General features: G+C 42.3%; 1 protein-coding gene across 4 annotated transcripts; it reads left to right on the top strand.

Moving 5' to 3' along the window:
- Positions 1 to 6464: 6464 nt before the first annotated feature.
- On the top strand, positions 6465 to 95318 carry BCL11B (BCL11 transcription factor B; the record flags this gene model as incomplete). 4 transcript variants are annotated; one of them, XM_079537352.1, is made up of 4 exons in its annotated part: positions 6465 to 6522; positions 19507 to 19872; positions 46560 to 46775; positions 93307 to 95318. In XM_079537352.1, the coding sequence occupies 4 exons, from the start codon at positions 6465 to 6467 to the stop codon at positions 95316 to 95318; spliced, it is 2652 nt and encodes an 883-aa protein (XP_079393478.1). The 4 variants fall into 4 exon arrangements, with proteins under 4 accessions (XP_079393478.1, XP_079393477.1, XP_079393480.1 ...); XM_079537351.1 differs by having other exon boundaries at positions 19504 to 19872; XM_079537354.1 differs by lacking the exon at positions 46560 to 46775.
- Positions 95319 to 128043: the final 32725 nt, after the last annotated feature.

Raw genomic sequence — 128043 nt, 5'->3', positions numbered from 1 at the left:
GGCTTCTGTTGGATGGGACCCCAATGATCACCCGGTTCCAACCCTCCGCCATGGGCTGGCTGCCATCCACCAGCACGGGCAGCCCAGGGCCCCATTCAACCTGGCCTTGAATGCCTTCAGGGATGGGTTCTCACAGCTCTTGGGCAGCCTGAACTGCATTTTGAAGTGGCAGCTGAGGGGTGAGGAATGACCAACCAACACTGGGTCACTGGCCTGCAGCTCCCAAGCAGAACAAAAGTGCGAGTGTACGAGACTTGATGAAAGCAGGATAGGGAAAGTGGTAAATGTGACCCTGACGTCAGGAGCATGTCCCCACTATCACCACTGGCACCACCTCAAGGGGGCTGAGGGGGAAAGAAACCCAAAGCAACACTGGGTATCCTTCTGTGTGCTCTGGGGTGGTGATGGCCAAGGCTCCACAACCTTCAGTGAGTGCATAGGCAGAATTGCTTTGTCTGAGGGGAGGTTGTTATTGGATCATTTTCAATTAAGATGTGAGTAGTTGCCTGAGACATGAGCAATGACGTTTCACATTCATACTTTGCTCTACTCTTTATGAACAAGAATGTGTAATTTGGGTGCAATACACAAGCGCTCCCAGGCCAGGCATCTGCACTTCTCTGTTGTCAACAGGAATAATGAAACTGTAGAGGCTGCTGCTGAATCCAGAAACCAATGAATGTTCCTCTTTGAGATCAACTACCCAAGTTAAAATAATAGTAACAACAACAATGGTAATAATAACAACAATAATAAAAATAACAGCCACCACCATTAGTATATTACTATGAATATAACACTACTTAAATCAATTAGGAAAAGCATAGAAGAATAAAGAAGAGTAATAAAGGAGGTGCCTTTCCTTTCTGATGTTCAGATTAGGATTTTCATGATTCACAGGAATTGGCCCTTAAAATCATCTGAGAAAGCAAAGAGAAGGAATTTGTTGAAACTTATAAACTTGCATTTGAAAGCAGAGGACAGCTCTGCAGCTCCTATACTATGGGATGTTGAAGTTCCAAGGACTATGTATGGAGGAGGGGTTCTTTCTTCCCCTTCCCATGTGAAATGAGTTGTGCATGAAGACCTGGATAGAGACAGTGAGACAATGCTGTGCATTTACATAATGGAACCTCTTTTAAAAGTACTTTTTTTTTTTGGAGGAAAATCTCTCTCACTCTAGTTGTCTTTCTTTCTTTCTTTTTGTCTTTTTCAGTGAAACTGGTGCTAACTAGTGCTGGTTCCCAGAGCTCAGCTCATTGCATCAAGCAGCGATGGCACTTGCTTTCTAAAGACACTAACAATCCTTGGACTGGATTCGGTAGGGAACACGTGCCAGCTCTTTTTGAAAAAGCCTCCCCAGCAACAGCAGATTTTGTCCATCTTCCTTCCATTTATTTTGTTTATGTAAATAACAGTGATGACCCCAGAATTATGTGGATGTCCAGGCAGCACCTTACTGGCATTCTCAGCAGATGGGGTGCTGTCAGTTTGTGCTCTGGGTGCTGGTGAGGTGCACTCCCCTCCACCTGTGACTGTGGGAAGAAGCAGGGATGTACCTGTAAACTGAAGAGAGAAAAGGGGACCCAATCCTGCATTTTATAAGAATATCTTATTAAAAATAATTTTAAAAAGCATTGTTTTTCTTCTGTTGCTGGCTCTGTGGTTCTTATTTTTGCTTTTGCCTGTTTTGACTGAAAAACAAAACAAACTGAAACAAACAATGTTGGAGAGAAAAACTGGGCTCCAACCTTTGGACAGCTCTCAGCATGGTTAGCACTTGGGAAGGGCTGGAAAATGAGGGAGGAAAAATGTAGGAATCAAAACAACAAACAGAGCAACCCAGAGCACCGGCCTGGCAGGGCACTTGTGGGAAGGCTCAGAATGGAAATGCTGAGGAAATATCATTTCTGAAATTCACTCCTGGAAACATCAGTGAGTGACAGACACCAAAAACGAGGGGGCAATGCATGTCTTGAAAGCACAGCACAATCTGCACCTGTTCTGCTGCTTTCCAGAAAGTGTCAGGAACGGGGCAGGGAATAGTGCAGCATCCTCTTAAGCCTGCATTTTGTGCCACCCTAAAATATACCATTGTCATGGAAAAGAAAATCAAGTGAATAAACGTCCCAAGTTATATATATTTGAATAGGTAACGAGAACAATTTTACTGTTTGCCATAAATGAAAAAAAAAAACACCAAATCATTGCTCTGATTGAGGTTCTGAAGCTCTGTTTATGGCTGCAAAGCGATTTGATACAAAAAAAAGAATTACACATTTTGAGTTATTGTATCACCCAGAAATTTGATGCCACTTAACTATGTAATTTTCAGAAATGATATAAAACCATTGCAGAAAAATATTCAGGGAAGCCCAAAAGACCTCTTTTTATCTTTTTTTTATGGGTCTAAAATGAGAACTCGCAGAGATCCTTGCACTGTGTGTGAAGGCTGAACTGCCACCTCGGGAGCTTTATTAATATGTATGTAAATATGATCTGGTTGGATCCTGTGCTTCTGTGTCTTTTCACAAGGTGGAGCGGCTAACGAAGCTGATCACATCCGCACCCCGTGTTTATTCTTTCTCTCTCTCTCTCTCCTTTTTCTCAAGCAGCAACATTTAAAGATTCAAAGAGAATGAGGATAGCAGCCTCATTTATGTCAGATTGTCTCACCCCTCCTTCCTTCCTTCCCTCTCTCTTCTCCCCCCAACTCCCAGATCAGTATCAAAAACAATTTGCTTCCAACTTAGCATGGGTCGGGAAGAAACTCAAATCACATCACACAGAATCTGCAGCTCCAATTTCTCTTCCACTGAAAAGTTATTTGAGAAAATGGGGAGAAAGTGGAAATGCATTCGAAATGCGCCCAAGTGCCACAACCAGCTTATCCTTTGCGAGGATATCGGGACTTCCTCTTCACGCTGCTATTTACATATCTATATCCGTGCCAAATTTTAGCTAAAGACGTTGCACGATTCCAAAAATAAATAAATAAATAAAATAAAGGAAAGAAAAAGCAGGAAGCTGAGCGTGTGTGTGCAGAGGGCTCTTGACTCAGCACGCCCCATGTGTGGGGTGGAATGGAGTTATTCCACATCACATCAGCCTGTTTTCCCCTATGACAAGGGCGGTGCTCCTCGATGGAAACTCTTCAAACCCTTGGTGTATTGGGCAGACAGAGGAGATTGCTTCAATACAATCATCACCTTAATACAATTTTGTGCATGCTGGTGTTTTTCCTTTTTAATTTAAAACAAGGCACAAACAGCAAATAGCACTCTGAGAGATAGCCCAAAGCTTGCTCTCTTCTTGCAGGTTATGCTCTCGTTATGCTCTCTTTTTCTTCTTTGCTTTTTTTCACCTTTATTTTTTTTTTTTAATTTTTAATTTTTTTCAGTTTTTTTTTTAAAGTAAGGAGCAGCGACTCCTGCTTTGGACAGGCAGCAGTGCTGGGGTATAGCGGAAGGCCCTTTTCCGGCTCCGGTTCGTGCCCGGCGCCCACGGCGGTACAGAGCGGGGCGATGCCCGGGGAGGCCCCTAGAGACCCGGCCCCTTTGCGGCGGGGGGGGTGGGGGAAAAGCACAGCGTCGGGGCAGCTGCAGCTGGATGCGGGTCGGGGGACAGGTCAAGGTTAGAGAGAGGCTGCTATTGATCTGGCTTTGAACGCGAGACAGGGAGAGCAGAGAGACTAAAGGGGGAGCTGTGAGACAAGACATTAACAGCTTTCAGTGCTAATGATCACAAGTGCCAGACAGGGGAGGAAAGAGGAGACTGAGAAATCACTTTGGAATTTTTTTTTTTTTTTTTTTCCTATTGGGATGTATTTTCGGAGAAGGAGGAGGAGGCGGCAGCTGGAGGCTCCCCCGCAGCCCTGCCCGCAGCCGGGGCGGGAGAGGCAGGCGGTCAATCATTGCCGGCCCTTATCTCCCGCTCCGAGCCCCGCTGCGAGCCGCTGGTTAATCAACAGATGCTGCCCGCTAACTTCCCGGCACCGCGCTCCCCAGGGGTGCAGCCGCCCGCAGCTCGCCCAGGAGCGGCCACGCTCGCTGCGGGCCGCACATTGCACGCTCGAAGGCTGAAAATGCCTTGCTCGGAACCGCGGGGCCCGGTCCCGTGGGTACCCACATCGCATCTGTCCGTGCGTGGTGCTGCGGGGCCGCCGCTCTCAGCGCTCTCGTTTGGCTTCGTGAGACCCAAAGCCGAGGGAAAACGGCGGAGAGCTCAACAGCTGAAGTGCTGTTGGGGTACCGGCCGCGTGCTGACATGATAGCAGAGGGGGCCGAGCGGTTGAGAGAGCCCATGGCCGGGGCTAGGGGGCCGGGGCGGTGGGAGCGGTGTGCGGGCAGATTTACTGGAGGAGGACGGAGCCTCGCCGGTAAGCCAAATTCTACTCAAAGCTGATTAAGGGCATCGAGCTGAGTTCTGCTCCACTAGGGCTCTCCAGCGATTTCACACCAAAACATTCACTTAACACAGAAACTGAGTGACGCGCTGCAGAGCGCTCTCCGGGTGCGAGTTGGGCTCTTCGGGTCTCTGCTGCACCCGCCTTCAGCCCCCGGCCCTCCCCGCTCCCCTCGCCCTGTCCAGAGCCGGTGCTGAAAGCTCTTTGCACGGACATTTGTTTGGTCAGGAAAGTGAAATAACAACAATCGGAGGAGCAGGTAGAGTGGAGGGGAAAAAGTTGGTTCCCAGAATCTCCCAAGTGTGAGCGCACGCAGCTGCGCGCATTTACCTGCGTGGGAAACGGGGAAAGTACCCGAGGTCTGCTCCCCGGGAACCCAGCGTCTCCCGATTCGTGGCGGAGAGTGAATTCCTTCCAGAGAAACCCTTGCCGCCGGGATGTAAGGAAAAGGGGTGGGAAAGGAGGGTCGGAGCGTGTGTGCGTGTGCAGCGCGGGAGTATGTGAGCTCGTGTCCCGCTGCCATCACGCTTCGCTTTAGGGAAAGAGGAGAAAAAAAAAAAAAAAAGAAAAGAAAAAAAAGAAAAAGAAAAAAAAACCCCAAACCCAACTCTCCCCAACCCACACAGATAGTGGTAGTGTTGTAAAACTGTCGGGAAGAAACGCAGGGACACGAGGAGCTGCCGCGGCGTCCGCGGAGACGGGCGGCCCGAGCCCCTCCGCGGGGAGCGCACGGCTGCGCCGGGGGCGATGGGTACCGGAGCGGCCCCACCGCAGCCCCCGCCCATGCCTCCCCCGGCCCCGAGCGGCCCCCGGCAGCTGCCCCCGGCACAGCCGCCCCCGCCGCGACGCGAGGAAGTTTGGCCCCGCGTGAGGATGCGGCTTTGTGTGTCCCCCCCCCTCAAATGCTCTTTGCTTTGCTCCCAGAGCTCCGCATACCCGAGAAAGCAGCAGCGCACAAAGCCCGGAGCTGCTCCCGATCCGTGCATGTGCTTTAGTTTGTGTGTGTGTGTGTGCGTGTGTGTGAGTGAGTGCGGTGTGTGCGAGTGGCGTTTCTTGTTCTCTTGCAGGGTACAATGTTAAAAAGCCACCGCTAGTCGCCCCCAGTGCTCCTACTCTCTGGGTCTTTTTGTCTCTAGTGCAGATTAAACGTCACGTCCGCACTTGAACTTGAATTTTATCCCATTGTACAGAGGCAGCCCCAGCCATAGAGAGACAGAGCGCTCCCAGAGAACCAGGACTCCGCCATCTTCACATTGCAATATATAATAGTAATAGCCAGCACCAGCCCAGCTGCACTGGGGGCTTCCTTCCTTCCAGTCCCAGCGCCAGGCGAGGGGGGAAGAGTGCAAAGTGGTGCAGGAGCACGGGCAATCCTAAAGCACCAGGGCAGAGCAGTGCCACTTGAACTGGGAAAGAGGAGACACAGTTTTGGCTGCCCCTTTTCAAACAAATTCTCTCTAGATATCTACCCAGCAAGGGTCAATCTCTGAGAAACATTTTTTTTTTCTTTTTTGGGCAATTTTTGGCTGTTTGGGCAAAACCCAATTTCAGTACTTTTTTTAAAAATATTTTTTATTCCTGATTTTTTTTTTTTTTTTGCTTTTTAATTTTTTTTTTTTTTTTTTTTTTTTTTTTTTTTTTTTTAACCCTCCTGGTGGAAAAGCGCACTTGCCAATTTGCCAAGCACTCTGGAAAGAGGGGAAAAAGAAAAGTGTACTGGCGGTGCACATCCTCCCAAGTTCAAGAAGAGGTTTGGAAGTCCGAGTGGCAGAAGCAGTGGAGAAAAGACAGAGTGTGAAAGAGAAAAAAAAGAGCGAGAGAGCTTTTCCCGATGATGATGATGAATTTTAATTGAAAGGAGATCCCATCCAGTGCACCACAACATCAGCAAAAGGTGTTTTTTATTTTTATTTTTATTTTCTTTTTTTTTTTTTGAACGAAGAACTCGATCAAGAAGAAGAAGAAAAGACGCAAAAAAGCAGAGGAGGAGGACCGGCCCCCAACGCAGCCCCCAGACCAGTGCAGCTCTCCAGGCGATGCCAGTGTAAATGCCAGGGCAATGTCCCGTCGCAAGCAGGGAAACCCGCAGCACTTGTCACAAAGAGAGATTATCACACGTAAGTTTCGACTTGGAATCGGATCGAGCCGAAATCGAGGAGCGAAATTAGGGAAGGGGAGGAAGCGGTTTGGTGGGGGGGGGGGGTTGGGGGGGGGGTCTCCAGGAGGAACCAAAGCTTCGAAATGACTTCAGAGAGAGGGAGAGGAGAAGGGAATTAAAGAGGGGAGGGGGGGGGTGTGTGTGTGGCTAGGGGGGATGGGCTGGGGGTGGAGGGGGGGAGAAGCCCGAAGTTTGCCGTGCGTTTGCAGCGGTGCGGAGGTGAGGCGGGCGGGCTGCAGCGCGGAGCGGTGCGGGGAAGGCGCTGCCGGCGGAGAGAGCGCGGGGAGCGGCGGATGCGGGGACGCGGGGCCGGGGCGGATCGGGTCGGGTTGAGCCGGGCCGGGATGAACCGGGCCGCCCCCCGGGGGCTCCTCAGCTCGCCCCCCGGCCCCGCTCCTCTCCGCCCGCTCCGGGGAAAAGTTGGCCGAGCGCCTTGCATCGGCGTGACAGCCGGTCCGGGGGGGTGAGAACTAAGGTGGGCAGCAGGGACGGGGCTGGGGAAGAGGAGCGGCCGGGGGAAATTGATCTGGGAGGCGGCGGGCCGGCCGGGGAAGCGGCGCGGGGCAGGTAGATGGGCAGGCGGCAGCGCTGCCCGCCCCAGGTGCACCGCCGGCGGAGAGAACTCTGCTCCGAACGCGTGGGGAGGAACGTTGTGCTCGGCCGGGGCTGCGAAGGGGCCGGCGAGAGAGGGGCTGCCCCGAGATGCTGGGGGGCTGCAGGGCACGGAATGCGGCCGAGCAGCGGTTCAGGGCCGGAGCAGGAGCGGAGGGTGCACTTTCCCGAAGCTCCCATTGTGAAATGAAAACACACACCGCCCCCCTCCCCCCCACCCTCCCCCCTCAAATAATAATAATAATAATAAAAAAGCTAAAAAGCGAGGAGAGGGAAGGAGCTAGCCCCCCTTCGCTCCCCCCCCCCCCGGCAGCATCCCCCCTCCTCTCCGTTCCCAGCCTCTCAGCACAGCGAGAGGGGTGAGCGAGCGTCCGTAGGCAGCGCCGGGCCACGTCTCCGCCGGCCGCCCAGAACCCCACGGGGTTTGTGCCACGGGTGGAGGGGTCGGCCAGGTCCCCAGTGCCCTCCGCTGCACCGGACACGGGGATACAAAGCTTGCAGGAGTGGGGGCGGGGGGTTCAGGGGGGGTGGCTTCTACGTTTCTCTCCGAAAGCATCGGACCCGCTTGAGGGGGGGGAGTAGAGGAGGGGGGGATCAGAAAAAGCCGCGCACGCCGTGGGGAGGTTGAAGGGAGGGGGGTGGCCGGATTGAGTCTCCGCACCTCGCTGGGAAGGCCGGACCCCCCCGTTACCCCCACCTCCTCCCTGAGGTATCCGCAAGTTGCAGTGCTGCGGGGGGCGGCGGCGCGCACGGAGGCAGCCCGGGGCTGAGCCTGAGCCGCGGCGGATCCGAATATTTATGTTCAGATTTTAAAAAATTTAAATAAATAAAATATTCCCCCGGCTTCTCTCCCCTCCCCTGAAAGCCAAGAATAGGAGCCATCTGCCAGGAGCATTTGGTGCTTGCGAGCTCCTCTCTTTCTTTGTTACCGGTGATAAATTTCTGTTTGTAAGATTTCCCCGTGAAACGATAGATAGATGTGTATATGATTTTTCCAGCTCCCGTGAGATCTTTTTTCTTGTCGTAGGGAATGGTTTGGAAGGGATGTTTGGGGCTCCGAAATTTCAATTTCTTTCGCTCTTTCTGTGTTTCCTTTTTTTTTTTTTTTTTTAACCTATTCCTCCCCCACCTCCCCCCCAGCCCATCAGCTGGTGAAACACAAATGAAGATGCGTCTGGGTATCAGCTCTCTTTCGGGGGGGCATGGGGGGTGGGGAGTTGTTTTTAATTCATTGTTATTTTGGAACCAGATTTGCATCACCATAAAAGGTGGATTCCCCCCCACACTTCTTCATTAATCACATTTTTGTTATTAACCATCCGGTTTGGAAAATGCATTTCCCCTTTCCTTATCCCCACCCCCTCCACTACCTTTATTTTTATTTTAAATTTAAGAAAAAGCATCATCAACCCAAACACAACAGATCACCCCGTGCCATTTCTTCCACTTTCCCATCTCAGTTGTGAGGAGATGTGGGGTGTAGGGGAGGAGGGGGGAGTGCGGAAAATTGGGTTTGTTGCGCACGTCTGAATTTGTTTAAAGGAGTGAAATATTTCTTTTCTCACTGCTGTCGCTGCTTGGGGTGCTGGGGTGGGGGTGCTGGTGTTGGAGAAGAGAGCCAGGTAGGTTTGTTCTTCCAATTTGATCTCATTTTCTGATCGCTTTACTTGAAAGTAAATAATGAAGCAGGAGAGCATAGAGAGGTGCCGAGGAGCTGCGTGTACAATGGGTTTAGCGGGGAGGCTGGGGAGGAATGGAGAGCAGAGCAGTACACAGCTTCCCTCCCTCCTTTCTGTGTTTATCTCTCTCTCCATCCTAAGGAAGCTGGCGGAGAAATCATGCTGCATACTGAGCAGTGGCAGAAAAAAAGGAAGGTATCCAGGAGAGGAGGGGGTGGGAGCCAGGGGGGGCTGCGTTGGGTTGATGCTGGGGGAAACGGAGGCATTGCAGCGCACTGAGCCCCAGCTGCGGGCTGCAGGAGGGTGATCGCATGATCGCACCCTGCTCTGGTAGAGGTGCAGTTTGCAACCAGGAGATCGAGCTCTGAGAAGGGTATTGGGAAAGCAGTGGGCAGCAGGAAAGCGAAACACTTGCAGCAGAACAAACTCAACCCCAAGCCAAGCCTCTAAAGCCAGGATGGATTGAGAACTGCTTTCTGAAATCTCGCATTTATGTCATGTTTAGCTTGGGCTTCTGTTTCCCTCCCCCCCCCGCTCTCTGGTTTTGGCATCTGTCAGGAGAGTTGCATTTCAGGATGGATTGGAGGTCTGTGCCAGGCAAGGAAAGGGAGATGGGGAGAGAGATGAGAGAAAAGAAGAGAAGGGTTTTCTGACACCGCTTAGCTGGAGTTGATTGGGTTTCATGCTCTCGGTGTTCAAAGAAATGTTTAGACCCTGAATGTAAGGCAAACAAACAAACACAAAAAGCAGAGAGGCTGCAGTGGAGCTGTGCTCCAGAGTTGCAGTGTCTCATTAGCACCTTGGTCCTCAACACTGTAAAGTAAAGCGGCCTGTTCATCCTGGCCAGGCTCACCCAGGCAGCCCCGCAGTGCATGCATGTGCTGCACAAAAAGGGGAAACACATGGAGAGCACAGAGCAGCTCCAGAATACAGTGCTAGTGAACAGAGCAAACTTGGTGGTTGAGCTCACTTAGATGGGTGGACAAAACAAGAGAGGCAATGAGGTAGAGAAGAGGAGAGGAAACGGAGCTGTAGAGCTGCTCTGTGCAAAGAAACGTTAGTTTGGTTTGATTCTAACTGCTGATTTTCCAGCTTCGGATCTGATTTTTTTTTTTCTGTCTGTCTTTTTTTTTTTCTTTTGCTTTTGAACTTGAGAAATCTGCCTTCAAACCAGCTCTGCATTTGGGTTTCAAGGAAATGCAAAAGGCGAGAGCATGTGCAGAGCTTGCTGAGTGCAGGTTTGCAGGAGGCGGCAAAGCGAGAACCTTTCTGCGGAGCAGCTGCGAAGGTTGGGAGGGAGAGGCACAATGAGATTGTATGGCTGCAGGTGCAGGGCCAGTTCTCAAGAAGGTTCTTCCTGCCTGGTCAACAGGTTCCCTAGGAAAAGTAATAATTTCCTGTAACATTTTACATTAAAAATAATAACAAAAAGCACTCCGATTTTTTTGCATGTCAAAGTTCTGCAAATTGCTTCAAGTAGCTTCTCTTAAAACATGTTTAGATTCAGTGTCATGAGTGAGCTTTGTCTCGTGGAAAGAAACACAGTAGTGCAACCAACTCTCATGCAAAGAGACTGAAGGGTTAGAGAGGAAATCGTTTTGGTGATGGCTGCCTTGGCCGTGATACTCGCACAGTGCGCGCAGAACATGTCTTAGAAAGACGTTACATGTGTCGTCTCTAAATAGGGCAGGAAAGAAAGGGGCCGTGTGCTGTTGATTTCCAGGTTGCTTTTCATTTAGATCTATTTGTATTTGACGTGAGATTAGAAAAAATAGCGGCGTATGTTCATAGTTTCTGAGCTTTTAAAATATTTTGGTAAAAGTGCTGTGCAGTGATGGTGAATCTGGGCTGCTTCGTCCTTTTGGTTGATGCGCTCAGTGGCTGAGATGGATGTTCAGCGGGTGAGAAATCATTTTGCATTTGTTTGCCGCTCGGCAGATGAAGAGCATATTTAGTCAGGCTGCTTTAAATATTGAGAACCAAAAGTCTTAAAGGTTTTACAATCCAGTTGCATCTAATGGGAGCGGCCAGAGCCCCAGTCTTGTGCAAAACGTCTGTTTCTTTGCAGAACAAAGGGTTGTCTGGTGGCAGATTTGACAATAATTATGACTTAGAGGAGTGCGCGCTGGTAGAAGTCATACAAATTATCGCCATCAGTTCCCGACTCCAGTTGCCACCTCCTCGGCTAGCGAACCTTTCTCGCCTACAAAAAACCCTTCGCACACAACGTTGCTTCCTCTTCCCCATTTCCTACCTCCATCGCTTCGCGCTCCGCGCTGTTTGTTGATAGAAAACACTTTCCAAAATAAACTTTGCTGGCTGGCAGCCGTGCCGCCGGGCCGCCTCGCGCCAGTGGCGGCTGCTGACGACTAGGGGGAGCTCGGAGCCCGCCGATGTGCACTGGGCTCCGGGATGCGCCGCGCCGGGAGCGGCGGCCGCCGCGCGCTGTTCGCAGCCTCAACTTGGAGGATCGATTTTCACGCGCAGATCTTCCCGGCGCTCGGTGAGAGGGGCTGCGAGGCAGGCGCAGCTATTTTTAGCTAAATCGCGGCTAATCGACTCGGGATTACGGGAGGGAGGTTTTTTTTTGTTTGTTTTGTTTTTATTTTTTATTTTTAAATTAAAATTAGTTTTTAACAATGCTTTTTTTTTTTTTTTTTTTTTCTTTCTTTCTTTTTTTTTCTTTTTTTTTTTTCCCTTCTTTTTCTTGTCAATGTGCGATGTTTTAATTCTCAATTTGTTGCTGCTGGATAGAGATCAGGATAATGCTACCTGTACACCAGTGAGGCTCTGTTCGCAAAGGGAAACCCACGTTTGTTTTTTCAGTGGGCACATAGTGAGCACAAGAGCTGGAGCTACGCTGAGTTGGGGGGTTGATCACATCTACAAAAGCCACACACACCCCTGCCCAGAGGCTCTGCTGATGTGTAGTGTAGCTCAGGCCCTTATAACAAAAAAATCTGCAGCTCTAGCAAGTGAAAATAAACGAAATGAAGTGTTTCTTTCCTAAAGAGAAGCACAAACCCACGTAGACTGTGTAGAAGTTGCAGCTCTTCCAAGCTCTTCTCTGCCTGCCTGACTGCCCAACATGGGTGGACTTCAGCGGGACATTCCTTGCTCCAACGTGTGATTTCATGGTGTGCACATGAGAAGCTTCAATCACTGGATGTTGGAGTAGAGTTCACACTTTGCCCAATATAAGAAATTAATCAGAAGATGATATGGTTAGCATAGTGCAAACAGAGTCTTTTTTTTAGTACTTGGTATAGGGATGAAGATTATCCCGAGACAGGAAGGCGCGCTCTATTCTAACCTGAGAGAGAAGTAAATTAGGTCAGACGAAAGATCAGGGCTGTCATCAACTGTACAAAAACCCTTCACTCTTGCGTAGTGAGGGCCAGCAATTTATCTGATGATTTCTCTACTTCATTTAATGTTTGAATCGAGCCTGTTGGAAGCCCACAGCCCATCTGACAAACTGTTGACACTGAGAGAACGGCACCCAGCGACAGGAAACCTTCCCTTCTCCTCTCCCAAGCCCCTCAAACTTTGCTGATCGCAGCTTTGCTTCCATTCCACAACTGCTAACTTTTATGAAGAGGAACAAGAATCTCCCTCTCCTCCACCTCGGTGCCTCTGCCCCCCGGCACACGCACATGTACGTGCACGCTGTCTTTCCTCCCATCTTTCCTCTGCCTCCCTCCCATCCCATTCTCTGTGCTGGAGCCCAGCAGCAGCCTCCCAGCAACAAGATGGCTTCTGCTTCTCTGCCCAGGATTTCCTCTTGGGGCAATGACTTCTCCAGGGCCGCAGTGCAGATGTCGGCAGCCCTGGTCCTGTCTTGGTAGCAGCCTTGAGAGAAGCGCGTGGAAAAACAAACGGCGGCTGGGCTCCCTGCCTGCCTGAAAGTTACTGATGCCATAAAAGCACTTGGTGAAGTATCAGCATTGGCTGCAGATAGATTTATATATGTGTGCCTTTTTAATGAGGGAGGGAAAAGCCATCAATAACGGCACACATTGATAAACGCGTGATTCATTCAGCTGTTTCTACTACAGCACCTTCCTCTTTGGTGTTTATTTACTTTCTTAGATTGTAGCTGGGCAGGCTGCACACCGTTCCTCTGCACCCGCAGCTGCAAGCCTCAATCCAGCCGTGTGCTCAGCCCCAAACATCAGCTCAATCTGCTCCCTGCTCTCCCTCCCCACAACTGATGCCTGCTCTGTGCTGTAGACCTTTCCTGGAGCTTTAAGTAACAGCTTTTTCTTCTACTTCTTTTTTTTTTCTTCTTCTTTTTTTTTTCTCCTTTCCTTCTGAAGGAATATATAAAAAATGCCTAAAGCAGGCTGCTCGAAAACAAATTAAAGCAGAGGGACACACTTCATGCGTTGCAGGCACGCGTCAGTAGAAGGGGGTTAGAAGAATATCATCATTTTACTGGCAAAAGTGACACTAGATCGGGGATTTGATTAATGGTGCAGCATTCACAGGGACTTAGCTCTCTGTTTTTGACATATGCAAGTCTTTTGTGTAGTTGTCTCAGTGCAAGAAATTCCATTTTTTTTTAATTTTTTTTTTTTTTTTTTTTTTTTTTTCCTGGAGCAGTTGATAATTTGTATGTGCTGGATATGCCCAAGGTACTTTCCAAAGACTAAGCAGCAGACAGTGCAGGGTAGAAAAGGAATCCAAAGTTAAGGGGAAGGAAAAAAAACACTGGTTTACTTAACTTTTTTATGACCCCTTTTACTAAGCCACTGGAATAAGCCATAAATTCGCCGAATGTTATAATGAATACGCTTCAATGAGAGCAAAAAAAAAAAAAAAAAAAGAAAAAAAAAAGGCTTAAGGAAATTGTATATGAGCAACAGTGTTCCATACACAGTTGAGAAGCAGGCTCTTTTGAGACTGATATTTCTAAAAAAGAACAGAGTGGCCGTGTGTTTAATACGCGTTCAGAACTAATTACGGAATTTTGATCACGCCTTTTCAACCTTTGGGTAAGAACCCCGCGCTCCACGTATCCCTTTCTAAGGCAGCTCAAAGCCTGCACCAAAACACTGCTCCTTCTGCCTTTGTGGCACCGAGCGCTCCTTTCTCTCCTTGGCTGTCGTTGAGTTTTAAATAAAACAAATCTATTCACTGGGGAACAAAGCATGCTTTTAGATCCCATCATCACATCCCATTTTATCTGTGACGATTTACAGCTTCTGCAGTCTATAGAAGTCCCTCTGCATTTTACGCTCTCGAAAGCAGTAAATATTTTTTGGTGAACGTATAGTTTACTTAGGAGGAGACACGCCACTCCCTTCTTCAACAGTGCGTGGAGCTCCTGGTGAAATGCCATCTGACAAACGCTGAGATCCGTGCAGACCCTTGAATGTTCGTGGCTTTTGTTCCCTTTTGGTTCCGCGGGGTTACCGTACCGTTTCCCTCCTCGTTTTTCCTAAGTCCCGTGCCTTGCTCTGCTCCTTACAGCCGGGCTCGCTTCCTCCCAGGTGTGCGCGGCGGCCCGAACCGCTCTCGGAGTGACTCGGGACACTTTTGCAAAGCCGGCCGACCCTCGGGAGCCCGTGCGGGAGTTAACGGGGAGCCCCCCATCCCCTGGCCCCGCACGGCCCCGCGCAATGGGGAGCTCCGCGGTTTTGGGTGCTGAGGCTCCGGCCCCACAGGTGCCCCCGGACGCCTCGGGCTGCTCCGCGCTGCGCTCCGGTGCGCGGCTCTGCACGGCGCGGCTCTGGACGGCGGAGCCTCTCAGCTCTTCCAGCCGCCTTTGTGCACTTGGCATGCGGCTGAGTCTCTTGAAAAGTAGCAGGGAGCAGCCGACCCATTTGTTTCTGGGGCTTCCCCACAGGTTGCCTCTTTCGGCCAACTCAGCCTCGCGCTTGTTGTTGTTATTTTTATTTTTAATTTATTTGAATAATTGTTTTTCTGTCCTTGGAAAAATGAAGAATTGGTGGCAGCTAAGCTGCACCTGGTACTGCTTACTGTGATGCTGGCGCAAGGTGCAGCTGTGGACTCAACCCTGCACTCTGCAGCTGTGAGGGAACCTGGAGTGGGTTACTGATAAAGTCGGGCGGTGAGGGGCTGCATCGCCTGCTATGTGGTGTTAGTCATTGTGCAGTGAGGATCCTGACACCGACTTCTGCGATAACCCAGCTCGGGAATGCGTGATCCGAGCTATTTCCACTAAGCCTGTTGATGTTACAGTAAATGTGACATGTGGGTGTTGATGGAAGGGACATCGTTTTCAGGCCCGCTTTGGGCAACACCCTGACGAGCAGTCACTTATTTGTGCTCTCTCCTGCTTCTCTTCGAAGCCAGCGATAGTTGTGTGTGGGCTCCTGGCCCCAAGGCAGCCCCAGCTCATCCCAAGGGAGCACCCTGACTCAGAAACAGGGCTTTAACAGTGCTTATCCATCCCCCCTGGTGTAGGTTTGTGACCCCACTGCAGAAATGGAATGTAGCGAGGGAGTTCAACACGCAGTGCCCAGCACCAAAACATCCCTCTTCCCCGTTCCTATGCATCACTTTGATGACCAGGGGATGGAAAAAAAAAAAACAAAAACAACAAAAAACAAAGAAGATAGGAGCCCACTTTCTGACTCCTTTGCACCTTCCACTCTGCAGTGCAATAAAAACACAAGAAAATAAATCACTGGTGGCTGGACCCAGCCTCGTGCAAAGCCTGTGAACAAGCATCTACAGGACTGTCCTCTGAGGCCGTTGAGATGATTTTGAGTAGCAGTCTTTTTCACTGCTAATGGGCATGGTTTTGAGACATTTGACAGGCAGAAAGTAGTTAGCATGTGCATTTGCTTTAATGTTGGGCATAAGAGCATTGTTTGCATGGGGCGCGTATGCTGTAATGATGTCACCACGCTGCAAGAGGAGTGCTGGTGGTTTTGCGACACTGCCTTTGTGGAATTAAGAAAATTGTCTGCTGCATTTTGGCACTGTAGGCTTTGAGATGCTGTTCGGAATCCAGACAGTAAGCATAATGCTTTTCAAAGTGAAGAAATTGATTTAGATCGTCTTGTTGCATTGATTTCATGAAGCCACCGAATGACAGCGGTGTTGCCAATGTCCCTGCAGATCACTAGTCCCTATCGCCATGCTCACCTGGGAGGTGGTGTACGGCCTTTTGGAGGAGCCTCTAGGCACAGGGATAATGCCAGGCACACCTTAACACACCTGGAAGAACCTGGGCACAAGTCCTGCCTGGAAATAACTCGTTTGCATTTTTTTCCCCTTTTCCCACGTAAGGGAGATGAGATGTTTTCCATTCTCCTTTTTTTGTGTGGCTCGACATTTCCTTCTTAAAAAAATAAATAAATGAAATAAAATACTCCCGAGGAAACACCCTCCTCCCCCCAAACCCAGCTACCAACAAACAGAAATAAAACCACAGAGTTAAATTCAAATAATGTGAAGCGACTCATTTGAAACCCACAGACACAAGTGGAGTCAGAACTTAGATTGAGACTGGCCTAAATTGCCCCACTGCTATTAAAGGACTCCTGGCAGAAGATCTCTGCTGCTGTATTAACCAGGCGTGACCTGGTGCGTTACGGGCTGGACTTCAGGCTTTTTTCTCTTTTCCTTTGTGGGTTTTAAATCTCTCCTGTAATGTTACTTGAATGTAGGTTTTTAATGGCTTAATTGAGTTGTCAATAGGAAGCCTTTTTATTATTATTATTATTATTATTCTGAGTAAAAAAAAAAATATGCAAATTGACATGGATAAAATGCATTTGAAGTTCTATTCAGTATTTTGTTTTTCGTTCTTTTATGTCTGTTGTCCATGTTCTGAATAAGGGATTGTAATATAGCTCCTGCATTGTTAGGTTTACTGCCAGTCTCCTGCTTGATGATTTGTTAAGCTGAAATCAGACACAGAGTTGAGGCAAATAAAATTTTGGTAGTTTGAAACCCAATTACTACGGATCACGAGGGCTCCCCTCACCGAGCAAACGAAAAGCTGAATTTCGGTAAATGTGACGACTGCCAAAATATGAAGGAATACCAGATGTTATTTTAAAAAAGTGCCATTGCAGAGTCCTTGGAAAGAGAGAGTGAGAGAGTGTAAGTGAATAGGCATATGTGGATTTAACTAATATTCAAATGAACTGCGGATCTGAAAGGAAAGAATTCTCAACAGTTTAGCTGCTAAAACCTCCTTCATGTTTGCAGAGCTACGTGGTCAGGACCCTTATCAAATGCAGCAGTTTCGCTACATTTTCTGAAGAGCACAATTTAAATCATAGGGAAAAAAAAATCCTCACATCAAAAAGATAATAAAGTTGAGACCTGTGCTTTTCTTTTTATTTGTTATATATATGCCAAAATTCAGCCTTTGTAATTTGAGAGACCGACTTTAATCTGAAAGCTTTATAGGAACGTTACATGAAACTTGTAACAAACATTTCCCCCTCTGCCACCTTTTTCCTTACGACCTTGGGTTCAGTTCCTGTTTTCCTGTTGTCTTTTCCAGCTCTTTATCCCATCTCCTGTCTGTATATGTGCGTGTATGTCTCTCTGTGAGGTTTTTTTTTTTAATATTTTGACACTCTGCTCCCCCTTAATAGGAATTCTTCCTAGAAGTAGCGTGCGCGTTTCTAAAGGACCCTTTTCACAGTCCTTTTCTTTTGGCTCTAAAATGATGTATATGTAATTGGTAATTAAAGGTGCAAGCTCTCTTCAATATAAACAATATTGCTCAATGTTAGATCATTAAAGGGAACCGCAGCACTAAATAATTACCTTTTGCATTGTGACACACTTTTCACAGCCATCCGCTCTCTTCCCGGCAGTCCCTGTTCGGCACAGGGTTATGGTTACATTTTCACTGAGTCAAGGAGGCACCTTTTCATAACATAAATTGATGAATTAATTATGTAACGTTGTCTTCAAACTCCCTTTCAACTCAGATTAAAGGGAGAAAAGTAATTATGGGTTTTTAGGATGGTGCTTTTTGGTAACCTTGGGGTGAGCTGGGAAGCCAAAGCCTTCCTGTGCCCATTGTTGGCTCATGGGATGCGGTGTGCTTGAGTCCTTTGCTGGGATCTCAGTCCTTCCGTTCCCTCAGTTCTCTCTGTTTTGCTTCTCTGATGCAACTTGCAGTACAGCTGGTAGATACACTAATCAATTATTTATTCTGGAAGGGGAAAACAGGAACGATTCTTTTTCTAACCTGTCCTTTTTGAGGCACAACCAATTTTGTTGTCAGATGATACATTTCACCTTCTACCTCCTGTCCCTTTTCTATGGTCCTTGTTTATTTTTTTTTTCCTGATTTGCTGAAGAATGAGACAAAACTCCTTTTGTCTTTGGCCAGGAAGAGAATCCAGATCTGGATTATGACATCTGCTTATCTCGGTCTCACTTCTCTCAGCTATTTGTGTAACTTGCTTTCCCCGGGAAATCCATAAGCAAGCCACTCAGGCCAATAAAGAACATTTCTCCTACTATTCCTTTAATCCTGATTCGATTAGAGGTCTCACTTGCTGATTTACATACTGTTAGCTCCTCTGTTTTGTTCTGCCCAAATCCTATAGTCCTCATAGAGGCAAAACAGCCTTAGGCAAAAGTCAGTGGAAATTCTGCCCAAGTAAAGACCAAGGTTTGTATGATTTGGCAGTTACGCAGAAGAACAAGAGAAAATAAAACAAAAAACAAATATTGCCCCAGAAATGGATTGTGATCTATAATTACTTTATCATGTAAGAATTATCTTCAAAATGCTCATTAAAATATGCTGCATTTTATTAATGGTGAAATGAGAAATTGCTTATTTCCTAAAAACAGATTCAGATCATTCAGAAACGCTTTTGGAGTGTTTTGAGGGTAATGGTATGAAGACCACAAGGTCCATGGTCAAGATTTCTATAAAAACATTTACTAAGCTAAATAGCAACTGCACGGGTATTTGGCTGTGGTAAAATAAGTGGAAGATTTTGGGCTGAGCCAATATTCCAATATGTTACTCTCTTTCCCACTGTACACACTTTTGAAACATCTTCACTTTTCACGAGAATACATCTTGCTTGCCTTCCAGCAAACAGTTTTCTGTCCCACCGTGCCAATGGGCAGTCATTTCACATTGCTGATGTCTGTAATGGGACAAAGTGGTGGTACTGATGTCACGTGCCTGACCCTGCCTGCCCAGTGTTTCACTCCCTGCTTTTTCTCCACACTGAAATGAAAGAGGAGGCTCGGGTGTGTAAGACTTGCTGGATGGGGTCTTGGCCAGATGGCTGGGAGATGCAGTGGGAATGAGAAGGTGGGTTAAAAAGAGAGGAACCGTTTCAGAAAGTGACTCAGGGCTCGAATGTTTGCAAAATGGCTCTTTGCTGATCTCCTTACAGCGCTGGCAGCAGTGGGAAGGAGCTGTCAGGAAAGCTATGCCAGGTCAGCCTTTCCATTTTGTTTCAGGCAGGCTTGGTTGCAAAATATATTGAAATCATTCTGGGAGAGTGGAAAAGCTGAAAAATGAAAGAAAGATCTAATCAGTCTTGGCTTCTTTTGGGTGTGTGTGGGGGGGTGGCTGGGCCTCTTGCGATGCATCTGTCAGAGTCTGTGAACACTCAAAGCAATCTCTTTCTCTTCTTCCCTTGCCCTTTTCCTCCCTCTTTCTCCTTGTCCATATAAAGCAGAGGCTGACCATGTGGAACCGGCACTCGCCGACGAGGATGAGAGCCTGGCAATAGCAGAGCCAGGTGGCATCAGCATCGCTGCAGGTGGGACAGACCCCGACTTGTTAACCTGTGGACAGTGTCAGATGAACTTCCCGCTGGGAGACATCTTGGTTTTTATAGAGCACAAGAGAAAACAGTGCAATGGCACTGGTGGTGTCTGCTATGAAAAGAGCATGGATAAGAGCAGCCCTCCCCCCTCCTCACGCGCCGAGCTCAGGAAAGTGTCAGAGCCAGTGGAAATCGGGATCCAAGTCACACCCGATGAAGAAGACCGTCTTCTCACGCCTACAAAAGGAATTTGCCCCAAGCAGGAGAACATTGCAGGTACAGCATGTTTTACACTCAATCAACCGCCTAGGTAATCTTTTGACAAAAGCCCTGTAGAATGTGCCATGGAATGGAGGCTTCAGCCACAGGTCTTTGTAGGATCCATCAGCCTGGAGGTCCCTTGTGGCTCTGGGGTGCTCAGAGGGGCTGTGTGCCTCACATGTGGTCCAGTATACATCTCTGCACAGGATCAGCTCTCTGACACCAGGGGCTCTTTATCCCCCTGGAGAGAACCAACGGACGGTTTGCACACACAAAGGAAAAAGGAGAATGTTGGGGGTGGAGGAGCCATTTCAGGAATGTCCTTAGATGGGTAGCAGTGGTGTAGGAAGGGGGACTTTGGTGAGATGCTCAGTTCAGTCCAGTTCAAATGTGCTTCCTAACATGCAGACCCACTGGGAAAGGTCAATTCCTGATAGTGAAGTCGATGGAAAAATGCTCTTTCCGCTGGTGCTAGTGGGGAGAAGACTTGTCTGCGAGGGCTGAGCAGGGCTTCATCAAGTCCTTGCTCGTTCCTTCTGCTGGGGTGGATTTCAGCTTTCTGATTTGAGTTACTGACTGTGCTGCTTGTCTTGGGCCTCTGAAATGGCCGGAACTGGGTGGGGGACACCTCTATTTGCATACACATCCCCAAATGGGATTTTTGAAAGAGACTGACCCAGATGAGCAGATTGCAGGCATTTCCTTTTCCTAACCCCCTCAGCCGTGGTGCTCAGATAGGATTTAGCAGTTAGCATTTTCTTGGCAGATCCCCCTGGCTTGGTGGTGGACAGGCAGCAATGGCATCCACATGGGTGAACTGCTGGGAAATGAATGGCTGCTGGAGAGTGCATGATGTGGGGCAGCTTGTGGAGCACAGGGTGTTTCTTTTCTTTGCAGCACAGCACACGCTGCTTGCCACACTGAAAGGAAGGGCTGTGCTCCCTGCTAGAGAGTGGGTTTTTTGTGTTATGCAGCAGGAGCTCCCCTCAAACTGGCCTTTGTGTTCAAATTGACTGCATCCAGTGCAGAAGACCAGTGTCAAATTGTCATTGCTGCCACTATCCCAATTTCTCTAGGAAGTGTCCTACAGGATTAGATCTGACAGTCCAGAAACCTGACTGTAGTAGAGATGTTCCCACGAGGGGATTCCCAGCAGAGTAGTACTAAGCTCCTATCTTTACAATCAAAGCTTCAGCTTTCCCTCTTTTAGCACTGGAGGTGTGTGAGTCCCTCCCCAGCACCTCTGAACAGTTTGGTCATTGTGTAAATGGGGATGTGGACTTTGAACTGCTGCAGTCCTCAGACGTCCAGGTGATCTGCCTTGTAGAAAGGGGCATATCCTACCCATTGACTACCTCATCTTCCAGGAATCTTTAAGGGTGCAGACATCACCTCAATTCAGGGCAGCTGGTAGCTTTGAGGGGGCAATAACAGAGGCAGCCTCTGCTGTAGCACTGAAAGCATCACTACCGTAAGTCCTGACCTCATTCTTACCCTATCCTTTAGAAGCTGTAAATGCATTTCCTGGCAGAGATGAATCCCTCGTGGTGTAACAGTTTTCTGAGGGCTAGATTTCCTTCACAACTGATGGGAGAAGTATTCAGGAACTGCTTCTCCTCCTGCGTGCTGAAGGCCTCCTGAGTGGTGCTGAGCACTCCCAATACCTGCAAGCTGGATGTGCTCAGCTGCTTGCAGTGGGAACCCAGTGCTTAGTAAGGCTGGTCCAGGAAAACTACACTGTAGCTGCACTCCATATCTCACCTTTTACCAATCTGTGCCCAAGTTCAGTCTGAAACAAAGTACTTTAATGGGCATGCTCAGCTCAGAGGGTGCTGTCCTCTCCAGCTCCTGGGGGTCAACATCAGTGCAAGCAGAACTTTTGCCATGTAGAAAATCTGCAGGGAGAGAGGGGTGAAGGTTTTATTCACGTGCGGAAAAGTCATTAAAAAAAAATAATAATAAAAATTAAAAGCCAATCTGGAGCACCTAATCTCTTTCAGACTAAACTGAATATCAAATGAAAATACGTATGAAAGATTTTGAATTGAGAAAAATAAAAGAGTTTATCATTTGATTGGCATTTTCTCAGCAGTGCATGGAGATAGGGATATCCACTAAATAGTGCAGTAATAATGCTTTCTCAATTAGGAGCCCAGTTCTGAGATAAAAGATGCAGTGTCCTTCCATATTTTTTTTAATAGCAATGGATAGTTTTCAATAGTAGGATAAAAGCCTCACATTACAGCCATGGAGGGTAGCCATGAAAAACCCACAGAAGTCATTCACTGGAAAGGCTTTAGTGGGATATACCAAACCCCTTATTTATATTTCAATAGAAAGGCTTTCTGCATTAGCCAAGAAAATCAGAATCTGCATTTAACATTAAAGGTATTTCCCAGTGAGCGGCTGTAGAGCATTGTTGTTAGATTTGTTAAAAAAAGAGACTAAATACGATTTCATAAAAGGGAAACTTAATCTCTAAGGCAGCTTTCTCCCACCTCGCCACCCCCTCCCTTTATTTTTTTATTTTTTTTGTTAATAATGCAACAGCCTACAGTATTTTTACTTTATATGTGACGAAAGATATTCTTAGCCTTTCTGTACTGCGACAGGAAGAATGAATTTCTTTATTCCACCAAGAAATATGTAAAATAATCCCTTAGAAGTATGGGGAGATATGTTTGTTCAAAGCATTTAAAATGTTATTTTAATCAAAGGCACAAAACACTCTACATGCTGTGTCAGCTAAAGGAGACCATTACATTTTAACAGCAAATCATGCTCTTTTTCCCCCTCCTAGACAACCCCCCCCACCTTTGAAAATAACTTTTTTTTTTTTTTATTAAATAAAAAGGCGAAAAAGATTAAAGAATGAAAAAACTTCAGTGGCTCAAATGTATAAAGTAATTTAATATGGTGGAAGCATTAATTATTTTAGCTTAATTGAATTCTGAGGACTGCAGTAGTTGCATTTTTGTAGACAAGCTCTGTTTATTATTTCTTTGTGTAGATTAACAGTAAAGGAAACATAGATAACTTTCAGTTATTTATTGTAAAATAAATGTGTCAATTCATGTGTAAAGCAAGCTGTTCAAAGATAATTGAGTCTTTATATTTGAAGAGGGAAACCAGAAATCACCCTCTCTCCTCTCCGGCTCCCTGAAATATGCTGCCACCGCTGCTGCCCTCAAATAGGTTTCAGCTCCTCTCCTTGATCTCGTGTTATTTTTGTAGACCTTCTTATTTGGTTGAAATGATTTGTGCGGCCTTCTTCTGTGTGACTAAGCCGCAAAATGTTACTCAGCTTCCCAGAGCTGAGCGCAGCCAGCGTACATCAAGCGCTGAGCGTGGTTCTGCCCCTCGCACCTTTCTTCCCTCTGGGCACAAAGGTGCTGGGATGCAGCACCTCACCAACTACTAATTCTGATGTGGGGTGCTCCCTAGCTGTGAGGTCTTCACTTCCCTTTTTCTTTTTTGCTTTTCTTTCTTTATTTCTTGGTAACTCCATTCGTTCTGGTCACTAAATCCCTCCCAACCACATAACAGACCTTTTGCCGCTTACAGGGAGACAGGTAGAGCTCAGGAATGTGCAAGACTTTGCATGCATGCAATGCAAATCTCTAACCGCCATTTCAGTAGAGATAATGGCAACTTTATCTCTGCAATCAGCTTTTATCAGACCTTCTGATAATGAACTCTGTAATCTTTCCCGGACTGGTAACTTGCAAATCCAAGCTTTTCAAGGAGTTATCCCCCCCCCCATCCCTAAGGTATGTGCTAACATGTTAGCTGCCACTGTGAGGATGTGCCTTGTTCAGGAGCAGGTTGTCCTGTAAAGCTTTTTTCAAATCGGCTGACCTGGTTGACGATCAGTTCTGCCTCTCATATGGAGGATGTGATAGCATCAAGCAGATGTAGCAGATTGTTGCGCAGCAAAACAAAGCAAGGCCAATGAGTTAGTTAGGAGTTATCAGCCACCACTTCTTTCACTTCACCAGTAGCAGGTATTCTGGAAAAGTTTGATCACTGCTGTGTTTTGTACCTCTTCCTAGCTTTCATGTTTTTGAGATTTTAGGCATGACTAGATGAGCAGTTCTTGCTGAAGAGGGACCTGGAAATGCAGGTGTCCTGTGACTGACTGTCTCTCTCTTTTCTGTGCTCTGGGCAGTGTACCGCCACAGACACATGACAACACCAGCAGCAGAGGTTCATTAAGACAGTGTTAATTTCATCAAAGACAGTGCAAGGAAAGAGATGGGAGTTGATTTGAATTCCTCAGTCATCCTGTCCCAGCCGCCAACGCTAGTCTCCATACATTATGTACTTGAACTGGATGTGCATCATGAAAAAAAGGCTCCCTGTCAGAGGCAGGATTTAACTGCAACCCCTGCTCCATGAATGTTCATTTCAGGCTTTTGAATGGTAAAACTGCCAGTGAGAGAAACTAAATAACTCGCATGTGCTGGAAGCCAGAGATAAACACCGCTGCAGGTTGCCATGAAATAGGCTATTTGATATATTTAGAATTGTTATTTTTCTCCAAATTAAGATTAGTTAAATCCATGTGTGTTGTGTGAGTGATTGTTAACTCAATGGCATGGATTATCCTTTTTTCAAATCATGACAGCTAATTATTATTGCTGTCTACTCTGAGACATTCACTTACAATGTACCATTATGGACCCGTGCACCCATATTAGCCATAGGACTCAGGCAGCCATCATGATGCCTTCACACACGAGGGGAGGAAACTACTAACTGAAAGAAATCCACAGCTGACAGCAGCAATACTGGGCAGGTTGGAAAGAGTGTCCCAGATACTGAAGGGCATGAGGGCCATCCTTAGCGCCCTACTGCCCTTCCCAGGGCCTCTGTGGCACTGAGTTCTGCTTTCAGCCCCTCTCCAGTCTCATGGGTCTGGCAAGAGTGCCCTGTCCAAGCCAGGCAAGGAAAAATGCCATGCAGGGAAGAAGAGGCTTCCAGAAACGTGTGGTAACAGAGCCTGAGAAACCTGGGCTGCAGCTGAAATCCCCTTCGTGAGGCTTTTCCAGGCTTGTTCCTTCCCTTGCGCCTGCCAGGCATTCCCTGGTGGCAGAGGAGTTACCTGGCCTCCTCCTCCTACTCCTCTGTGGCTCTGTCAGGTGTTTAGCAACGTGTTTTGCTAATTGGTGCCTCTGAGCAGCACTAGGGACGCTTCAGGGCAGGGGGTGTGTGAAGGTGTCAGGCACAACGGGGCTGGCAGCGGGTTAATGAACAAACCTCCTGCCCCCAGAGGCCTCAGCTGAGCTTCTGCTTTGGGTGACAGGGAGAAAAACAAGGCGGCTGATCTCACCCATAGCCCTGCTTGCGCCAGAGGCAGCGCGGGGGCCGTGTTGGGGGAGCCTGAATCTCCTCCAGGGCCCCCTGCCCAGGTGTGGTATTGGTGGCTCTGGCCACCCTCCCCTTGGGTGGCTTCCAGGGGTGCGCTTCAAGCATGACAAGGGGCTGCTGAAATGTTGATAGCGTGAAGCCCTCAGGCTGCCTGTGGGGCTAGTCAGGACACAGCAAGGGGCCTTCCTGTGGTGCTAGTGCTGAAGCAGGAGATGGGCTGGGGGACTGTGCAAGCCACAGGCTGTATGTGGGTCTGTGGTAGGAGCAGAGCCTTTGAGGAGGGATGTGGTCCCTGTGGGGGATCCCTGGAGAGAACTCAGCACCCCTCTGTGGTGTTTCCCCTGTATGCAGTGGGTTGGTGGGCTAGGAGAAAGGAAGGGGAAAGGGAAATATGCCTGATGGTGGCCCATCAGCCTGAGTGGGGATGTGCTGGTGCTGAAGGTCACATGTGTATCCCCATGAAGGCTCTGTCTCACAAGCAGTCCTGCACAGGCAGCCGCTGCCCTATCGCAGCCTCTCTAAATCACGGATATGGCAGCTTGATGCTGCCCAGTGTGTCCCGCGCAGGCACCGGTGAGCACCACTTTAATCTGGGGAATAGCTGAAGGTGAGAAACCTGCTTCTTACGAAACTTATTTCCCCTTGCTTGAACTTCACCGCGCCCATGTGGCACTGCTCCAGTACTGTCTTCTCATCTTCTCTGCTGCGGTTGCCCAGGGCCCATTGGCCGCCCTCCATGACATTTGTCACCACGGTGCCACCAGTTGTGTCCTGCCTGGGGTCCAGACTCGCCGTGCACCGGGGTCTGGCAGAGGCTTTCCCAGCATCTGTGATAGCCAAGTGTGAAATTAATCACATCGAGTTTTAAAAATAGGCTAAAAAAAAAAAAAAAAAGACATTGAGGAATATTTTGCCCTCAGTTCTCCCTGCCAGTTTTTGTTTTGTTTTGTTCCTCTCACCATCCTGTTTTTCAAAGTTATTTTATGCCTTCTGCACGTGGTTAGCAGAGCTCCCATGGGCAGGGAGGGTGAGTAATGGTGCAGGAGTGGAGCAGCTGCCCATAGAGTCCCACCGGCCCCGTGCTGCCTCGGTTCCCCTTGGTTAATTTCCCTGCAAGCAGTGGTGCGCTACCAGATCGGCTGAGTCGTGTGGGCAGAGACCTGCCCCCAGCACAGGGTGCCGGACTGGAAAAAGGGAGCTCACTGCTGGTGTTTTTTCTTTCTAATCACACCAACTTACAGTCATCTTACTTAGGCTGTACTTGTGACAAGGCTAGGCAAAACCTTTATAACACAAGTGTCATTTTGCAGGCTGATGAGAGATTTTAAGAAGGTCATTTGGTCCATTTGTTCTGAAGTGGACATGTGTCTGGAGTAACTCAGTAAGAGCAAAATTTGCTCATTTACATCAAATTTGCACTGCCATTTCCCTCTTCTGATTCTAGACTTATTCAGAGGTAGAGTCCAGACAAAATGTCAGCCAGCAAAATGTTTTGTTGCTTTTCTTTGGGACCTCTTGTGAAATGACTTAGGCTGTATGTGGGAGACCAGAAACTGTGCATTTCTTTGATCATTAATAGCATGGAAAGATTGGTAGATTTTTGAAAACACTAACGGTGAGCGATGAAAAGTCACTGGTCAGCCAGTCATTAGTCATTTTTCCTGACAATTTCGCCAGGAGCTGTCAGAAGCAAAGTAAAAGTAGTACTAATAATCATATAGACTGTTTTGGCATTTGTTTTGATGTGACTAATAATAATAGGCTTGTGTGCTCAGAGGAGCACTGCCTACAAGAAAGGAATTTGCATGATTTTGCAGGGGAATTTTGCACTGGAATATAGAGAAAAGAAAGCTGGTTGCATGGAAGCACTATAAAACAGAAAAGCTAGATGCAAAAAGTTGCTGGAACTCTCCTGTGGTGAATAAGTACATAAAGGTACAGAAAAGGCTCCTTTGCTTCAGCAAGACAGAACGCTGCTATGGAGTGAGGTAGCCTCCCTTCGTGCCTTTTCCATCGATTGTTTTTCTTTCTCAGCCCATGTTTGAACTGCGCTGCCTATACACACAGTGACCAAATCAGCTGTGACATAAAGGCTGAACTTTTCTGGTGTTTTTTTGAGATTGGAACATTTTTCTATCATAACTGGAGGAAAAAAGAAAAAAAAAAAACCAACAACCTTGTGAAGTAATCATACCTTTTGTACAAGAAATGCTTGGATTTCTGTGTCATGCCACATCACTTGTGAGGGCATAGATTTGGGGCTGAGATCCAAGTCTGTGTCAGAGTCGAAGATGGGGGTGAGAAACACAGGAGAGAGGCCAGGTATGGAAATAAAACTGCATTTTCAGGAGACAGCACTACATGCCTGGAGACACTGGGTAGCTCTCAGAGCTTGGGAGAAGCACATGTTTGCTCCAATGAGAGCACCATTTTCTGCATGGCTCCTTCTCCCCACTCCCTTCCACCCTCCAAATGGTAATTGGTGGGCTGTGCAGCATAAGTGTGTTTTTTTTAAAAAGTGGGTGGGTGGGGTATCTAGGGATTTGGTGTCTAAGCTCAGGAGTTAAGCCGGAAATCCCGGAGATGTAATGAAAACAAAACGGACTTTTCACTCGCGCTGTGGCATTCTGGCAGTGAGAACACTTTCGTGAGCCAATGTTTTCATTGTAGGTTTTCTCGAGAGAAGTAGTGGAAACGAATCGTTAACCCCTTAACAGGAATAAATGCGGTTGCTGCAGCAGGGAGAGGAGAGCTTTCTTGGCTCTCAGTTGCCACGTTGGAGAGCTGGGGTGTGTGCGTATGTTTGTGTGTAGTGGGGAAGGTGGGGTAAATACCGCTTGTAAGAAGTTTAATAATCTTAATGGCAGATGTGAAGTGGTTACTTAGTGGTTGTTGTTTTTTCCTCTTTGCATGTATGCCTTTGCAGAAAGATTCAAGTGTGATCAGCACAAACCACTACTAAGCCCAACAGCTCTTAAACTCGCTCCTTCTTACTCCTCTGTTCTGGCATTTGGTCATTTGTTTCTGGAGTGAGATGTGGGGGATACTGCTCAGCGGTCTCTCAGCAGGGTCATGAAAAAGATGCTGATGGAAAAAGACCTACCAAGTAGCAGACCCCAGTTTTCTTGGAAAGGTGAAGCACAGGATATGTGTGTGTAGCGGGCATGTTACATATTTAGCTTTAAATGTCCAGCAGCTTGGCCAGCATTCAGCATTACAGGAGTAAGCCCCTTCATTAAAAATAAGGGTGTTTGGGGAGGAAGGGAGGTGGGAGTGATTAATCTAATTTAACTTAACAGCCACTTTTGGTGGAGAGATTGTGTTTCCCTGTCCTCCATGCTCTGATTAGGCTGCATTTTATTTCAATTTTTTTTTTCACCTTTTGATCGTGGCTAGCACTTACCACGTTTCTCTCTCCACTCTCTCATTAGTGTATTTTATCTGTGCATATTCTTGCAAGCAGTACAGAGCATCAGCCCCCTGCTCTAGCTAAAGAGCATCTCATCTACTCTTTAGCATCTCGGAAGAGCAATTAAAATCATTGTACACCTTCTTCCAGCTGCCCTAGATCCTCCGATCCGGCTGCTGCATGCAGATCCTGGGACTCTTGGTGCTAAGCAGACTTTGGATGTAATTGCACAGCTACTGCAAGGGGCTGTGCCTCTGCAGCTGACCTTGCTCAGCGTGTCTGGCCTCTGAATAGATGTTTGCCTTCTTTCTTTCCACTTTGACAGCTCCCCCCTCCACACACCATCCCCTCACTCAGCCCCAGCCCACTCCCTGTCTGCTCATGCTGGAAAAGCACTATGTTGGGAAGGTACTGGTGACTGCAGCTGCAATGAGCAGAAGCAGAGGAAAGCATCAGTTCTCCTGCATTTTCCTGTTTGAAGGGAGAAAAGGAAAAAAAGATATGCTGGTGAATAAACGATGGATCTACATTTGTTTAATACCCACTGCTTTTGTGATGGTCATTTAAACAAGGCAGAGTGGTGGGGGATGAGAGAACAAGACAAGGCAGCAGATGGGGATTGAACAGCCCTGTTCTTCCTTTAAGACATTTATTATTTTCAGTCAAACCTGTAGCCAGCTAATATAACTGTAAAAGTCTTCTTTGAATTATTGGCAGAGTGCTCCAGAGTCTTCTGTTTGGGCTGATGTACTTGCGTGCAGGCAAGATCCAGGTTTGCATTTAGCACCTACTTGTTTTATTTTCTTTATTAAAACAACTCCTAGCTCATTTTTTTGCTTTCAATACTCGCCTTCCGTTTCCCGTTTTCTGGAGTGCCCTATTACTAGCTCATAAAAAGAGTTAGAAACTGAAGGGAAGTTTCCTGAGCAAGAAAGAATCTTTTTTAGCTTTTTTTTTTTTTTTTTTTTTTTTTTTTTCCCCTATGGCTTGGCCTGGAGCCAACCTGTCTTTCAACAAGTAGAGAGCCATTCCAAGTTGAAATTTATAGAGCAGAGTCTAGGTTCAAGGGCTGAAGCCCGCCAACAGCTCTGGTCTCTTTGTTACTGATTAATTCTGCAAGCAGTTCAGCTGGTTTGCTCACTTCTGCCTCCTCTTCACAGCGCTGCGTCGATTCCGAGGCGGCTGCTGCTGCTCCCCCTCCTCTGCTTTTCAGCAGCGATTTCTCCCTTTGCTATTCCCAAACTCATTTTAACCCCACGCAGTCCAAGTTGCACTGCATCAGCTTTATAGTAAAATTAAAAAATTCTTTGACTGTTTTTTTTTTCTTCTTTTTTCTTTTTTTTTCTTCTTTTCCCTACAGCTAATTTTAAATGTCTGGAGCTTCCCATTTCACTTCAGCTCATATTAACAATTGCTTCTTGGCATCGTTTGGAACCAAAGTTCCCAGGTTTTAATTAGTTTACTCAAACGCACACAGCGGGGCAAAATAGTTTCTTTCAGCTTTACCTGCAAAGGATGTTTCCTGTCTCAGCGAGGGGGTTTCCCTGGTGGAGGGATTTGAAAGGCAGAAGTTTTCAAGTGGTCTCAATATGGGGCCCCACAAGAGTGAGTGTGGGAGGTGAGGGGGAAAAACAGCAGGAAGAAAAAAGGAGAAAAATCAAAAAGAGTTCGGGAAAGTACCTTAAAATGAGGACAGTCCCAATCCTGCAACAAACTCAATGTCAAATCACAACCTTATTGGCAGCAGCGAGGGTTCTGCCACTGGTTTCAGCAAAGGCATAGTTTCACTCTCTGCTTGCTCCGAGCTGTAGGTATTCAGATGGTCCTCTTGCGTTCAGCAGGATTACTGATGTGCAGAAAATTAAGCACGCCTGTAAACGTCGGCAGGCTGAAAATCTGCGCTGGTACTTTCAGACCAAGTGAAACGCATGTGGGAGGTTTTTAAAGAAGAAAGTGCATGGGAGTTTTAAAAAAGGAGAGTGTAGCTGAGCCTGCCATTTTTAAGTGCCGTGGGGAAAAACCTGGGTTGCTATTAAAAATATCGGAGGACTAATGTGTTACTAATTGTGTGACAATTATCTTCTTTAGAGCATTCGATTGCAAGTCCCGAGAAAATAAAAAGATGAGGATGAATGGCTAGAGATTCAGGCCTGTGTTTCAGTTCAAACAGTTATTTTCTATGAAGTAGAAATTAAAGCAAGCCAAGAGGTTCACCTTACCATGAGTCTTGGTTATTCTGCTCCTGGAAGTCTACTTCTAAGTAGGTTATTTAGAGAATTAAAAATGAGCAACAACAAAGAAAAGAAGCTCAAACCTAGTAGCTGTCTGAGACCTCTATATGTGGCTTTACCACAAAGCTCTTAAATTCTTGTTTAAACATTTCTCCAAAGCTGTTACTCAGGAAATAAAAATGTGTGCTGTTTGTCTACAGCAGATTAAAAGTTTACCTTTAATGTGACAGCTTCTCAAATCTAGTGTCGGAAACATGCCTCTATTTTATGGTATTGTGAAACAGGTCTGGACCAGAAACAATATATTTAACTAAGAGAGAATGAGATAGAATTTGTGGGTTTCTTTTTTACTCTTTAATGGTTTATAACCAGAGACCTCTGCTATGTCTGTCTGAAACGTTTGTGATACAAATGGCTAGCACATGTAAGCCACATTTTGAAATTGAACAGCTAACCTTAAAAAGTCTTAAGTTCAGCAGAATGCAACTTTTTAAGTCCATGGACAACTCTTTGTAAAGATCTGGCAGAGGAATCTAAAGGTTGTTTCCCCCCCCAAAAAAAAAACATTCATAATTTTGGCTGTGGAAAGCTGAAAGGCAGGCGAGCTCTGAGAAGGCTCTCACATCTGCCTCAGCCTGTGTGCCGATTCCCCGGGGTCCCATTTATAACAATCTAACAAGATAGAATCTGCCTTTGAGTATCAGTAAATATGGCTAAAGATCACAAAACTGTACTCATAATTGTTCAAGACTAAAAGGCAGAATATAGTGTGTGATTAATGTTTATGGTACAGGGCCTCTTTGTGGAAAGAAGTTAAAGCAATAAACCCCAAAACCCTCTAAAAAAACCCAAGCCCCCACTGCAGTCCCCTTGGACTCCACTGCAGAATGCCTTTTTTTTTTTTTTTTTTTTGCAAAGTTCTTCATTCAAGAAGAAATATTTAAATGGGGGCAGGACACAGATGCATCACTGTCTGTAAGAGATCTCTGGTAGGGGCACCTGCTTATGTTAGAAGGAGTGGTGGGTTGGATGAAGTCTCCATTAGCACTGCAGCTTTGCTGCGGCTGGGATTTGTTCAGGGCGAGGGGCAGACGGCAGTAAACCTGACCCTTACCCAGGTGGGGTGTTGCATCAGCATGCAAGCTGTCCCTCTGCGGGAAGCTTGGGAACTCCTATTGTCCTCACTGTTGGGAGGCTTTGCTGTTGTCTGGAAAGGTTTATTTTTTGAGTGATAGTGGGTGGAGAATGCAATACAGATGGATATGTTTCTCTCTTTCATTAGCTCTTTTAAAGTGCTTGTTTAAATGCATTCAGTTTGCTTTTCAAAAGGTAAATGTCAATGATTCAAATATCACTGTTAAAAAGAAAAGAAAAAAAAAAGGTTGGACTTTGTTAAAATTCTGGTCCTGAAGTGGCAGAGGTGACTCTGGATGTTGTTGTAGGGTGGTTGGTGCTGGTTCACATCTAGGGGTGGATCCCTCTGCAGCACAGAACCTAGACCAGGTTCTGCCTGGAGCAGGCAGCATGGGGATGACTAGGGTGAGGTGTGACTGGGAATGAATGTTCCATACTTTGGGGAGTTTTGTTTTTTACTGAAGGAAGCCTGGTTGGTGGGGTGAGACAGTAATCTAGGTGTGCAGAGCACTGTGCTAGCAGAAATACCACTCTGGTGCACTATTATGGAAGAAACTTGGCATTTCTAAAACTGTGCTCCAGTATTTTTGTTTTCCACTCAGGCCCTGCTCAGTCCCTGCACTTCTTCCAGCCCTGGCTTGGTGATGGCAGTGCTGAATAGAGCTTACCTCTGTCTCTGTAACCCTTCTTGAGGCAGTTCTTTGTGGTTGACAGGTGAAGCAGAGAGATCATCAGCTCTTTCCCTAAACCTACCATCCCATCTTTGTTCCTGAGAGTAAAGCAAGCCCAAGGATTTGTAGTACTCATCTGGCTCACTGATGTTGGTTTTAACCCTCCCATCTCTTTGCCAGTGCCAGCTTTAAACAGCCCACAGGGGACATGCAGGTAGGAGCTCTCATTTCTCAGATGAGGCAGGAAGATGTGGATGGCTTTCATTTTCCAAAGTGCCTGGCTGTGTCCAGAGGACCATGAACAAGCCCAGATCTCTCCAGGTCTCGGTGCCATTGGCAAGTCATACCTTCTACCCAAATTCCTCAGAAAAAATGGTTGGATTAAACAAAGTGAAATCACAGGGAAAGCACCAGTGAGGGCCAAGATGCTGCTATTCCCTTTCCCGGCCCGTACTCCACTCATGAGGAAGGATGGAGGATGGGAGAATTCGTGCCACTTTCCTAAGCCTCAGCAGTGTTGCTGCCATGGGCATGGTGCCAGAAGATGGCTTCTGCCTCCTAATTGAATGAGGATCTTAAGGAAATTTCACTTGCGAGTGTGCGATAGGGGAGAAAGGAACCCCTGGAGCCAGTGCCTTGGGTGAGAGTCTGTCTGAGGTATGGGGAGCCCAGCCAGGACCCTCTGCCAGGGTGCACCAGAAGGACCTGGGTCTTCTGGCATTGCATCCCCACCACTCACCGCTGAGGAAGAGGAGGAGGCAAGGGGGGGGGGGGGGAGGGAAGAAAAGAAAAGATCTGTGACAAAATCATGCGACACCCACGTAAATATTGCTTGTATGAATTGGGTCCTTCATCTTTTGTTAGCAGCAGCTTGTTAATTAACAGCAGATTAGTGCTGCTTTCTTCTGACACATGAATGTATTTTGGGCTAGAAAATACTTGTACTCAATAAAACTGTGTGACTGAACAATTCAGAAAGTACCAGCCGAGCGCCGTAATGGATTCCCTTTTCATCCCCTCCCCCCGCCTCCTCCTGCTCTAAATGCAAGCAGATTTCTGCAGTCTAGTGCAGAAGAGACATGTTAAACACAGCTAAATAAATCATGTTTACTCTTGGCGTTCTTGGTAGTGAAAAATCTGTTAGCTGTTTTTACTTCCTTATTTCTCAGCATTTGCCTCCTACCTGTTTTTGAGCGTGTGCCCAGAAATAGTAGTTTTGTCAAACGAGCGGATGATGCCAAGCAGCAGTTCCCTCTGCCAAGGAAGCTGCTGGATTGCAAAACCTGGTGACTTCTTTCTTACGGTGACACTGAGATCGTTCCCCCCAACATTAGGATACAAAATAAAAGTATTAAAATCTGGAGAAGGAGAAAATGTAACTAGATCCCAGCGGTTTAAGAGCCCAAATTAGGGAATGCTGAACTTTTACTATAGAAGCCCTCTTAAAGCTGTTGTGGAGGTGAAAACACTGGAGATAGCACTAATCAGAACCAGACATTTTCCCTTTCTTATTACCATTCCGTGTCCCCCCCCACAAATGGGTGTGGATTTTGTTTCAGTGATTTTTTTGTTTTCTGCACCTGGGAGTGAGAGGTAACCAAGGCTTATTTTTAGGTGAGCTGGCCAGCTCTTATTCCCTGGGTGCTGCTCGTTAGTGAGGCCTGTGTAGGATTATTGCTTGAGCACGGCTGGGGAAGCAGCTTGAGCTCCTTTAGTGGTGGGGGGCTAAAGGGAAACTTAGTGAAATCTGTTCATACAGATGTTTTGTGAAACATCTGCGGCAGTCAACAGAGTGGCAGAGAGTATGACCAAAACATAGCTTCATGCCAAGGGATGGAACCTGTCCTGAACTCTAAGGGCTCCTCTTTGACATCAGGTAGCAACTTTTTAGCCTGCTCTTGTCCTCCTTTTTGTTGTGATCTCAGGTATCAGTGCTTCCAGATAAGTCCAATGCATATGGTGAACCTGGTGGACTCTCCCTGTTCGGTTTAAAAATTAAAGGAAAAAAAAAAAAATGTTTTTCCCATCAGAGCTTTGCATGTATTTACCCTTTGATCACGTTGGAAGGGCCTTATCCTGTCTCCAGAGGAGCTTTAGTTCAGCTTTCAGTAGTAGCAGAGATGCGGTCCGTGCTGAACATTAGCATTTTAATGGCTTGCTTAAAACCACTGCTGCTCTGCTCTCCAGGCTCCAGCACAGGGAAGTCCGGCTCTGGGGTTTTGCAAAGCTGGTGCAGGCAGCGATGCCCAGCGAGAGGGATGGGGAAGGCCCAATAGCTGTACATTATTAGTGCTGTCAATAATAACATGTCTTTAGAAGCTAAATTAATTCCTTCTTCCTCTCTGCTAAGTCCAAGAAATGCCAGATCAGTTTCAGAACAGGAGAAAAAATAAACAGAATCAAAGTTTGCATGTTGTGATTCCTGTGAATTTCTGGTGGGAATTCTCTGCGATAGAAATGATATTTCCATAGAGGCTTTGGCTGCCGGTTTGCTTAATTACATTAAATAGTGGTATAAACCTCGGTAGAACATAAACCTCTGTTACAGCCAGTCATTACAATATTGAATCATAACGAATAATGATACCAGTGCTAACGTGTTACAACAGCCCTTATTATATTAGCAATTGGAGTGTTATTTAAAACATAGTTTGTTGTGGTGGTTTAGGTGTGCATGCATATTTTCTCTGATCACCTATTAAGAGATTGAAGACTGGATTTGAATTTATTACAGGGAAATAAAAGAGTTGCTTAGAGGAAGAACTATTAGATCGCTGCCTGTGATTTTACAATTTGATTGTGCTTGTCCTCAAGGAAGGTTCGTAACACTTAGTTTGGAAATGCCATCTACATCTAGAAAATTAGGGTTAAAAGGACTACTTTGTTGAAACTAATTACAGGCTAGTTCAATTTTTTAGTTGGTGACATTTTAGAGCTTTTGCTTGTAAAGCAAGAGGTTACAGAAAGATTTGGCTAGGCTGTGATGTACAGCAATGAGCTGCCGTGATGTCTGAGTGTACTGACATTTTCATCAAAAGCAAAACAAAAACCTAACAGCCTTTATTTTACCAGGGTGATAGATATTATTTAATATAACTTCCTTGTTCCTAATGTGGATATTTTAAGGAATTCTTTTGCTTCACCTCAGTTCGTACGCTATGCCATCTGTGTTCTGTTCTCGTTTATTTTTTGAATACACTTTCCTAGGTAATCAACTTGCGCTTCCATTTCTGATAACAGAGAACCTTTTTCTGTCTTACACTTTTATCTTCTGGAGAAATATACTGTTCTGAGCGAATAAATTAATGATTTGGGAGTTATGAGGGAATTCAGCCCAGAAAAAATACACCTATAAGAAAATGTTCTCTACTGAGAATGGTTCATGCTTTCCTGAAACTGGCTTTGCTCTTGGCAGTTTTGTGTCATATTGAAAGGAGTCAGGGGTTGTTTTACTGTACTTCAGCACTTAACTGAATTGTGGTTGTCTCAGTCTTTGAGTGAAACTTTTCATTGTGCTTTTCAGTAGCAGGAGTGGGATAGGTTTGCAGCATCTGTCCTCATGAAAATGAAATGTGTCTTTTTCTAGATTATTCTCACTTTTTAACTTACATAGTAGTCTGAACTAGACCCTCTGAGTTCTGGTTTATTTGTCTGCTTTCTTTTATTGATCAAGACCATGTTATTTGTTTAATTTTCTAGCATCTTTTCCATTCAGAGAGTGTTCTTTCTTTACTCAGCTGTGCTGTTGTCCACTAAATTGAGGACTGTAGCTTTACATCTTTAGGTTTCCCCTAGTTTGATGGGTTGTTTTGCCATCTCCAATTGATTGCTCTACTCATTTAATTTGACAGTTTCGGTTATGAAATTTGGGCCCACTTACACACATACAGCAGGAATGCTTTTCTCCAGAGAGATCCAAAACTCAGAGGAATTCCTCATTTTAAACATCTCCGTTGCTTGTTTTTCCCCTTATGATCGCTCGTCCTGATCTGCCTTTTTAAATTTGTCTGGTGCTAGCGATATGCTCTGCAGACTGCATTTGTGCTCAGTGCATAAGAGCAAAATTGCAAATTATGAATACGCACATTAATGTGTCTCCCCCCCTCACACTGTGAAATCACTTGAAGTGTCATATATTCATTCACACTGGACAGGTAGGCTGTCCTTCACATTGAAATTCAGCACTTATAAGGTGCCTGTACTTACATTGTTTTTGGCAAGGGCTGAGCCATAAAAACAAGATCTGTGAATCTTTCCCAAAACTGTGTCTGTGTATGAAGTTTGTCCATCTGTGCTTTGCAGGGGCATTGGCATCACCTGATGGTCCAGCAGTGAAACAGTTAATGGTGCTGCTGCTTAACATATTGCTGTTACAGAGTGCTTTTGGTTTCCAGAACACTGAACAAAATCAGGTAGATGTCAGTAGTTGATTTTCACAGATGGGGAGACTGAGGCACAGAGTAGAAGAGTGACTTCACCTGCATTACTTTCCTCAGACTCCCTCCCCTTCCAGGAAATATTTCTGTGACCAAACAACTGAAGACCTGCCAAGGTCTCACTCCTGCCTGACTCCATCATTGATATTCTGCCTAAGGACACTCATGCGTGGTGCAGTGTTTGCAGCTGTGAGCATGGCATGCACCCAGACAGCCAAGACAGAGGTGATGTCCACCAGTGTTAATGGCTCCTGGAGGGCTTTAGCCTCCTGTGTATATGCTCCCAAGGTGAAGTGCTCAGTTTATGCATAGTGACGTTTTCTATATTATTTTGCCTTTATAACTGTTGTGTGAAACAGCTCTTTCCAATCCACCAAGTTCCTTTATTAATTCCAGGGCCTGTTCCGTTGCTGTGATCATCTGTTGGTGTGGTTGTATGTTTTAATTACATCAGGAATATTTGCTGGCATACAGAAATACTCACGTTGTAATCGGAACTAAAAACTTTAATCCCCACAAAGATTTTTATGACCATTGAAACTCCCTGGGACTTAATTATAAGAGTTGGGGAAAAAAGTTGGGAAAATTGATGAACTGTTTATTGTCAACCCTTTATGCCTTTTGGAAAACAAACTCCCCAGATCAGGGTGATTATTGTTATTTGTTAGTTTATTGTGGTAGCTTCTGGACATTGCAGCTCAGATTGGGGCACCATTGTGTGAGGCACTTGGAGGCCCCACAGCGAGAGCCGGGCTCTGCTTGGAGGCATTGTGTGGCTGAGGAGGGCAGGCATGAGAGGGTAGGAAAGGGAAACCAGAGCTTCAGGAAAGGATGTTGCTCTTGCCCTGGGGCGTGTACCCACCCAGATCCTGTCTTCAAGAGTACCCTCTGAGCTGAGAAAAAACTCCATTTTCCTCTGTTATATTCACATCGCATCTGTTGATCTCCAGTGTTTTACTTACCGTTTAGGACATTTCAGGCCCAATTCTGCCCTCATTTCCCCTTCTCACCCTCTTGGTTGCTCTCCATATTGAGGGATTACCATTGTCCCTGGGCAAAGCCTTGTATGGTGTCAAGCATGGTGGGGATGAGGAGCTCCTTGGAGACCCAGCTTTTATAGGGATACCGCAGCATCCAAACCTCAGAGCACGTCCAGCCACAACTGACACCTCTGTTGCCTAAAGGACAGGTTTTGGTACTGTGCTAGCTGGCTGCTCCTGGAAAAGCACCCGATCTCTTAGGTAAGTGCAAATCCCCACAGCCTGCTCACAGTGGCTGAGCCTGTAAAACACTATGTGCAAATGTGTGGATGATGTAAGATGTGGAATTTTATGCAGTGAGAAGAGTTACATGCTCGGAACAGGATATTTAGATATATTAGGATATTTATTAACCACACGGAGTGTTCCAAGCTCCATTTATTTATCTTTGTAAAGTGCTTCCAGATCTTTGCGTGGAAGGCACTAGAGAAATGAAAGGCGTATTATTATTATTATTGTTATTATTGTTGTTGTTATTATTATTATTACAGCATCTAACCACTGACAGGAAACCGCAGCTGCATGCTCAATTCAAGCCACTTAAATTTAGGGCTGATTTTTACAATATTGACTCTAAATACTTTTTCCCATTGACTCTGTATGCTGAAATGTATGTTCACCTGCCCTGCTGAAGTATCATTATTCCCCAGAAATATGTAAATGGGGGGCTTTTAAAGAAAGAAAGAAAATGTGGCATAAATATTAAGTATTCACATTTATGTGGTAGAACTCAACTGCCATTTAAGAAAGGCTTCAAAGCAACTGACTGCATGAGCTGTTAGTTGCTTCTGTATCATGAAGTAAGAAAATGCATTGATTAAAATAAAGACAAGGAACCTCAGAGACAAAGGATAACATTTACGGTGTTCAAGGGTCTGGCACAAAGCTTCAGAAAGCCCAAGAAAAGGAAAGCTGAGCTTCACAGTCAAGCTTTTTAATCACCATGGCTCTGCACAGCCACTGCAGCATGTGTGTTATGTAATATCACACTTCTCCCTCCCACACGCACCTAGAGACAACAGGCATCTTCTAAAGGTCTTGGCATTATGCAGAGGAAAGACTCCAAGCAATACCTCTGTGTGCGTTTAACCTTATCTTTACTTACATTTCACCATTTCTTTCTTATTTTTTTCCCCTTCTTCTTTTTCCTCGTTTCTTTCATGTAGTGCAGCAATAGTGGGTATTTTTGTATCTCTAAAAATGGAGCAGATAAGGAGGAAGAAATCCCATTAGCTCCATGATGTGTTTTCATGGTGACTCTGAATGTTCCGGTCATGGCCGTTTTGTGCATTTTGTATCATTGTCCTCATGCTGTTGTATTGTTAGTATTTTTTTGAGCAGAGTGGAAGTGTTACATTCTGAAGACATCAGCTAATTATTAAATGGTACCTAGACTGTGCTTTCTTTAGGTTTTTAAATAGGAAGTAATTAACCAGAGGTTTTAAAGCTCTGCAGAAAAGCCAACAGGCCTGTGAAACCCCAGGATCTAATAACAAAGCAGGTGAGTCGGTTTTCCAACATCCTAAGAGTTTGAAGACATCCTTATCCTCACTGTTTTCTGAGTAATAGAAAGAGCTCAGCCACATTTCTGCCTTGTAGCTGAAGGTAGCCATGAAGTTAACTGGTGTTGTTTTTTTTTTCCTAAAAAGAAAAAAAAAAAAAAAAAAGGGATGTCGCTGGCTGCTAATTAGATGTATTTTAACTGCAAAGTCATTTTAGCAGCTAATATTGTTATTATGTGCTTCAGTGTGAATCCTTAGTGAAGCTATTAAACTGTGAGAGCCTGAACTTATCAGACATTTTGTAACGTGGCTGGATTTTTGTATCCTTATTCAGAAACCTGCGGGGAGGGGAGGACCTTACTCACTCCAGCACAGAGCGCATTTCTTGCCAGCTGATTACCAGGGTGGGCAGCCGAGACCTTCCTGCACCTTCTTTTTGTACTTTTCCCCTCTTTCGTCTCCTGGCAATACCAATTTCGTTTCTGCTTTGTGCTGCGCTCCCTCCCTCCTCTTGCATGCAGCAGCCGAGCCCTGCCATGCACCCTGTAGCCGAGGGCAGGGATTTATCGGCAGGGACCGGCTGGGTTATTCAGGATACTTTTGGCTCCTGCCAGTCACATACAACAAGTTGGTGGTTTGTGGGAGCTGCTAGGCTCTCAGCATCAGGCAGGCTCCTGCTTTTGAAAAGCAATAGCCCACAGCAGACAGTGGACTTAGCCATCATTTTCCTATCAGTTTCTCACCCAGGTTTCTTACTTTGTAATTGCCGGGTTGGGTTTCTCAGGGTTTGGATATTCTTCCCTGGTCTTATTGCACTGGTTGCTGTTATTCTCCTTCGTGCTTTAAAACAAGTGACTGATACAATATCCAAACTGATGAAAAAGAACAAGATTTTTTCCCCCTTTATTTGCTCAGATTTGAATTGGGTTATCTGCCTATCTTGTTTATGAATTTTTGTGCTGTCTTTTCTGCACAGACTGTGACTCCCAAATCTTCCACAGCTCCATTTCCATATTCCTGCGTGCTTGTTCTTTGTTAATCACTTGGCAAGCGCTTATTTGAATATTAAAAATTTCTTTAATCATCAAAGGCAGGAGCACAGCTTCATGAATATTCATATTTTTTTCCTCCTCAGACTGGATTCTAGTTCATTACCCTGCAGTAAAGCCAAACAGTCATCAATCGCGCTCATTACAGCCGCTGGCGTTTTGATTGGCTGCCTGCTGCTGGTAGCCCGCGTCCCCCATCCTCCCGCTCTCCTCCATGAGCTGTCGTGTACCTGCCAACAACAACAAAAAAATATCAACAATGCAAGAATAAATTTCTCCGGTTGAAAAACAACTTTGCAAACTTGTCAAACAGTCCTTGTCACTTTTTTTCTTTTTTTTTGTTTTACACCAAAAATTAAAAAAAAAAAAAAAAAAATTCGGAAGGAGAAACTTGAGCTTTAGAGATGAATATTTGTCAAGAGAGTTGACGTAAGTTTCATTTGCATAATGACTTTGTACTTCTGCATTAATAAAATTTGCATATGAAGCCATGTTAATTACTCCTGATCATGCTTTTTGCATTCATGCATAGTAATTTTCTCCGACTTGTGAGAATTAATGTCTTGGCATGGGGGGAGGGGGGGGGGGGGGGGGGAGGGAGTTGGGGTACTGTCAAATTTCTGTGCCAGTGCCCCTCACACACGCTCTTTCTCCTTCTTGTTCACCACGTCACTGTTCTTGATCTGTGACTCATTTATGCATTATCATTGGAAATTCTTGGGAGAAAGAAATGTATCAATTCAAAGGGAATCCTTGTCTGCCAAAAAAATAAATAAATTAAAAAAAAAAATCCCTGAGCAAAATGTACCCGAAAATCCCTTCACTGCCCTGCTTCTTCTCTCCCCCATGAGCCTTTCCCTTTTCAGCTTGTGTAAAGTTTTCATCTTAGCAGAGCATCGGGAGCTGGTGCAGGGGAATTGCTCCAGCACCTCTAGTAGGGGCTGGTGTGCAGGTGTCTGTGTCTGAGAGCCGTGCTCTGCATGTGAGTGTGTATAACAGCGTGTCTGCGTGTATTGCAGGCTTTCTGCCCTCTCTGGGGACACTGTGTGTGTTTGGACTTGTAGGGTGTGCATGCACTGCACTCCTGGTTCCTGATGGAAATGTTCGTGTCTTTGTGTCTCACTGATACGTGTGTGCATGTGTATGCGTGTGCATGTTTAGTTCTGTCAGTCCTGTTGGTGATTGTAAGGAAAGGCATAGTAGAAAGATAATGATATCATGTGGGAACAGTCCGTGGTGGTGTAATACAGATAAGACAACTCGTTTTAGAAAAAGCTTGGAAAAAATCTGTTGGAAAGATTGGTGAATAGATCTCATGCTTCTGGATGTGTCTGTTCAAGGCTGCTGCAATGGTACATGTAAAACCCATCTCAGAGCATCTGCAATACTCTCCTTGAACACGACGGGCACAGGGCAGAGATGAGGCTGCAGCCTGCAATCTGAATTTGTAGCTGTTCACTGCCTGAACAGATGTTTTTCTTTTTATTAAAAGAGAGTTTTTTAATAACGGAACTGATCTTTAGTCTCTAACCAGCTATTGATTGATTTTCCATTGCCAGACAGGCACGTGGAGGCACACAAAAACTAAAAAGGCTTACATGTCTGCATGTGCATACAGGCAGCCACCCTCCCAGCAGGCACGCAGCACCCTGAGGGATGCAGCAGCACCATAGCTACCTGTGGCTGCATTTACACGCAACGGGAGATGCAAAGAAACATCCTTAAAATTAAGATCAGGTCCCTACTCTGACATGGGACATTGTGAATTCTGTTTGCAGCTCCATCTTTGTGCTTTGCCTGGGGACTTTTCTGCAGATGTGCCAGAGGAGTGCAGTGTTTTACGTATACCATGTCATATGGCCAGTCGTGCCTAGGCTCAGGGAGAGGGACAACAAAAGGATGCAATTTGTGCCTTGATTGTGCCTTTTGTCGTGTTCAGCTAGGCTCTTATGCTCATTTCCATCTTCTGGGGTCATGTCCAATTTACCTTATTTTCTTCTTCACAAGTTTAGAAATAGCAGAGAGCAAAGAATTTCTCTTAGCAGCACTGGGAAGGCAACACAACCTGGGAGCTGGTGCCATGTGCAGGCAGTATTTGCTGAGCCTTTTTAAAGTATAAGAACAAAATCCTGCTTTACTATCAGCAATGCAGATCTTTTATTTGTGCTGTGACAGCCTCTGTGCATGTTCCACACTCATGGTACGTGCAAAATTCCCCTTGCATCCATGCAGAATGATTGCAGAATATATAATTGAGATCTGCAGTGCAGGTGAGCAATTTCCCAATGCTGACCCAGGAGGAGACTCAAATCTCATCCACCATGTCTGTGTGTATGGAGAGAAGCAGAGCTGCACCTGTGTGCGCACTCACACTAGCTGGTCCAGATTTTCCAAATCAGCCCCTAAATCAGCACCACTGTCCTTGTAGTGTGCTTTCTCGTCTTGCAGATTGTGGTTCTTCCCTTTGTGACAGCCAAGGACTCGCAGGAGTGTTTGATTTTTGAAATCAGTGTGCAATGTGATGTGGTCAATTGGCTGTAGGGTCTCAGAGACTCTGCAATCCACCCCTTGGTCCTGTGTGGATTGAGCAGAAAACTCTTAGCACCTTCTTAGGATAGCATCTGTCTGTCTACCTATATCTGTGTGTGTTATCTGTTTGCGCATTTTGTGTATGCCTATTACCTACAGCAGTTAAGTTGAGGAAGCATAGAGAACAATGTGTTCATTTTTGGCTTTACATAGAGCTTCTGTGGGGAAAAATGCCACAGAAGAGGAGCTGGTTAGATAAAACACGGACATGTTCTTAGCAAACATAAGCTGAGCACCACTGTTATTCTTATGATAGCTATAAAGAGGTGTTACACACCTAATGATGGAGTGCTCCTTTTCTCTGTTAGTTTCCTTGAGGGAAGTGGATACAATCTCACTCTTCATGGTTTGCCACTCAGTCTGTTTCTAGAAGACTATACTGTTATATGCGACAAAGAAGCTAACCCTAAAGTGGTAGCAAGGAAAAAAAGGAATTGTCTGGTTTACTTCTGGGGGAAGACTTATCCCTCTGGTCTGGCAGTCCCAGGATCATTGTCTATGATTGGTGGTAGAACTCCCTGAAAGTCTGCCAGAGTCTTTGTCTATTCTTCTTCTCCCTTTCTTCTCATTTCCTTTCTCACACTAGATTAGCACATTTTAAATTCCCTGATATATAATTCTAAGGACAGAAAAAGGCCTTCTGAGTGACATCTTCAGTTCCATCCCTTCACTGGCAACCTGATTATGTGGGTTCTTCCTATAAATTTGTTAATGGCTGGCTGGCTTGCACCCACTACCTCTGTTGGAAGGATCTTAACAGGATTCACTGAAAGGGAGTTACACTAGATGACCTTTGAAGGTCCCTTCCAAGTGAAATGATTCTATGATTCCTTTCCCCAGGGGATTAAAAACCTGTCTGAAACCTTAATTTCTGTTCTATTCTAGAGGAAATGTATTGGTTAAGAGCAGGGAGAGCCTCTCTTGGTGAGCTTTTGGCATAGAATCATGGAAGTATAGGCATCTTAGATATTGCCATGCTGAATAGATTGTATAAAATCCATTGCTAACAGAAAGATGGGACCCACCAGGACTAGAGGAGATAAAGTGACATTCAGGGTAGTGTTATATGCTAGGACCTGCGCATTAAAACCACGTTTAGTTGTGGTTGATGGTGTGCTTGGTGGGCTTCATAAGATTCCTCTGTATGATGGCTCCAAACTCCAGTGGAAGCTGTTGTATGGCACTTCAATGTAAGAAGAGCTGAGCGACTGCAGGATCTGTGCCTCTGTGCCCTTAATCACAGACATGCCTATGTGCTACAGAAGATGTAGGGGCTCTGTGCTCCTACACTAATCCAGATTTCAAAATCACAGCTTTCTTGGCAAGGATGAGTACCTATGGAGCTCAGCTCAGCCTGTACTAGCCTAGTTATTTTTGTAATGTTAGGAAGACAAGATGCGATTGTTAGGTAATTGTTAGGAATTTTTGTTATGTTTTCTTTGCTTCGTGGAAGGTAACGTTATTCATATATGTTAGAGTGGCTTCTGTAGATACAGAAATCCATGTCTGTTATCAATTTGCATGTACCTAGCATGCAGTTCTGCCCAAAATGTACAAGCTAGATGGTAGTTATCACTACCTGCCTGAGATAATATTTGCAGTGAGATCAAAACAGTTGTAAAAGCCAGGCAACTGAGCCCCAAAATAAAAGATCCTCCCTTGCCCCATGTGCCACAGAGATGGCTTCTATTTAAAGCCAGTGCTCACAAAAAAGCACAAATTTTATCCTTGATGCTTGAAGCCCAAGTATTTACACAGGGAATTTAGACTCTTCACTTGTGGTTTTGGCAAACGCGTCACACAAATGTTTTGCACTGGTGGTCTCTTAGCCATTTAAGATAAATGGCAAAATCAAATGCAGTCCTTGCAGAGTAGAGTGCTGGATGCTGTGCCAAGGATGAACTATTCCTGTTTGCCTCACATGTGTAGCTGTCAGATCAACACGTACGCTCGGTATCTGAACCAGGATTCTTGAGGTAGACAGCTTCCCTTCCAACTGTTGCCTTTCTAGGGCTGGAAGAAGCATGGGTAAAAGTATTTCTTCTTGCTGCCATGGCATTGCATGTGTATGCAAGGTGCACATGTGTGCACAACAAAATTGCCACCCCCCAGAAAAGGAGAATGTTTGCTAAAAGATACCCATTAACACATGTATTTCCCAATGTAAATGCGAAGGAAACTATTGTTTATGATCTACCACTGTGTGGTAACTGCTAGCATATGCCAGCTTTTTAATGGTGACCACTCCACCACGTATCTTCATTTAGAAACTGCCCTTGATTAGTAGCCTCGCTTTATATAACAATTAAGTGGAAGGCGCAGTTTTAAATAAATGGGGTAGGGTACAGAGCAGCGCTGTACCCGCGGCTTTCCTCTAACTTCTGCTGCTTCTGCAGTGGCCAAAGATATGGGTCTTCCTGACTCTGTGCGTGTATGTCTATTTGTGCCTGTCTGTATTTATGCAGGTGTACACTGATATTTAAGGCTTGTGTCTGGGTTTTCTAAGCCGCGGAGCTCCACCTGGAGTAGTGCCAGGAGCAGCGAGCATTTCCAGTGGAGCAGGAGAGAGGTCTAAAGACAGCTTTGAAATGGCAGGTGATTCCTAGAGGGGTTAAAAATAAATAATACTTCTGGAAGTTACAATACTGTTTTTTAGCTATCGGGAAAAAGATTGCTCCATTCTTTGCAGGCTCAACAGGGAAGCAGTGTGCATAATGGGAGCGTGCAGAATGCATAACTGGCTGCGGGTCAGGCGGGCAGGCAGCACAGCGGCCCGTGAATGCTTCATTCCAGGAGCTCTGCTCCTGGCGTCCCTCCGAAGCCATTTGAGCTCAGAGTCACTGCACTTTGTCTGCGCTGCCGTGTCGAGACCGCTTCAGCAGCAGCTCGGCAGAGAGCCTGCCTGGTTTTGTGTCAGCTAAATGCATTAACACAGCCGTAAAACAATAATCCCCCTTTTGATTTGGTCCCTGAGTAGTGCTGGTGGTGACGCTTGCCGCCTCTGGCTCTCCCTGCGCTGGGACTGGCTTTGCCCTTGCTTCGTCCCTCTCCGTGCCCAGGCAGGCCCAGTCTGGGCTCACGGGGCCACTTCTTGCACCCTCCCAGTTTGCTGCAGGCTTGCATGCCTCAGCCCGGCTGAGGCAGAGGTCAGAGCGAGAGTGTAGCATGTTAGGCAGCCAGCCCCCACCTCGCCTGCTCCCCCTGATGATGCCTCCTCTGTCCCTTCAAACTTAGGTCCGACTGACAGTTTTTTCTATTGTTTTTTCTCCAGGGCCGTCCAGGCCTGCAAACCTGCCGGGGGCTCCAATAGCTGCCTCCTCCCACCCTCACACATCCGTCATCACGTCACCTCTCCGCGCACTGGCCTCTCTCCCGCCCTGCCTTAGCCTGCCCTGCTGTGGTGCACGTGCAGTCTCAGTTGGCGGGACTCAGACTGAGATTCAGACTGAGACGTCAGGTACATTTGGATGTCATTGTCAGTTGTCAGGTAATAGAAACATTTATTTTGTTGTTGCTATCTGAAGGTCAGTAGTGCTGCCAAGTGATGTCATCTTTGCTATGGGAGAACTGCCTTCTCTGGGTTGTATGGGGAAGGCACTGGAAGTGTCCCAAACACCCCTTGCCTTCCCTCTTGCCCCCTGCACCCCGGCAGAGGATGGGAATGGGAAGGGGTGCGCACTCCCTCCTTTCCCCCGTCCCTCCCCTCCTGCCTGCCACCATCAGATGTCACCAGTGGCTGCTGGGCCATTTGTGTCACATTGTGAACAAATGTCTGAAACTCTTCGCAGAATGTGATAGCCTGGTATCAAGATTTCAACTCTCTGGGCTGTTTATTTTAAGCTTAATTGGATAACATTAAACATCTGAAGTCTTTCTCCTATCCCCTCTTTTTTTTTTCTCCCCCTAATCATTTGTATTTAAAGGCTTTCCTCCATGTCCATGTGCACGCAGGATGTATGTGCTCCATGCAGTTTTCTCCTTTGCTTTGAGAAAATGCTCCTTGGTAACTTGCCACGCATCCCTCCCCTCTCCCGCATCAGCTTTTTCTTTCCTTTATTCCTTTTGGACGCCTGACTTTTGTCACTGTGAGGAGGGGAAAGTGATGTGGAAATGAGGGCATGCTCAGCTCGCTGGAGAGGATGGGGACATATTGTTGCCAGACCCCGTCATTTCAGACCCAGTGATCTCTTTGAAATCAGTGGGTGTTTCTGAGCATGGCTCAGTTGTAGGATTGGGTCTGTGGTGAACTGCAGGCTGGAGAGGTGAAAATGGGGAAGGCTTAAATGAAAATACAGCTGTGGCAAAATCTACAAGCGTTTATGAGGGAGACTAACTGTGGTGGGCCAGCCCTTGCAGCCCTGATTCATGCTGATGTGCATGGAGTTTTAATAGAGAGCTCAAAAAATAACGGAAAAATTGTGTCTGAGGACCAAAGGATTTAGAGAGATGGCAGGTCACATGTAAAATCTTTGTCAGATGGCTCCTCCTGTTCCCCCTAAGATGGCCAAAGTTAACTATGCTCAATATATTCCTTACAAAAGCTGCTGCAGTGTACTGTATCTCACAAGAAGGTCTCTGCACGTCTGAATTTGCTGTAATAAACCAAGAGAAAAAGTTTTTCATCTTGGAAGTCCTCTGTCTTGAGCGACAAAATTTACTCGGGAGGAGACTGAGAGGGGTCTTGTGTAGACCCTGGTAAAGCTCGTGGTGCATGAAGCAGGCTCCTGTGCCTCCTGACTGAGACCCAGACATTTGTGCTGACCTGACAGCAATGTGTGGCATGGTGTGACATGACCAGCATGTCCCAAGGATGACGTCCCATGACGTCTGACTTCGTCATGCTGCCATATACAGTGTGTCGGTATGTGTGTGTTCGTCGAGCTCCGCTTCATTGACCTCAGCAGACTGACCAACTGACCTGAGACGGGTGTGGAGATAGGCTCTTCTGGGTGATGGGCACTGAGTGAGATAGGTGCATTGCTCTCCCCAGCTGATGAAACAAACCGGTACTGATCTGCTTTTCTGTTCTACCTTCACAGAAGCAAACTGCATGCAGGCAGGTAGCTGTAAGAGTGAGCTGGCTTCCCACTGCTCCTGCTGCCAATAGCCAGTGGGGAGGGAAGGAAGCAAAATTAAAAAGGAAGGAAGGAATAACTGATTAAAGGAGGTGGGAAGGCAAGGCTTTGGTATGTTACATACTTTCAGTTCTCACTTTGGAGCTAGTTTTCAGTAGTGTGTTTGCTAGGAGAAGGATGCCAGCTCTGCGGAGAGAGAGACCTGTTATCATGGCTTCCTGTAATTACTGCTGCAGTCTGTGGCACTTAGAGAATAGGTTTTATCAAAGTGCATGCTACATGTTTATGACAGTAGTTGGTCAATCTCTGCTTGAAAGAAGCATTTTCTTCCTTTGAAAAAGAGATTATATCTTTTTAACTCTTTCTTAGCTCCCTCAGTAAATGAGCCAAGGTATGTTTTAAACTCTGCAGTAGAAGTTGCAAGATCCTTCTAGCACTTGAAATGTTTTGTGGAAATGAAAAAAAAAGTGAGTTCTTTGTGTTGACTAGTAATCTAGGGATGATCCCTGCATTGTGCCTCTTTTTTAATATAGCCATTTACAATAGTCACTTGCTGCAGCTTTAGAGATCTGCTTGTCTCTCTGGCTTGATTAGCCTTTTATTCTGTCAGCCCCGTTCTTGCTTCTGAGGAATTGTTTCCTCCTTTTAACAAAAGCCATCAACAGTTCCCGCCTCTCCTCCTCCTTCATCATTTCTTACCTTTCCTGTTTTTCAGCATTCATTTAATTCAGGACCTGGAGTTTTTCAGTGCAGCCCTCAAGCAGGCTGTGAACCTGAAGGCTGGAAGTTGCAGGTATCCCCAGATCAGGCCCTCGTGTCCCAGCAATTTTGTGCTGGGGAACCCAAGACAAAGGCTGCCAGTGGAGTTTGGAGTCTGCAAGTGTAAAAGCTGCATTTTGCAATCTTGGACCAGGACACAGGATTGCACAGTGAGCTGAGTAGCATTTAGCTGTGCAGACAGGAGGAAAGACCTTTGCCTCAGAGCAGTTTGTATTTTGTAGGGAATGGGGCTGCTGGTAGCTACTTCAGTCATTGTAGATAATGCTGGGAAGTCTGCTTGGATGTCCAGCATTTCTCCTGTGGGTGTTGGTTGTAGTCCCTTCTGTCTTTGTGCCTCTCTTTGTGTTCAAGGCACCACAGAGTGAGGAATTTGCAGGTAAAGACCTGTGTGCTCTGTGATTTTTAAAATACCTGCCACTGGAATATTTTCTCTCTCAGTCTCCTTATTTATTTATTTATTTATTTATTTATTTATTTATTTTTGCATCAGCGACTTCTGTCTGCTGAACTGGGTTCTCCTGTTTAAGTGTTTTTAGTGCCTATTTAATTAGAAGTTGGAATAGAGTCATGAAATTCACGGGGTTGTGTAGCTTGGATCTAAAATATAAATGGGCAAAGCATTCGTTTTTGCTTTACCCCTTGCCAGATTAGGGTTCTTTTCTGAGTCTGCTTTTTATTTCATTTCAATGAATTGCAACTGCTAAGAGTAACTGTAAAATGCACACAGGTTTTTTTTGCACAACAGAGACATGCAAATGATTGTTGAGAGACGTAATTATGTAAAGAAAAGTGTATGCCTGTATGTGTGCACACATACACTGCTATGGCTTTTATGGGGCTATTTTTTCACAATACATCTTCATAAGGCTCTTTCTATGATGCTGATTTATTAATATTGTACATTAAGTCTTAAATTGTCAAAGCTGCCTAAGAGATTTGGATGCCCGTTTCCCATTAAAGTTAACGAGAAACGAGCTTTGCAAATCTCAGCACAGAAGTGCATGGCACTTTACATTGTATTCTCCTAAGAAAAAAAGCCTCTGCCCTGAAGATCCTACAGTGCAAAAGCCCCATGAGAGGAATTTGGATCGGCATAAGATGAAGTGAATCTCGGTGATGCAGATACTTTATCACTTCTGCCTGCACTCAGATACATACCTGATCCAAAATCTTTGGATCTGGGCACATATGCAAGGGTTTTATATAACTCCGTAAAGATAATTAAATCTGCCCAGTACACAAACATTCAGCCAACCAGTGAAACTGCTTCCTTCCCACATGTAGGCTGATGGAAGGAGATGGAAAGCAATTACGATACTCAGTTGCATACATAAAAACAGCAAGTGGGCATAGGCAGTGGTGATTAATGGACGGGGCTGTGAAGCTGAAGATCTAAAACAGGGGAAGGCATGGGGCCATAGCTCAGAAAAGTGAAACAAGCTCCTTTTAATTAAAGGAGTCAGCTGTGTTAGTCATTAGGACATTCTGAAAATCACACAATCATGTTGTAAAGCTAATATCAATTTATTTGGCTACTGAAATTCAACTGACTGCTATATTTCTGTTTTCTTAGCAAAGGTTAAGGCAACAGTAAAGATAAAAGAAATACCTGTTAGTAAATAATAGGTTTAAAAAGAATATTTTCCCCTCGTTCAAGTATATTTCAGAATTCATTTTGTGTTCATTTTATAACTGGAATTAGCCAATAAGAAAAGCTAGATTAGACCACCTTGCTGTATAAAGCTTGCTGCAATTAATACAGGCTTTCTAGAAAGCAGTATTATTTCAGTAACTTTTGTGTTAATGATAAGGTATGTGCTCAGCACATTACTTACTACGACAAGAAGCAAACTTTTGTTCTCTCCAGACTGGGCTTTATTAACACAGGAGGGTCAGTGGAAAATAAAACAGCAGTCACAGCAGAGAACACAAACTCATCCAACAACAACCTCCTAACTCATCTAGTCCCATGGCAATGAATGATCCATTACTCTTCATTTTTTGCTGAGCGGAATCTTTAAAAAAAAAAAACAACAAACTCAAATAAAATTTAATTTCTGATTGGCTGTGGGTGATTTTTCAAGAAGAGAAAGAGGAATTTTAGGTGAATGTGTCTGAGGTCAGACAAAGACTGAGGGCAGCTTCCCCGACGCCCTTTATAAATGGATAGTTTCGTTTTACTGCATAAAAAAAGGTTTGCTTAAAGTACTGGCTAACATTCAGGAGAGATGTCCCTATTAGTCATGGTTACGTCTATTTATTTATTTTAGTGAAATATTTAGTGCGTGCTGTAGTAGAATTGACTTTCTGCACAGTACTTACAGAGTGCAGGGCTGTGTGAGAGATGTATATGCTAAGAACTGTTATGCATCAGTTTGTGAGTATGCATCTATCTTCTCATCTATCTATCAATCTCTGTGTTCATCCATCTATCTGAGTATTAAAATCATATGTGACCTGTCTGTCTGTGCAGCTCTCTGTCTCACCAGATATTAAACTCAGATCTAAACTCAAAATAGATGGATCTAATCACAAACTTCTTTTTTGACTTGATGGTGTGTTTGTCGAAGGGACCTTAAGGGAATCTTCAGGCAGACAAAATTAGGGTGCTGCATGGGGCAGCAACGCTGGCAATTTAAGCATGGCTGAGGCTTTGTTCCAGGCAGGCTCCCTATCACTCTAACTTTGTAAGTCCTAATTATGCGAAGTTAAGAACCAGCAGGGGCAATAGTGATATTTAAAGGTGCTTTAAAGTAGATGCCTGTAATTTCCAGACATCCACGGAAAATGAAAAGCTTTTAATTGCAATATTAATGGGGGGAACTGAATCTGGTAGTCTCAAGACAAAAGGGTGCAAGAAAACATTGCCTGCAGTAAAGACAATGGCTCCAACAGAGAGTTAACTCGATCGCATACCACTATGCTGAGCCCGAGAGTCTGAACTCTTCAAACGCTCCAAATGGAGAGCTAAATCAAAGAATCCTGTTTCAAATCCATCCAAGATGTTGCTGTTTTTCTCCTCTGACAGGAGAAGCATTTGGAAGTGCAGTTTCTTTCTTTTTTTATAGCTGTCTTAAAAAGGAGTTTGGATGTTTAGCACAGCTGGTGCTCATTACATTATGCACTATCAATAAAATAGCATGTGTAATTAATTTTTAATGCAGTGCTGTATGCAGCGCTTTAAAGCAGTTACTGTATGGGGAGAGCCGACACCGGTCACTGACATCAGAAATATTGAAATAGAGGGCTAGATTTTGCATTTTTAAAAGGTGTATGTGCGAGCTGGGGGAAGGGTAATTCCCAGCCAGCAGTTCTCTGGTCACAATCAAATTTAAAAAATATAGGAACAAGATGGATGAAAGCGCTCTTATAATTTACTTATTGCTATGGATGAATTTATTTCCCTGTAGTTTGCTGAGGGATGGCGGGTTTAGGCTTGGTGACTTCAGAGGTTGGGTAAGCACCAGGGGACTGCACAGCAACTGATCCATCTTCGTTAAAGCTCAAACGCTTCGCTGCCATCAGGTGGGAGGTGAGGCGAAAGGTGAGGCTGGGAGAAAGCAAAGGAAAGGCATTCCTGTTTGCTCTCACAGAGCAGTTATTTTTACAGGGCTCCTTTCTTGTGCTTTGTTGTTCACATTAGTAATAACCCCCTGTTTTTTTCTCAGGATTCATGAACTATTTGGCTATATTGGTACTTTGGAAGGGAGAGAGTAGCTTTGGTTACAAAGAGGCACCACTGATGGCAAGTTGCCTGCTGCTCTGACAGAAGACCCAAACAAATCACGGCCATCTCTTTTCTTGGCACTTATGCAGTACTTTCCAGAAAACACCAGCAAAAATAAAGAATTCTTTAATCATGCATGGTAGGCAAGGCTTGGGCACCTCCGTGGCTATTAGTGCATCCAGAAACACCTCAACTGTCCAAGGGAAGAGCAGACCAGGCTTTGAAGTTGTGGTAATATGTGATGTGTCTTTATAACTCAGCAAAGGGCAAGGTATCACTTTTGTGTTTGCAGGATAGGACCAGCCTCTGTTCCACTGTGTTCTCTGTTCCTTTTCAAGCAGTTTTCTGCATGCCTCTTGGTGAACACTTCCTAAGAAGATAAGAAATCAAATGCAGGAAGAGAAGGGAGGAAGCAATCACCTACAAAGCAACAAAATTAGAGGTAGCGTTCATCAGGTGCCTTGCCTTTTGGTTGGGCAATGCACTTCTTTCTGAGAGCTTGGTTTTTTATATATGTGTACAAGGCATAAATGTTTGCAATTATTCTTTCTTTCCCTCAGTAAATTGCCATTCACTCGTACATAACATATGCTAAACAGTTCACTTGTACAGCCTCACCTGGCGTATTCAGGATGGAGTCGTCTTCTGTCCCTTCAGCAGTAGATTTTTTGTCATCGTCTCTCTTATCACTTGCTGTCAGATATGTGTGGAAGTGTTTGCGTACTCACCTGTGCCAGGAAGTGAACTGGGCTGTTCAGTTTGTGTGAACAGAGATAGATCTCTTGTGCACAAATATAACACTCAGCGTCAGAGGAAGTAGGGCAAGCCATGGTGTATGGTGGTAGTTGTGATGAGAATTGCTCTTCGATTCATGAGCCAGCTGGAAAGATGGAGGCAAGAAAGAGGCAGCGTATGTGAAATGACTATACTTTTTATTTCATTTACTTTTTTTATTTACTTATGGAGGAATTGGATCACGTATTCCTGGCATGGTTCATGTTTAGGGCAGAGAATGGTTCTGCAAAAAAAATTACTCCCCCATCCCTCCAGAGCTGCCTTTTTCAGAGGAACTGCATTCTTTTTTTCTTTTCAGAATGCTTCATAAAAATAGATGAAAGAAAGAGATCTGTGCTCAGATGGGATGCTTTACGTTCAGAAAGGGATCTGAGTAAAAGAAGCCATGCTGGTACACCTTGTGCGTGCCCGACTGGGCTTCTCTGTGCTGCATGTTGGTCCTTCTTTCTGCTGAGCTATAAACAGCTGAGCAACTGCTAGCAACATACGTTTTTATGCTGTTTGCTTTCTTTTGGACAGGCTTTTTCCAAGCATTTTTGCAGTACATACAGGAGTCTGATAGGCTAGAGCATGTCGTGTGCCCCTGCTATTTTTTTTCCTTTCTTATCTTATTCAATTCATTTCCATGGGTGTCTATTGTAGCTAATGCAACCTTCTGTAGCACAAGTTGGGGAAGCCAGGCTCTGTGAGTCAGTAAAACATGCACTTGGAAGAAAGCGGGCAAAAATCCCATATAGCAAGGGCTTACATTTTTTATGAATTCAGCTGTAAGAGTCAGAGGTCCTGGGACTTACGAAATGAGGTTAATGCAGGCACTAAGCGAAGCGGTGGGGAGGCAAAGGCGCTGCAACCACACCATGAAACAGTGCTTTTTAAATTATTGTCTGCGCTAATAACATAAGGAACCACAGGTTAGAGAGAGGCCAGTTTACACAATGTATCTGCAGCTTTTATGCCTGTTTAAATGTCCATTTGGAGCCAACTGTCGATGCATTGTGTTCAGCCCGTTCCCTGTAAACGTGAGGAGAGCATCCCATCCTCTCTGTGTGTCAGACTGTCTCCTCACATCTCCTGTATTGACCTAGATTGTTTCACATGAGGCCCTGATCTAAAACTGATCCTTACATCTCCTTCTCAGCTGTGCGATGCTCCCAGGGCATCTGCCTGGAACAGCCCAAGGGATGAGCTAAGGACTGCTGTGACATACGTGTGCTTAGCCAAGCATCTTTCCACGATACATTTTCTGACTTCAATTTTTGTTGTACTCTTACACCAGCAGTGAATCTGGGCTGTGGAATTCTGGGAAGAATTGAGTGAGAATCAGAGCATTTTTGGGAAAGATGTACTCTTTAAAAGTGGTCATAGGATCAAGATGAAAATAAAATAAAAGTAAATGGAATGTGGAAAGACCTCAGCATGGCAATAGAGCCCTTTGCCTGAGGGGGAACTATTTTTTCCATATGCTTCTTCTGAAAGAGATTTGGAGAATTCTCTCCTCTGGTTGAACAAGGAAGTTCATTTATTATGGCAGAGGCAGGTTTAAAATGCAAATTCTGTCCCAAAATTAGGTCTGAGTGTTTACGGATTGATTAATCTAAATCCTTTATAAAAATGTGTGAACCGTTGATTAAACTGGGAATAGGATCATTGTGGTTTTGCCTGTGGTCAGGACAAGATTAGTAAGTAACTTTCTGCAGAGCTGCATAAAATTTAATAAAAAAGTGAAGTTCTTTCTCTGCTTTTTCTGGTTTCTCTTGAAACTGAACTGATGCCTCCATTGCAGGAGTTGATGCAGTCTTCAGAACTCTGCAGCCCATTGAAGATAAACCCTTCTCTACCATAATCAGTAGATAAGTAGAATAGCTGTGAAATAATCCTGTGAAATGGCTGTGAAGCCCCCTGTTGCCTTCTTACTTTCTCTGTGCATTTTCCAGGAGGAGCAGTGTGAAAGCTAAGGCAGTGTTCACCCCTGCCTCCACCACCACTGTCAAAGTTCATTAGTGCAGTTGGGTGCACTCATAAATGTCTGAGCTCTTGCAGTGTTTGGAGGCCTCCAGCCAGCTAGCCTCCCTTCCTGCTCTCCCCATTGTGAGGGAAAGCCCGATGGTCAGGGTTTGGGGCGGGCATGTGAGATTTAGTTTAATTTTGTGTCCTGATAGCATCAGCTCTGTAAGGGAGAGTAAGGGTATGTGGGAGACACTGCCATCCCTGCCTTAAATAATTTGCTCCTTGCCCTTTTCTCTTAAGTTTGCCAGGCTATGCCTTGTGATTGTAAACTGGGATTTCTTAAATTTGTTTTATCCTTTAAAGGTAAAGACGAGCAAATGCTTGTGCTGTCTCCTCACTCTCACTCTCACTATCCCTTCGCAGATGCCTTTGCCCCCCGGGGTGACTTGGGCTGCCAGGGAGGGTGCCAGGGGCATGCAGATCCTGGTTATCTCTGCTCCTCTCCTGGCAGTGCCTTGGGTACAGCTTGCTTCCAGCAAGCCCCAGTGAGTCACTGTCCCACAGCTGGGCTATCTGATGGGAGTGGAGAGCTGATGGTAAAGGGCTGCTCTGCCTGCAGCCGCCCTGCTCGCCTGGCTGCTGCATTGCCACACCTTTCCCGTCCCCTGCACTGCCCCAGACCTTATGCTTCTGTCTCTCTTAACACAGCACTTCAGCTGTGCCACCAAGTAGGTCTCCAATCCCTTGCTGTCTCTGCCACCGGTCCCTACAGTAATAGTTACAACATTTTTTAAAATGCTCCTTTTTAAAGTCAAGTCCAAAGTGAATGTACTTTTTCTTTTTTTTTCTTTTTTTCACTTAATGTTTTTTTTTTTTTTTTTTTTTTTTTAATGGAAATTACTGCTGAAAGTAAACACAGCTTGTAACATGCAGACTTATTGGGCCAGCATGAATTTCCTTAATAAGCTGGGATATGTGTGCGCGCGTGCGTGTGTTTTTCCCCCTTAAACCGTGCAATAAGCGTGCTGTCGCTTTAAATCCTAACTCAAACTTTACTGGCGATTTTACAGAGCCTGGTTTCATTTATAGTGGAGCCAGACTTGCTGTGTGAGAGCCGTCCGCATGCTGGAATTAGTCTTAAGCTCGCTTCTGTGGCGTTGCCAAATTCCATGTTTGTGTTTTATTTAGAATTCTTTTCACGGCCAGTCGAATCTGTTCAGGCACACATAGGCAGTGTTGCGCCCCATGGAGAAAATAAGCAAGTTTGCGTTTTCTTTGGCATAGGCCATGGCCACAAAAGACTGCGGTCTAAAAAAACATTTTTTAAAAGCTATTTTAACCCATAACAGATGTATAAAGTAGGCACACGCATGCCAGCTTCCTTAGTTTTAATTAAAAAATAATTACAGCTTTAATGGGATGCTAGTGACAAATTTGGATGAATGGTGGGTGACATTATCTCAAGGCTTGCTTCAACTTATAAATTAGTGCATCTCTCTTGGCCAGTGGTACAGATCAAATTAAACGAAGGAGCAGATTAATATTTCTTAAAGTTACACTGAACCAAATGAAAAATCAGATCAAATCTAAATCCAAGGCCCCTTCCTCCCTCTCTTGCTCAGATTTCTGTTTGCATGAGATCACAGGACGTGGAGAAAAGGTTATTTTCCCTGGCTGAGGAACGATCTGGCCATTGATAAACTGAGCACAGTTCTGCAAAGTACCCGTCCCTTCTGTACTTTTATACTGGTAGCCTAAAAGCCAAATAGTGGTGATTGGAGTCAGCAAGCACTTCTATTTATAACCACAGCTAACTAGCTAACCTAGTACCTCCAAGCCAGGAAATCTTAAATATAAAACCATACATACATGCTGTGTGTTGCAATGGTTCTCTCTAAACACCTCAGCTAGCTGGTTGCCTTTTGGACTGCGGTGCTGTGATTCTTCACATCTTTAGGCTATTTTCAATTTGGGGCTTCTAAGGCTCACCAGAACTGAGCTGGATGAGCAGGTTTGCACAGGTAACAACAGTTTATATTTATGAAGAAATAAACAAAAGGGCAATAAACATGTAACGAGCTAACCCCAGATGCTATCTCCACCGTTATTGCAGTCAGGTGTATGTGGATCTGGGGAAGAGATTGTGAAGAATTAGCAGGTGAGGCTCCAGCTATATGGAGTTGTTCACCCAGCTATGGTGCTTGCCAGGGATGGGCTTTTTGGAGAGGAGCAGACAGTGAGCTTGGTGATATATTGCACAGGCAGACGGGGGATTGCTTCGTGCAGAAGGCCAAGCCCTGCTGCCGTTCTCAGACCTACTCTTTCATAAAACTTCTCATCTGCTTAACATTTAGCTTCTATTATAAAAAGCCCTGAAGTGTTGCTGATACATGGAATCTAGATGATGAGAGCTGTTCTCCTCTTAGATGCTGTAACAAATACATGACATTGTTTCCTCATTAAAAAACAATTTTTTTTTTTCTCACACTGAAGGAACAGTAGAGAAAGTGAGCATCACATCTTTGGTGGGCAGCTGCGTACCTTCCACTAAACTAGTCCAGATTTGTCTGGAGGTCTGTGGATGTTTTGCTATGCATTTCTATGTCATAGTGGTAGTTCCCCCCTTCCTGCTTGCTGAAAGCTATCTGCCATGTTAAACCAGGGGAACCCAGCAAGAGGAAGCCGCTTTGCTATGCTCAAGCTGGTTTGGTGAAGTTTGCCTCTTGGCTGATCCCCTGGATCCCTCAGTGAGCACCTTCTTCCCTGGGTGTGCAGGATGTCCGCTGCCCAAAGCTGAACCAAGCCAGACTGTGACAAGATACGGATTTTAAGGTTTGTGTAACTGCAGAAGAGAAGGAGAGATTTGCCTTTGTCAATAGACTGAGTATTTCTGTGTAATGTTTCCCTGAGCTTGAATTCCTCAGAAGTGAAAATGAAGTTCTAGCACTAAAACTATGAGTCATACAGTGCAGATGAGAGTCATTTCTGCATTCCTGGAATTTTTGGAAGGGAAACATTATATTCATGTTAATCCTTTCAATTATACCTTATTGCTAAAATAATCCATGAGGCATTCTGCAGTAGAGCCCTCTGCTATTTGGTTACAGTTAAGGCTTTGAAAATAGCACCTGAAAGCTTTTAGGCTCTGATTTTCAGTATCTTAATATTCTTTTTATGTTTTAGCACACAGGATGATCTGGTGTCTTTTTTATTTACTCCTTAGGAATTTTTTGTTTAATAAATAAGGCTAATTTGATGTGTTCTGATCTGTCTCAAGTATCTAATTGCTGCTGTAGAGAATGATTAATGTCCAGTTGAAAGGATTCCACATCTCTAAATGAGAATTGAAAGCAGATGTTGGTTTGATGAAAATGCGCTGCCCATTCCATGTCTGCAGTGGCTCAGAGAGCAAGCTGTTGAGATATCACTATCTATCAAAAGAGAGATGTTAGATGCCAAATACAGTTCAGAGTCGCACACCTATCATGAGCTGAGTGAACAGTTAACAAATAATATATCCCGGGTACTTTTTTTCTCTGCTTGTGAAATATCTAAACACAAGACAGTGTTATCCTCAAATCGTCAGAAGTCTTTGACAAACTCCAGTTCAGGAAAATGCAATGTGAATCGATTACAGCCAGGTTTCTGATTCTGGGTTTTCACTCACCAAGCTGTGTTCATTTGTTGTCCAAGGGCAGGCAAAATCAGTTTCCAGTGCTATTGCTTGCAAGGTTCTGATTCTGAAGTAAATTCAACACTTAACAGAAGAAGCTGGTGCTATTCTGTTTTCTATCAGTGGACGGGCTAGGTGCTTGGCAAGCAAGGCCAAGTGCTTTTCAAAGTTTTCAAGCTTGAATTTGTGAAGATCTGTGGAGAGCATACAGAGAAGGAGCAAAGGACTGAATTACCTGGGCACAAGATCGGTTTTTGTAGTGTTCAGCCAATTCGCAGTGCATCTGCGCACAATGAGGGCAACAGCTTTTTAGATAAATGCAGGTATGAACAGGATCTCTTCACGTGGACTCTAGTTTAGTAATGTGTGATGCTTTTCAGTCTTTTCACCAGCAGTGCTCTCTTGGACGTCTGAGTACGCCACCCCAGCCAGTGTGTAACAGTAGGTCAGCAACCAATGCGTGTCAGACCAGAGGAGGAGAAATTTTGGCCAAAGGCAGACGTTTCTGATGATGACAGTGTGATTTTCAGTGTTTCTGAGAAACAAGAAGTGCTTGTTTTTTAAATCCTCTTTTAAAATTTTTTCCTGGACTCTTTTTAAATGCTAGTATTACTGTTAACAAAAGAGAAAAAATAATTAGCTTAACAGATTTAGTCACTTTGTTTTATTTTTATTTTTGTGAAATGCCCTTTTTTATTTTATGTTAAATCACCATTCAGACAATGTCTATGACTAGAAAACTATTTCACAGATGGACAGACAGAGATGCAAAGCCCAACACAAATCTTCCTTGCTGCCTATAAATCAGCTGGTTTGGGATGAGTGTGTGTGGCAGGAGACGGAAAGAAAGAGAAGGGGAGACGGTGGATAAAAGGGACAGAGAAAGGACTTGGAGCCATGGAAAAAGGCAGGTTCCAACATTCCAAAGGTCTGGCTATATCAACTTCTATTTTGTGGTAATGTAAAAGCTGCAGCAAAGAAGAGTACTTGCAGTGTGACCTTCTGCTTCCCTGGCACGTGAATAGGACTGTAATGCAGCAGGCAGTAGAGAATGGGAGAGGTCTGTTTTACATGTAGCTGACTGGCTTTTCCAATTGGGAAGTAGCTATAATGACATTCACATCAAGTATAATTATTTCTTAAAATTCTTGTTGTTTTTGTTTTTGGTTTTGTTTTTTTCCACAGCTAATGCTAAACTAAATAGCTAGATTTTCTGCATTAAAGCAACCATACTTAACCGAGATAAAACTTGGCCTTCTAGATGATTTTGAATGATTTTTTTCTGGACCTGTATCTGTCTGACTGTGCTAAAATGCTAATAGTTCCCAACTGATCTACTGTGAGTGGAGATCAGAGGGTGAACTAAGTAAATATATGATAGGTCTCTCTCTGAGAAGATAATACTTCCAGATTATTAAAAAGCAAAACTTGTTTTATGTCTTCTTTTACTTCTATTTCTCTCTTCATTGTCCTCTTAGCTTGTAAGACAGACGTAATTGATGTGAACATGCTTGTCCTAAATTAAGGTGGTGAGATTACCATACTTATGTGGCTGGTAGTGGCAGTGGTCTGTGCACAGTGCATAGTAAACTGCATTTCTGTGGGTGGAATCCAGGACTTCACCTACAAGAAGTGGGGTACAGCTTTCAGTTCAGTCAGCAGTATCTGTTGCAATGTCTCTAGATGTGGACTCCTGTCTGGTTGTTCTTACATCCTTATTTGGGGTTTTAAGAAAAATCCTTGAGAAAATGTGTGAAGCAAGCTATCCTTTCTAACATGGTGGCTTTCTCCAATTGCAGTGAACCCAGCCCACTGTACAGAGCTGTGAATGTGTATATTTTGCAAGACAGGACTTGTCTATAGTTTTTTATTGTTTCTGGAAGTGGTCATTTGTGTGAGCACACATGTGCTATGAGTCAGTATTGGTTTGCTCTGGATGTTCCTTAGCAGATTTTCCTATGAATAAAGGAGTGTCTGGCCATAAGCAAATTGTGGAACTCCCTTGTGTTGGGAGCCAAAAGGTGCAAAGGGTTTGGGAACTTCACGTGAAGCTCACTGCACATCTGAAGAATCTCAAATCTCTGCTCAGGTATATACCCTGTTGGCCTTGCACAACCGAGGGCATGGCTGTAGTTGTAATCATACATCGAAAATCAAAGGGGAACACTACACACACAGAATGTCCCTTGAAAAGGCAGCTTTAATAGAACAGCAGAAGCCTCTTTTTACAGCTGGGAGAAAGGAAAGCGTTCCTGTCCAGGCATTTCCACTGATATCAATAAAACAACCCTGTAGCTTGCTAAAAAAATTAAAAAATAACAAAAAAAAATCCCACTGTTATGAGCAGATTTGAGAATTTGCTGTGTGTTTTTATTACATAAGAGAAGGAGATTCTTGTGTCAAAAGTCTGATTCTCTGTGACTTGGGAAATACAAATCCAAACCTTGTTTCTCCATTGAGTTTCCACCAGGATCTTGGAAAAATCCCTTAATTTCTCCATACCAATTCAGTAATGAATTCCCATTCTTCTCTCTCTAATGGGAGTATTACAAGGATAAATTTGTGGAATTTTCTCTGGCATTCAAGTACTAAAATAATATAAACTTACAGAAATATATAAAGTGAATAATTTAGGTTAATTTTTAGAGTAATTACTCTTGATTTTTCTTGGATGGAGATGAGACTGAGGGCCATTGATGTTGAATGATGTTTGTCCAACCATTATTGTGAGTATTTGAAACCCTCACAAATGTACAGGAAATACTGCTTTTACTGCTCTCTGAGAAAGCTGAAGATGCAGTAGTGCTCTCAGGTACAGCAGCTTAAGACCACTGCAAATTAAGCCACTGGAAATCAATGGGGTTGCACATTTGTAGCTGAGATCAGAATTTGGTTTGGCCTTGCATGGTGCTCTGTGTGTTAATTCTCTCATCTAAACCTGGAAGAAATGGCTTTTTTATTACAGCAGTGCTTGAAGAGACCCCAGGAAAGTAAGGTGTAAATATTAGAAGTTGCCAACAGCTAGTGGCAGTTTCGGCCTAATAAACTGCAAGTAAATAACTTGGTGATTAGCTGGAATTGGCAGGCCACTTAAACACAGCTTTCACTGGGTACATGGTCTTCCCCATCCCCATCTTAATACTCTGTAACAGCACGGTTAGATGCCTGGAAGATATATGAGCCTCAGCAGAAGTTGTTCTGAATCTACCTTGACACCTCTATTTGTGAATAATCTTAATGATAACAACAACAGCAATATGCACTTAGCTGGAACCTTTCATCCCAAGGAGCCCAGAGCACTTCTAATTTGAAGAGCAGGCAAACAATAAACAATAAAATCTGAGTCATTACAGCAAGAATAGCTCTGCAGTTCAAATGTTGAATTGGGAAGAAAGCGGAATTGGAGCTTCTTGCTGCTGCCCTCACCACACTGTCCCTCTATGTACGAGGTCAGCTGCCTTTCCTCCAGTGTGTCTCCATGGTGGGGATGTGTAAGGGCTAATAACACGTGAGGCTTAATCTCAGGCAAACAGGTATGCAGATAAAGAAAGCAATGCAAAAGCCTAAACAGGATTACTGTGAATAGACTTATATATTCAGAGAAATTCAGCCCTTGGAGATCCGCTCTAGGAAGAAATATGATCGAATAGCCAGGGAAGAAATGAACTCCTTCAGGGCAAGACCTAGACGAAGTCCATGGGAGTTATCAGAAAAATCAATTGCTATTGATTCTGTGGGCAATAGATCAGGCTTCTTGCTCCCTGACTGCCATTAAGTTGTATTTCAGGAGACAGGAAGGCATTTTGGCAAGGGTTGTAAGAGGTGGTTTGGCACAGTCCAGTACTTTTTTGCCATTGCCATGCTCCTGCCTCACTTCTCTCTTTTCTTATGCCTACATACCGCAAGTAGCAAGAGTGGATTTCTCGTTCAGTTGTAATTTGCTGCCTGGGTTCCACTTTCAAGCTCTAATACACAAACTCATTTTATTGTTTTGCTGTTGTTTCTCTGGATGTCTTTAACTTTTTCCTGCACAGTGATGAAGTATTCGCCACAAGGAGGTATTCCCTCTCCTGTGTAGTCAAATGACCAGGCTGGATTGGCACTGTGTTTCCTAAGAGAAAAGCTTAAATCGGTGCCAGGCTGCCTGACAGAATTAATACTTCACAGTATTGTGTCACTCCTTTTGCAGTCTCTGCTTTGCAACTACCCATCCCTCTTAATCTTTTCATTAGTCATTATTTTTGGCAATGGGTGTAGCAATCTGGACTGACTGGAAAGAACCAGGGTACACCGGCCAGGTTTGTTGCTTATGATTAGTGACCATCACATTGACAAGTAGATTCCTAAGAAGTAAAGCTGTGCAAAGGTCAGAAAGACTGTTGTTTTCTCACTGTTCTGCTCTGTGAGGTGCAGTTTCTTTGTAGCTTGGAAATGCATCAGCGATCCTTAAAAATGCTACAACTTGTCTCAGATTATGTAACGTAGTTCACCTTTGTGGTTTCTCCTAATCAGCCCTCACAGGTAAATATGAACATTTTGCAGGCAGGGAAAAAACAGGGCTGGGGCACAGACTTGATTAGTAAGTTCCCAGCCTTCAGACATCTCCTGTGGTCACGTTGCTACATGAACAATAGGCAAAAAATGACTATATGGTTGAAAGTGATTTGCTTTTGTTTTAGGTTAGCCCTATAATCTAGGTCAGCAGTCATGAAGTTATCTTGGAGGAAATAAGACTATTTTGGCCCAAGGTAGTCAGAATTGAAATAAATAGCAAAGTACATCTAAAATTCCACTACTTAGGAGGGCTAAAACATGTGAATGGAGGTACTGGAGCATTTCCGATCAAAGCATGGGATCTGCTCAGCTTTTAACTTCTACTGTAGCTGAAAACATGTGAAATATGTTATAAAAAAAAGGGGGAAAGTAAAAGATTTAAGTACAATTTATTTTATCTTATTGAGATAAAGCACTTGATATCTGGAACCCGCTAGGAAAGCAAACCAGGATTGGCTCTACAGTGTGAATCTCTGTTTTCTGAAGAAGCCAAGAATTCAGAACGGCTGCTTTATGTGGGATTTCTTCACTTCTTCAACCTCTTGGCGAAAGTCAAGGCTGTGTTAAGGTAGGTGTGCGCGGTATTTTGCAAGCAGACATGAGCTTGTTCTGCCCATGCTTCAAGCCAACTGGGTGCACGCCAGCCCTACAGCGGAAGCCATACAGCTGTGTGAGTGAGGATGTGGAGCCCAAGCCCTGTTTCTCTGCAGGGCTTGTTAGCTCGGGTTCAGCATTGTAACCACAACTACGTGTCTTTTGCATCGGTGCTGGCTTGAATCTGGCCAGGCTGGAGTGTAGGCAGGGTGAGCCTTTGTCAGCCTGCCAGATTTCATGCAGATGTACCCTTCCTCACCATAGGTAGCAGTTTCTCAGGCACTTAATTTTCGTTGAAGTCAGCATGAGCAAACGTTACTCATCTTGAGTAACGGTTGCCAAAGGAGGTCCTTTGTGTAACGCATAGATTTAGCAATTGAGGCATGGACTTTGCATTACTAATGTTTGGTCTGCTTTCTCATAGTTCTTTCCATTCTCTTGGTCACCACCAATCCCCCTTACTGCTAGCTGCTCCAGTCCATAATTGCATCTGACTTCCGTGATACAGTTGTCAACCCTGGAGAAGTCTCTTGACTATATCACTACCAATCCCTCAGGCAATGCAGTTTGCCACCGGCCTTGAGAGGCTGGTTTGGAGTCTCCTGAAGGTTGCAGAGATCTCAATAGTGAAGTATGGTGATATTGCCCTTTCCTTTCCCCCTGAGGAAAGGAGTGGCAATTCATCCATCAGAGGAGGAGTGACTTTTAGTAAGCTGATATCTTTATAACTGGGCAGTGTAATAGAAGCTTCACACTAATTTAGCAGAAACTGCTTTGCAGAGTGAAGCAAAAATGGTGTAAAGGAAGATAACACTAGCTGGTGCTTCCAAGTTGTCTGTGCTTTCTTGCTTTCTACAGTTAAAAGAATTACAGAAATATATCTTACATTATTTTGTTTTATTGCCTATTTCTACTAGTGCACTATTATTCCTTTCTGCTTGTCTTCTAGCTGAGTAAACTTGAACTTTTTAGTGATACGAAAGCTTGAAATTGCTCAGAAATATTCACATACCTTTACTTTCTCACTTGCTAATGCTGGGGCTCTGAGGAAGAAAAGCACAACAAAACATGAATGATCTGAGTGTGAAATTGTGGCTTATATGACTCACTGAAAATTCCATGGTGACTTCTGTCAGGTTTCTGTTGTGGATTTGTATCCTAAGAACTGAGAAGAATAGAATATATTTGCTTTGCATCATTAATTACAATTTCAAATGGTGTTTTTCTTTCTCCTGGAATGAAACCTAAACTTACAAATTTTTGAGAATGGAATTTTGTGTTTGTTAGGCAAAATCATGATATTTTAGTTTGGTCCCTATGGCTTCTGGGTGGATATCAATGCTGTTTCAGCATCTTTGTTCCATATCAATTTCAGTTGGTCTGAATATTGGTCTCATGACTGTCAGAACGTGTCCTTGATCACTAGACAACTCTCTTTTTCTCTCTTGCACAGTTTTTCTGATGAAACTTCACTGAAACTCAGCTCTTGAATCGGGTCAGCTTAGCTGTCAAGCTTTGCTACAAGTGTTCTGAGCAGGTCTAATCCAGTCATCCAACTTGTTCTAACTTTAACCATATAAGTCAAATCTGTTAGATAGAATCAAAGGTATCCAGCAGAAAGGAATGGGATTTGTACATTGATTACGTTACTTGCTTGGTATAGTTATCTCCAAGAGCTTTTCTAATGTAAAGGGCATAAAAAAGCCTTCCAGTTATCTCTTTCATGCCCTGCGTGTTCCAAGTGGATTCCAAATAGGATCTGAAAGTCTAGATAAGGGTCACTCAGCCCTGAGGTCCTACGGGTACCCTCTTAGCCCTGGGAGGAATGCAGTGCAAACATACCTTGCAGAGTGAATGCACTTCACAGTTGGAGAGATGTAACGTAATTTGTCAGCTATCACGAAACACTCATTTCATTTCCATTGCTACAGTTTTGGCTAGAACTGTTCAAGCCCTGCAGGGTTCAGTTCACAAGGTTGTATGTGAAATGAACCCTGCTCTCAGGTTGAGGAAGGGTGGGTGGAGAATCAAACCTTTCAGGTTTGCTTAGAAGCACAAGTCTGATAAATTCACACTTTCAGAACTCCTTGTCTTCTTCCTCTTTTCACACTGAGCCTTTTAGTTCTCCTTAATTAAGACTTCATAGTGTTGATGCTAATTCCTTCTCTCTGTTTGTGCTTCTGCCTCTCTGCTGAGAGCACCAAAGTTCTACAGAGTACTTTCCCATCCTTCAAGACTCTAGGTGCTGTCACTAATTACCTCTTGCGTTGTTTTAAGTATGTTCATAACAATGCTCTGTACTGTAAGTTACATCCTTGCAAATTTAATCTTCTGTTAGTAATTCACACGTGTCAGTCCACTCAGGTTCATGAGAAGTGAGGTCTGTCAAATGTAGAAAATCTGATAGGGATCCAGTTCAGGTCAAGCTGTTGAGAACAAACACCTGTGCAATATTGTGAGTCTTAATGCTAATTGTAGCAGGATCTGCATCCAAAAAGCACCAGCCCAAAATACAGTGGGCAAAACTGTATTTATACTTCACTGCTTTGATGCAGTTGTGTGAGTATTTGGTGGCATTTTGAAGTCAGTTGTGTCCAGATCAGTGTCTAATTCTCGAGAAATCGTGTCAATCCCCCACTGTGGTTCAGCGTAGTGGCCATATTCTGTTCTTGCTTCCACCCACTTGACATTACCAGGAATTAAATGCTTTTAATGACAAGCCTTATTAGAGATGGGATAATAAAAGAATACAGTTCTGTATACGCTCTCAATTACCTTAGTGGGTATATATATTTTTACTTTGTCTGGAGAGACATTTTAATGTGGCTCCTCAAAAAGTGACTCCCTTTCTCACAGCTTCCCTTAGGTGTCCTAAAGAGGAAAAAATCAAAGCCTGAGGGTGATTTAGCTGCATGGTCCACCTTGCATTCCTCACAGAGTCTGCATCATTTCTCTGTTTAAGTGCAGTGCAGAACATGTGGTTTTGAACATGTGGATTCTGATGGAAGTCAAACAGACTCTCTCCCCCCTTCATGCTAGAAATGGCAATAGCCCTGAGAAGTCAGAATATTTCTGTCTTGTTCTACCTGTGTGAGTGTGCCTGTGTCTCATGTCCTGTTATCACTGCAGGAAAGAATCACCCATCCTCAATAGCTTTTTTTTTTTTTTTTTTTTTTTTTTTTTTTTTTTGGTGCTTTTTGCAAACACGAGAGTGAAGAAGTAAGGGGGAGCTCTTCCACAACAAATATCATTGCATGCTCTGGGATCTTTTGGAAACAAACCTTTTTTTTTTTTTTTTTTTTTTTTTTTTTTTTTTTTTTTTAATTTCACTTCCTACAGTCCTTATTATTAAGATATTCATTCTTATAACAGGATGTTAAATAATTAAGCCTGTGGAAGGGGCAACATCAACAAATGCTGGAATATATTTAAATAATAAAGAACATCTTTAATTTGTACATGTAAAATAACTGTGGGTCGATGGCAGGTTAAGCATTCGTATTTATTAAAATGTACTTGCCTTTCCTTTAGAGGAAGAAGGTTGTCGTTTCCTATCCTCTCCCTCAGCCTGAGCCACTTCAAGTCTTCCTTCTTTTCAGTCGAAAAGAATTAATTATGCACTGTGGTGGCTTTTCCCAAAAATACGTTGATTGCTTGATTTTGTTTTAGCTGAGAGCGCTCAAGTCATTCCTCTCTATAAGGGGAGGAAGAGGAGTGCAGAAATTAGCTGATCTGTATCCAAATAGCCTGGCCTTCAGCGAAGATTCCTAGCAATTCAGAATATTGACAGCAATCAGGAGTCTCAGGCTGTTGAAACTTCCCCTCTAATTGAACTGGGAAAGGTAAACCAGTTTCAGTGCTCCGCACGTTGTAATTGCAATAATTTAATTTAGCTATTTAACCTGTAATTCAGTGGTATTTATTAAAGAGCATAGGAGAAAATGAGGCCATTAGGAGCCAGAGATGAATACATTGAAATGAAAATGAACACTTCTAACTGCTAGTTGACCTTCATTTTGTAGCAGTTTTTATTAGGCTGGTCACGGTAATTACTAGGACGTGAATCATGGAGAAAAGTGAATAATTTTGTAATGAACATTTTTATTCATTATCTCCCATTTTCAGGAACCAGAAAAATATCACGTAAAAGTATCTCCAATGTTCTCATTTTGTTGTGGTTTTTTTTTTTTTTTTTTTTTTTTTTTGACAAATAATGTTTTGTGAACAATAGCCCAATGCAAAATATCTTTCGACAGTGAGAATTTGTGTTACACTGAATTGACAGCGCCTTGATGCTCAGCCTGCAGCTCACAGGGCTGCTCAGGGACACTGAGCAGCTCGTAAATCAAGCATCATAACAGCAAATGCAGGGCACACTGGTAACCTGCTTTCAAACTGAGGAAGACACATTTTGGAGCAAAACCTGAGGTGCTGGAAGTTCCAAGTGACCCACACTGAAGTGCTTCTCTGGCCCCAAATTCTTGCACTGTGGCTCCTGCCAAGGGGCAGTTTTTTTGACAATCTTCCTGAGGGTCAGCAAGGTGTCTCAGGGAGTAAAGTCAGCATCCATGGAGGCCTCCAAATTGTTTTTATAAGGAAGGTGAAGCCTCTGCCAGCACCACCGTGCAAGCAGGAGGGCATCCTCCATTTCTCCCCCAGTTCAGCTTGGGGATTCCCCCAGGTAAAGAAGAGCAGAGCGAACAGGAGTGGGTGGACTCATGGCTCTGCCTCTTGCAAGCGCTGCTTTGGGGCTGCCATCTCACTGGGGAGCTGGTTGCTGCAGAGCAGGGTCTGCAGGAGTCCTGCCGTGGCAATGCTCCTGGCCGTGCTGTTCATTAAAGCTGCTCCTTTGCTGCAGCAAAGTGTTCGGGTTAGTGGCTCTGTGAGGAGGAGAACGGGCAGCGTTTTGGCAGTTGCACTGTGATTGATATTCCGTTTGCTACTCTTGAACACTCTGATCGTTCTTTTTACCACTCTTGTTTTCTTACCAGTATTATTAAACCAGCCAGACTCTACAGGGACCTGGCCTCCTGCACTCTCTTAGTTCACAAGATCTGGAGGGGGGTTTTCTCTTTTTGCCTTTTTTTTCCTTTTTTTTTTTTTTTTTTTTTTTTTTTTTGTCTTTTTGTTTTTGTTTCTGTTAATTGCTGCCCCGTGCAATGAGATGTAAATTCAGTGAGAGCAGTGCACTGGGAAGGGCTACTCTTGGAAGAGTTGATGAGCTCCTGAAATCCCTCCAGCATATGTGCACTATCCGTGGCCACAGTAATTCTAACACGGATGAAGAGGGCAATTTTTATTAATTGTAATTATTCAGCCTGAAGAGCATGGCAACAGTTCCAGGTTTGAAGCCCTACGTACTGGAGATGATCTTTGATAGACATTCTTTTCTCTACTTAAAAGTGCTCAATAAACCTACATTAAGCAGCAGTGATGAAAAATTCCAGCTGTACTAACCTCTTAATTTCCCAAAGTGTGTGTTTTCATACTTGAAGCTCTTTGATTTTAAGCCTGACTTAGAAAAGGAACACAGGCCTCATTTTCCTTTAAGGAGTTCCAGTGATGCACATGTTCAAGATAATTTTCCTAATGTCTTTCACTGTCTTCACTTTGAGGCACATCTTGGTCCCACAGGCAAATCGCTCAGTGGGGCTGTGACAGGAAGCTTGGTATTCAAATGGATGAGGCTATGTTCTGTGGGTTTGTGGTAAAAAAACAATGGAAGCTTAAAATAAGCTGTAAGATCAACTTCACCTGCATCAGAAATAGAGGTTAGAAATGGAGACTGGAGGAGTGTGCATGCATATGAGGTACCAAGGATACGGGACCCAAAAAAGGACGTGATAAGCTGACTGATTTTCCTGCCGTATCCCCTTACCTGTATGCACAGCTCAGAACACCAGCCTGGTAAGGATGTCATTGTTTTCACCAATTTTCTCTGCCTGATAGTAGACTTCTATCTCAACAAAGAGCATATCCCAAAAGCTTTCTGGGGATTGGAATGCATTCACCTCTCTTTGGAATTTGGCAGCACGATCTCAGGGTGACTTGCCAAGTCTTTTGTGGGGGGTTTAGTTACCTATGACTAGTTTTCTTTAGAATAATGCCACTTTCTTCTGGGCTCTTGTTGCTAAATGGAGATGTACAAATGCTTGTCTGACCACCCCCATTCAGTGATCAGCCAGAAAACTTAATCCAAGGTCAACCTAATAGGGTTAAGTTTTATTACTGATAGTTTTCATCCGCAGTGGCTAGTTAACAATCGTGGATGATATGTGAATGTTACGTAAATATCACCAGGATATGCAAGGATTTGAAAAGGCTTAATATAGCTCAGAATTATATATATATAGATATTCTAGGCTGCATTTATTTTAAAGACATTTATTTTCCTGTTTACTCAAAAGCGTTCAATTGAATGCCTTTAGCAAGGATTCATTTATCTGCCGATTTCTACACTTTGCAGTGCAAGAGTTAAAAACCTTTGCTATACCTTTTCCTACATCTATATCAAAGATACTATAGTGGTGAGTGTTACAGACAGACCTGTACAAATAGGTATGCATTCAGTATACTACTTTTGTACTAAAACTACAAAAAGTACCGTATTTATTATATACATTCATGTATTCCCATTTATCTGGGAGGAGGCAATTAACTCAATTTTACCACTAAATTTTGTTTGGAAACAAATGCCAGCTTGTGGTAGTGATATACTTTATCTAGCAAAGAATCTTTTTAAACCATAGACACTGGCACTGGGGATTGTACTATATGATAATTGACCTCCATGTGAGTTATATGTCCTGTGTCTGAAGCAAAGGCACACGTGGTGGCATCAAAATCAAATATCTCACAATCCTCCCCCAGTGTAAAATGCTACTGCAGTTTGAATAGACTCATGAAAAAGATTTAGATATTTTAAAATGTTTTCATTAGTTAATTCTTTTAAATAGTGCTATTGCAGTATGCAAAGAAATAAAATAATGGTGGTGGATTAAGCTATGCTGAGTGTAGCTACCACTGGACTCTGCATGAGTGCTCACGAGGGGAGTGAAGTGTCACTGGAGTATGTATCATTGATGGAGTATCCACCAGGGCTGTATTAACTGGGCTGACTCCATTGCTGCCATGCAGGTGACTGTCAAGTAGATGTATCTTCATTTCCTCTGCAGTCATCACCCTCTTGCATGTGTCAGAGAGCAGAAGTAATGAACAGAGCTGCTAAGCTCAGAGGACAACATTCTGACTCCACCAACCCTTGCAAACCCTTGCCAAGGTACAGCTATTTGATGGAAACAGAAAAAGTGTTTAACACAGAAAACAGGGATGGCGTCTTCAGTCAGAGGCTGATCAGCCAAATGATCATAGCTAAATTATCATGTACTGAAACTTTGAAACTTTTCAATTGCTCAGTTGCTTGGTTACAGGATCATTTGTCATCTATTCTGGTAGCAGGGTGAGAGGTGGGGGAACTGGAGCGAAGGGGGAGAAGATTACATGTGCTGTTGAAAATGCAATGAGCACATTTGATCATATCTAATTCCCATTTATATTACTGTGGACATCCCTACTGACCAGCTGCCCTCTCAAAGACTCAGAGCTATGGGATTTTTTGATGCATGAATGAAGACTGGGAAGAGGGCCAGCATGCTGTTCATAGGCTTCTTCATCATTTATTACCTTCTAGTTTTAATTGTTTTCCTGCTTCTCTCGAGATATTTATCTAGGAGGAATTGCACTATGCAATGCAGACACACGAGGTGGCAACTGAAGATTGCTTATTAGCTCCGTACACCATACAATAAATGGATCTTAATAAAATTGAGAAGACTATTTACATTAATAGAAGAGGCCCATTCGTAAACCTTTTACTACTTAAGTGCACAAGTTTAACTCCTGTTTATCCATTATAGAGATGTGGGTTATATAATAATCACCACATAACTACACTGTCTGCATCCTTATAGTAATGAAAATCAGATCTCTCCTCACATCACTCTGTTGCACCATATTGTGTCTGCAGGGCTACATTTATCTCTGCTAAAAGCCTCTAGCAGATTTACTGTAGGGCAAAATTTGGCCTGCTTAGTTTCTGAATGGTACTTCAGCAGTGGAAATTAAACAGAAGCCACCTGAAGAGAGATTGATAAAAAGGGGGTAGTTGGCAAAGGAGGGAAGAATATTTTAATTTATAATTAGGAATAGATAGGAAACCCAAATAGAGATTTGAAACTAGAGTGTGCGTTTATACACCTCAATAGCTGGTAATGCTGGGAGGCATTCAGATCTCTGATTCACTACAGCTTCAGTGGAAATTCATGGTCCTTTTCTCTGGTTATTGTTCTCGGTTCTGTGCCACTTCCCAGCTCCTTCCTATTCTGCCGGAATCCTGCATGCTGTGAGCACAGCCTGTCCTCCCTGCAGCATCAGAGTAGGTGAAAGGGGTAGAGCAGGACTTGATCTGCCTTCCGTCAGCTGCCAGCCCCACAGCCTGACACAAACGCCTTGGTGGAACCAGGGGAGGGAGAAGTGGCAGCGAAGAGCCATGTGAAATACTGCTCCAGCCCTCACCAGCTGTACTTTGTGTTCTCAGAGCACCCCACACTGTGCCAGAGATGTGACAAATCACTCAGAACCTCTGAGGAAGGTCAGGGCTGTAGGCTGAAGCAGGAGTGACCACTTTGATTTAAGTCCTCTTTGATTTGATGAATGAAAAGATGCAAGTCCCCTTTCATGACTTGAGGGCTAGAGAATTAGGGGATCTTTCATGCTTCTGTCCCACTTTACTCTTTGCAAAGGTTTATGCAGTACTCCAGGCTGTGGTTTTTTTTTCAAATACAAAAGCGCAGCTCAGAACAATTGTGCATGCATTTGGGATTGGAAGAGTTGAAGGCCACTAAATGCAGGGGGTCTTCCTGAGAGGAGGAACTGGCTTTAGAAACCAATATTCTCAATCTGCTTCTCAAAAATCATTTTACTATCTCTCTCAATACTTCAATGACCCTTAGTGCTTACTTCACTTCTTTGGGGTAAGGGGTAGAGTGGCTCATTTTGTCACCATTAAAGCTCACATTTTTCACCCAAAAACTCAGGACTTGTCTGCATGCCTGCTACATTGCATGCACTGTTAGTTAATTGGGTGTGTGTTTCTTGAATTTGATGGGTCTGTTGAGCACAGTCCATGTGGCTAAGTTCAGTAGACAAACAAATACATGAGATTTATCTATTCCTCATCCATCTTGACAAAGGTATAAATATTGAACACTCAAGTGTTCAATCATCTCCTTTACCCCTGTCCCTTCCAGCAAAACCCAATGAACATGTTTTGTGGATAGGTCCAAATGACCAAGCTTAAGTAAAAATACCTTGTGATTGTAGGTATGATATTGAATCAATTAGTCTTCATAACAAGTCATCTGTCTGAGAAAGGACACATAATTAGATCTAAAAAGATAATAACAAGCACTATATGAGAAGGCTGCTCCAAAAGTAGTTCCTTCTGTGTTATTACGTTGGTGGATATTGGTGGTACAGCAGTAGAGGCTGAACCTTCCTACCAATATACCATTGCATTTTGTTGCTGTGTGACCAAACAGTGGATGTGAGCACAGTGAGACTGTGGGTGGTACATTACAGCAGTGATGATATTGACAGTGGGTCACTCTGCTGGTGCAGATTTTTACAAATGTAGCATGCAGGCTCTTGTTCACGGCTGGCGAAAATGCACCACAGCTAATGGTGGTGACTATGTTGAAAAATAGTGTTTTGTAGCTGAGAATTTGCTTTATCACGTAGTGTTATTGTAATCTTTGTATCTGTTACAATTTCCATGGTAATAAGTAAGAGGCATTACTTTTGGAGTGACCTACATAAATAGAAATCATATGTATTTTGTAATGAGTTAGAAAAACATTTTTAATGCCATTTATTTTTAATCAGACAATAAATGCTAAAGTATGTGAATTAGCTTGGTTTAAAAATACAAAAGAACTGAAGTACCCTAGCAGTAAATCCATAGGTGGGTGTTAGGAAAGATGTGCAGTTTGCATGACTGATGAGATGTTAACTGTTCTGACCCGGTCGCTTAGTGACTGATATTGATAACACCTATTTCTAGAATGCTGCGGTTTTCGTATGGCACAGAATCTGCTGAAGTCTGTTAATAAGTGTGGAACTCACGCTGATGCTTGAAGCACCCCAATTCATTTTTGTGATTCATGCCCATGAATTTGAAAAGCACAGAATGTTGGTTATATAATGCTGCTTCAACTCTGGGGGTGCAACATAATTTCTGTTGTGTGCTATCAAGTGCTTCTCCTCATCTGAGACAATAGAAAATTGGTCTTTCTCTTAAGGATTTGTCAGCCTTAAAATTAGGATGCATTTTTCTGATAATCGCCCTACACCATCATTCCTCCAGTTAAATCCCATTGCTTCCTGTTGTACCCCAGGGAGGTACCCCAAACAGCTCCTTGATATCCTAACTGTCTGTCCCTGTCATACCCTCCTGGATGCTGATCTTGTGCCTTCCATGAAACTCTGGCCTGATGGCAAGTCAGCCTGATGCTTTCTGCTCCTTGCCTGTTGAGGCACTTCTTGTTTTACATCCTATATCTCCAAATTTTTCTGGACATTTTCTGTAAATCCGTTGTGCTGTGATATTTTGATTAGAAAATCACTTCTCAGTAAAGTTAAGCATCTGCCTGAGATTGATAAAGGCAAAACAGTCCAGACTGAAGGTGGTCAATTAAGCCCTCTGTCACCTGGCTCTCTCTGCCTGTCTCAGGGGTGGCAGCTAGACAATGCTCTTGATTACTATTTGATCCAGAGACAACAACACTAATTTGTGGAAAATGCCCTCATTGCCCCATTCAGAGACTTCTGTCAGACCTAGCTATAGGCCAGATTCAGTCCTTGAGCATGCCTGAAGTCAGAATGATCTACAGCAAGACATTAAATAGAAAACTGTTCTGACACAAAATAATGACCCAAGACAGAATAATTCTGTGCACCTTGCTAATTGGATGGTGTTGTCAAATTGGAGGTAATTCAGAGAAGAACAACAAAAGTGATTAAAATGCTGGCAAGATCATTTCACAGGGAAAGATGAAAAGAACTAAAAATATATGAGCAAGATAAATAAGGAGTAAGTAGATGGGTATGATTCACATAACAATGAATATTAGGAGTAATTCAGGAGCCTGACATTCCCTTCAGCCCTCCATTTCCAGAAAGTTTGGAGTAAGGGCTGGAGAACGTCTCCTGTGAAGAAAGTTGAGGGAACTGGGATTGTTTAACTTAGAAAAGAGAAGACTCCGGGGGAACCTTATTTGTGGCCTTCCAATGCTTGAAGGAAGCATATAAGCAGAAGGGGGAATGGCTGTTTATGAGGCTAGATAGTGATAGGACAAGGGGGAATAGTTTTAAACTGAGACAAGGGAGGTTTAGGTTAGATACTAGGAGGAATTTTTTCACTCCGAAGGTGGTGAAACACTGGAACAGGTTGCCCAAGGAGGTTGTAGATGCCCCACCTCTGGAGGCATTCAAGGCCAGGCTCGATGTGGCTCTGGGCAGCCTGGTCTGATGGTTGGCAACCCTGCCCATGGCAGGGGGGTTGAAACCAGATGATCTTTATGGTCCTTTTCAACCCAGGCCATTCTGTGATTCTGTGATTCTATGAGATTAGGATACCAATGAAGGTGGTGGGGCTTCATGATGCACATGATGCTAAGCTCCAGGTGCATGTTCAGAATAGGAGATGCAGCTGTGAATAAAGGGTAAACTGAATGGTGTGTGAAATGAGCATTAGGAAATACTTCCAGACCATGACTGATTTTCAGGTTGTATAGTGTTCTTAAGAGATGGAAGACTGTTTCAGCAATGTTCTTGTAAACCCATCTTCCAGCATTTGGTGAATATATCTGCTTTGTCTAAGATAGTTAAACCTGGATTAGACATTAAACCTATATTAGGAACTGGGCAGGAATCCATTTAGTAGGTCAGAAATCAAGAATAAGGAAGTTCAAGGAAGGATGATTTGAGAAGGAGCTGCCATATCTGGCTTGTTCCTAACCCCAAATTTTTCCTTCAGCTGTTAGTTAGAAGATAGGCATCTGTGGAATTGGTAAGACTTTGGTTGAAGAACAAGCTGAGTAAAAGCAGAGTTGGATCTTGCTGCTCCTATTGCTAGGTAGTATTTTGTGCTGGTTTGCTGTCGAGACTGGGTTCCTCTTGGAATTGCAAATGTTCTCATTAAGTGCTCCAGGAGACTTGCAGCAGATTTAAGGATTTTAAGATTGAGCTAGCTTTTCTCTCTCACCTTGACAAGACGTCAAACTCATGGCCACAGGATCTTGCAGAGGGTAAAGGTGGCAGCTTCAGAAAGGGAATGGACAAAATCAGGGAGATAGGTTGGTGGGTGGTTGATCTGGTCTGATCAATCCCTGGCACTGCAGGGCTCTAAATCATTGTTTGCTTGGAGGTGGGAGGCTGAGTAAGGAAAGCCTGTGAACTTTTCTAGCTTGTAGTTTAACTAAACGGGTCTTTCAGACAGATAATCCAGAATACTTCTGGGTACAGACTGTTTTAATTGATTGTCACCTCAGTTTAGCTGACTTGTTTCAGTCTATCTATATAAATTTACTGTGAGAAATTTCCAAATACAGCCAGTTTTAAGCTGACAGAAATAGAGGCTACACTGGGGTTTGTACTGGTTAAAGTGAGTCCTTTTGATTAAACTGGTGCCAAATTCTGTGTGGACAAATCCTCATATTGTAACAAACCCACAGATCCTCCCTTTCCTCTGACAATCATATCAGGCTGGTGAGTCCTATGGACCCAATCTAATAGAAATGGAATTTTTACCATGCAAATCTTATTACCTAAAGTGCCAATGAAACTAATGGGATTTTGGATAGTAAAAAATTCTCTGTATGTGATATGTAGTTTGGAATAGAAATTCATTGGGATGGGGAATTTAAGGAAAAGGAGCTGTTATTTCATGTGCTCCTTTGTGGCTTTGGTGGACCTGTTCCTCCCAGCACCCTGCAGTTTCTCCACGATTTCAGTGGGACCAAAGTCCTGTTTGAAGCTCCTTGCTGAATTTGGCTTTCAAGATACTCAACTAAGTGTCCATTTGTTTAAGAATTTACTTGGGGGAGGGGAGCAGAAATAAAAAATATCCCAAATGCTCCGCTCCAAGGACAGACATTTTGAAAAATTATATATTTTTTTCCAAAGGAGAAAAAAAAAAATTGCCATGGAAGTTGGCTGAATGCATCAAGAACCCAGGGAATACTTGGATGTACTTTGACAATACTTGGATTAAAATAAAATAAGTTGTAACTATTTAGATAACATTTCTGTTTACTCTCTCTCTGTATACATGTGCATATATATATATGCAGTATGTATGAGTGCTGCTCCAAAAGTGATGCCTCCTATGTTATTAAATTGACCCACAACGTCAAAGGCAGATGTTGGTGGATTGGCAATAGAGGCTGAACCTTCCCACAAGTATTCCATTCCATTTTGTTGCTGTGTAACAGATGGCAGCAGAGGTGCGGTGAATTCCTCCATGCAGAAAAAATGGCACCTATTGGCATTCACTGTCTCCTGCTTAATGCTTATGGAGACCAAACAGTGAGGTGGTAGGTGGTGTGTTTCAGCAGTGGTGATGTTGACAGTGGGTCAACCTCTGCTGGTGCCCATTTTAAGGAGCGCAGCATGCAGGCTCCTGTTCATAGCTAGTGAAAATGCACAGCTAATGGTGGTGATTGTGTTGTAAAATAGTGTTTTGTAGCTGAGAATTTGCCTTATCACATAGTGTTATTGTAGTCTTTGTATCTGCTACAGTTTTTCATGGTAATAAACAGGAGGCATTACTTTTGGAGCAACCTACTGTATATGATGTAAATTCTATATATGCAAGCATCCTCAGGCTTCCAATCTGTGTGGCAGCTCTCACACTGAGGACTGTGTCAGAAGGTAGATGTAGATTTAATAACCGAGATGCTGCAAACACTACAACCCGTAAATCTCTCTCCCATGGTGTTTATATGTTGTGATAACCCAGCACCACTTGCAGACGGTTTGATGCCCCTCATCATTGCTTGGGCAGGATTCCTGACTTTTCTATGAGCTTAGCTTATGTGTATGATTAAGCCTAAAATCTTTCTAATTCTCTGTTGCGTCATTTCGATGACAATCCTGATTTTTTGGCTTCCTGTCACCTTGGAAGCAAAGATGCTATTAATGACGCCTTTATTTGTCTATTTATTCTAAAGAAATGTGCAGAAAATGCACTTTGGAAAAGCAGAGAAAAAAGGAGGAGGTCAGATAAAAACAACTGCAGTCTGATGTTCGTTTTTGTGGCACGGATAGTTATTATTCCCAAAGAAAATAATGTCCTTTTTTATTTGCTTTTAACATTTCGCCCTTGGCATCTGTTCCATCCATTGTGGACTAACCTAGAGTCTGTTCTCTGACGATGGGTTAAAGCGAGCACTTACTGAAAAGCATTCTCTGCTTAATTACTTTTCCTACTTCTGGAAGCTATTTTTTTTTTTTTTTTTTTGTAGTCACATGTTAATTGTGTATTAGTAGGTCTTTCTGATTAGTTGAAAACATAATGAAACCTTTGTAAACAACGAGGAGAAAGAGGGAGAGTGGGAGGGCAACGAGGGGGAGAAAGGGATGGAGGAAAGCGAGGTGTGAAGTGGGGGTGGGGGTCGATGAGTTTTGAAAGGTGCAAATAATGCCAGTGGAAATTTCTTTTTTTTTCTTTCTTTCTTCTCTTTTCTTTTTTTTTTTTTTTTTTTTTTTTTTTTGAATGGCAACTTCCCTTGCCCAAATTAATCAACTTACTTAACGAGAAATGAGATGCATGGAGATGCAAATCGGAGCAGGGCTGCGAGTGTGGTGATCAGGAATGGTGTGGGGGGGCCACGCTGCAGCTGGCCCCGAACAAGTCGGCCCTATTTGTAAAGGGCACGGAGCTGAATAACGGGCTTGTTACCAGCTTTCACTCCACTAGCCATAGGTAGAAATGCTCTGTTTGTTCCTCCAGACTGCTTTGGCCATGTAGATGCCCTGCCTTGGCCACTCCTTTGGTTCCCACAGTGCTCCCAATGGGGTGCAAAATTTGGCCATGTCAGAAAGATGCTTAGGTCTGGGGGCTCCAACATGCGGTATTTAGTAAGTTCTCTCCCCCTCAGAAGAGAAGAGAAAATGTTAAAAAGAAGGAAAGTAAACATCACTCAGGACCCAAGTCAGCGCAGCACGAAGGCCAGCCAGTGCGGCTCAGATTTGGTGAATCAGCTGAATCAGGCCCTCTTCTCGAAGATGTTTTTTTTTCTTTTCCTGGAAAGCTACTCCTTAAACACAGTTTGCATTGGTTGTTTTAAAAAGGACTATCCTCTGTTTGCAGCGCTGCATTTCGAACGGGCAGAGCCTCGCCCCTCCAGCCCTCCACCCCCACTCCCTTCTGTTGCTGCTTTAAAGAGCTGTGCTTACAGGGATTTTGCAGCTCTCCGCGTGTTATTAGAAAACGTGTGGCTGGGACGGTTAAAATGGGAGTGCTACTGTATGCAAGAGCAATGTTCACTGTAAGCAATCCAAGGAAATCCTGCCAAGGCAGTATATGAACAGCAGCCAAACAAAACACAGGCGCCTTTCCAGTGAAAACCAGCACACTTCTGCAAATAGAGGAAAAATTGACTTTCTGATTTGGAGTGTTTCTACAACTAAGAAGAATTACTACAGTGATTGTTCTAAAAATATTTTCTAGGCAGTGCATTCTCAGAGGGGTTGGGATGCTTAGCATTGTTTAATTACACTTCTCATAGGTGATCAATCTGAATTGTATAGAAATAAAATGTGAAGTTTTTAGCATCTTCTTTTATGCCAATATTGGTATTATTTTGCGCAGTGTTACAGTGGCATAAACCACCATCTATTTAAGGAGCAAAAATTGTATTTTTATCTGTATGTTTCAGAACTACGATCGTATATTCATCTTCTGTAACTTCATAGTCATAGATTGCATTTTAACCGCTTCATCTAGAGTAATCCCCAAGATACCTGCTCTGTAAGGGATGAGTTTTATTCTTCATATGAAGTATTATTTCATACTTCTCTTTCTCCAGCAGTGCCCCCCTGACATCACTACCCTCCCTTAATATTTAGACTTTAAAAGCTTCTACACGTTTTTCTCCTTTGTTCACCCTGTCTGTTTTTTTTTTTTTTTTTATGGGACTGAGTTCTGTTGTAGCCCTTTAGTGCAAGATGTGTGTGCAGAAATTCTGGCACTCAAAAAAATCCCGTAATTGAATGGGATTTCACGAATTTGTTTATTGCCAAGAATAAATATGATATTAAATAGGTGTTCTGCAAAGAACATTTTTGCAGAGAATTCTTAATAACAGAGCTTAAAAATGCAGTTACTTTATCTAAGTTGAGGTACAGAAGTAGGATAGATATGCAGAGAATTATTATTATTCTTTTTTTTTTTTTTTTTTTTTTTTTTTTTTTTTTTTTTAAATTCCAAAAACCTTAATATCAGCATAAGAAAAAGCAGCCAAGTTGTCAAGGAATTAATTTCAGTTTATGTATTTTTCGTATTTCAACTTTTTTTTGTTGTTCGTTTTAACTAAAGATACAAAAGATACTTTACTAGCTGTGTCTCCATTTATTCCTCTAATATATTTACATCTGCCTTCCTTAGGCTTACAGCTGCTGTGAAATCAGTTCTCTTCTTTTAACTTCACCACCACAAACCAGATTTATCCCTACATTGAAGATGGTGTCTTGAGACTAACAAATCCCAGTGAGGAAGAAGACCCTCATGTGGAGCCCATTGAAGTTAGTGGAAAGATTCACATTGACTTTAGTGGGCTTTGTATTAGGATATGAAACATTTGTTTCCTCTTCCTCTTTGGAATTTAACTGCTCATATTCAGGATGAGATATTCGCTATTTAACAAACCTTCAAGCTGGCCTAATTTACTAAATTAGCTTATGCTGTATTTCCTATTGAAGTAAAACTTCCCAAAGGGTGAAACTGTTGTATCCACTTCCCTCAGGATCAAGCTATGTATATGAAAGTCCAGTTGGAATAGCTAGAGAAGGATGCACCTGTGCCCTATACTCAGCCCTTCTCTTTCCTTTAGGCACAGTGCAATATTCATAGCCATTCTTACACAGAGCAAATCACTTTTACATCTATATCTATATTTATCTTCTATCATGTATCATCTGTTACCTACATTTATATCACAGACACATTGGTATACATGTAGATATATATGTATATTTATAAAACACATATTTATATATTATCTCATTATTATTATTTAAAATGTAATCATTTCTGCCTTGAATGTGGAGGATATCATCCACCGTGATCAAATTAGGACATGGCAGTTGTGACATATGTCGTGTCAAGGCACAGCAGTGCAGTTCTGTATCTTTAAATGTTGATGCATAGCAGTGAAACCAGGTGAGGTCTGGCCCCAGGTGCTGGCTACTGCATGCTTTGCTGAACAATTTTTAAAGGATTCAGATTGGGTGGTTGAAGGAGGAAAAAGTAGGTCTTTTTCTAAATAGATTTGTGTGTGTGTGTGAAATATGTTGTAGGTTAGTGCCATGATTAGAAAACTAATTGACTTAAGCTTCATGCAGTCCTCAAACAGCATCTTGGCATAGTCCAGCCTTGACCTGGCTTCTCACAATGTACGGTACTGGTTATCATGGAGGCCCAGTTATACCAAACTGGAGGAAAGTTTTATTGAGACTGTGCAACTCAGATCACTTGTAATTGTACACAAGGACTGTATTAAGGGACCTTCTCAGCACTGTTAGGAAGGGAAAGCTGGAATGCTGAAGAGGTGCTCCAAAGATTGCTTCTGCTTTCTCTGCCTGCTCATGTAATGCCTTGATGGCTTGAAAAAGAACAGCAACATAAAACAAACAAACAGAAAAACTCCAAAACCAGCTCCATAGGAAAGGTTTCATTTTACCTTCAAATCCATCACTAAATTCTGTGGTCACAAGAGATGTGACATAAAGGTGAATTTGCAGATAATTTGAATAGTGGCCCACGCTGAAGGTGCATGGCTTCTAAATCTAATTAGAGGTGTAGTTTGTTACAGGCAAAAAATTATTGATACACAAGGAAGGTTTTATTCGGAGACATCTGTAGGTTAGCAGCTGTGCCAGGCATGTCTGCTCTTCTAAGTAAGGAAAGCCGTCCAGCCAGGAATAGCACTATTTTGGTGACAAAAGCTGAGAATATTGGTTGAATCGCACTGGGAAAATATTGTCATTATTTTTATTATCCCTACTCTTCAAGCAGATTTGAGATGTGTGCTGTGTACGTCTGTGTGCGCAAGCGGATAAGGTGTGGAGGGAAGGCTGTGATCTTATTTTTTAAATCACACCTCCTTAGCATTTTGTGCGTATCAGCATTCTAGCAGAGCGATTTGCTAATTGCGCTGGAAGACCCACTTTAAATTCAGGAATACTGAAACTTTGAAACTGTAACATTTTGACTGGCGAGAATGACCAGTCTCCTTTTCTGTTCCGCAGTGAGCTAGTTGAAGGAAGCTGGCATTGTCGCAGAGTGAAAGCTCTGCAGAAGTGCCGCAGGTTTTTCATATGGAAATGTGAAATAATGGGGTGATTAAATAGAGCTGTATATTAAAGTACATCTGACATTAGAATTAGCATAATGTGCTCTAGCCCTAGGCTGAGTACTTTATTTGCCATCTGCGTCGGACCAAAATCCCCTGGGGAAGCGCTAAAATATTCTGAATAAACTCAGCCCGAGTTCTTATTGAGAGTAAAATACCATTTGTGGCACGTCGTATTGATTCGTCTTAATTGCGGTGCAGAAAAGAACATTCAGTTGCTGATGACTTTTGTACTCTGTGACAAGTCGGCTGGAGTTATTCTAACACTGCAGTTGGTTAACCTGAACAGACTGTCGTGCTCAGAGAAGGAGAAAACCTTATCTTCAGTAGCATAAACTACAGTATCATCTCCTGCCTTTACTCCTGCCTATCTTGATGCAGCATCTTTTTTTTTTTTTTTTTTTTCTTTTTTTCTTTTTTTTTTTCTTTATTCCCTAAAAACAGCAGCCAACTAACTGACGGGGAAATGGGGTTTCATTGCTTCAGTCCAGGCAAATGCTCATTCTTACTTAGTTATTCTCCCTCCCCATGCTTCCACCCCCACATCTTTAAAAAAAAAAAAAAATAATAATGCAGAAACATCTGACCAGCTTTCATCTAAGGGAGTGAAAATCAGTGGAACTTGTCCTTGAGGATCCATCTCTGGAACCATTAGTTCAAGAGATTTATTATGTATATTTTGTAAAAAGCTGTGGCTTCTCCTGTGCATAAGCCCACAGTCTTACTCGGTTGTAATGGTTTGATTTTTTTGTCAACTCTCTGCTCAAATAGGTTGCTGAATACCTTTGAAAAAGTGCTTATAACATGCATAAAAGATAAATATTTCATCTGAAGGAAAATACTTTGATGCTCCATGCAATTCTGTAACATTCATAAGGTCCAGTTTTTACCCTATAATTGCCTATCATTATACACAATTTACATATTCAAACATTCTCTACAAACCTTAGTCTAGCATGTTTTTATTACAAATTCAGATCAAGGGAATAACCTTTAACTTCAGAGACAAATGAGACAAATTTACAAGTGCATGTCTGCTGTTTTCTTGTGTTTTATAAATCCCTGCAGACCTGAACACTTTTGCTATAACGCCACTCAGAACAATATACATATATTACTACTTGTTTGTAGTGCTTCAGTAATGAGTCCCCTTTGTATTAGATAACCTATATAATTCAGCATCTAGGCCCTCCATAACGTCAATTATCTCCTCATAGCTAAATGTACATTCCATTAAAACAAGATTTACAGCCTTTATAATACTTCTTAGGATTGAACGTGGAGATTTTGTGGATTTAAAGAAGCAGAGATGGGAGTAAGCATTTGTTAAAGAAGCAATGAATTAAAACAAAAATGCTATTTCATTTACTAACTATGAATAGACACCTAATACCCTTAAGAAATAGTTGTAGTAAAACAGACTGAAGTACTCCTGGGGGAAAAAAAACAAAACAAACAAACAAACAAACAAAAAAACGGGAAAATTTGTTTTCACCCTATATTTTTTTTTATTGTTTCCTAATTTACTCTTTATTTTTCCATTGTATGACATAGACAATTTCCTTTATGTATCCTCCTTTAAGCCCTTATTCAGATTACTCAGAATTCCTGCTTGTAAGATGAGAAAATGGCACCTTAGAAAAGTCTGTGGAAAAAAAAAAAAAAAAAGAAATCCCTGCACTTGCCAGTTTTCAAACAAAACTACTTACAGGAAACCGATTTAAAGGCAAGCTGCTGGCATATTTCATATGTTGTAGAAAAGACTGACATTATTTCAAATACATTTGAATACCTTATGCAAAGAAAAGGCCTAAAAGTGTCCTTGAGCAGTACAAGGGTTTTTCATGAATGCTGTAAATGGGATCCTATATATAAACCCACCAGCCAGGAGTATTCCCGTGGTCTTTTCATCTGTGCAGTGGGTACATTTCCCCCTCTGTATTATGTTCCCCATTTTCACTGATCGTTTTCACTATTTTATGCGGTAGGTTTGTAAAGCATCCTCACAATCAACTAGCTAATGTCTGAGGTTCAAAGAAACTAACTGAAAGACACAAAGCTGTTTAGATGCTAAAGGTGGAGTCAATTGAAACAGCTGTATCACAAAGGGCTATTTAAAAGTTAACTCATTCACTATTGATCTTTTGATATTGATTTTCCTGTTTGCTCCTTACTTTTCACACTTCTCTCTTTCTCCGTTTTATAAATTGCCCTTGTAGTTTGGAATTTAACACCAATTAGAAGAAGTTGTTCTGAGATGACAAAAATGTTTATCTTCCTTTTTAATAGCCCTTCTGAGCCAAAATCCCTGTGTTGAGAGTTCCAGTTTTTTTTGCTATACAGCTCTCTTTCTTTTTCTGCACTAAATAAAAGCACTTCTTATGTGTCTGTAGGCTGAACTTCCAGTAAGCCACGAGCCCTTTTAAGGAATGAGAAATTGGACATCCAGAAGGAAGTCGCCCAAAATGACTATTGACATTTTATACCTAAAAATATAATAGTGCCATTTTGCAATGCACTAGACATTAAACCGAGCTGTGCATTTGGCTCACTTATGTGACTCTGGCAGTATGGTTCTGGGGTATGATTAAGTCTCATACAAAATGGGCTATTGAACACAAGCTACATCTTCAGCCAAAGGTCGCCTGTGTCCATTAAGAAGCAGGAAGCATCTGTTTGAGTTATGCATGGCTGTAGCCTGCAGCTTCCTCCCTTTTTGTAAGTGTAGATGCTGGAGAGGACATGTAAGATGTTTCTGGGGAAAGTTAAATGAAAACAAAATCGCAAGTTAGTATATTCACATAAGCCTAGATAAGATGCCTGTTTGTGATAACCTAGTATAACTTATGAGGAGAAACTTAGATGTCTGCAATGGTGGTCATCAGAGCTACTTTGAATTCACAGCAGGATAATTCAAATCAGAGTTTGGCTAAGAGTATAGCATTCAGGCATCAGGTTGATATCTCAGTCTTTCAAGGATTCATGTTCTTTGTTCTTGGAATTGTGAGAGGATTGGCTGTAGATAAACAGCATGGCAGTGTAACTTCTCAACAATGCAATTGGCAATTAATCTTTTGGGTTTTCTGCTGATAAAATAGCGTATTTGACAAAAAGATATTTGTTATTACAAGAATGATAAATAGAAAATTTTCTGTTCTGCCTAAATATGGTCAGCACTGCCCTCAACGCTAAAAAAACACAAATGGTTTCAGGAAAAAAGGGCTCTCCAAACCGGGACAATATTTAATCCAGCAAAGAACTTGGCAGTTGGCCTTAGCACAGAAATAGTTACATAAGCATATTACTAATATTAATGCAATATTAGTATATATATCCATATGGGTGTCAACCTGTGACATTGTAGATCTTTTTCAACAGGTGGAAAATGCTCTCAAGAATATTCACAGTGCTAATTAAAATTAGTGCCGGGAATAAGAGGGTCTTGTGAGATTTGTAGGTGCTCTTGGCATAAAGCTTTTGCATAATCTCTGTAGAGAACTTGCAGTCCCAGTAGTCAAGGAAGAAACAGGATGGGGAAAGCTGCAAAGCACATAGGCAGTGTGTGGGAGAAGAACACTGCAAGAAGTCATGCTTTTTTTTTTTCTCATTGAAGATGGCACTGGAAGAGATAGGCTATTAAAGTCAAAGCAAGAAAACAGGGCCAATATGGGATAAGACAGGATTCTGTTACTGAGAAGAACAGAACTTCTCATTACTTCTCCTCTTTCAGACATTTATTTTTCCATCCGCCTCTTAAAAACATTTCACTTTTTTTTTTCCTGTCACATTCTTGCCTTTCACCAACCGTGCCTTGAGATTCCCCATTTCCAGATGATGACAGGCTCTATGGCCCCTCAGCTCAGGCTCTTGCACCTAAAACCTTTCTATCCTCTCCTTGACTGAGATGCACTTCAGGTCTGCTGAGCTTTACAAGAGAATGTGGCTGCTTATCTGAGTGGAGAATTGAAGGTGCTTAGGTTGTAAGACTGCAGGTGTCTTGTTAAGTTATAAAACACCAACTTCTGCCACCAGTTGATGCTTTTTTAATGTATTGTTGGTGATAGTCCCTGTCACCCTCACCAGGAAGTGCTGCAAGATGTTCTTGAGCCCTTTTTTTAGAGAAGGCAGTGAAGAGATGGATGCACTGTGTTAGCTCTGGGGATGAATAGAGGAGTTGCGCTTGTTTTATATCTTCAGCTTGTACTGCCATCAAAACAAAACTAAAATGAAGAGAAGTATAAAGTGAAATGGTTCCTTTGCATTTGACGTTTAAAACTAATGACTGCCATAGAACTGAGAGCTGTGATCTCCATTCAGACATGGGTTCTGCTTAACACCTTGGTCTCTTGGGAAGACTGCCAGTTGCTCTGTGAAATGGAGGTAGCAGCACGTCCTAACACTCCAGAGAGTGCAGGGAGGGCAAAACTCTCAAAATCAGGAGTGTTCATCTATAGTTGCACTCAATTATAGTGTCTTTGCATACCCAATGATGCATCAGTTATGAATCAGTATATTCCACACCACAGACACTTGGAAAATATTTGGCCCTTCTCTAGGTGACCTGTCAAACCACACAGAACCATAAATTTTGTTCACTGTGAAACACTAAATCTTTCCAGTATTTAACGCACTTCTCTTTAATGTCAGTCGATCTTATAAGGAGACTTGTTAAACTAGTATTCCCAATTACGACATTTTAATTTAATAATAATTCAATTAGAGGTGTGTTTTTTATGGAGCATCTATGCTGCCTTTATTGGTATTATTAGAATAAATGTCATAATAACAAGGAGTAATTATTTAAATGCTCATTAAAAATCGAGTGGTGGAGAAGAAAGTAACATTGGTAGAAAGACTGTGGGAACCTGATACACGTCTGTTCCTGAGTGCTCCAATAAAAAATGTCCTTTCTTTAAAGCTTCCAAGTTTCTACTTTTCCCGAACTTCTAAGGGTGCTGTAAAGCAGCATTTAAATTCCTTACCATTTTTATTGCTACTGTAGTAACTTCGTAAAGGGAACCAGAAACATTATCTAGAAAGTATTGCTAGAGGTAAAGAATGGCAGTAGTTATGTGGACCTGACTTGGTACTCACTGCAGTCCTAGCAGGGGCTATAGATTGGTGATTATGGGTGATTAAAAACAGAGGGGAATTCATTCTCTGTTACAGCTAATGCAATTATTTAGAAATGCTGAGGGGAGAGTTTGCAAGGCACTGGATGTCACTGTAGCCCAGCAGAAAATAATGAATTCTCAACAGTTGTTATCTTACACTGATTATTGTTTGATGGTATCCAGAATAACTGAGGATAGTTTGAGGAAAATTTATCTCCAGGGCAAAGGCACTCAGCATTCAGCTGAGGAAGTCTGTACCAACTGAGCAAGGAAGATCCGTGTCTCACTGAGTGATACAAGTTAGAAAGTAGAGGGCTGGTAAGCTGGGATTTCAGGCTACCTGGTACAATGCAGTGAATGTCCACAGACTCAGACTGCTCTTAGAGGTTGAGCAAACATACCTGTGTGCTCTCAGTGCCCTCTGTCAGGGCAGAATTTGTCAGGAAGAATGCAAATTTAACTTTATTTTGTGCTGTTCATGTAAAAGAATAAAAAAGAAGCTGATTATTACTTTGACATTTTGAATGGAGCATAATCTGTCATGCAGTAATAGAGGAAACACATTTTAACATTTGTGAAAAAAACATCTTTTGAGATAATACTCAGAAAAGATGAGTGTTCAATAATTTCATTGTTTATAATTATCTACTTAGGTAGATGCTGGGGAGATTTTTAATCTACAAGATAAGACTGAATGTCTGCCAGTTGAACCCAGCAATTTCAATTGAAAAGAGGACCATATTTTAAACACTGACGATGGTCAACCACTGCTACAGACTAGCCAGATACACAATAGATTTTTCTCAGCTGGCATTTCCAAATCAAGCTGGGGGAAGCTCATGCTAAGAGATCTGATCTTGTTCAACTGCAAATCACCTGGCTGGATGATGCCCAAATGGCCTGTAAGGTGCAAACTAAATCGTTTCCTGTGTTTTTGATGTCCACGTAGGGTAGGACACAATATTATGATCTTAAAGTGAAGGAAGAAAAGTTTAGGTTAGGCATTTGAGCAGCCTTCATGATTTTAAAGAAGAGGAGGGATAAGATAGACTTTAAAAGGTTGCAGGCTCTCCATGAGGGTGGCCTTTGAAGTGGGGTAATTGAGCATCTACCATGCATAGAAACAGATGCAAAGATATGGACAGCTCTTGGGTCGGAATTTGGTCAGAGTAACCCTTAAGGTTTACCCAGTCTTCTCATTCTTTAATTTTGTAGTCCTTTCTATCACTAAAATCAAGATTTCTGAACCCATATGCTGGCATCTTGGTAGGATTCAGCCCTACTGAAGTGGCTCAACCCACAGTGGTAGTATTTGTTTGTATTTAGAGCAGCCTTGAAGCCAACCAGCATAAAGGTAAAAAACTATACTTGATCCCTTGCTCCTTAAAATCAGGCTTTTTTACAGAACCCATGTGCAATTCATTGAACAGTATTAATGAAGTCTTGGCTTGTGTTTTACTCTAAGCACATGAATAATTTCATCACCGTCCAACAGAGCACTTCAGAATATGCTTAAGTTTCCCTGATGTTGATTACTTACATGCTTAAAGTCAAGCACATGCTAAAGTGATAAAGACTGCACATGGCAAAGCCTATATAGCTAGTTGTCATAACACCGGTATTTAGATAGACTTCAGTGCAGGTCGCTAGGGATTAGGATAGCCATATATCAAAAGTAGCCTTATAACAAAGAGTTTTATAGTGTAGGTGCACTGCATTATTAAATATAAGGATCATTCTTGAGCAATACGTGGCTGTTTCTGGGCATGTTTAAAATATTTAGTGAATTTTTGAATATAAAAATGTTCAGAGTGGATCTTCAAAGACTTTTTGACATTGTTCTGTTCTTAAAAGTGAGCATCTACACTGCTCAGGGCAACTTATAGGCAAGATAACCACGAAGTGATAATATGGAAATGAACACTTTATTTTATTTTTATTATTTTTTTAAAAAGAGAGTTTGGGGAGAATCTTTGCAAAAATTTATATATATATGTATACATGTGCTTGTATATGTATATCCATATGCACACAGACATGCAAACACATATGGAGCAGTTAGAGGTTGGTAGACAGATTGCCTGCAGTCAATTTTGCCACTGAGTGGTGGTCTCCTCAAGATAAGTGTTTAGGAACATGAAATCTAAACAAAACAAGAAGGGAAGGGAAGACTGTTTTATAGCTTCCAAGCTTTATAGCTTGTAAATCTTACATCACTAATAGCACTAATTTGCTCTGTATGAAAGAAAAATGAAAAGGAGAGAGTTTTCTTTCCTCACTTGGATTTCATGGAGGTGAAGTTTTGGAGAACAAAATGAAACATCTCAGTTCCACGTAACACGTAGTAGCAAGCATCCAGCTGGCTGCCATTTTGAGGGTAATTTTTTTAATCAGCCATTTCAGTTTTAGATTGGCCTTGATCCTCAGCCTGCTCAGGAATTCTTCTCTTTTACGTATGTGCCTTTGCTGAAGTAAACGTGTTGCTGTTGCTGTCATCTAATGCACAGCTGCTTTCTTCCCCCTGTCAGCTCTTGAGCTAAGCAGGGAGAATGCATGCACACACACACACACGCACACACTTTTTTAAAGGAAGAAAAAGAAACCAACGAAAGAGAATGCATGCTGTGACTTTAAAAATGAAAGAATTGAACAGCTGTGGGTAATAAATCGATTAATTAGAGTGGATAAAATGAAGGTGAAGGGTGCAGAGCACTCTTTAATTTGAAGATATATGACCTTGTAAGATGCTGCACTTCATTTGCTATTAGATCACACTTCAGAAGGGGTTTTATTAAAATCTATTCCAGGGTGAGCTGAGGTAAAACATATTGTTAAAAAAAGCTTTTGACAGAGTATGTTATATACTTTAGTCTGCTTCAATGATTTCTGTCACTTTTTATACTACACATGTTGCCGTGCAAGAAAAGTTAAACGTCTAGACATTTTCATCATATTTCTGTAAGAAACAGAAATTTAAATATTTGAAGTAATAATGGGAGCATTTACTGTTGCTTTGGCTGCAGAGCTGACATAAAACTCCCTAACTGCCTGAGTGCTGAGTAGATTTTAAGGGATAATGTATCAGTTCCTTTCAGTGTTTGTACGTGGCTTTCATTAATGTCAATAGCAGTTACAGGCACTTTTTTTTTTTTTTTTTTCCCAAGCACAGTACTGCTCCCAAACTTGTTTCTTCTCCAACAGCAGTTGCTAGAGATTAATCAGAGCATCTGAGTGCATCCTGTGTAGCACATTGTGAAGGGCTGGGGTGTGGGGCTGTGTCAGTCAGAAACACTCGCTGTGCTGGGTAGAGTTTTTCTTGGCTGTGGACAGCTGGATTCTCTGAAATTGGGGTCTGAAAGTGCTGTCCACAGCAACAGCCTTGCAAAATCAATAGAAGCAGGAGGAACTGCACTACATTTATCACATACCTTTGTATGGAAGTCCCAGTCTGATAGATGCTCGTTCCTTTATGCTTTTATGGATGTTCATTGGGTGATAAGATTAGATAGACTGACAGGCTGATAGGTAGGCAGATAATCCTCTAGCCTCCTTGTCTAGGGTTTTGTAGATTTTGTTAGCAGCAGCCATTCCCGCAACAGCCAGAAGAGGGGAATTCAGCCAGCAGCAATCCTTCCTTTCCTTGTGTGCCCCAGATGTAATTTTTTTCTTGGCTGCTATGAGTCATTTCTCTTTACAAAGGTAGTTTTGATGATACGCTTCTGCTCACCTTATAAACTCTTCTATTTAAAGCTCAAACTTTGATTGCGATACCCCAATGGGCTGCCAGCTTCAGACTCATGCTGCAGTGGGGAGGCTAGGGTGCTTGGGGCATTTCACAGGCTCTGAGGGGAGCTGGGTTTGGGTTCAGAACTTGCAGGAAGTTCAGTGCCTTTGGGTGCAGGAGGGGTAAAATTCATAAACAAGCAGACAAATAAGCCATCTAACAAAAAATTAATTGTAGATTTTTCAAAGTGGAGAGTTGTTTTTTAGGAAACCTCACACTTCTTTTAAAAACAACAAACACCAGATCACAATTTTCAAGTAGGCATGTACTTATAAAGTTATTGGAATGTTGAAGAGGCATTGAAAAAGGATTGGGGGAGAGAAAGTGCATTTTAAAGATAGCATATAATTTATATTGTGCCCAGGACTGGAATTTTCTAGCTAGCAAAATTATGACTGTAGCACAGACTTGTCCACACCTGTCCTTTATGTAAAGCTGAATCAAGGTTAAAGGAATGCTTTCCACCTTTATGCAGTGTTCAAAGAGCCTAGAAAGGCAAACAGAACAATGTTTTTGGCCCCAGTGAGCATTTCTACATTGGAGAACAGGCTTAGGCTCAGAAATTCTTGGGACCCAGTTCAAGCACGGCCCGACATTTGTTACTGTTAATTGCAGCTCTGCTGTCAGCTTTGATTACTGGATGTTTCATTTGAGTGGCTTCTTGGTGTTTTGGCAAAGAGAATGTCAAAGTGGTTTATGCAAGGATACGTTTTCCAAGCTCCTGTTGACTCAAATAGAGCTTGAGCAGCTAATACCTACATACTATTTTAAAAATGGAAGCTCTGGCATGACTGAAGCATGTATATATTAAATTCAGCAGGATCTCAGTGGACTGCTGCCCTGAGTGTATAAAATACAAAACAAAAGAGTGGAAATGATACTGAAGCTCCTGCAGGTGCCCCATAAAATCTACCATACTGCATTTTCTTTGATTTTCATACATAGCCATAAATCCCTTGAAACAAATTCCTTTTTTGTGGAATAAACACATGAAAGGATTTGGATCCTCATGCGTCATAAAATGTTTTATTTGCAAGTTGGAGGGTATAAGCGTATACAGCACCAATGTGTATGTGTGATATTTGTCATACATGTTAACTGAATAAGTGTGGTGAGTAAATGTGCTGTTCAACAATTTATATCAGTCAATACATTGCAATTAAGTCCTTCTTTCAGAAATGCCAAGGAGGAAATGTGTTAGCAAAATAAAGCACATGCCAACTGTATTTGAATGTTCTCCACTGTATTATTTTTTGAGTGTTCTTTCTGTTTTTCTTTTATAGGTAAAGATGAGCCTTCAAGCTATATTTGCACAACATGCAAGCAGCCTTTTAATAGCGCTTGGTTCTTGCTTCAGCATGCCCAGAACACACATGGATTCCGCATCTACCTGGAAACAAGCCCTTCCAACAGTTCCCTTACTCCACGCATCACCATCCCTCCTCCTCTGGGACCAGAGACTGTTGCACAGTCCCCGCTGATGAATTTCCTTGGAGACAACAACCCTTTTAATCTTCTGCGGATGACAGGACCCATCTTGCGTGAACATCCTGGCTTTGGTGAGGGTCGGCTTCCAAACACGCCTCCACTATTCAGCCCACCACCTCGTCATCATCTGGATCCACATCGCCTTAGTGCCGAAGAAATGGGGTTAGTTGCCCAGCATCCCAGTGCCTTTGACAGAGTTATGCGTTTAAACCCCATGGCAATTGAGTCCCCAGCGATGGATTTCTCCAGAAGGCTTCGAGAGTTGGCAGGAAACAGTTCCACCCCTCCACCAGTCTCGCCCAGTCGCACCAACCCTATGCATCGCCTGTTGAATCCTTTCCAGCCAAGTCCTAAATCACCTTTTTTGAGCACCCCACCACTGCCCCCCATGCCCCCAAGCAGCACTACGCCTCCCCAGCCTCAGGCCAAGAGTAAGTCCTGTGAATTCTGTGGGAAAACCTTCAAGTTCCAGAGCAACCTTATCGTCCACCGGCGTAGTCACACAGGAGAAAAGCCCTACAAATGTCAGCTATGTGACCATGCTTGCTCCCAAGCCAGCAAGCTAAAGCGTCACATGAAAACGCATATGCATAAAGCTGGCTCCATGACAGGCAGGTCAGATGATGGACTGTCCACCACGAGTTCTCCTGAGCCAGGCACGAGTGAGCTCACTGGAGAGGGACTGAAATCCAGTGAGACAGACTTCAGGAATGAGAGCGATCCCTCCCTCGGCCATGACAATGAAGAAGAGGAAGAGGAGGAGGAGGAGGAAGAGGAGCTGGAAAATGAGAGCAGGCCAGAGTCAAGCTTCAGTATGGACTCAGAGCTGAGTCGTAACCGAGAAAATGGTTCCAAATCACTGCCAGATGAGAAATCCCTCGTCCTGGGAAAAGTGATAGAGAATGTAAGTCTTGGTGCCATCCAGCAATACAATGACATGCTAGCTGAGAAACAGAAGAGGAGTAGCTTCATGAAAAGGTCTTCTGACCAGCGAGACCTGTGTCCACGAGACCTCTGTCCAAGAGACACAGGCGATGAAGACTCGGTGGTAGGAGAGCTGGACCGCACCGAGGAGGGGACGGTCAACGGAAGAAACTTTGGCCCAGGTGAGCCCTTCCCAAACTTGTTCCCTCGAAAGCCAACACCTATCACAAGCCCCAGCTTAAACAACTCATCTAAACGAATAAAAGTTGAGAAAGATTTGGACTTGCCACCAGCAACAATAATACCTTCCGAAAACGTTTACTCCCAGTGGCTGGTAGGGTACGCAGCATCGAGGCACTTCATGAAGGATCCATTTCTAGGATTCACAGACTCCCGACAATCTCCCTTCGCCACCTCTTCCGAGCACTCATCTGAGAATGGGAGCCTGCGTTTCTCCACCCCACCGGGGGACATGCTGGACGGGGGGCTCTCAGGGCGCAGCGGCACGGCCTCCGGAGGCAGCACCCCTCACATCAGCGGCCCAGGTCCTGGGCGACCCAGTTCGAAGGAAGGGCGCAGGAGCGATACATGTGAGTACTGTGGCAAGGTCTTTAAGAACTGCAGCAATTTGACGGTGCACCGTCGGAGCCACACTGGAGAGCGGCCTTACAAATGCGAGCTCTGCAACTATGCATGTGCCCAGAGCAGTAAGCTGACGCGTCACATGAAAACGCATGGCCAGATAGGGAAGGAGGTCTACCGCTGCGACATTTGCCAGATGCCCTTCAGTGTTTACAGCACCCTGGAGAAACACATGAAAAAGTGGCATGGAGAACATTTGCTGACAAATGACGTCAAAATTGAGCAGGCAGAAAGAAGCTAAGGCCCCCGTCCCCTCCCCCGCTAGGTTAAATTTCAGGGGTCTAGGTAACATTTTATTTGTACAGTTTTAACTATTGCCAACTGAGAAAAGATGACCTAACTTGCCTCCGTAAACATTACTTAGCATAACTATGGTAGGTGCCAGACTTTGGCACTTAAATATAACCTGTGTCTACAAAGTTCTATTAAACCCGAGGGTTGATTAAGGCAGTAAAAATTGTGGAGCCTTTTAACTGTGCAATAATTTCTGTATTTATTGGGTTTTTGTAATTTTTTGGCATGTGCAGGTACTTTTTTTTATTCTTTCTGTTTAAATTTCTTTTAAATTTTGTTGGGTATCCCTTTTTAATTTTACCCAGTCGTAGCCTGAGATTACTTGCATTGTAGGGGAGAAACATATCTTTTTAAATTATAATTTTTGGGCCGCTGCTTTGTTGAAATTTAAGCTAAGCATGTGTAATTTCTTGTGAAGAAGCCAGCATTTTAACAGATCTTTCTTTCTTTCACCCATCCTCCCCCTTTTTTTTCCTTTCCTCTTTTTAAATAACCCTGAAGATTAGGGAAAACAAAATTGTACAGCGGATAACAATCTTTAAAATTAGCACTTTCTTTTGGAATTGGATGGAATATGTAGCACTGACAATGTCGCTAATGATAGAGGCCTTTCTAGATGGATTTCAACATTAAAGTCACGTCAACTAAAAAGTCATAGGTGCAAAAGGCAGCTACATTCAAAAAACAGTTAACATTCTTAATTGTGCATTATTACTGGATAGTTTCTTCCTGCTATTAAAGCTATGGCAACAGAATGATGCCACACTGTCACTTTTGGGGGTTTTTCCCTCCTTCTTCCCCTTCTGCCACTCTTCCCAGAGACAGCAAAAGTACATCTCAAGTATTGTAATATTCTTTACAAATATCAGAGGAGCCAAATTTTTCATTTTAAACCTCATTAACAAAAAACTGCGTCTAGGATGTCTGTATGTGCCTCTCCTTTAGTCCAAATTTGCTGTAGTTAAAAGAATTACTAGAGGATGGGCAAGTGGCAATTTCTCAATGAAAAGACTTGACTCATAGTCTTTTGGTTTATGGATGGAAATATCAAAACTATCTTATATGATGTACAATGGTGGTGTTATGCTATTATAAGGAAGGAAAAAATAAATTCTAGTCTATCTACTTATCTTGGCAAGATTCTGCTCCTACTGAAGTCGGTAGGAATTTTCCCATTGACTTAATTAAGAACAGAAGTTAATTGTATTTTGAGAAAAGCATTACAACAGAAAAAAGTAAAGAAAAGAAAAATGCACCTGCTCTACTTTCAAATTTCCAATTTTTTCAAAGCTCATTATGCCTAATATTAGCAAACAGTGGACAATTATGGTTAGAGATTTTAATTATGTTGACCCGCACTTTAAAGCTTTTGTTTGTGGTTAAGACAAAAATGGCTTCTCAACAAGAAATTACGTCATATTCTTCTATTTGGCCCAAAGGTGGGTTAAACTGTAAGGGAACAGCTGAGATTAAGTGTCAGTGTTGCTAAGCATGGCATTCACAATACTGGCACTATAAAGAAAAATAAATAAAAATAATTTATTGGACAGTTTTTCTACTGCCATTCAATTTGACGTGAGTGCCTTGAAAACTGATCTTCCTATTTGAGTCTCTTGAGACAAATGCAAAATGTTTTTGTGAAATGAAAAGACTTTTAAAAAAAAAAAAAAGTAAAACAAGAAAAGTACATTCTTTAGAAAAAAAGAGCCACATTTACTTAAAAAAAAAGAAATAAAAAAATTACTGGTTGAAGATAGTGGACGTGAAAATGCCATAAGACCCAATCAAATGAAGATGTATACCCAGCACAACTTCGGACATCCATTAGCTGAATTATTCTCAGCTTTTTTTTTTTTTTCAGGACAACGCTGCTTAGGAAATGGAATGGAAATGATTTACTGCTGAATTAAAACTCAAATGACACAAATTACAAGTTGTTATCATTGAATGAGAAAAAACAATTCAGGAACAACGGCTAATTTTTTTTAAAGTTAAATTTAGTGCACTCTGTCTTAAAATACGTTTACAGTATTGAATACATACAAGGGTAAAAAAGAAATTGTGTGTATGTGTGTTTGAGCAATCTTTTTTTTTTCAAAGTTTGCTTAATAGGTTATTAAAAAAAAAATGCCATAATGGCCATGTGTATATTGTTTTCTTTTGGTGACGGGGTTTTAGTATATATTATATATATTAAAATTTCTTGATTACTGTAAAAGTGGACCAGTATTTGTAATAATGGAGAATGCCTGGGCATTTTACAAAACCAGAAAGAAAAAAAAAAAAAAAAAAAACCTTTTCTTTTTTCCTTGAAAATGTTGCAGTAAAATTTAAATGGTGGGTCTATAAATTTGTTCTTGTCACTGTAACTGTAAAGTCTTGAGTTTTAGTAAATTTTTTTCTGCCTTGGGTGTTGAATTTTTATTTCCAAAATGTATAGAATCTTGTATTCGGGGATTAAAAGGTGATTGCTACACCAAGTAGAAAAAGTATGTAGAAAAAAGTGCTTAATATTGTTATTGCTTTGCAGAAAAAAAAAAATCACGTTTCTGACCTGTACCTATTTTTCTCTTTTTTTCTTCCCCCATCCCCATTCCCTTCCCCTTCTGGAATGGATATTGATATTGGTTGATTCATATGATGTAGGCACTTGCTGTATTTTTACTGAAGCTTGTAATTTTTTAACTGTACGCTTGTCCTTTTAAAGGGATTTAATGTACTTTTTTGTTAGTGAATTTGGAAATAAAAATAAAAACAAACAAACAGGCTGCCATAATATATTTTTTTAATTTGGCAGGATAAAATATTTCAAAAATAAAATAAAAAAAAATTTGTACGTGAAGTCCTTATTGTACAGGAAAAAAAAAAAAAAGGGGTTGTTAGACGACCTTTGAGTAAAAGAAACAAAACAGAATAATTAAGTACTTTTTTTTAATTTTTTTTTTTGTTTGTTGTCGTTGTTCAGAAATAATTTTAGTTGTATATATATATATTTTTTTGTCAGAAATGGCCTACAAAAAAGTGCTGTTCCCACAGGGCTCTAAATATCTTCAAAGTTGCCTGGCCCCCTTGCATCAAGGTTTTACCAGGTATGGTTGAACCAGGCTTGATGGTTATTACCTATTTGTGAGAAGTGAAATTCAGTTTCCGTAAAGGTGTCTGAGGTGACATCCCGCAGCTTCCCCACAGGTTCGAGAGAGAGAGAGAGATTTTTTTTCCCCCCCTTCCAAACAAGAAGATGTCCAACACATCTTCCCTCTCCCGGCCACCCCACTCACTGCTCCCTGCCCGACCACCCTCTGGAAGAAAGGCATTTTATAGCAAAAAGCGTGGCGCATCGCTTTGACACAGGTAAAATGATCTGCTGTCGGTACAGTTGTAACTGGGTTGACGTAAAATTGGTCCAGGCACAGCCCTTCTCTTCCCTGTCAGAACAGGACCTACTCCGTGTACAGGTCTTGCCAGTCCATGTTATTAGCTGCTTTGCTGCTGTTCACTCCGAATTGTACATTCCATAAATTTCTGAATGTTTGAGGGACTGGGATGAAATTCTGTGCCTTTTGATGTCTCTCTGCTGTTCTTTCTCTCTCTCTCTCACGCTCTCTCCCCGTTGGGTCAAAGGGAAGACAGGTGACAGAAGAGGCACTGATGCCTAGTGAAGGGGAGAAGGAGAAAGTGTTCACCACCCTTGGAGGAAATGACGGTAAAAATAAAGCAAACAAAACAAATTTCCATGCCAAATTCTTCTGCAGCTTTCATCGGTGCAGAACGGCTGGAGCAATTGGAGAGGCATGGGTGTGACAGCAGGGAGAATTTGGTCCAGCTACCAGATATGTCTTCCTGGCTTGAGCAACGTACCCTCAAGACTTCCGGACAAATTTTGGATCTCAAGCTGATAAAAATCAGGAATTATTCATCACTCTTACTGCTGGATTACACCAGCGCAGCTGAGGCTGGAATCTGATCCCTTAAAGGCACATTTTCACTTTTTGGTGAAAATTCAGATCTCTGACATTTGTACAAAACCAGAGACATGTTGCAGAGCTCAGCAGAATCCCCTGGACGTGCATCAATGTAATGCAGATCAGCAGTTAACAGTCCATAATTCAATGGTTTTCAGTCCATGGTTCTTTGCTTTAAGAAAGAATTCACCTTTCATTGTAGTGTAAGCTGCTAAGGAGCTCCGGTCTCTATTTTATTTTATCCAGGATAGCCAACACCAGCAGTTATCTAGTCTTGTGACTTAGATCACTGAAACTAACAGTAAATCACCCCAAAAGCACAAGGGTTGTGTTTCTGCAGACTGTAGTGATAATGAAATGGCTCTCCTTTTCTTCTTGCTTAGGAGAACTGTAGTTTACTAGGCCATAAGCACAATATAGCATAGAGGTAAAATAGCTAGAATGCTGCCGTAGTTCTCTTTTCTCACAATTTAACTAGATTTTATTATTATTATTTTAAGGTGGAATTTATTACTTTCATTGTGTCTAGTCCTGATGCCTTTGAAGTCTGGAACAAATCTCCACGTGACTCCCTTGGCAACAGGACAGGCTTGAGAACCTGGTTTGAGGAAGAAAAATACTGATTTTTTAAGGAAAGGGTCAAAAAATCAGCATTTCATCCCAGTCCTATGTAAAAGACAGTCCAAGGTTTTGTTTATCACAGGCAAACTCATTTTTATGGTGCTCTTTGTATTTTAGAACTGCAAAGCAAAGTAACGTTGATTTAAGTTGTTTGCATTTGTACCGGCAAGGCAAAATATTTTTATTACCTTTTTCTATTACTTATTGTATGAGCTTTTGTTGTTTACTTGGAGGTTTTGTCTTTTACTACAAGTTTGGAACTATTTATTATTGCTTGGTATTTGTGCTCTGTTTAAAAAACAAGAGCACTTTTTTTTTTTTATTATGGATAAAATGTTGAGATGGCTGGAGGTCATTTCAATATGGCTTAGTGAAATATTTATTGTTCCTTTTATTCTCTGTACAAGATTTTTGGCCTCTTTTTTTTTTTTTTTTTTTTCCCTTACTGTCACAATGTTGAGTTCAGCATGTGTCTACCATTTCATTTGTACGCTCGTTCAAAACAACGTTTGTTCCAGTTTCAAGTTATAAAAATAAATTGGACATTTGACTTGATCTCCAAATCTTGTCTTTCCTGTTTTTTTGAAATTGAGGGGTGGGAAGAGGAAAAAATGAGCAGAAGGATGTGAGGAATTGGAGCTTCAGTAAGGATGATAGAACTTGTGCAGTGTTTTCTGTCAGTTCTCATGGTAGTCCATCGGGAGAGAAGTCGTGTTTGGGGAGGACATGTAAGCACCTGTGTGATGCTAAGCATGTGCTCAAATTCTACTCGCCTCCCTTGGGCTCAAATATAACATAAAGCAGTTTCATGGGTAGAGGTCTTGAGAAAAGATTGTAGTCTAATCCTTCGAGTAGTCAAATTTCTCATATAAAATTACATGTGGGGCATTTACCACAGTTTTCTGAAGCTTTTGAGCTTCAGAAAGCTCAAAGCTCTTTTGAGAAGAGCTTTACTCTTGTGTTTCCATCCCTGTAAAGTTAATGGTGTGCTTACCAGTATTCTTATGCCCCTAACATTGGTTAATGTGTTTAGCTTCTTTGATGGCAATGTAAACCAGGATGATATGTACTGATTTAACCAGGAGCTGGATTTGGGCCACACACTGTGTCATCATGTGAGCAGCACCGAAATATAACTTCAGCTTCCCATCTGCTCTTCCTCCTCAGTGAGGGACAAAGGCATGCACATTCACAGGCAGCATTGTGCACAGTTTGCAGTTTGAGGCTAAGAGCTGACAGCTTCAGGCAGTTTGCTGTCCTGATACTCTTTATCAAGCCAACCTGATAGCAAATGCATGGGAATCTTAAATGAGAGGATTGTATTCAAACCATTGCTGGAAAGCTCAGGAAAGATGTGGTGTGCCGGAGACCAGATTCTGATTTCCTGGAGGCGTTGATCCAACAAACCATGTAACAAGCTTGTGATTCAAAGCAGGTGGGTAATTGAAACTCATTTCAAAGGAACTGTTCCTGGACTTTAAAGTATTTGACTCAACTCAAAAGTCAGGAGGGGAAGCTCAGTGGTTTGGGCTACAGAGAAGCTCCTACAGATGGTCCCTTCCTGATCTCAGGCTCCCTGAATCTACAGTCTAAATTTAGGTATGTGCGTAAGTGCTTTGCTGGATCAAGGTTTCAGAACAGTATAAAGGCTACGGGCTTTGAAAGTTGCAGTCATGAAAAAACAGTGCAAATGAAATCAGAATCTGACTGACAGTTGTGTTTAGTTCACACTGTAGTACTCCAAATGTCACACTTTTTTGAAAGTGTTCTGCTGTGGTCTGTAGAGGTTGTTACAGATCTCTTCTAAATTTTGTAGTTTGCCTTTGCAAGGGATGTTTTTGACACCCCATAAACAGGACTTTACTCTAAGGGAGTTTTACACAGCTCTGTTGTTTCATTAGTTCTGAAGGCGCTGCAGGCTTTGCAGATGTGGCCCTGAAGTTGTACGATGCAGCGGCTCCTGCTGCTCATTCTGGTCATGGCTATGCAGGTTTGGGAGCATGAGAGAGCTTTCTGTCTATCCACTGCCTCTGCAAGGTGTTATCTGCCCAGCAAGGAGGAGCATGGGCAGCCTGGACGTAGTAATGCCTTAAGTCACTGCTGTTGGATCTGGTAGAGCATGTCTATCAGAACCCTTATAACACACACATTGTGCATGAGGGGAAAAGCAGGATTAGGAACTACTGACAGAGGAAATGTAAGAAATGACACAAACAAGGCTGGAAACAAATCTGAAGGAGTCTTGCAGCATCCTTGAGTTGGATGCTCCTGTTTCATGCGTGCTTGTGTAACCAAAGAAGAACTCTATTATAACCAGTAAAGGCAAAATGTTTAGAAAAACCTTTGTGAAATCCAAAATCAGTTCAATGGAGTTCAAACTTTGTTACAGAATGAGAAGTACTTTGGGTCAGCATTATAGTCACTATAATAAAGAAATGTGTTATAATGCTGGTTTGATTTTTCAAGGCCCTTGTTCTTCATACTATTTCTCTACCATGTTACTTCTTTGGGTTCAATAGATTTTCTCCTTATTTATGGAAGTACACCTGAGACTGAATCTGGATGTGTTGATTTACATGTAAAACTTCACATAAATTACAAGAACATATAATAGAATAGCAGTGGCCATTAATCTCTAGCTTCATAATTGAGATGATTCCACCTAAAAGTGAAATTGAAGAGTTACACTTACCCTATCAAAGCACTGAAAGACGCCATGTGATCCATCTGTCCAATTAGAACAGCTTGAAAACCGAATACTCAAAATGAAAGGCTTGTGAACAGACCAATAATTATACACCAAAATCATTCAGGAAATAATTCTGAATAATGAATATATTTGAGAAAATTGTGATCTATTTGCAGACAACTTGTAAGCAAAAAAGAGGCAACATTTGCCTAATAGTTGATTTGCTCTGAATTATTCTCCTAGCTCAGCTAAATGCTGACCTTTAGTTACTCAGTGACAACATGGATTTCACTCTGAGAGATGACAGACTGCTCTCCAGTAAGGGATCACACGTGTTGGAGGTGTTCTCTCCTTTTGTCCATTCGCTACAAATGAAAGATGAATCTTTTCAGGATATTTCCTAAACATGGTCTCATGCTGAATAGAATAAAACATAATATTCTGCCTATCCATTGAAAAAAATAATCATTGGAGTGTAAAAAAGATTCTTCATCCAGTTTTGTCACTGTCTGTTCCCCCATGGATTTAACCATGGAATATAACAATATGGTATTACATTTATTGAAAGCGGACACATGCCTCAGGGCTTTATTGGACTGTAGTTTGAGGATGAAGCCAGTTCCAAAAAATATGGTTCTAATTCTTCTACTTCCCATACTAGTAAGAAGCCGATTGCAGACACTGTACTGATTTACAGATTGCTTTTACTACACAAAAGTTAGATATGGGTTTTATTTATTTATTAATCTATCAGGACACCTGTGAAATACCTCCTCTCCAACTGAAGACCACGTACATACTTTCATATAGAGCTGGCAAATGCCAGTGCTAATTAAAAGTCATAAGCGTAATCACAGAAAAGAAAAAAAAACAACATGTGAAGGAGAACAATAATGTTTTACAGGTTTCTTTCATCCGTAAGCTGGCAAGGAATCAGAATAATAATAAAAAATACATATTGTTCTTCAGAAACGCATAAAGAATGGATGTCCAGTGACTAACAAATTACGTGAATGTGTGTAGAAACTCAGTGTATATAACTTTAAATTCAAATTTCATGTGGAACTAGAAAGGTAGAGTGCAATATTAATTTCATTTGAATTTCTCCTAATTAGCACAGAAGTATAACTGAGGTGATTTAAGCCCACAGCACTCTGCCCTCAAGACTGCCAGTTATTTTAGTAAAGTTGATTTAAAATGATTATTGCAGTGATAAATGAAGGCACCTGTGTTCCCTTCAGAAGTCACAATTGGAGTAGCCATGCATGTGACCAATATCTATTTGACATTCTAGTAGGCTGTATTAAAATCCCAAAGGATTTAATACCAGAAAGCAACAGAGCAGAATACAGTGAGAAGCCAGACCAATCTGTGGCACATTTTAAGCTTCCACAGTACCAAAGTACATCTGCTAGGTATATTGGTAATTCTTTTCCTCATTATGCTTACCAACTTATGTGAGAAGATGGATATAACTATCCGTATGTTGGGGTCACATGAGGCTTCACCTCATGTGGGTCATGTGGCATGGATTTTCCCATTGCTGTGAGATGTGGAGAGAAAAAAGAAACAAACAGGCACTTCCATGAGTGAGAAGAATTTCTGGAGTGAGGAAGAAGGCCAAAGGAGGAATATCTTTATCTGATATATTCCCAATGTGAACTACCAGCAAAAGTAGGGAAAATTGACATTAATAGTAATAGCGGTGTCTATTCAGGATGTGGCTGCAGCAATCTAAGAAGAAACCAGGCATTTATCACAGAATACTTTGAATTTTTAGCACTGATGTAACATAATGTATGAGCTTCACTGAGAAAAGCACCATTCCTGCAAAATACCCACAATGACTGACAGAACATAATGACACAATTACAGAATTAGAAGATGAGAGGGGAGGAGATGTTAAAAGATATAAACAAGAGAGAAAATCATGTTTCACGTGGTAATAATGTTCAGATGAAAGAAATTTGTTGGAGAATCATTGGCGAATTAGTTAGACATTTCAAAATACCTTAGTGAAATGGGAGTTTAAATCCCATTTTGGAGGTAACTTGAGTTGTAAATCCCATAGATTTTTAATAAGCTTTGCATTTGCAAATAGTTTTTGAAAATAAAGTGTTGGTCTGATATTATTTTATAAAAAATTCCTACTTTAGACATCGATCTGCCCATATTTTTAATGTCTGAACATTTTTGAACGTAGAAAAATTGGTATGCCAGCCTCATTCTCTTTCTGTAACTTGGCCTTATCTTATCATCTTTCAAAGAGAAACATAAGTTCCGAATCCCCATCTTTCAGGTGTAGAAACCCATTGTAGTACCCAACAGGTAGCAAGAACTAGGGTGATTTCAGTAGATATGAAAAGCACCAGAGTCATTTCCAGATCAATACAGCTCATAAGTGTTTCAGTAGTCCTATGGAGAAACTCTCAGAATGACATCCTGGTAGGAACTTCCCTGTGTGCAGAAGGTTCCAATTCAGATCCATAATTTGTCTCACTGCAACAACTCCTGAAGAAGTCATTTAAAAAAACAAAACAAAACAAAAAACTATTAGTGTCTAAGTTTCTTTCCTTCTTTTCTCCAAACCATAATAGACCACTGTCAGGTATAAATCAGTATTGTTCTGTTGTGCCAGAGCAAGCAGGCTTATTTATAATGGCTGATTATCTAAAATAATTATGAGAGTCACGTTATACTTTGTATTAACCATCGCAACTTGGTAAGCTGTTGTAATCTCTAATACTTCTTTTTTTTTTGAAAGTCTTATTTAAGGTTTTCACCAGATTTTTGAAAGGAAGAACTGTTTTGAATGAAATCACATCAGTTGCTTTGTGATGCTGAGTGTGACTTCTCCAGTGGATGAATTCTGAAGAAGAGTACTGGGAAGTAGTAGCTCTTTGTAAATCATGTTGACTATGTAGAAGTAGGAACTTCTGTGGTGTATGTGAATGATCAGACAGCAGAATTAAGTAGCTTTTTCTGTCATTCCAGTCTGGCATAATCTCTCAAGCAATTTTTTTTTCCAGAAGTATGTCCTGATATTTAAAATCTTTTGCCACTGAGTTCAAATGATTTTCTGCACTCAGAGACACTTGCTTTTGTTAACTGTGTAAGCAGATGTGCAAGAGTGTACTTTGCTTTCTGCCTGAACTGCTATGTGAACTAATTTGTACATATAATTGTGCCTCAAAGGAAGTTTCTTGGTTCCTGTGAAACACTCCTGGCCCAGAGGACTGAAGTTCTGCTTCTGCAGTTCTCCCACACAACATCTGCTTATAGAGCTTAGGCAAAAATAACTTCAGATCCTCTGAGCACAAAGGACACATGAGCAACCTACGTACCTGCAAGTGTAGTGTGGCTTGCCTCTGTATCTTCCAGCCTCACATTACATTTCCATTTGTTTGACTTCCTGTGTGCTGTTCACTTTCTGTCTAGGATATCTTCCCAATCCCATGTCTTGCCAAGGACCTCAGACAGAGAGGATCTGCTGATGTGCATTGTGGGTGTGGATTTCAGAAGGGAGAAAAGAAGATGCATAATGCTTCACCTACTGTAAAACATGACGGGAACACTTTGTTTCAATGAGAAGTAATGAGGAGAGGGAAGGAAATGATCAAAATTATAGAGCGAACGTTTGATGAGGAAGTATTGAAATCATTTGGATTGTTTATCCATAAAAAAAAAAAAACAAAAAAAAAACCAAGCAAACAAAAAAAACCCACAACAAAACCAAAAGAAACCAAGCAAGCAAACAAGCAAAAAACAATAACAAACAAACCCTAAGAAACAGCAGAATAAGGAGCCAAAGTGACTAATGGAAATTATTCAAAAACACGCTGTAAACATGTTCTCCCCCTCCATGTTTTTATAGCCCTGGAAAAAATAAATGCATCCAGTATATCTTCACAAGGACTTTCACCTTATGAAGCTGTAAGATCCTTTTACTGGCAATTCTTTCCCTTCCTCACAAGCCAGTGGTCATGGCTCCCTTGAAAGAGCAAAGATTTTTTCAAATATTTACTAAACAAAGGAGATCAATGGCAATACTTGCCTCCACATGAAGTGGAGAACCCAGGGTTTGTCAAATGTCTGTAGCAACCTGTGGTTCAGATTCAGATGTGATTTAAGCTGGTGCAACATAACCTTTGAAAAAGTTCCTCTTTCTTCTACCAAACCTGAATTTAGCCCTTAATTTAACTCTGAGAAAAATGCAAATTAGCCTAATTAAACATACAGTTCAAGCAATCAAGGTTCTGGTTTTATACTATATTGATCTATTTTAAAATATCAACGTAGGACAGTTAAAAGCAAAGGGGGCAATTAATGTCTTTCCCTGGAAAGGTGTGAAAGGTACCTGTCACGTTTCATTAAATGTATTTATTCTTTCCTTTCAAATTGTCTCTCAGTTGAGCAGACCACTATTCTGGGTTAATGGTGACAGAAGACAGCAGTACTGTTGTAAGCACCCAAAACAGCAAACGTAGCCTATGAAGGAAAGACTGGGAATCCTGACAACAAAATATTTTATTGATGGTGCTTCTGAAATTGTCCATACTTCCATAACTGTTTTAGGAAAACAGTAGTAGAGCATGGTACCTCTGGCTTTGTGAAACACTTAACATCTAGGGCAGCAAATATAAACAGTAGGAGAACAAAAGTGTCATTCAACTGGCTTTATGAATGGGAGTCAGGAGCACAGAAAAGTTAAGTGGTTTGTTTAATATGATAAAAAACATATTTGTGAAGTAATCAGAAATTTTGTACAGACTTCCTGAGTGAAGTTTCTGTGAACTCCAGTCCTGTTACTCAATCCTAAAAGAATATCCATCCTTTTGCAAATGAGCTGTTATGGCAAGTGACAACTGAAAGTTCCAGATAAGATGTTTTTCCATATAATCTTTAGTGAAAGCCCAGCTGAATCAGTGAAAATTTTCCCTTTAACTCAACAGTGAATTAAAATCTGCAAGGGGCAAGACCATCCTTCATTTCCCTGGGAGTGACTGTGATTCTGTGTGACTACGTTGGATGTTTCAAGACCAACTTTACTGCAGGCAGCCAAGGGCCCTGCCCATTACTGGGACTGCCCTACACACCAAGAGGGCAAACAGGGACTGAGGAAGGCTTCCTTCTGGATTTGCTGCAGTGTAAAGGGTGGAAAGAGAGGGTAAAGAAGGGAGAAAAGGGGATGGACACGGAGGACAATCTTAGTGTATTTTCTAGTGAAAGATGGGCTGTGCCTTGTTTGTATTTCTGTAAATTTCTATGGAGTGAGTACTGTAGGGCTGCGATCATAGCTGTACAGTTTGCAAATAACCAACAAATGTGAGCAGCCATAAGTCTCTGAGTTGTGACCTTTGATGGTGAAATAGATTTCCCCTGTGATGCTGAGATTCTCTGACAGCTGAGCTTGACTCCAAGTTTACATGTTGTGTCAGGCTGGCATCTCTTAGGGTTTGTGGTTAGGGCAGCCTCAGTGGCAGCCACTGTTTTAGTTCAGACCATGAAAGATGCTGGGCTGCAGCAGCAATTCTTCAGGTATTTCTCCAGCTGGAAATCTGTACAACTCTAAGCCTGACATTTTCTTCACTGCAGTATGAGTTTTTAAGAAGTATAATTTATGCCAGTGCCATTTAATGATGCACCTTTAACCAAAGATAAAGCACTACTCGAGTTGCTTCTGATTTAGCCTTTTTGGCCGAGTTGCCGCAGATCTTTTTAGCAGGGGAAAGGTTGTCTGCAGCATGAATCCCCCAACCAGTGAAACTACTTTGTCTTAATTACCTCAGGACAAGAGAGTGCCCCTGAAGCAATCATCTTTGTTTGTTAACACACCCTATCTGCTGCACTATTCCCCATAAATAAAACATGACCAAGATTACAATGTCATGTTCCCGTGGACTCCAGACCCTAGTAACTGCTCAAGTAGAATGCACAAAAACATCCCACAGCAACCCAGCGCATATCAGAGGGCATATCGAAGGAATGCTTCTCATTCCTAAGCAACCACATGCATACTGGCTTCTAATATTAAGCACATTTGCACGTGCTTAATGTTAATGATGCTAACGGAAGTATAAGGCATACTCTTTCTCACCTTTGTCTCAAGGAGACAGCAGATCCCAGACCAGATCTCTAGCTGCTAAAAAACCAGAGCCTCCAAGATTTGGCCCAAGCGTTTGCCCTCTGCATATTATCTAATTGAAGCCCTTACCCACCATGCTAGCAATTACAATGGCATTTGTGAGAGGGTTATTGGTGGTGTTGGAAGAGGATGGAAGGGTTCACAAGGGTTTTCTTTTTCTCTAGGTTTGCCCCTTGGGGCAATGCCAGAGTTGCTGTGCCAACCTAGATAAGACTTAATTGCTTAGGCTAGGACACGTGGAAACTATGGCCACATAGACAGGCCTTTTGAATGCTGGGGGGGGGGGGAGGGAATGTAACAGGTATCAGCTGCGAATTATTTTCCTGAGCTTAGAATCTTAGTGGAAAAAATAGAAGGTAGAGTCACTCCTGCATGTAATAGTATCCTACTCAGTGGTTGATCTCGTTACGATTAAGGGCCACTGTATGGTTAAAGATAGTTTAATGGAGGTTAAGAGAAGAACAGTGCAAAATCACCTCCTCTGAGAATAATTTTGAATAAGGGACAGAATGAAGCTACCCAGGTAGCTCAGAAATGCCCTACTGTTCAGTAGGAGGAATGCCCCATTTTGCTTCAATTTTAAGGGTCTTCAGCTCATCGATGTCATGGCTGCCTGGAGTGGTTTGTGAGGCAGGATGGAAGGAGGGCTGGCCTGAGGTCTGGCACCTGCTGCTTGTTCTGCTGGGCTGCTCCGGACCACGTGGCTTCAAAAGGGATGAGAAAGGCTCTTCTGCCCTTTGGGTTGTACAAGCCACTTGCGTTACACAAACACACTGTTAGGCCTCCAGTGCACACCTACACATACATCAGTACCAAATAAATTAATTTCCTTGTAGGTACTTTCACCCAGCCCAGTGTTTTCTAATCTTCTATGTTCTGTCCTAGAAAATAAACATTAATCCAACTGTCTTCCATTGATCCACAAATTAGTTACAAAGACCACTGGTGGTACTTGTTATTTCTAGTGGTTCTATGTGTTTCTTACCCAGGGAAGGTGTACAGGCAAGATCAAGGGTGTGGAAAGCAGGCAATGAATAAAATTATGTCTCTTCAGACAATGAAAGCCATAATTTGTTTTTGGTAAAATTGTGTGGCTAGGTAAGGATGGGTGAGATGGCAGTAGCTGAAGCCAGAAGTTGTTCTTCACCCTGTGTGCAGATGAGCTGCAGAATACCTTGATGCATGTTTATAAAGATTTACATGCTTTAGAGGATAGCATTTATAAGCTCATTGAAGAGAAGACCCCTGAGGATTCCTGAACACACAGAAACCATCTCTGAGCTAGGAAGTCAATGAGCCACAAATGGCTGGAAGACTGTTTGGAGAAATACTGTGCATATTACATGAATCTTAGACTCTTCCCGAGCAGCTGTTTTTAGCTGCTGTTGGAAAAAGAAAATGCAGACATCTAATCACTTACAGTGCTTCTGTGGTTGTAAAGGAAATGCTGAGTCATGGCCTGAAAGAGTGATTGAGCACCCAGTGGGAAGGTGCAATGCACCTGAGTGACTGCAAGAGGTGGAGCCAGGATCTACCCCTTCCCAGACCTCATTCAAGGCTTGACAGTGAAAGGAAGGGTATCTCTGATTGGACATTCTTGCTGTCTTCTAAAGGTAAGAAGCTTTTTTCTTTCATTTCTTTTTCTGCTGCATTTGGGCTCGTTCTTATTTACTATAGCCAAAGTCTTTGCCACCTTGTTATTATTGTAATACTTTCCACCATGTTTTAACATTATAGTGGTCATGTTTGAGGGCTGATAGTCAAATTAGACTGAGTGGTGTATGTTCTTCATGGCATTTTTCTGAAACAGCCTTAAAAGGCCCTGAAAGTCTGGGTTACTTTGCACGTTTGCATTTGTGATGCCGTGATGTGGTATTTGTTCATTCAGAAAATGTGTTACTATGGCTCAAAGTATTTAAAAAAAAAATAATTTCTCTGTGTCCAATCATTTTAGCATCTCTGCTCGGAGAATCAGTTGTGCCAGCTGCCCTGGTGTTTGTTATGAGAGAGACAAACATCTCCTGCAAACAGGAACCCACAGCTCTTTATCCAGGACACCAAACAGACATCAGACAGGGCACACTGCTGTCTGACAGGCTGCTCCATGGATTATCAAAGGCAGCTGCCTGCCAGTGCCTTGACCTACTGTACGCTTTGGTCAGGCCACGCATTTCGTTCATTTGTGATTTCAGACATGCTTTTTGAAGGCAAAAACTCTTTTCTCGACTAGATGCTCTAAACGTGGAACTCTGAGTCTCTGTAGAATACTCCAGTCCTTTTAATGATTTTTACCCTGTCACTTACTGAGTTCTCTCTTTTTCTTGGCGCTGCAATAAAAACAATATTTCCCTCTCTTGTGTTTTCTTCCTACTACTGACTTTCAAGATTTGTTTTGTTTGTTCAGTGTTGTCTTGATAAGTTCAATATTGTTTTTTTCTGGTTTCCTCTCTCTGTCTTTATAACTGTCCCAATTTAAAATAATCAACCTTATTTCTTGAGCTTAGATCTGTATATCTGCCTTCTTATCTTCTGCAGTTTCTTTGTTTCCTCAGACACATCTTCCTCAGCCTCTCTTGGCAACTTTCTGCTAAGCACCCTCTATTTCTTCATTTATGGCACCATTATTCAGATGGGTGTTATGCTGAGATTTGATTTCATCAGTCAGAAGCACACAGTGGAAGTTATGTAAGCAGCGTGTTTTTTTTTTTTTTTTTTTTTTTTTGTTTATTCAAATGATACACTGTGTTAGAATGCAAAAAAGAGTGGAACGACAAAGGATGACCAAAGCAATAGCATCATCTCTAGTCTTAAGATTACTACGTAAGAATCTGTTGCAGGACGATACCTTTGATTTGCTAGGAAATAGGGGCTAGGAAAAAGCCAATCTCCATACTGCAACAAATCAGTACAGCTCTAAATCTCCCCAGCTGAGGGTTTGGCCCTGGCTTTTAATTCATTTATCTTGCTCAGAGACCTATCATCTGCAGAATATTTCAGTCATTTTGCAGCTGGGAAAAGAAACCTGTTCGGGCAGATATCTGTGTCCGTGCAGAGGAGTGAGGGTGTTCTGAGTCTGCCCATGCCCAGGTGTGCAGCAAAGGGTGGAGCTCCTCAGCTGCTTCCTTCTCCCACGGACAGGTGTGTGGGATGTGGAGCAGTCAGAGAGGTTGCATGCTGCTGCTGGGTACTGCTTTCTGGCCCTGGGGAAGGGAAGAAGGAGGCCTGTGCACCTCACAGGCTGTCTTGGAGCTGCTTAGCCTCCTAGGGCTGCTCTTGGGCTGGCTGGCTGTCATCTCCTGCTGCTGTCCCTGGGCTGTGCCTTAAGCCATGATCTGGACTGTAATTTGTTGATTAAAGGGTCTCACAAAGCAGAAAGAACTGCTGACTGCTGAGTCCTGGTAAGTTAGAGCTGGTGATTTAGGATGCAGAAGGACTCTGCAGTCACATGTTGTGTATAATACTGGTGGTGGGAGGCCACTGCTTTCACGTGCTGATGCTACAGAGACTCCAGACAGACCCACAGAGTTCACAGCCAGAAACTGGCCTTGTAAATCCACGCTGCCAGTTCCTGCAACAATGAACAAAAATGTAATTGTTTAACCAAATATATGTGTCATAACTTGGTGACCTCAGTGAATATGTTTTAATTAAGTCCTTTTGTTGCTTTTCACTCATTTTTCCCCTGAGCGATTCCAAGTTTTTAAAAACAGCCAAACAAAGTCTGTTGTGATTATTGGGCATCTAACAGAACTGTGAATGACCCACAGCTATATAAACACAATATACCAGCTCCTGTCTTTGGCTTTTAGGCAGAACTAGCCATAGGCTTTAATGGGGTAATGAGAACCCAAGTAACAGTGCTATGCAGTCATCTCCAAGGGCAAAGCTGAGCATCAGAATCGGCTGCTCTGAAATTGCATTTCCCGTGAAGTCAGTGGAGCCAAGCTGATGCATATCAAATTGGGATTTGGCCCAAAGATATTTGTTTTTTTGTCTTGGGAAAGTATCCATCAAGTTGGAAATATGGCCTAAAGGTGTAAAGTGCAGATGTCTGGAGGATAATGGGAGATGAGATGCAAGTGGGATGGAGCTGTGGAAGCCCTGCAAAGAGAACTGAAGGAAAGATTTGGAAAACCTGGGTCATATGGAAGATATATAAAATGGGATACAGCAAAAGAAGTAGGGAAAGAATGAAGGAAGCAGGGGAATGAAATGCAGTCTAGAGAAACAGAGAGTAATAGGGCTTTCAGCAGGGAACCCTGAGAAAGAGAAGGACTTTGAGTTAGATGAGGTTTCAATGCCAGGCACCTGAGAGAGAAGTGAGAAAAGGGGGAAACATTTGGAAACTGGAGGTGCTCATAGCCTGGCTGGGATAATAAGCCATGAGAGTACTAAGAGGTCCCAGCAAGACAGAACGTGGTATGAACTGAGGTGAAGGGCTAAGAGTGATGCTAGTGTTCTGGTTTTCATTGCAGAGGCAGGTGGGGAAGGGAGTGTGATTGAACAGGTAGTTGTTCTGCATTTGCAGATCTGTGCAGAATTTTCTAAACTCAGAAGAGACTCACAGAGAGGCAGACCATTGAAAATAACTAAGTGGATGATCTCATTCCATTATTTTTAACTCCATATGCCATTGATAATTAATTTGTCTGACACTATATTGATTTTCTGTCTCTTGTTTTATTGGCAGTGTTTTGTTTGTAATATTTATCTGGTAAAGTTACGATTAACCCGTGTTGCCCCATCCAAGCACATCTGTGCGTGTTTAGAAATAGCGTATAGAATGATGCTTTGAAATGATGCTGGTGACGTTCAGTAAAATGCTCATGCTTGTGCTAACAACAAAAATACGAGGAGTGTTTTCATGGATTAAGGTAGAGCTAGTGTTGATGTTATACTGAGCCCAGTTTATGGAATGCATTGGTTATCTCATCATGAAACTATGTCTGTTTCATCCAAATCTAAGACAAAAGACCTGTATTGTAAAGATCCAAGATAATCTTCTATAGATGTTCACCCAATTGATTAGCATTTCTAAGGGAATATTTCTGTTCAAGCCAAATCAGAATGCTTTGCATTTCTTGAAAGAACTTCCCCCCTGATAATGTTGGAAACCTTGATATACACGTGCTAAACATGTGAATGTATGTGTGGGTTGTGTTTTTTTTTTTTTTTTCTTTTTTGGTGGCCTGACATTGCTTTCATTGTCTTATATGTGAACTTTCCTGTTTTTAAAGTATTTAATACTGTTTTAATTACTTAGGGCAACTGATTGGTGTATTTACCCATGCAAGCATGGGAGTTCTCCCTTTCTTTGATGTAAATTCATAGTTCCACACTGAACCTCATTCACTTGGGATACCAGTAGTTTTGGACAATTTGCAATAGAATAACCAAGATATGCTCAACGCAAACGATTAACAATACCTTCCTGTGCCCCTTGGCTTCTGCACCCTAAAACAGAAAGGTAAAATGGCTTTGCTTTACCATCAGGACAGCCAGTCAGCTGTAGACAGTCCCATATAAGCACATCCCAGCTGCAGTGAGAGTGCTCGCAATCCCCTTCTCTTCTTTCTCCTCCTCCCAGATGTTTGTTTGCCTGTAGCTCAGATACCCAGACTCTCCAAAATGTTTATTCCACCTGCAATTTCCCTGATGACTGCCCAAAACAGTCTTTCTCAGCTGCCAACAGCTCTCAATACATCCTGGACAAGCTGACTAAACATTCTCTTTTCTTTCATGCTATATGTCAGCAATCGTGGCCATGAAGAATTATCCTTCATCCTGTTACTGCTCCTCCTGGGTTTTTGTAACATTATGGTCTAGAGGAACCTGAGTCCTCAAGCTCATTTACTATTAGCTCTGAACCTGCAGCCTCTGAATGCTTGGGGAGCTCAGAGCCTTAATTCAACAAAGCTCTCTCCTGGAGTTGAACAGTGTGAATATCTATTGCAGACGTGCCTTCTGGTATTAAGTAAAGCTACAATACATGCCTTTTCTCTTATTTTTATGGTTCATAGTATGAGGATCATTAGGTTTATTCATTTCTGATCAGAAATAGGCCTAGACCACAGTTCCTCACTTGGACTCTTTGGGGGACACCTAGGATTTTTGCACCGAACTTTGCAGGAAGTCCCATAAATAGCATTCTCGTGGTGGACACTGATGACTTCATTTTTTTCTGGCTCAAGGGAGCACTCTTCCACTTGGATAAATGTGCAGGAAGCACAACCTTAGGGAAGCTCTCTGTCAATAAAAACAAAAGCCTAAGAAGCAAAGGGCCATCGTAAGCCTCACAGCCTTTCACTCCAAGTGTGAAACTTGCCTTGTGACCTTGCTTTATCCAGTATGCAGCAACATGTGCAGACAAAACCAGAAAAAAAAAATCCCTAGAAAAAACAAGAGGCTTGGCGCCACATCCTCCTCCTCCATGGGGAGATGATGAGAGAACAAAGAACATGTGATGGATGTGAGACACACCACATAATGTGATGTCCTCAAATAGTCAGCTGAGCAAATATCCAAGCTTCGACAGGGCAGACCAACACCTGAATTGCTACAAGAGATTTCAAAGGAAAGTGAAGATGCTGGGGTGAGTGCTTCAGTGCCACAGTACTCTTCTTACGGTGAATGTTCATGGATCATCAGTTTATGTTGGTTAGTATAGACATGTTTTCTTCTGGACATTTCATGGCATTCCTAACTTTATTAAAATCATGTGTTGTACTGCTCTGCTTTTTTTTTTTTTTATTATTATTCTTCCTTGTATGTAGAATGTCCTAGTTTGACTGCTGGTCCGGTGGCTATTTTCCAGGAAAACTGTTTTGTAACAGCTGGCGCAAGTTCCTTGACTTTAGCTCATAGACTATCAGAGTTGAAACTCTGCCTGTAATCATGTAGTGGAAACAGGGCATGTTTTTAACTTACATAGTGAGGATGAACCTATGACAGCAAAAATCACTTTCTGTGCAGAGAAGGCTATAGATAGGAAGAAAAAAAATTGTGACCAGATGAAGAAATTCTTCAGTTCTGCTACCTCATTGAGCCCATAAGTGCAAGTGACTACTTGTCTGTGATAGATTATTTTCACACAGAAGAATTAATTGTAATCAATTCCAATACTTCCCAAAATAAGGAACTCTTTCCAGCAGGGACAACAAATTTCTCAGTTGCTTTTAGGAAGTGGGGCTTTGAAGAGAATCCTCCTGAAAATTAAACTTCAGACAACCAACAGCCATCATTTAATACAGTCTGACATAAATAGCACAGGGAAAATGGAAATGATAATGAGTTTTTGGAATTTGCTGCCCACAACCATTTGCATACAAGAGCCATCCAATCTGTTGTAGAGGTTGTTGAATATGATATTTTTTTATTGATTCTTAGAATCTGACTGTGATTTTTTTTCTTGAGGTATGATGGAGACAATTTTTCACAGAGCAAGAGATGTTTGTGAAACATTCTATTGAAAATAATTAAGGAATTTCTTTGTCCCTCTGAATTCTGTCTCAATGAGGTTTGAGGAAGAGCTTATTGGGAGGGCTCAGGGCTCAGTAGGGTTATTGGTTAGCTGGGGAGCTGCCTGTCTTCTTCCCTCCTGCAGTTGGTGCGTTTCATATGCTGACCTGTCCTTTTAGAACAATGTAAAACAATTTAAGGCATCTGCAGCAGCTTCTTTACTTGTCTGAAATTTGAGTTGAGACAGGCTGGTTTCAGGCCTTAGATTGCTGAGTCTGGCTCTAGTTGCTGTCCCATTGCAAGCTGTCCTTTCTGCCTGGGGTCAGAATCAGAGGCTCTGATTAGACATGGCAGCTGGGTAGGTATGCTATGCATGTTTGAATCTACCTACTACGTGTACACATAGACTTTGAATGGAATTCTTAGCTCTTCTAACCTTGTGTTCCATTCTCTCTTGCAGAAGTTGGCTAGGTAGCTGGGTGGCATCTCCAACCAGGTATCTGCTGAAATGAGGCATACTGTTCTAGCATACATCCAGTCTGCCTGGTATAAGTGATCTGGAAAAGGAAGTGAAAAATTGCTTAAGCATGAGTCTTAGCAGAGGAAAAATGTAATCTGATTGTGTATTTTAGCTCATTGCAAAAAAACTGTGGTTACAGAGAATGAATCCATTGACTTGGCTTCCTCTTGGACGTGAGCGCCTTCACACGGTGAGCGAACTGCATGCTCATTTGACATGTAGGAGAACATAATGTTGCTAAACTGTAAAAAGTGGGACATTGTAAGCTGAGGGACAGGGTGTCTGCCTTATTACAGTTCTCATGTTATGATGTCAAGCTTTATGCTTTGCTTACTACGGCTACTTGGAATGTGGTTGGCTTCATACATTGGCAGCATGTTCACATCTACCCACAACATAGTGTATAGACATTGTGCTACTTGATTGTTCCTGTGCTGGGTGGAGGTTGATCTCAAAAGAAGAGCTGATTCAAAATATCAGAATTTTCCATTGTAGATAATAAGAAATTGAAGTGTTAGATTTTGGGTCATGGTGTACAAGAACACCATGGAAAAAACATCATGCATTGTTCCTGCAGATAAAAACAAAAGCAACAAAACAAAGGCCTACAGAAGCCAAAGGATTTGCTAGAGAAAAATGCGAAAACCACTTTAGAGAGGGGGAAAAAAAAGCAATAAGTCAGCACAGCACTAACAGGTAACACAGAAGGTGACAAGTTACATGTCTCTTCAGAACCCCAGACAATGCCCTCTCTTTTACAGCTGTTGTCATTTTGTTTGAAGGACAGTAGTAGCTTCATCGTTACTGCACTCATGGGAAGAAAGGAGAAGAGGCAGCTGCTAGAAGTTGCACTTCCCTGAATGGAAGTGTTAAGGGTTATCAGATAAGCTAAAAAGGTGAACTAAGTGAAGCGATGCCCTTGGTGTTTGATGTTCAAGCACAAAAAGAGAGAGCACAAAAGCAGTGCAGGGTTCAGGTTTTAGTCCTTCCTACACGTAGTGTCCTCTCTCATGAGGTAGTTATTGAAAGCAGAGTTCTATTAGATAGGAAACAGAAATGTATCACCTAAGCATCCTGTCACAAAACACAATATCCCTTACTGGGAGGCCACCTTCTCTTCTATGCTCCTTGCTGTGCTTAAAATAGCCACATTAAATGTGCTTAGCAGAAATGTCTTGTGTACTAAAAATTCCCATCAGTTATCTAACTTTACAGTGTTTGAACACCGAGTTCTCTCTTTTATGTGCTCTATAAGCTTGCTTCCATAACTTTCTTGGAGAATTACTGTGTTTTCTTCTGGGTTTAAGAGTTACCTTTTCCATGCTAGTATTATACAAAGTCTCATGTTTACCTTGCAGGCATCTTGATGTTGGTGCCAATGCAATTTATTCTTGTGATGATAAGAGACTGGCTTGTACTTGGTTCTTTTGTTAGTGGGGTGTTTTGAAAGTCTGTTCTGATCTTTACTCGTTAATTGTCTGCTGTGTTCCTTTCCATATCCTCCTGACTGAGCCTCAGTACCACCTTGATATTAGTGTTCTTTGTTTGTAATAGGTGTGCATCTGTGATATTTGTGAATGATATGCCCAGCCACTGCTGTGTTATGTGATTGAAGCTTTATCTGATCTACATATGTACCTTCAGCCCAAATATATTATTTCTCCTGAGATTAGATTTGATCCCAGTGGGGTCTGCTGATGGTAGTTTAGAGATGTCGCTAGTTCATCAACTACAGTATGCTTTGAACTTTGGAAGTCTCAATTTTTTTGTCTTATCTTGTCATCCCTGATGACTGAAAAACCTCTAAAACTAGAAGGAATATAGGCATGCATCTAGGTATCTGCCTATTAAGGCCTTATGTGAGAGAGATGTTCTCTTTGTTACTTTATTTTCTCCCTGAGGTTTTCAGTAATAGGCTGGAAATTTTTTCCTTTCTCTACTTGACCAGCTTTCACATTTCCTGGTAAATTGCACAAAGTCATTGTGAGCAAGCTTGTGTCTATTGTCTGCAATTACAGAGTGTGGGATAAAGTTTGTGATGAAATGCTTTACTGCTTTGTTTTGGATGGTCACTGTGGTGGTGTCTGACAGCTTGTCTAGTTTCCAGGAGGAGGGTTTTATATTTAACAGTTTAGCATGAGCGTATCCCTTGTTTTGACCAGATCATTTCTCTTCTGAAGATGCTGTTCTCTGCAGTGCCCTGGCCAGATTCCAAGTCAGAGAATAATTTTCTGTCTATAAAAATCCCTCTTGAAGTTAGAACAGTGAAGTCCTAAAGACTCTTGAATTTAATTTGACAGGTTAAGGAAATGTCAGCTTAAGATAATTAAGAGAAAGTCTAAGATGCTTTCTCTTTTTTTATTTCCCTATTATGTTTTATTCTTCTTATTTTTGAGGAAATATAGGTTTAGCTTTTACAGAAAAAAAGTCTGGAAAAGACTTTAGAATGTTGAATGTGTTTCTCCAGTGTTTTGTCATATCCTCTGTTTCACACAGCTGTTGGGATGTGTATCTCACAAATCAATTTATATCTCCATCATGAAGAAAATGTTATGATATTGAACTCTTACATCATTCTGCAAATCATGTTTTTTTAGTTTTCAGTTTAAAATATCTCTTTTTCTTTTTCTCTCCTTTTTTTTTTTCTTCTGTGTAATAGACATCTCGATTTGAGAAAGTAATTTTAGAAGGAAATGTTAATGAAAAAATGAGAGTTCCTGCTAATTACTTCCTAGGATTTCACCCAGTATGTTGATTTTTTTTTTTTTTTAATTTTTTTTTCTATGTAAATCCTTACAAAAAAATCTTATTGATTTTCTTATTGCATAACTAAAATTGCAGAAGCATCTCCAATATCTGAGTAAAAGAACATCATACAAACAAATGAGTATTGGCTATTTTACGGGAAAGAGAAATGAAGTAGAAAATTTAAGAATGTATTGCACCCCATGGAACAAAATAGTTAAAGGTTGACATGTTATTTTTTTTGGAACAAGAAAAATGGAATTAGTGACAAGTCTCTTTGAGATCCTTTGGGATGGAAGATGGCACATAGTGGCAGGATGCACAGTATTTGCTGTATTATTATAATCTTTCTAATTGTTCAGAGAAATAAAATGTACTTTGCTTGCCATCCTGTCCCTCAAATTTCCATCCCCTCTTAGAATATGCATTTGAACAGTATGAAATGATGTTTTGGCAAGCCCTGTTGAAGATAATTACACAGACACTTTATTTAGGTCAAAGCAACTGGGACTACAGTTTCTTCTTCCAAGTTCCTAGAGATTGTTATTTTTGTGGAGGGGTCATCTGCATAACTTAGAAATGAAGAGGCCCTTGCATTGTATATGAGGCATAATTTCATTTTTTTGTCTGTTTCCTTTTGATCTGGAGAAAATAAGGGAAACGTTCTCCAGTTTGAATTTCAGAATTAGATGAATTCTGAGTTTGAAGGAACACAGTGTGCTGGGAAGAAAAGGGAGGGCAGGTTAATCTTCTGTAATGCTTTCTGTATGAAAGGAAGGAAATATCTTAATAGCATGTTGGAACAACAAGTGCACTGTGTGTATGTGTGCACACGTGTGTGAGTGCATGCATGCTCATGCCTTCAACTCTGTGGTTGAAGTTGGCACAGAGGGCCCAACTAATAAATAAAGCTGTGAGCTGTGTTAATCATTGCTGCTCTTGGAAAACCACTTTAGTAGGCTTTACTTTGTAAATCCTATACATTACTCAGATGTTTAGCACTCTCCTTCTGGGGAAAAGTTTTATAAACCACATGTGTCATTTCTCTTCTGTAAACAGAGGATAACCTTATTTTGGGGTTCTCCACATGTACAAGGTAAACTTGCATCTTTGCAAAAGCCAGTTCCAGGCTACGTGATAGAAGTTGCAATTACAGAGGGCGGAATATGAGGCTTGTTTTAAAAGAAGACTGCCAGTAAATTATAAACCCTGTGTGATGTTTAAGCATAGGAAAAGCTATGAATTCACCCACCATCCAGTACCATTCAATTCAGCGATGTTCCAGAAGAGGTGAATTTGGCTCAGTCTCTTTACATGCTAAAGTAATAGCTTGAGAGAGGTGGAATGTTATATATGTTGATGTATTTCAAATAAGTGAAGAGCTATGATCTCTGCATGTTTTTCCACTAGTTGTATATTTGATGTGTTCCATATAAAATTGTTAGGTAACAGCATACCATGGGCATAACTCCTTTAGTCCCTGACAATATAGTAAAAATATTCCCTATATTTTTATATTTGGCCTATGGAATATGGAATACCTATATAATTTATATCATAGATATAAATAAGTATATGATAGTATTCTAGAATGATCAGTACAGGCTTGTATGTCTCACCTTTAGCAACATGCCGTAGGGTGGATCCTTCCCTTTATCCCTATGATACTTCTGTCATCAGTGGAGAAACACAAGGACCCTTGGAGATGCCTCTTAAATGTTCAGATGGAACTTGCAGTAACTAGCTTAAGTGAAGACTCTTTCTGTGAATGTCTGAAGTGAGGTGAGTGGCAGTTCTGTGATTCCAGGATCCTATCTACAAGGGCATTGAAGTTGCCCATGAAGATGGACACTATAGAAGTGTATGTATTATATCATATTAGTATGTATAATATTTTATGTATTACTAAAGATGGTGAACTTCTAACAAGGTCTTCTAAAATGTTCACTTTATTGCTGTTCTTATGCTAGATGTATGTGTAAAATATCCAGATTTTATATGTATATATCTACATTTATATATATATATATATATACACACACATATATATACATATAGATGCAGAAGCAGTAGGATAATGCAAGACCAAAAAGAAAAGAAGGGGGAAAAAAACTTTTCTAAGTTGATGCAAGTATGTACAGTCCTTTATTTACTCAATCAAAAGACTGTATGGCTGTCCTGTGAAGTGGAATCATTTAATTAGGAAATGGTACAAGTATTCAACCGAAGTGCTACAGCAAAATTCTGTAATTGCCACATGGAGCATCAACTGAGTTGTCTTGTATGCTGTCTGCTCCTATCAGATTGCATCAGTCTGATCTATTGTGCCATCAATATTATTTTCTATATTCAATAGGAACTCCAGGAAGATTCTGCAGCCTTGTCAGACTCCTGAATAACTTGGAGTTGAGTTGGTCACAATAGTGTCAATTATTGTAAAGGAAAATGATTAAAAGTCTCAATTGCCAAAATTAACTTTTGACTATCATTCATTTAGTAGCTTTGACAGAAGGATCCCAGGAACCTGAGAGACTGGATTTTAAGACTGCAAATGAAATTCAATGGTGGTAACTGTGGAGTGGTTGTATAGAGGGAAAGTTTTCCACTCCCTCCCACCCCCTCAACTAAAACCCTTTTCTATTCCTGTCTGTATATCTATGGGCGGGATGAAATAAATATGCAGATATTGAAATCCTTTTGCAGAGTTGTTCAAAAGGATAAACTGAAAAAAGGTGAAGGGAATATTAGGCATGATTAGCTGAAGAACAGAGGAATAAATCAAATGAGTCATCATGTTGTTATGCATATTGGTGGCCTTTCTATATCTTGAATACTGAATGCAGTTATGGTTACCCTATCTCTTAAGAGATAAAATGAAAAGAGCACACAGAAATGTGTGTTTTATAGGTTTAGGAACTACTTGCACGCAGTATGGACTAAATAGCTGGAATTTGTCTTAAAAGCTTCTGAAGAGAAAGGACAGAAGTCTATATTATAATGGAGGAGAGAATGTGTTTAACAAAGAATCATTCTCTCTTTTTCATAGTCCACTGAAACTTAAATTTGAAGTGAAAAAAACAAGGTCTTTTGTGTGTGTGCTGCACTGGCAAAATGCAGTCTAGAGTATATTGGAACTGAAAAGTAAAAATTGGTTAAAAAGGATTAGACGTATTCATTGAAGTTCATCTGTGGCTGTTAAACTGTCCGTTTCAGAAGTAAACTGCTTTTCACAGATTCTTTAAAACTGATTGGTGCAAGCTGGGAAGGTAGACTAGAGAAAAGACTGTCTGTCTGGCTTGGATCTCCTCTATCTACTATTTTCCTAAGCATCGATCACCAGGCAGAGGCTGGGCAGCTTGCCAGCTGAACCAGAAATGGCTTTATCCTCTCGTATTTAGAGCTTAGAAATCTTGTCTTATACTAGTTTGATTTTATTGTTTTTATTACTTTTTTTTTTTTTTTTTAATCATCTTGAGACCTTTTGTTTACCAGTCTTCCCACCATACTAAGTCTGGTGTCAAACAAATCTGGAAAAGAGTCCCTGGGCCTGAATGTAAAACATGTTGTGAGAGAGACTGCAGGATCCTGGAAAGCAACTTGCTCTTGCTCACATAAGCACTGTGTGCTAGATAGATAAAGTCATTCCTGACTGTGGTGAATTCTTGACCTTGTTAAAATCAATAGTATAACTATGTTTGATTCCAAAAGAGTGAGCTCTTCACCCTCTGTAATGAAAATTCTGTAGACATTAGTTAGTATACTGTATTCTGAATTACGATATATATTAGAATAGGCTAGTCCAGACTAGAAAAGTAATTAGAGTGCTCCTTCCAATTAACGGAAGCCTATTTACCTTACCTTCAGAAACTCTGAACTGTTTCCATCACTGAGCGTGATACTTATCAGAAGCTGCCTTGGTGATTATCCAGTAAGGAGCTGAAACTCTTAGAGCCTAGGAGAGGCAAGAGACAAACCTTAAGAAACAGCGTGCATCTTTTGTTTTAAAATGAGTTCATCCATTTTTCAGATAAACAGATTCCTGCCCTGCATGCTGGTGCTCTATGTCTTGCTATGCCTGAATTTTCTACCTGCATAAGTTAACTTTAGCACGGCAAGACCCTAGGGAACGTAGCAGTGGTAGTGAAAGGGGAACCTGGATGTTTTTGGTTATAAAATGTGTATCTCAAATAGAGTAGGAATTTTAATCCAGATTATGATGTTTGTATTCTTTTCAAGTTAGTGTGCATAAAGGAAAAAAATATTAACATCTTAAATCTATGGTAGCAGGATTTTTTTTTTTCTGTGTTAAGATATAAATCTTCAAGTTAATTTTAAATGTTACATGTTTATTTGCTTTTTTGTTTTTCCCCCTTGGGATTTCTTTGTGGGATTTCTCTTATCTCAGTGTATTTCTTGAATAAAAATCCTAAGTCTTCAAAATAACAATAACACGTGTATTTTCTTCCACATTAACTGTGCATTTATTGAACAAATTCTTAGAGATTTGGAGCCACATCCTTGTGAAAACTGAATCAAAGGAGCTTTGTTGATTTACACAAAGTAGTCTGAAGGCTTTTCACTGTGTTCTGGGCTTTGCCACCAGCCCCAGATTTCATGCTACAGGAGATCATGAGAGTTTCCATCATCACTGTATAACAACCTCTCTGCTTCTGAACCTAAGAAAAATACAAATAGCCAGGATAATATTAGTACTGGAAATTGTTTATATTTAGTAGTACGAAGTGCAAACTCTTGCATTTATGAAACAATAAGGATTTCTGCTAGGAAGTGAAGATTCATTTTTAGAGAAGACTGTGTCTCAAACATTGCAGGCATTAACGCACTGAGATGTGCCTGAACCATTGGCAATGATGTAGCTGTGAAAAAAGGCAAACGAAATCCCAGATAAGATATACTTAGAAGATAAAACAAAGTATTAAGAATACTGCATATGCATTCAATGGTGGGAAAATGTATACATGGGTCTACTGGGAAGTATACAGAGAAACAACCTATTTCAGGAAAAGAAGCTGAAAGAACTTGGGAAGAGAAGCTGGTAGTGCCCTGCCTCAGTCCTTCTGCTTGAGAACATTATGTCTGGCTTCATAACTGTAACCAACCATTTCTGTGGTCAAATGACAACTGAGAGCTGCATGAAGATCCCCACAACTACTGTTTCTGATGTCTTTCAAGATTTCACAGCTTGCTTTCTCACAGTTGACTTTTAATATTTCCATCCATCATCTTTAGGTAGGAAAAGTAGCATACAGTATGCAACACTGAAACTACTCATTTCCTACTCACTCTCCATATGGATACTGTCAGTGTAAACTGCTTCACGTAGAGATATTCCTGGTGGGAGCAAAACAATATCTGCATGAAGACTGAACGGGGGTTAGTTCTACCTAACCTTAGGTGCCTAAGGTGCATCACGTAGAAGCACAGTCATATCCAGAGGGCAATCAGATCTCAGGTGGGTTGGAATACCCTGGGGAGATATCTCTCTCTTGACTAGGCAGCATGATTTGGCACTCAGCTTTGGTGTCTTAGATGCTGTCTCTCTGACATCTCATTCACAGGTGAATCCCTGCCCTTTCTGTAGGATGGTTGGTGAGCTGCAAATTGTCATCTCAATGTGAATTGACTTCAAGATGAAGATGAGACCTGCATCAAAGAACAAAATCAACGGTTGATTTGTCACTGATTTCGAAGCAGGAGGACTGGATTTAAATTAACATTCCTAACCAGAGTATGGCTTCTTAAAATATACACCTGGCAATGAATCCCTAGCTCCCAGGGCAAAAATACAGTAGTATAATAGTTAACTGGTTCTGAGTTTCTTTGCCATTTGCTTCTACGTGATTAATTCAAGGTTCTGAGGAAGAATTACTTCCAGGTTGACTTTTCCACTGGTTGGAATCTCTCCTGTCAGGATTAAGCTGTCTCCCACACAATTTAAAAATCTCTTTGATGTAGCCTGTATCTTTCTCTAGCTGCGCAGCAAATACCTGGGAAATGAAGCCCTCCAATGGGGAGGGTATCCTGTGGTTACAAGTATCTTGAGAGTTGGTCCAAGAATTATTATTCTTGCTTTCCTCCAGTCTTGGTGATCTATAGCATTTACCTCCTGTAGATTCCCCTTTGATTTTTATTCCTTTTGTCTTTATCCAAGAATTTCACTACCCTATTCTCCATTTTCATATTGTCATCTGCTGGCATTGGAGGTGTTTTTCACATATGAAACCATCCCTCCTCTGTCTCTTCCCGTTGTGTCTCTTCTATATAAATTGAACCTGTCTGTACTGATATTCTGGTTATGAGAATAATTTTACATGGTTTCACTTGCACTCGTACTTTCCATTATTCAGTGAAACTTCTAGTTCTTCTTGCTTGATTCCCATACTGAATTTCCATTCACATAAAGCCACTTTATGATTTTAGTACTTTTATTATTCATCTTCTATTTCAGAGCCTCAACTTCTTATTTATTTATTTTGTGAAAAGTACATCCTTGATTATTTGGATTAAGTAAAAGTTTCTTCATTCAGCTTATTCTAAAGCCCACACAGGAAGCCGATTTTGTACCTGAGAAGTTGTCACGCTACCCGTTTTAGTGAGGACCATCTAAGCAATGTAGCAATCTCTTGTCACAGAAGATAACCAAATGCTCTCTGAATCTAAAATCTTTTTCTCTGTGCTGTGGGAGAATATAGAGATTGGTGTCTCATATCTGTCTTCCATTTTCTTTGCCAGAGAATTGTATTGGAAAGCTCTGAGAAAAAAATCACCTGAGTTGATTTCAGCTTCATTTCTTTCCCTGTTTCTTTTCCTTGATCTCTGAGGAGGTCTTTCATCTTCCCTAAACAAAATTATACCTGTTTCTTAAATCATGAGATTGCTTATCAGCAGAACCTTCCTTCTAAAGGAATAAATAAAAGGAACAAAAGTGTTTCATATTCACCCAAACGTTTCAGTTTTCTGTAGTTATCAGTATGCTGTTGTCTATGGCCTGTGGTGTTACTGTGGAAATACTGAAGCATTACTGTGGAAACAGGGATGCGTGTTACTAAAAGGAAGATGATCTACTGTCAAATGTCTGCCAAAAGGAGTCAATTTCTTTATGAGACTTCCTATTAAAAAGAACTGTAAAAGTCCAGTCTGATCCATCCTAGAGCAGAGTTCGAAGGCTGAGCTCAGGTCATTGGAATCATATTGCAGCCCAAGAACTCTGGGATGTATTCCTGGGCTGTGCAGGATCACTCAAGGATAAGCAGAAATATTATTTGTATTTAACAGATAAATGTCAGTTAGCTGTTTTCCTGTTTTAACAGGGAATGCAAATGATGATTCCCGAGTTTCTGTGAGGTTGGTTCACTTAGCAGCACTCTTTGATATTTGTGAAATGCCAGCTTTCTATGAATATAAGAGTTTGGCAAAGAACGAGAGAACTATTCATTAAAATTCAGAAGTACATAAATGACAAATAAGGAAGTAATTTAGAGGATGTATTTGGCATGTGGGGTGTGGAAACCAACCAAGTAGACTACTGCAACTTTGACTATATTTGAAGTTATGTATTTAACTCATACTTCTGATCCCAGGCTGGCTTGAGTCTGAAAGGGAAACGTTTTCCTCTCTGTGCATGTTTTGTACTGGGGTCGAGTAATGGCCTCTAGACATCAGTGAGGCAAGGTCTAAAGACCTGGGGCATCTGCTGGCAATGCTCCATGGAGATTAAAAGTAAGAATGCTGACATAACCAAATGGCAAATTGGATAAACACAGTGATGTAACCAAGAGCTTAGATTTTGATGTCTGTTGTCACATGAAGACAGAAACAAGTGTTGTACTTTTTTTTTTTTTTTTTTCTCAAGAAAGAGCAAAGGCTTCCCAGTATTACCTTTCTGCAAGGATTAAAAAAGCCTGATTGTCTCTGGTGTGCTTGGAGTTGACCTGGCTTTGGATATCAGTCTGAGTTGGTCAACTCTGTGGAGGGTCATCTGCGCTAGAAGCCCTGGAGTGCTGGATATTCATTGGTACTTTTGCTTAGAGTAGATAGATGAAACCTGTATTTGTCATGGTAATAGTGCTTGAATGCAGTGTAGGCACATAGGAATCAAGTAGTTTCTACTCAAGCTCGTGTTGTCTATCAGGCAAAAAATCTTCTTTGAGATGTCAAACCTTCCTTTGCATAAGCAATTGTCTTTGCATGCCGCAATGATTGTGCAGATTGCATTACAGATCTGCACTGGAGTCTGCTGCCTGGAGTTTGCAAACATGCTTTAGCTCCTCTTTCACATGCAGCCTCTTTCATGGGGAAAAGCTAGTGAGTTCAGAGGAAAGGTTTGAAAACATGCAGTACCATGAAAAAATATAGCAGAATCTATCAACTCTGCACACAAAGGAGAAATATCAATCTTTCCCATAAGTTCATTGGTAAACGTTAAAGCCAGGAAGTACCTTCACTGGCTTGCGTGCCATTTTAAGGTACACAAACTGCATGGTAACTTCATTGTTCTCAATGATAATTAAG

Source organism: Tetrao urogallus (assembly GCF_951394365.1).
Source record: "Tetrao urogallus genome assembly, chromosome: 6".
Taxonomy (NCBI): domain Eukaryota; kingdom Metazoa; phylum Chordata; class Aves; order Galliformes; family Phasianidae; genus Tetrao; species Tetrao urogallus.
This window is presented reverse-complemented; position numbering and strand designations above follow the sequence as displayed.